This window comes from Rhinoraja longicauda, chromosome 32 (assembly GCF_053455715.1).
Source record: "Rhinoraja longicauda isolate Sanriku21f chromosome 32, sRhiLon1.1, whole genome shotgun sequence".
Lineage (NCBI taxonomy): Eukaryota > Metazoa > Chordata > Chondrichthyes > Rajiformes > Arhynchobatidae > Rhinoraja > Rhinoraja longicauda.
Window position 1 is genome coordinate 24,127,047 of NC_135984.1, and position 121,896 is coordinate 24,248,942.

The window sequence follows — 121,896 nt, forward strand, 5'->3', positions numbered from 1 at the left end:
AAGTTTATTTGTCACATACACATGAATGTGCAGTGAAATGAAAGATTACCCACAGTCCAACAACAAGAGCAATGAAAATAAGCAATAACACACACAATCAAACACAAAGAAACATCCATCACAGTGAGTCTCCTCCAGTCACCTCCTTACAGGGTGAATTTCTCTAATACAGATATCGTTGCACTTGAATGATAACTTTGTGGTTATCACCCATTTTTTGATGCAAAAACTTCACAACAAAACACAATGAAAAAACCCTTGATCGGTATTCATTGTCAATTTTTGGAGCAGCACCACAATTTGGATGATCGCTGGTAGAGCCGTTTCCTCACAGCGCCACAGACGTGGGTTCGATCCTGACCTCGGGTGCTATGTCCGTGAGGAGTTTTGACGTGTAGGGAGGAACTGCAGATGCTGGATCAAACCACAGATACACGCAAAATGCTGGAGTAACTCAGCGGGACAGGCAGCATCTCCGGAGAGAAGGAATGGGTGATGTTTCTCGTCGAGACCCTTCTTCGGACCCAAAACGTCACCCGTTCCTTCTCCCCAGAGATGCTGCCTGTCCCGCTGAGCTACTCCAGCATCGTGTGCTTATCTTCTGGAGTTTGCACGTTCTCCTTGTGACCATCTTGAGTTTTCTCCCGGTGCCCCAGACTCCTCCCACATCCCAAAGACGTGTGGGTTTGTAGGTTAATTGGCCGTCTGTAAACTGCTTCTAAAGTGTAGGAAGTGGATGCGAAAGTGGGATAACATGGAACCAGAGTGAACAGTGATTGATGGCCGGCATGGACTCGACGGGCTGAAGGGCCTGTTCCCATGCCGTATCTTTCAATCAATCAATTGAAATCAAGCAAATACTGCGATGCTGATTTTCCACAAATGAAACTTGCGTTTCCAATTCCTCTCGCTAAGAAGGTATCTTCACTCTTCACCAAAACATACAGGCTTTGCTCTCGTCTGAAACAGAGGAGAAATTTTCACCATCAAGATCGAACCCTAGTTAGGAGTTTCCATTTCAGGATGAAAATACTGGAGATATTCAGCAGCACAGGGGGCAGCACCTGTGGGGGCAGCACCTGTGGGGGCAGCACCTGTGGGGGCAGCACCTGTGGGGGCAGCACCTGTGGGGGCAGCACCTGTGGGGGCAGCACCTGTGGGGGCAGCACCTGTGGGGGCAGCACCTGTGGGGGCAGCACCTGTGGGGGCAGCACCTGTGGGGGCAGAGGCAGGGTTTGTGGTTCTGCAGGTGCCAAGCTTGGATTCTGGAGGCACTTGGTAGGGAGGACCTGGGACAAGGTAGGCTGATCTAAAAGATTAAGATGCATGGAACCCACGATGATAGAGGGTGTGCACTGCCCTGCTGTTCCTGGGGTTGTCAACTGGCCCGTACTAGCCGGGACATCCCGTATTTTGGGCTAAATTGTTTTGTCCCGTATGGGACAGCCCTTGTCCTGTTTTAGGCCTGGAGAGTGCTGCAGGCCCGGACACTGTAGGCCCCGACACTGTAGGCCCCGACACTGTAGGCCCCGACACTGTAGGCCCGATGCTGTAGGTCCTGACACTGTAGGCCCGTACATTGTAGGCCCCTATACTGTAGGCCCCGACGCTGTAGGCCCCGACGCTGTAGGCCCCGACACTGTAGGCCCTGACACTGTAGGCCCCGATGCTGTAGGCCTGGACACTGTAGGCCCCGATGCTGTAGGCCTGGACACTGTAGGCCCGGACACTGTAGGCCCCGATGCCGTAGGTCCCGACACTCTAGGTTTCCGACATTTTAGCACTGGACAGTCTAGGCCCGAAGGCCCGGGCGCCGCCTAACGGAGGTTGCGTAGTAACCCGCCTCCCGGCCCAGGCGGCCGCCATTGGTGGAGTGGGAGCACGTGTCCGCTGGCTGGGTGAGGTCACTTGGGGCGCGGGGTGGTGACGTCACCTTGTGCCGTATTTGGGAGTGAGGAAGTTGGCAACCCCTAGCTGTCAGTGTCCATGTTGAGGACAAAACGTAGACATTCCTGTCATGATGAACCCTATTTTGTGTCAAATTAAATGCTGAATTGGGAGTTGTGAATTGTTTCTGGCCATTGCATTCATTTTACAGCCCACAGACAAAATGGTCACACAACATTGGCCCCCAGTAATTTACAAAATGGCAGCGTATTGAAAGCTTTCTGAGTGCAACAATACATTCACCCACCTCCTCATGTTGTTGATTCCTTTCCTCCCTCCCACAAATGATAACTTGTAGCAAACTCCAATGGTTCAGATTATAAAGTTTTTCTGACATTGTCAAGAGATCTTCTGTAGAGATCTTCAGCCTTCCTGGTGAGCAAACCTACTTCAATAGACAATAGACAATAGACAATAGACAATAGGTGCAGGAGTAGGCCATTCAGCCCTTCGAGCCAGCACCGCCATTCAATGCGATCATGGCTGATCACTATCAATCAGTACCCCGTTCCTGCTTTCTCCCCATACCCCCTCACTCCGCTATCCTTAAGAGCTCTATCCAGCTCTCTCTTGAAAGCATCCAACGAACTGGCCTCCACTGCCTTCTGAGGCAGAGAATTCCACACCTTCACCACCCTCTGACTGAAAAAGTTCTTCCTCATCTCCGTTCTAAATGGCCTACCCCTTATTCTCAAACTGTGGCCCCTTGTTCTGGACTCCCCCAACATTGGGAACATGTTATCTGCCTCTAATGTGTCCAATCCCCTAATTATCTTATATGTTTCAATAAGATCCCCCCTCATCCTTCTAAATTCCAGTGTATACAAGCCCAATCGCTCCAGCCTTTCAACATACGACAGTCCCGCCATTCCGGGAATTAATCTAGTGAACCTACGCTGCACGCCCTCCATAGCAAGAATATCCTTCCTCAAATTTGGAGACCAAAACTGCACACAGTACTCCAGGTGCGGTCTCACCAGGGCCCGGTACAAAGCTTGTCCTTTTTACTCTGTAACACCACCCCGATTTGGTCTGAAACGTCCACAAATGTCCATTGGCAGCATCTGGACACAGCATGTCCACACTAATGTCTCTCTTCTGATTTTTGCTCTCCTCTTGCTGATTAGGTTTGCACGTCTCTCTCTGTCTCTCTCTCTCTCTCTCTCTGTCTCTTTCTCTATCTCTCTGTCTCTCTGTCTCCTCTGTCTCTCTCTGTCTCTCTCTGTCTCCTCTGTCTCTCTCTGTCTCTCTCTGTCTCCTCTGTCTCTCTCTGTCTCTCTCTGTTTCTCTCTCTATCTATCTGTCTCTCTTTTTTTCTCTCTCTCTCTCTCTCTCTTTCTCTCTCTCTCTCTGCCTCTCTCTCTGTTTCTATCTCTTTCTCTCACACTCCCTCTCATTCTGTCTCACACTCTCTCACTCTCTCATGCACTCTCACACACACTTTCTTACACACACTCACACACCCTCTCACACTCTCGCTCTCACTCTCTCTTGTACACTATTGCAGACTCTTGCACACCCTCTCTCGCACACTCTCTTACACATTCTCATGCACACACTCTCGCGTACACTCTCTCGTGCACACACACACACTCACACACACACACACTCACACACTCACCCACACACACACGCTCACACACACACACGCACACACATGCACTCATGCACACTCACACACAAACCCGCACTCACACACATACACACACACACACTCATGCACACTCATGCACGCGAACACTCATGCACACTCATACACACTCTCATGCACACTCACACAAACACTCACACACACTCATGCACACTCACACACACACACTCACGCACACACACTCTCACACACTCACAAACTCATGCACACTCACACACACACACTCACACACACACACACACACACACACACTCACACACACACTCATACACACTCACACACACACACACTCTCACACACACACTCATACACACACACTCTCACGCACACACTCATGCACACGCACACACACTCTCACACACACACACTCCCTGGCTCGCTGTGTCACAGTCTCACAGCTGACGTTGGTGCATTCATTGTTTTGCAGCCAGCAACCCTGGGACTGGATTCACAGCGCAGGAGCTCCTCGATGTTTCTGAACAGATCTACATGCTGGACATCAACAAAGCCTCCGACGGCGACATCCGCCTGAACCTTCAGAGCCCTGTTACCAACTCCCAGACTGGGTTCAAGGTTGACCTGGCTACAAACCGGTGAGAGCACACAAACACTCCAACTCACCAGAAACTCTGTAACTAATCTGTGACTTCTTCTGAACTAACTTCCACGGTCGAATGTCAGTGTCACTTGTTTCTTCATTTAGCATTGGAACTTAAGATAACGCCACCCTCAGTCTTGTCTGCAAACATGGTAAAAACAACGTAACGGAACTAATCGTGCCATGGTCAACTCACCAACCTTAAAGTTGCACCTAGCAACTAATCAGAGACCCTGGTTCGATCCTGACTATGGGTGCTGTCTGGGCGGACTTTGTACGTTCTCCTTGTGACTGCATGGGTTTCTCCGGGTGCTCCGGTTTCCTCCCACACTCCAAAGACTCAAGAGAATAACATGAATAACGTTTAGTGCAAGATAAAGTCTAGTAAAGACTAGTCCAATTAAAGATAGTCCGAGGGTCTCCAAAGAGGTAGATAATAGTTCAGGACTGCTCTCTAGTTGGTGATAGGATGGTTCAGTTGCCTGATAACAGCTGGGAAGAAACTGTCCCTGAATCTGGAGGTGTGCATTTTTACACTTCTACACCTCGTGCCTGATGGGAGAGGGGAGAAGAGGGAGTGACTGGTCCTTGATTATGCTGCTGGCCTTGCCGAGGCAGCGTGAGGTGTAGATGGAATCAATGGAGTGAATGGCATCACCCCCGCTGAGCTTCCAGTCTTAGAGAGTATGGTGATGCCTCTGTGGCATCCCTGCACAGAATAATCATCACTAGTCTGTGTGACATGCACAACACTGTAGCGTTAGAACTGGGCGGCACGGTGGCGCAGCGGTAGAGTTGCTGTCTTGCAGCGCCAGAGACCCGGGTTCGATCCTGACTACGGGTGCTCGTCTGAACAGAGTTTGTACGTTCTCCCCGTGACCGCGTGGGTTTACTCCGAGATCTCCCATTTCCTCCCACACTCCAAAGACATACAGGTTTGTAGGTTAATAGGCTTGGTATAGTTGTAAATTGTCCCTAGTTGTGTGAGGGATAGTGTTAGTGTGCGGGGATCGCTGGTCAGCGCGGACTCGGTGGGCCGAAGGACCTGTTTATCACGCTGTATTTTTAAAGCTAAACCAAACTAAACTGACGTTATAACCAGTCTCACTATTATGCCTGTTGTGTCTGGGATTTTTAATGCATAATATTACAGTTATTACTTTATTAAATGTTTGACTATTATATTTTATCTGTGTATTACATTTACAGGTGTATTAAGCTGCTCAAGTAAAATATTTCATAGTTTCGTTGTCAATAGTCATCAGTCAAAGTATTGAGTATAGAAGTTGGGAGGTCATGTTGCAGTTGTATAAGACGTTGGTGAGACCACATTTAGAATATTGTGTTCAGTTCTGGGCGCCATGTTAGAGGTAAGATATTGTCAAGCTTGAAAGGGTTCAGAAAAGATTTATGAGGATGTTGCCAGGACTAGAGGGTGTGAGCTATAGGGAGAGGTTGATTAGGCTGGGTCTCTATTCCATGGAACGCAGGAGGATGAGGGGAAATCTTATAGAGGTGTACAAAATCATGAGAGGAATAGATTGGGTAGATGCACAGTCTTTCACCCAGAGTAGGGGAATCGAGGACCAGAGGACATAGGTTCAAGGTGAAGGGGAAAAGATTTAATAGGAATCCGAGAGGTAACTTTTTCACACAGAGGGTGTATGGAACAAGCTGCCAGAGGAGATAGTTGAGGCTGGGGCGTTCCTATCATTTAAGAAACAGTTGGACAGGTACATGGATAGGATAGGTTTGGAGGGTTATGGACCAAGCACAGGCAAGTAAGACTAGGGTAGCTGGGACATTGTTGGAGGAGTCCAGAACCAGGGGTCACAGCTTAAGGATAAGGGGGAAGTCTTTTAGGACCGAGATGAGAAAACATTTCTTCACACAGAGTGGTGAATCTGTGGAATTCTCTGCCACAGACGGTAGTTGAGGCCAGTTCATTGGCTATATTTAAGAGGGAGTTAGATGTGGCCCTTTTTGCTAAAGGGATCAGGGGGTATGGAGAGAAGGCAGGTACAGGTTACTGAGCTGGATGATCAGCCATAATCATATTGAATGGCGGTGCAGGCTCGAAGGGCCGAATGGCCTACTCCTGCACCTATTTTCTATGTTTCTATGTTTCTATGTTGACCGGTGTGGGCGAGTTGGGCAGAAGGGCCTGTTTCCACACTGCATCAATCTATGACTCTAAGACTCTAATACATACTAATACATAATTAAACACTGTTGTACCTTGACTTGAATCTGACTCAGTATAGTGCAGGCCAGGATATTATAGCACTTCTTTTTAAAACTATGCTGCGCGTGATTGATGCAGTCAGTTGCCCCAGGACAATCCAGTCTGTCTCACCATTAAACCTGGTGCAATATTGTGGAATTCTGCTGTGTAACACCTTAAACTAATAATAATATGACCTTGGCATATAATCTTGGCAATCTCATGCAAAAACAGCACAGGAATTTATAAAATATCAGGGCACAGGTAATAGAGCACTGAACATAGAACAGGCCCGTCAGCCCAGCATGTCCTTGCCAAACATGATGCCAAGATAAGTTCATCTCATCCGCCTGTACCTGACCCATATCACTCAATTCCTTGTATATCCATGTGCCTGGATAAGAGTCATTTAAACCCTGCTATAGTACCTGCCTCCACCACTAACCCTGGCAATGCCTTCCAGGCACCCACCACTCTCTGAGTAAAACAAAAGACTTGACCCACACACCCCCTTTAAACTTTGCCGCTCTGAGTTGGGCCCCTCAATTTAGGGTCTCACGGTTCTTTGGCCTTTTTTTACGCTGCAGTCTCTATGAATATGTGAATGAGATCGCCATATTCGCGAAGCCGACCTTTGCTAAACTCATTGCACTCCTGGACAACTACCACCGGATGACAGGCACCGCTGAGAACTTCACACCCGAGCAGCTGGGAGAGGAGGATGCATTTATCAAAGAGATCATGCGCACACCCATCATGGAGCATCTGTACAGCGTCCTCCACTCAAAGAGTAAGTGTCCTGGGGGGGAGAGCACTGCACCCAGGAGTCCCCGTATTTCATACTGTAAATATTATTGTAAATAAGTGATCACATTATTTTTGGTAAAAAAAGAGTAAGGGTCCTACAGTGCACTCCATTTGACCCCATGTGGCAGTCATGTTTGTGCTAATGTCCCTCTGCCATGAGGAATATACTGCATGCCCTGGAGAGTGTAGATTTTACCCAACTTGTGGCACCACTTTTCCCATGCTGATATTCTGAGAGTTCGGAAAACGCAGCGAGAGGAGATTGAGTTTAATTTCAAGTGTGATGTTCTAAAGCCGACATCAATTCCAGGGCCATGGTGCGGAATTCAGAGGAAAGACTTTGGCACAAGACCCACCCCAGCTCCTGTGCACACAAAACATAATGAAAATACATGAGGTATGAGATAAATCTTAGGTAGAGAGAAAACTGGGAAATTATATATATATATATATATATATATATATATATATATATATATATATATATATATGCATATACATATATTTATCCATCAATTCACTTATCTATCTATCTATTTATTTATTCATTTATTCATGTATTTATTTATTTAGTTATGTATTTATTTGTTAGTTTGTTTATTTATTTGCTTATTTATTCATTTATTTATGTATGCGTGTACACATGCACATACATAAATAAATCAATTAAATAGATTTGTGCATGTGTATATATGTATGTATATAGTTCCAAGTTTACTCTCTACTTACATATATCATACATAATGTATTTTCATTTTACATCTTGTGCATATTATATATATATATGAGAGAAAAGATATATATATATATACACACACAATAATATATATATTATATGAGTGAGATAAATATGTATATTTTATGAGATAAAAGATACATATACAATATTTATATTATATATATGATAAAATATACATATACAACAACACACTCTATATATATATATATATATATATATATATACTATATAAACGAACTATATATATAGTTTGTGTATCATTTTCTCTCTCTCTCTTATATGTATATGTTGCAAGACAAGGTTTTATTCGGCAGGCCATGAATGTAGTAGATGACACTTGCAGAGTAAATGATCAAAGCAGCATGGGTAAGGTATTTACACAGACTCCAGACTATTTACAGAGTACATAATATGCATGACACATGAGAACTTACATACATGTAGTATACATGTCATATATAAAAGTCACATTCACGCATAGTCTGTCTCCACAAGAGATTTCACGCACTTATACGGTGCCATGCACACATCTTGAAGGTTTGGATTTCAGCTGTTCTCTCTCTCTCCCCGTTCATAGAATTGTATAATTCCAAAGTTGAGTTTGAAGAAGACCTGAAGAAGATGTGGTTTGGATTATACTGTAGATCCCAAGATATCCTCGACTCCAGTGGCTTTGAGCACGTCTTTTCAGGTGCGTAGAATCTCTCAACACCATTTTTAAGACAAGGAGAATCTCTGACAATGGCCGTGAAAAATGTCAGTACAACTCCAGGTCAGTTGTGTAAGAATTGGGAATATCTGGATCTTGTGTAATAAAACTGAGTGCTGAACTACTATCTACCTCATTGATCACCCTCGGCCTATCCTTGATTTGACTTTGCTGCCTTAACCTTGCATTAAACGTCATTCCCTTATCATGTATCTGTACATTGTGAATGGCTCGATTGTAATCATGTGTTGTCTTTCTGCTTACTGGATAGCACGCAACAAAAGCTGCTCACTGTACCTCGGTACACGTGACAATAAACTAAATTAACTAACTGAGCAGTGCCTTTAATCAAAACCTGCCCGATTTATCAGTTATACATTGAGTTATACATTTGCTCAAATTCATGTTCTCAATGATGGCCTATATTAACCTTTCTTGATCATACCTTCACCATGTGTCAATATAACACTTCCACCATCACAATCTACCTCACATCTCATTCAAGTCTGAAGAAGGGTCTTGACACGAAATGTTACCTATTCCTTTTCTCCAGAGGTGCTGTCTGACCCGCTGAGTTACACCAGCGCTCTGTGTCTATCTCATTCCTCTATCCCATGTCTTCCCTGCTCTTCCTTCATCTCATCTCCAGCTTTTTAATCACACTCTCACCCTTAGGTTCAGTCACTCTTTCACCATTTCTATTGTCAGACATTAACCATCTGTTGTACTTTCATTGTTATTCCACCAATCCTATTTTCACCAGCACCTTTTTCACTGTCAGACAGTTGGCTTCATATTTTTTATCATTACTTTCAGAATTTGACTCTATATTTTCACAAAAAAAGTATTTGATTCATTTTGGGACATTTTGACATCATGAAAGACACTACAAAAAAGACACTACAAAAATCAACCTTGAATCATCCCAAACCTTAAACTTTACATCAAAGTCGCACAGTTTAAAAGAATGGGTATCAGAACACTTGAAAAAATTATAATGGGGCTGGGCTGAATCAACATGGATTTATGAAAATAAAGTGATATTTTATAAATCTGTTACAGTTTGTAGGGATGTAACTATTGGTATAGATAAGTAGCTGTCCTGAACTACGATCTACCTCGTTGGAGACCTACGGACTATCTTTGATCAGACCTTACTGGCTTTATCTTGCATTAAATGTTATTCCCTTATCATGTATCTGTACACTGTGAATGGCTTTGATTGTAATCATGTATTATCTTTCCGCTGATTGGTTAGCACGCAACAAAAGCTTTTCACTGTACCTCGGTACACGTGACAATAGACTAAACTAAACTAAACTAAATGGGTGAATGGATGTGGTATTCGTATTTCCAGAAGGCATTTGAGTGTGCATGTGAACTGGATGTAATATATTGAAAGATACAAAGTGCTGGAGTAACTCTGTGGGTTAGGCAGCATCCCTGGAGAACAAGGATAGGAAACGTTTTGGGTTGGGACCCTTCTTCAGACCGATATATTGACATGGCTTGATGAATGGTTAGCGGAGAGAAAGCAGAAAGTAGGAATGAACAGATCATTTCAGGTAGGGTTGCGGTTTGTAACCAGAGTCACAAGGAGCTGTCCATAATGAGAAGGGTCTCGACCCGAAACGTCACCCATTCGTTCTCTCCAGAGATGCTGCCTGTCCCGCTGAGTTACGCCAGCGTTTTGTGTCCTTATTTGGATTAGGAGATCTTGATTGTACAGTTTGTACTAAGTTGGATCACAAAATGAGGTGTGAGGAGGACGTACAATAAAAGAACATAGGCTAAATAAATGGACGAATGGAATGTAATGAGGGAAAATACGATATCCATTTTGGTATAAAAGAAATAGAAGAGGCGAGTGTTTTGTAGATGCTGAGAGATTAATGTTCAGATGCTGAAAGTTAACATTAGGTTGAGCAAGCAATTAAGAATGTAAACTGTATACAGATGAAAAAAGCTGGAGTAACTCAGCGGGTCAGGCAGCATTTATGGAGAAAAGGAATAGGTGACGTTTCGGGTCAAGACCCTTCAGACTGAGAGTCAGGGGAAAGGGAAGGTTGATCTTTATCAAAAGAAGATTTGAGATGAAGGATAAAAATGACTTTACTGGACGCTGGTGAGACTGCAAGCCGACTGAGGTTCACAAGTCTCGTCTCACTGAAGGAGTATACTTACTACAGTGAGTGCAATCAAGGTTCAGCATAGAGATTGTAATATGAGGAGAGGAAATGGCCTGTTCTGATACAAACAGAAAGGAAGAGTGAATTACCTAAGGTTGGCAAATTTGAGTCCTTACGAAATGTGGGGGAGAAGAGGTACATGTGTGGTGGTGATATAATATAAGGAAATAACTGCAGATGCTGGTACAAATCGAAGGTATTTATTCACAAAATGCTGGAGTAACTCAGCAGGTCAGGCAGCATCTCAGGAGAGAAGGAATGGGCGACGTTTCGGGTCGAGACCCTTCTTCAGACTGATGTCAGGGGGGCGGGACAAAGGAAGGATATAGGTGGAGACAGGAAGATAGAGGGAGATCTGGGAAGGGGGAGGGGAAGAGAGGGACAGAGGAACTATCTAAAGTTGGAGAAGTCAATGTTCATACCACTGGGCTGCAAGCTGCCCAGGCGAAATATGAGGTGCTGTTCCTCCAATTTCCGGTGGGCCTCACTATGGCACTGGAGGAGGCCCATGACAGAAAGGTCAGACTGGGAATGGGAGGGGGAGTTGAAGTGAAATCATGTAGGAGCTGGCAGAAATTGTTGTGCGTTGGACCTGCGACTAGTGTGGTTTTCTCCAGGTGCTCAGGTTTTCTCAAAGATCTTCGGTTTCCTCCCACATTCCAAAGACGTACAGGTTTGTAGGTTAATTGGCTTGGTGTAAATGGAAAAAAAATAGTTCCTCGTGTGTGTAAGGTAGTGTTAACGTGCGGGGATCGCTGGTCGGAGAGGAGTCGGTGGGCCGAAGGGCCTGTTTCCGCGCTGTATCTCTAAATTAAACTGAACTAAACTGTAGATGCTGGAACCTGGAGAAAAATACAAAGGGCTGGAGGAACTTGGTGAGCCAGGCAGCACCTGTGGCAGCTGCTTGGTTTTGGTTCTGTTGCTGTAGATGATGGCTGTCCAATAATTCACTTGCTCCAAATTCCTTTTGGAAACCAGGTGAGGTGAAGCGAGGCAAGGTGTCTGGATTCCACAACTGGGTGCGGTTTTACCTGGCAGAGAAAAACAACGAACTGAACTACTACAGTTACAACTACAATGGACCGGTGAGTGCCCCATGGGAAATGGCCCTGACCTGAGGTATGTGGAGAGCTATGAATCTGTGGAACGTTAGAGTCCTCTCCAGGAGCCCTGTTCCCTGGTGATGAACTCTGTACAGATGGCGGTAGATACAATATGCTGGAGTAACTCTCTGCCACAGAGGGCAGTGGAGGCCAGATCACTGGATGAATTTAAGAGCGAGTTAGATATAGCGCTTTGGACTAACGGAATCAAGGGATATGGGGAAAAGGCAGGAACGGGGTACTGATTTTGGATGATCAGCCATGATCACAATGAATGGCGGTGCTAGCTCGAAGGGCCGAATGGCCTCCTCCTGCACCTATTTTCTATGTTTCTTACTCAGCAGGACAGGCAGCATCTCTGGAGAGAAGGAATGGGTGAGGTTTCGGGTCGAGACCCTTCTCTCCCAGCGATGCTGCCTGTCCTGCTGGGTTACTCCAGCATTTTGTGTCTACCTTCGATCTAAACCAGCATCTGCTACACATTCTTTCCTACACATTCTGTACGAACGGTGTCGGCACGATTCCAGTTCCGTAACATTTCCTATCTCTGCCTCCACGTCATTTACGACGTGACTGAGGCTCTTAATATCTCCAGACCTTCCTGTTCTAGTCCTTCCCCGGCCACTCACCTTCTCTTCCTACATATCCAATATATGGACCGGCATCAAGTCCTAGTCATCCATTAACCCTCTGCTCATTGAAGAATGTTCAGTTTAGTTTAGTTTAGAGATACAGCGCGGAAACAGGCCCTTCAAATCCGTGCTGTGCAGCGATCCCTGCACACTAACACTACCCGACACACACTAAGCACAATTTACAATTTTACCGAATCCAATTAACCTACAAACCTGTACGTCATTGGAGTGCGGGAGGAAACCGGAGCTCCTGGAAAAAAACACACAGAGGTCACGGGGAGAACGTACAGACAGCATTCGGTAGTCAGGATCGAACCCGGGTCCCTGGCGCTGTGAGGCAGCAACACTACCGCTGCGCCACCGTGCCACATTTTGCCTCCTCATCACTAAATGCCTGAGGTTTAACATTTTCATTTTATGTTCTAATTGCTCCATGGCCTCAATTCTGCCTCAAAATGTTTACCCTTTTAGTCTGACAAACCTCCATGATACCTGAACGCTTTCAATTATGACCTCCAATCCAACATTGGTGATTTCCTTTCATCAGGCCTAAGCCCTAAGGTTTGCAAGTACTTCAATATCTTTAGATGAATTAACCTAATTGTTCTTCCCCCACAAAAATAAAGACCCCTCACGTGGAAAAGAACGTTTTAAATCCCAAGTCACTGGGAAAAATGGAGACACAGGAGACTGCAGATAAAGCAAAATAAAAATTCTGTGGATCTCAGCGCGTCAATCTATGTGCTTGGACATGAAGGGATAATTGAAGTTTAAGATAGTCAAAGAGATATGCAGCACAGAAACAGACCTTCTGGCTCAACGTATCTATGCTGACCAAGATGTCCATCTAAACTAGTCCCACCTGCCCACATTTGACCCATGTCCCTCTAAGCGGAGTCTAATTGCCATTCCTGTATTCCTATCCCAGGTGCTAAGGTCCCCCTTCTCAGGGCTGCTAATACACCCCTTTTCCAGAATGCTTTTATTAGTTTGTGTGCTGATCTCTCCCCCCATCCGCTAATTGTCTCCCTTCTGTTGGTGCAAATATTCCCTCTTCCGGAAATCAACATTATCCCATTCCTTAATGCCGATATAAGTCCCTTTAGAGTCACAAGGCATGGAATTAGGCCCTTCAGCCCCCCAGGTCTGTGCAATCATCAAGCCCATTTACATTCACCCATTTTATTCTCCCCTTATTCCCATGGTTCCATATACCCACCACCATTAAAAAGTTCAGTTCAGTTTAGTTTATTATCATGTGTCCCCCAGGTACAGTGAGAAGCTTTTGTTGCCTGCTAACCATCCAGCAGAAAGACAATACACAACTACAATTGAGCCATTCACAGTGTACAGATACATGATAAGGCAAGGTAAAGCCAGTAAAGTCCGATCAAAAATAGTCCGAGGGTCCCCGATGAGGTGGATAGTAGTTTGGGACCACTCTCAGGTTGTGGTAGAAAGAAGTGTTTAAAAAGTTGCCCCTTGGCTTCCTAATAGATCTTTCCCTTCTCACCTTAAATCTATATCCTCTGGTTGTTGAGTTACAGAGTCATACAGCGTGGAAACAGACCCTTCAGCCCATCTTGCCCACACCGGCCAACATGTGCCAGCTACACCAGTCCCACCTGTTTGTGTTTGGCCCATATCCCACCAAACCTGTCATAGCCTGTCTAACTGTTTCTTAAACATTACGATAGTCCCTGCCTCAACTACCTCCTCTGACAGCTCGTTCCATACACCCACCACCCTTTGTATGAAAATGTTACCCCTCAGATTCCTATTAAATCTTTCCCCTTTCACCTTAAACCTATGTCCTCTGGACCTCGATTCCCCTACTCTGAGCAAGAGACTCTGTGCGTCTACCCGATCTATTCCTCTCATGATATTATACACTTATTCTGCCTTGGGAAAGGCTTTGCCGTTTTCATTTTCTCCAGAGGTGCAATGGTTTGATATTTCACCATATCTCCACAGTGGGTTAACTACCCAGACGTGCTGGCAATGCAGTTTAACTGGAACGGATACTACAAGCAAGTTGGATCAGGCTTCATTGGCTCCAGTCCGGAGTTTGATCTTGCCATTTATACCCTTTGCTTCATCGCCAGGCCTAATAATGCGTAAGTGTGTTTTGGCAATTCCTGGGTGGATATCTGAGTAATGTCTCACTTTCTAATATACATGCAGATGGAATTTATCTATGGAAATAGGTCTTCTTCTTCTTGCGTTTGAGGCAACAGAAGTTGTGAAGCTGCTTCTGCTTCTGCTTCTGCTGTCTCTGTTTGTTGTCGTTCGCCTGGCTGAGGTCAGTTGACTGGGCTCCACCACGGGGAGGTCGACAACGTGAGCCCCTGGAAATAGGTTAAATAAGGACAAATCGGTTCTATTGTCAGAAAGTGCGGTCATCACGTGAGACAGATTAAGCTGAGGTTTTGGGGCAGAAAACATTGAGACACCAAGTTCTTAGTATTTCTTCAGTAATCAGCTTCACAATGGAAATGGGTAAATATCTGAAATAAAAGTTTCGTTTAGAGATACAGCGCGGAAACAGGCCCTTCGGCCCACCGTGTCCGTGCTGACCAGCGATCACCGTACACCAGCACTATCCCTACACACCAGGGACAATTTACAATCTTTACCATGCCAATTAACCTACAAACCTGTACATCTTTGGAATTTTGCGAGGAAACCAGAGCACCCGGGAAAACCCACGTGGTCATGGGGAGAACGTACAAACTCCGTGCAGACAGCACCCGTGGTCAGGATCGAACCCAGGTCTCTGGCTCTGTAAGGCAGCAACTCTACCTCTGCACCACTGTGCCGCTCCTGGTTAACCTTTATCTGAGAACATTGCTCGGAACGAGGACAATTTAAAAAAAATAGGCTTTTCAAAGAGCCAACATGGGACCAATGGACTGAACGGCCTCCTTTGGTTCCATGTCTGTATATGAGAAGGATGGTAATTTCACCTCATCAGAGATACAAACCCGACTCCTTTGTCGCCATTACCCTTGTTGTAGAAGGACGTAAATCACCCCGAAGCAGACTGTTTCGGACAGGTACGAAAACAAGGGCTGGAAAATCCCAGCAGATCCCGATCGCAACTGTGGGAAGAGAAACAGAGTTAAACTTTCGGGTCAAAGTCCCTCCATCAGAACTGGGAAGGAGACAAAAGAGGCTTGTTAAGCTGCGGTATGGTGGGGAGGGGAATGTCTTTGATAGGGTGAAATTGTGGTGACCATGGGGAGTGGTAGATTTGTCTAGCCTGACCTCTATTCCCCGTCTTCCTGCTCTGCATTTTGCAGCTCCTATCTTCTTTATGTCTATGTTCTCACTCTCTTAACTGCTTCCATTCGCTTGCCGGCTAGATAATCTCGTTAACAACTAATTCCCATGGTCACCCTGGTTTGACCCAAGTAAAGATATCCTCTTTCCCCACCCCCTTCCAGCTCCTTCCCAATTCTGACAAGGGGTTTGTGATGCGAAACGTTAACTCTGTTCCTCCTTCCCACAGTTGCGGCCGGAGCTGCTGAGTTTTTCCCAGCATTTTTTGTTTTCACAACAAGCGGAAACAGTCTGCTTCTGGGCACATCCTTCCACAGCAAGGGTGATGGTGATAGGGGAGTTGTGTTTGTATCTCTGATGGGTGATAATAACATCCTTCTCACACACGTGGAAATGGAATTATGTGGCACCGAAGGAGGCCGTTCGGCCCCGAGTTCCCATGTTGGCTCTTTGAAAAGGATCCAGTATTAAGTCCAGCAGGCTGCAACATTCCCAGATGAAAGATGAGGAGTGGTCCCCCAAGCTTCAACTGGACCTTATTGAATACTAATGAACAATAATAAATAAATACATTTATTAGCCAAGTATGTACACAAAATGGAATTTGCCTTGGTGCTTTGCTCGCAAGGATAAAAACACGATATACAGTAGGAGTGACCCCCTTGGTCAGCCATGACCGAGGGGGCCCAAGAAGAAGTAGGAGTAGGAGTGTAACAGTGCAGGAGGCTACGGACAGGTAGGCAAGAGTGGAAGTGGGAACGGAGAATTAAAGTGGCAACAATGGAAGCCCGGGTTGACCCCTGGAGGCTGATTGCAGGTTTTCTGAAATCAGTCAGTCAGTGTTTGCTTTCCCCAACAAGAGAACCTTGTTAGAGTCCCTTCAAATACATCCATCCTCAAAGGGGTGGCACAGTGGTGGAGTTGCTCTCTTGCAGCACCAGAGACCCAGGTTTGATCCCGACTACAGGTGCTGCCTGTAAGAGTTTGTGCGTTCTACCTGCGACCTGTGTGGTTTTCTCCAGGCGCTCCGCTTTCCTCCAACACTCCAAAGACGTCCAGGCTTGTAGGTTGTAGGAAGGAACTGCAGATGCTGGTTTAAACCGAAGATAGACACAAAATGCTGGAGTAACTCAGCGGGCCAGGCAGCATCTCTGGAGAGAAGGAATGGGTGACCCTTCAGAAGGGTCTCAACCCGAAACATCACCCATTCCTTCAGCCTGTCCCGCTGAGTTACTCCACCATTTTTTGTCAATCTCAGGTTTGTAGGTTAATTGGCTTCTGTAAATTATTCCTAGTGTGCAGGTTAGTGCTAATGTAAGGAGTGTTCGATGGTCGGCGCAGACTCGTTGGGCCAAAGGGCCTGTTTCTACGCTGTAGCTCTAAAGTTTAAAGTCTAAATAGGCAAAAGATGCATGTCAAAGTTTTTCAGTCATAAAGTTAGTCTTGATGTTATGATTGGGCTGTGCTGCAGAGGGCGTCCTGCGTTATCACCAGTCAGTTATATTCAGGCTAAGTGACTAGCTCTGAAATAACAGCGAGAGTCCTAGGTCTTATAGGGAGGTGAAGCGGTTTCAGTTTCCGTTTAGTTTATTGTCATGTGTACCGAGGTACAGTGAAAAGTTTTTGTTGCGCGCGAACCAGAGGGGAATGGTGGTCATCGGAGCTGAACTATTCAGCGACTATTTTCTCTTCTGTTGCTTCCGCAGATGCAAGCTGAGCCTCGGTGGTAACCCCATGGACATTCAGAGCTACACCTGGACCAAGTCCACATATGGAAACGGGAAGAAGTACATAGGATCAGTATTCCCACTTACACCTTGAGAAACCAGCAACTTTCTGACACCGTGAGAGGACAGAAGCCTTCCTGACGATTCAGAGCCAGAATTGTGCTTCCAAGACAATCCGATGTGTAATAAAGGAACTCGATTTGCATTAACTCTGTTTATAGTCAATTAGTGTGAACTCCATTCTGTGAAATAAGGGAGATTATTAAGGCTGAGCACACATTCCCTACTGCAGAGACTCTACTGCTTCCGTTCTAGTTTGCAAAAAAACAAGGAGCTGCAGGTGCTGGCTTACTGTGGAAAGACACAACATGCTGGAATAACTCAGCAGATCAGGCAGCACTCCTGGAAAACATAGATAGGTGACGTTTTGGGTCAGGTTGCTTCTTCGGATGATTGCCCGGGGTGGGATGAAAACCCTGCAATCAGTCTGAAGAAGGGTTCCTGACCCGAAATGTCACCCGTCCATGTTCCAGCCATGTTCTCCAAAGATGCTGCCCGACCCACTGAGTTACTGCAGCATTTTGTGCCTTTCTCGTGCCAGTATGTTTTTTAATTGTCCTCTTAGTTGGCCCTTGTGTGCAGGCAGTGGATGTGAAAGTGTGATAACATAGAACCAGTGCGCATAGATGATTGATGGTCAGGGTGGACTCGGTGGGGTGTAGGACCCGTTTCCAGGTTGTGTCTTTTAATCCATCTAGTGAAGTTGTACTTATTCACAAAATGCTGGAGTAACTTAGCAGGTCAGGCAGCATCTCAGGAGAGAAGGAATTCTCTCCTGAGATGCTGCCTGACCTGCTGAGTTACTCCAGCATTTTGTGAATAAATACCTTCGATTTGTACCAGCATCTGCAATTATTTTCTTATACTAGTGAAGTCATGCTGTACTACCCACCCATACACTGTCCATGGCCGGCTGTCGATTGTGTTCCACGTGGAGAAACTATGCAAAGTTGAACTAAACTGCAAGGCTAACTTCTATGGGATAAGAGGGGGATCTAGACAGGATAAAATATGATCAAAGATTGACAGGAAAATCTGTGACAAATCAAGAAGTTTCAAGTTAAAATGACGAGTTACACAGTGTGGTTCAGATTGAATTAAACTATTTTAATATATAGTAAAAGGTATATTACTAAAACACAGCATTTACCATTAAAAGGAGGTAGAACAACTCAGCTCACTGTTACGTATTATATGTTCTCTGCAGGACTTTAAAAAAAAGATCCTACTGTTCCAGTCAACTGATTTGAGATTCAAAAGTGATGCATTTTTCTATGTACCATGGCTCCTTGTGAATATTTTGCACATGGAAGCCATTTACCAAATTCCCTCTCTTTGTTGGTGTTCTTGCAAAGGTATCACGGGTGAATCTATGCATTAGTTCAGTCTTGTGGAAAACCAGGACGAGCCAAGACATGGTAAAGGTTACTGAGTCACGATGCCCCTGAAGCCAGGGGGTTGGGGACTTCCTTTGACTGAGGGAACCTAGCTCCATTGTTGAAGTAGGCATTGAGGGAGGCTGACCTCGACTGAAACAGAGGGGATTGCATTAGATTAAGGCTGGGTGAGCACAAGGGATCTCACTCCCTTAGTGGACCAGATTCAAGTGGTGGAAACCCGTCACCTATTCATTCCCTGCACAGATGCCGCCTGACCCGTTGAGTTCCTCCAGCACTTTGTGCTTTACTTAAGATTCCCGTGTCTGCAGTTCCTTGCATCTCCATTGAGTATAGAATTTGGGACGTTATGTTAATCGTACATGGTGTTGGCGAGGCAGCACTTGGAGAATTGTAGATACAAGGACTTGCAAATGCTGATCTACCGAAAGAGTAGTCATGAAGTACTGGAGCAACTCAGTGGGTCAGGCAGCATTTCTGGAGAGCTTGGGTAAGTGATGTTTCCAGTCGGGACCCTTCAGACTTTGGAGCATTGTGTTCAGTTTTGGTCACCCGACTCTTGGACAGATGTCACTAAGCTGGAAAGAATGCATAAAATATTTACTTGATGCACGGGACTCATGGGTCTGAGTTATAGGGAAACGATATTCCTTGGAGATTGGAGAACGGAAGGCGATTGTATAGCAGAGTATAAATTCACGAGGGGCATAGACAGGGAGAATCTACTTTTCCCAAGTGATGGAATATCCAGAACTAGAGGGCATAGGTTTAAGGCGAGGGGAAATTTTTAATAGGAACCCGAGAGGAAACCTTTTCCACAGAGGACGTTGGATATATGCAACGAGCCGGAGGAGGAAGTGGTTGAGGCAGGTACAATAACAACATTTAAAAAACATTTGGACAAGTACATGGATAGAATAGGGCAAGAGGGATAGGAGTCAAACGCTGACAAATAGGACTGGCTTAGATGGGCCGGCATGGATGGGTTATGACAAGTAACTCAGAGAACTGAACTAACAATCCAGAAAACTGAGCAGAAATCCATGGGGGGAATTTAAATTCAGTTAAGAATTTGAATTATAAAATAAAGTTGGTTATAGCAACAATAGCAAAACAATTATAAAGTTGGAAACAAAAAACATTTGATTCACCAATGTCTCAGGGCAAAGGTCTGTTGTCCTTACCAGTTTGGTCTACATGCAAGCTCACTCACAGTAATGTGGTTGATTATTAAATGCCCTCTAGAATGGACTAAGATGGACACAAAATGCTGGAGTAATTCAGTGGGACAGGCACATGGGTGACATTTTGGTTTGAGACCCTTCTTCAGAATGAGAGTCGGGAGGTGGGGGGGACCTAGAGATATGGAAGGATAAGGTGTGAAAATGACAGATCAAAGCAGACGATGCTATAGGAAATGTAGAATGGTTCATTGTAAGAAGGCCTGGCATGGACATTGGTTCAATGGACAATTAGAGACGGTCTTGCCAGCTGTGCCCAGCGCCTGAAAATAAATGCATTTATTTATGGGAGAAAAGAGGGTCAAAAGGGGAACTTTCCCTCAAGTTTGATTTTCCTAAAATAGTTTTGAGAGCTGCTCAAGAGACCAGGAATAACCAGGAAACCTGGAGTTCAAACACAGAGATCTTAAATGCATACCAAAAGGCAAATTTGAGTTTCGATCATGAGACATCAAACATGAATTATCACAACTTTTTATGCTGGCAATTGGTGGAGGGTGGCAAACAGCACTGTACTGACAGGGTATTAAAGCTATAGAAAAGGTACAAAGAAAAAAATGACAATCACAACAGGAATAAGAAATTGTAATTATTACAACCATTTAAATAGTTCTACTCTCCATTGGATAAAGGGAATGTTGACGATGGAATATTTTGAGACTGTAATTGTTTATCAGTTGTTGACATATCTGGTCACCTTTGGACCACCTGCATGAATGCTCAGGTGCAAGTTAACATGCAAGCATCTGCAACCACAACCAAACTGCCAGAACCCTCAATCCTTAAACTGGCTTATATTGGGAATTAGGTGTTCTGGCCTTGGACACTTTGGCATTGTGATTCAATTTTCAAACCATTTGTATATCAAGCTCACAAAATCCCACGAATGCACATCTGACTGTGAGTGAGAGAATCAATGCAGAAGTGGTGAAAGTTGTAGTCTGGCCCTCAGACCCCGCACATCACACAACGCCTTCCAAAGCAGAAGCAGGAATAATAGAACATAACCATGTCCTGCATACACTCTGACGAGCCTCCTGAGAAACTCCAGATGCTTCCAATATTGTACTTTGTCCAGGAAATTTTGGGATATTAGACAGACCAAGTCATTAATAAAATGCTGGAGTAACTCAGCAGGTCAGGCAGCATCTCAGGAGAAATGCAGCAGGAGATCCCAGCATCTCCCGAGATGCTGCCTGACCTGCTGAGTTACTCCAGCATTTTGTGAATAAATACCTTCAATTTGTACCAGCATCTGCAGTTATTTTCTTACGCAAGTCATTAATAAAAGTCATTTAAGTCTTTTCCTTTCTTTAAAAGGATATCTGCTTGAAAATGAACGTGAAAGAATGGAGGGGGAGGGCAGAGAAAGAAATTTTAATAAGACCTCCAGCAGTAGAATCAAGTTTGCAAGTATAATGAACCATAGGGATTAATTCTTCAGTAGAGCTAAATCAGAAAATCCCGTTTGATTACGTTACCCCAGACAGTGGTATTGTCAGTGTCTGGCCTCCACAGAAATAGAAACTAAAATCCTTGTTTTTCTTTTTGCAAGTTGCTTCAATTATGTAGGACCTAGGATCATTAGCATTCCTAAAATTTAGTCTACTCACCAGACCCACAAAAATCATTGTACCACCAGCAGAAAGTCTTCCCGAACCTTCAAGACTATAAACGGAGCCACTATTGATGAACAAAGTTCCAAACTGTACAGGAATTTATAGGAAAATTAACAGATATTAAATCTAAAAATCCATAAAATTTACAATGATTGTTTTTTTTCTTTTTCAAAAAGATCTAGTGGTTATTAGTGTAATTAGTCTTTGATTTGGTAAATTATATATAAAGTACTCTTTGCATTGAATGCTATTGCATGATTCTAAAATGTTTCACTTTGCTTTCTATGTATTTATACCCAGGAGGGTGAGACTATAATGAGGCAAGGCACACGTGAAGCATCAAACCCGTGATCCACATGGAACTTGTTATCACACAGAGATGGAACCTTCCCTGAAGTTTGTTTTTCCTATTAGGACATTTATAAGGGTCGGATTCCCATTCCGACACTCCTCCTGCGCCGCTTTTATTAGATCATCCATTCTTTCTTCATTCTCCTGGTTCAGTAAAAAGCCTGTACCACCATATCCCTGAGCAACAGTGTGGTAATCTGTGAAGAAATGAACAAAGAGTGATTTAAAAAAAAAAACTTTTACTTGGCAAGTATTTAACTTTCCAAAGGCGACTGCACCTACACCCAAGTGTACACCTGTTAGGATGTCACAGTTGGGCAGCTAGCAGAGGTGCTCTCAGCACCAGAGACCTAGGTTAGATCCCAGCCTCGGGTGCTATCTGTGTGGAGTTTGCATATTCTCCCTGTACGAGTTTCCTCCCACATCCCATAGACATGCGGGTTTGTAGGTTAATTGGCTTATGTAAAATTGCTGCTAATGCTTAGGGAGTGGATGAAGAAGTGGGATCACATAGAACTGGTGTGAATGGGTGATGACAGCTGATGTGGAGTTGGTGAGCAGAAGGGCCTGTTTCCAAGCTGTATCTCTAAACTAAACTTCATGTGTACCGTTGTGGCTTTGTTTTGGACGCATACTGGAGCTCAAACACAGACTTCTTGTATGCAACTCAAGGGATGTTTGCTTTTCGCATGTAGTTTGGTATTTATGCAAACTGTGCTCCATGTTTTCTTGAGATGGACAAATTCACAATGAATAACAATCCAGATCATGGAAGACAAAGTATAAGAAAATCTAATGGGTCCAAAGGCAGACATGTCAATAGGTCCTGATGTCTTCCACCTAACGATTAAAGGAACTGACAGCAGAGATAATGGAACTGTTGGTTGAGGTTTCTCACAACAGAGCAAGTTCCAAGAAAGTACCAATGAATTACAAAACCATAAAATGTAATTTGCTTGTTCAACAAGGGAAGGATTCAAAAAGCAACAAGCTTTAAGTCTTTAGTTTAGTATTTACCGTTGGCAAGATACTGGAGTCCACAATCAAGAAAGAAACTGGAAATTATTTAGAGAAGCTTAATGTAATCAAACCAAATGAACATAACTTATTGAAAAGTAAATCATGTTTGATTCTTTGAGGATGTAACAAGCAATTGAAAGAGGGGAACTTGAAGAAACAATGCATTTGAATTTCCTGAAGGCATTTTACAAGTGCCATTTATTCACAAAATGCTGGAGTAACTCAGCAGGTCAGGCAGCATCTCAGGAGAGAAGGAATGGGCGATGTTTCGGGTCGAGACCCGAAACGTCGCCCATTCCTTCTCTCCTGAGATGCTGCCTGACCTGCTGAATTACTCCAGCATTTTGTGAATAAATACCTTCAATTTGTACCAGCATCTGCAGTTATTTTCTTATACTTATTTTACAAGTGCCATATAAATAGCTGATGCACAAGATCACAAGGTATTTGGGGAAAGTGTGCTAGCATAGATTGAACACTGGTTATCACATAGAAAGCAGTGTATTAGAATATATGTTTAGTTTAGATACAGCATGGAAACAGGCCCTTCAGCTCACCGAGTTCACGCTGACCATCGATCACACGTTCACACTAGTTCTACGTTATCCCACTTCCTCACAAACTATGGGACAGTTTACAGAAGCCAATTAACCCACAGGCTCATACGTCTTTGGGACTTGCTAGGAAATCAGAACACCCGAGGAAACAGATGCAGGCATAGGGAGAACATGCAAACTAAACACAGACAGAACACGAGGTCAGGATTGACCTCGGGTGTGGATCGGTGAGGCTGAATCCTCTACCAGCTGCAGCAGTTGTGTTACTCGTGTTCTTTTTTCAGCTAAAGGGATGCAACAAGTGTTGTATCCCGAGGATTGGACTCAATTATTAATCATTTATATAATGACCTGAAGGGGAGAGCAGAGCACGTTATCCTGTTTTATTGATGACACTAAAATAGCCAGGTGGGCACATTGTAGTGAGGAAAATTAGACTTGCAGGATTTAGATAGGATGAATGGGAGAGATAAAAACTTGGCAAATGGGTTTAATGTGGGGAAATGTGAAAATATCACTTCATAAGGGAAATCTTACTGATCGACTAAAAATAGATGATTTTTTAAAATGGAAACAAATAGTACACTAGTAAATTTTAGAAGGATCTAGATGTCCTTTTGCATGGATCACTAGTTAGCAGGCAGATGCAGCAATTAGTTAGAAAGGCACATGGCATATTGTCCTTTATTGCATGGGGTTTGGAATTTGGAAATAAGAAAGTGTGCTACAATTGTACAAGATGTTGGCGAGTCCACATCTGGAGTATTGTGCAGTTTTGGTACCGTCATTTAAGAATGAATATATTCTTATGAAGAATGAAGAAGCCCAAGATGTATTCATTGGTTGAATTCCTGAGATGAGAGGGCTGTCTTATCACGAGTAACTAAAGTCATTGGGTTTGTATTCTTTGGATTTTAGAATTATGAGGGGTGACCTCATTGACACATACAAGATCCAAAAGAGCAATGACAAGGTAGATGTTGAAATGTTTCCATGAGTGGGTGAATCGCCAACACGGAACATAGTTATAAGAGAAGGTGGTGGTCAGTTAAAGCTGTGGTATGTATGAACTTCATCTCTCAGAGAGTGGTGAATCTCTGCAGTTCTTTTCCCAGGAAGATTATGGAGGCGAGATCATTGGAGGTACTCAAAGAGATAAACATTATTTTCAAAAAACAGGTAATGCAGGGCTATGGCACAGAAGAGGAATTGAGCCTGGGACAGATCAACTATGGTTATATTGAGTGGCGGGGCAGGCTTGGAGAGCCTATTCCTACTCGTGTTCCTTTCCCATCCCTTTCATTCAATGGAGCAGCAAGCAGAAATGAAGAACAATGAAATTCTCTCTTGCAGCAGCACAACAGATCTGTAAACACAGTACTCTTAGATAACAGAATAATCAAAAGAAAGTTCAATACGAAAACCCAATATTAGTGCAAAACAAAAGCCAGCGGTCAGTGCAGCCAGCTGCATTTCAATGGAACTCCATACTTCAGACCTAACAGGCAGCCACGTACCAGTATACGCCAGGTCACAGGCCACGCTGCTGCCTAGCAACGGAACCTGTTCTCGAGAAATCTGGCTCCAGCCCGCATCATTGCCCACCAGGGCAATCACTGGAGTCTGAAACAACAGGTAAAGTAAAGGGAACATTCAAATTTTAATATACACACAATTGGACATCACGCATTAAGACCCCTGCCAATATAGATCATGAGATCTTCTTTACAATTGTTGGGAATACAAACCAATAAAAGAGTTGTGAAGGAGCAGTGATTCTAGGTGGGAGGTTGATTAACACCAGCCAGCGAAACCAAACTCAACAACTGAGGAGGCAGACATTCCTCCCCATGCCAGCACTTAGACCATGACTTCATCCAGGTGTGCTAGTCAGCCATGGCACTGTCGGCCTGTCCCAGCCAGTTGCAGCTCCTCCTTTGCTGCTCATAGGGTCTGGATGATCATTTGCAGACTGGGGAATCCACACCCTGGCACATGCAGAAGCATCGTCGTACAAACTAATGGGACAAATTAGCACGCCATAGAAAGTCAAGTTACCTTTTAGCATTCGAGTTGGTTTGATCATTTATTTTGATTCTAGATGCATGAAGATATTTTTAAGTGAAAAATAAACGGCTTAGAATTTAATATTTAAATAGCGAACATATCCATGTTTGCGAATATCAAATACGTTCACAAACACATTCACAGGCTCCAGCCACACTGGCAGCTTCAACAACCCATGTGCCGGGGGACATGCAGACTCACAGACTGTCAAAATGTTGCAGAGAGTTCAACCAGCTGCCTGTGGTGAGACAGCCCCCAGAGTGCACTCTGCCACACCAAGTGTGTCAGAAGGCCGACTCTCGTGGCAACTACGCCCAGAAACCAACATCATGTCTCCGAGAGATGGCAAGCAATTCTGAGAGATCTGACTCATTCTAATCATTCATATCTATTAAATTATTATATTATTAAAACTCTCATCTTGTGTAATTCCAGAAATACAGCCGAAACAGTACACGATAGCGCAACAATTTTAGGCCCACCTTACTCATCATTCGCCTGTGGTGTGCATTGATCAAGTTTCGTTACATTTCAAAAGTAATTAACTTAATAAACCTTAATAAATGCACTCCCCCCCCTTCGCAGCAGCGCTGGGAGGACCAGCGCCCGTCCCGGCATGCCCCACGCCTGACCTTCCTCCCATGGAGCAACGTGGAGGCAGAGGGTCAAAGAAGATGGCCGCCAGCACCTGCTGCTGGCCGCCGCGATGGCCGCCCGGGGCCGGGGTGAGTGGCTCCCTCTCCCCTTTCCTCTCCCCCCTCGCCAGCCCCAGGGTAGACTCCCCGGCCGGCAACGCATCCACGGGTGGTCAGCTGGGGGAGGGTTGCCGGGCCCGCAGGAGAGGTCTGGACCCAACGGGTCGTCTCGTGTATCTCTAAAACTATAATAACGATGCATGCTTAACATAATTAAAATATCTCAAGGCTTCAATTGGAAAATTAATTGACCCGATTAAAATAAATTTTAGGCTAAATATTCCCGAAGGCTGAGAACAAGCTGTCATAGTGCTCACTCAGCTGTGGCTGTGGCTGTCATGTGGCCCAGGAAATCCAAGCTGACACCATTCTAACAAGAAAAAGGCATAGTGCAAAGAGATGGTTTGCAAAAAGGCAGCATCAGGACATCTTGTACATTATAACTCCTAATCAGGGCCGACAGACAAGGTATTACTTTGCTGGAGATTGCACTCAGCAAAGCAGTTCCGTTATTGTAATAAAATTGTTTAGAGTCATAGATTTAATTCTAGCAAAAGTACAACACATACCTTATGCCGTTTAAAAGTGTCGAATTCTGCAATGCTGTAGCCCAGAGAACCATCCCCATAAATGATCCAAACCTGGATAAGATAAAACATAATTACAGATTTCCATAGTTTGCATCATCCTCTTAGAGTGCAGCTCAATTCTAAAATTGAGTATGGATTTTTAAACTTAATGTTAATGTTTGTGAATTAAGTAAATGAATATGTTTATAATCTCTTAACAAGCATATTTTTCCAGTCAAACAATCCTACAGCATAGAAAAAGGCCTTTCAGCCCATCAAATGTATGCCAACCATCACGTACCCATCTATACCATTCGCATTTAGCAGCACTTGGTTCATCGACTTATAGGTCTTTGCAACTCAAGTGCTTGTTCGGCTACTTCTTCAGGGATTTCTGAGTGTTTGCCCCACCATCCTCTCAGGCAGCTCCCCAACTTCCCACCACCACCCACTCAGTGAAAGAAATTCTTCCTCATATTTACTCCATATCTTTTATCCTCTACATGACAGCTAGTGCAAGACACCATCTGCTATGACAAAACATTCCCTACCAGGTTCCCCATCTATAGCTCTATCAGGTCACTTTCTCATCCACTACACACTAGAGGCAATTTTACAAAGGCCAATTAACCTACAAACCCACTAGTCTTTGGGATGTGGGAGGAAACCAGTGCACTCAGAGGAAACCCAAGAGGTCACAGGGAGAGCATGCAAACTCTACACAGACAGCACCCGAGGTCAGGATGAGGTGGCAGCTCTATCAGCTGTGCCACCCAAATATAAACTCGTTAACATTGGGATTGAAGAATTGAAAAAGAAATGGAATGCACTAATAAAATACAGGGGGGATGGATTTGAATCATATCTAAATGGAAGAAATAAATGGAAAGATCTGAGAAACAAAACGCAAGAGAAAATGTAAACTTGCTATAGAATTTGCGACTGAAAGGAATACAACACCATCATTTTAATTGTCCTCTGTCAGCTGCCAAGGTTCAATTTCATATCAGGATTTGAAATGTCACCTATCCACGTTCTCTAGAGATGCTGCCTGAATTGCTGAGTTACTTCAGTATTTTGTCTTTCTTTGGAACCCCAGCATCAATAGTTCCTTGTTTCTCCATGAAACACAGAGCAGGAAACAGCATACCTGACTTTATCACAATTTCTTGAAACTCAGGAACAGTAATTGCCTTTTGATTCTCCATGGCTAAGCACAGAGTAGTATGAATACTCAGTCCAGCAATTCACAACATACTGCCCACAAAAGATCTGCGTGACACATTTGCCATATTCCAATCTGTGTGCCAACAACTTGCCTTTCATATCCCAGCAGATCCTCACCTTCAGGGATCTCTGAATTTGCTCATCCCAAATTTTGAAATAAACAAAATTATATAAATTCCAGCCATTGTTATGGTTGAAATGCTTTGAAAATGGAAGCAGTTTGATTGTGTAGGTGCACTCCTTAAAACTGGTTTAAAGTTATACAATCTCACTTTAGAGAAATTCCACATTAGAAGAAACTCTTGCAGCACAGATCAATAATCTCATATTACAAGACAGAGGACTGGAGGTGAAACAACGGATTTGTAAAACACCACTTCTTGGCACTTGGATAACAACTCTAGAAAAACTTGTATGCAGATTCCTAGTTGGGGTTTGAATAGAGATTCTAGGAAGTGAAAAGCATTCCTTAACATGGCATTAATCAATAAACCCGGTGCCAAAAATATTTTTTTTCACCTAGGCTCACCTAAAGTTCACAAACTAGAGCAATATACTGTGTGCAAAGATTCTATTCACCTGAGACTCTGGCCGGCAAAGCTTGGCTCCAAGTGCAAACCCGCCACCTACTCCAAGTGTCCCGAAAGCTCCTGGAACAGAAAATAAATAGATATGACAAATCCATTGGAAATGCAGAGATAGTTACGATCAAATTAAAAAACACACACCACTAAGGAGTGAGTCAAAGGTAGAGGTTTGCACCTTGATCAGATCATTATAACTTCAAATCTCATATTGGCATTTGATTTAGCAAAATAGCTACAACAGGGTGGCGCCACTGAAAGAGCACTACATTGACCCAGAGTTGCTACCTCATAAGAAGCATTGAACATTGTCTTGTTCACAGAAGACCAAAGGCACTACAGGAAGAGCAGGCTGAGTGCATGTAGCCTGCAGAACGGTTTCCTACAACTTGTAAAATAAAAAGCAAATTATCCGCTTGCTCATTTCTGCGACTTTATTGTAAGCAAGTTGGCATTTGTAATTCAGAAGTAATTTATTGGTTGCAAAACATTATGTTGTTCTGAAGATTTGATAAGGTGCTAAATGAAAGCAAATTCTACCTAAAATGCATTGCTCAGTTTGGAGTTAGGATTGTTCCGATACCAACATTAGTCCTTGGGGTAAATAATACCTTTGTGCACTGTGCTTCACGTCACTAACTTGACTGCACTCTGCTCTCACAGGGACTGTGGTGGCTGATGGGGCCAATGTGAGGGCCATGGCCTCGTCTGCCAATGGCGCAGGAGGTCCGAATGGGTGGGTGGTTAGTTGTTGAAGTTGTGCACTCTGGCAATGATTTTCACTGTGGCAGACAGCAAGGAGGTATCACAGATCAAGGTACCCCTTTCCCCCCCTAAAGACTGTCATGATTACGCATCTCGGAGGTTCCCTGGTATATCCTCTTTTTATCAGGTGTAGATAATGATATCGTGGATTAATGGACAAAGTTTTTCACAAGATTACAGTAGAAATGCAGTCATCTCCTGAGGCCTTGTTATTCAGTTGGGATTTTGCCCATCAGCTTTGGCAGAAAGGCTGGTCCAAACACGCTGCTATGGGAAGGTAATCAAAGATACTCACATCAAGGCCAGACTTGCTATTGAGATCTTCAAAATGTTTCTTCCTGTGAACATTGACTGCCCCTCCGTCACTTAAGAGTTTGCCCCAATTTCAGGCTCCCAGCCGAGTTAGGCTTTGGTGATTGGATCTTAAATGTATTTACAGCACTGTAAGACCTATACCGGTCATGGCCGTCAGCTCATTTCTCAGCCTCAAGTGCTCTCTCCGTCCACTACCTGTTCTTCAGTACCGGGTTTTCTACGGGATCTCTGGCTCCGTGCTCATTTTGCCATACTTCAGCCAGCACAGGTTGTAGGCTACATGTTGACAGGCTGATTGCAATTTGCTAAAACGTGAGAGCTGTGCAAGGTGCTTGCGAGCTCTTTATCAACTAACCAGATCTTTTCAACCAGTATTTAATCACAGATAGGAAATCGCAGCTCAAACTCATCCAACTTTGACCAAGATGCATTTTCTAAGAAAAAAGTAACTCAGTCATAAACAAAAACTTTGACTCATTCCTGACACCCACATTCTTGCTCATAAGCTCCTTTGAAGATTCAGTTGCCACTTACCAGGATCGAGCCATCGAAGAGGTCCTCTGGGTTTTAAGATATAGGCAGCACTGCCCACAAAATCACCACCATCTGTAACAATTATGCTATCCTCCTCCATCAGGTGTTCAACACGATACAGTACCTTCAAAGGGTTCAGATACTTTTCCAGTTTCTCCTCTGCCTTTTCACTAGAAGAGAAATGAATAAAGCACTTCAGAAACATTGGCAGTTCTGAACGTCTCAACAAAACATTTCATCAAGTTCTAAAAATTAGAAATCTCGCGCGGCTAAGTTGCTAACATTTTTATCTCAGGTGGAAACGTGTAGGCTTCAAGTAAAACCCCCAAGGATGTAACTGCTGCAAGGTTGACACAAAATGCTGGAGTAACTCAGCAGGACAGGCAGCATCTCTGGAAAGACAGGATGTGTGGCGTTTCACGTCGAGACCCTTCTTCAGCTGTTGAAAGGTTACTGACCTGAAACAATCTAATCTTTTCTCTCCCCATTCAGTGCCTGGCCTGTTGACTATTTCCAACAGTTTGTATTTTTACAAGACATTAGTCCACAAGAAAACAGGAGCAAGAGTACGCAAGGAGCCCCTCAAGCCTGCCCCTCCCCCATTCACTACAATCATTGATGATCTATGCTGTCCCCAACTCTTCTGTGCCAGTTCCATGTCGGAAGAAGGATCCTAACCCAAAACATGCCTATCCACATCATCCAGATGCTGCCTGACCCGCTGAGTTACTCCAACACTTTGCAGTTTACTTTCAATTCCTTAATCTTTTAAATATTTAATCTATTTCAACCTTAAATAGATCTAAAAATCTGGCCTCCACCATCCTCTGTGGCAGAGAATTCCAGTGATTTACGACCTTTTAAGAGGGGAATGTTTACTACAGTTTTACATAATAGGCCCTTATTTTGCTCCTATATCCCCTTGTTCGTGATTCTTCCACTACTGAAACATTTCTATCCCAACAAGCTTCTTTGGTTTGAATAGGATCACCGTCATTCTTCCAAACTCCGAGGAATACAGATCAAAACGGATTAAATTCACTTGATAGAACCCTTTCATCCTGAGAATTAACCTGGTAAATCTCCTTTGGACTTCTTCCAAAGCTACTATATCCTTTCATAAGAAAGAGGACAAAAGCTGTGCCCAGTATTTCAGATGTGGTCTCACAAACGTCCTACACCAAACCTCCCTCATCATAAATTAGTCAAGATGGCGCAGCGGTAGACTTGCTGCCTTACAGCGAATGCAGCGCCGTCGACCAGGGTTCGATCCTAATTACGGGTGCTGTTTGTACGGAGCTTGTACGTTCTCCCCATGACCTGCGCGGGTTTTCTTCAAGATCTTAAATTTCCTCCCGCACTCCAAAGACGTACAGGTGTGTAGGTTAATTGGCTTGGTAAATGTAAAAATTGTCCCTAGTGGGTGTAGGATAGTGTTAATGTGTGGGGATCGCTGTTCGGCGCAGACCCGGTGGGCCGAAGGGCCTATTTCCGTGCTGTATCTCTAAACTAAACTCCAACCCCTTCCCGATACTGGCATTTGCCTTCTGACCTACTTGGAATGCCTACTAACCTTTTTTTGCAATTCACACACTATGACACTTACATCCCTCTGAACTTCTGTCATTTGAAGTCTCTCTACATTGAGATAATAATCTGCCTTTTGATTCCTGTTAACTAGGTGCAAGACTTGACACTTCTCTACATTGGACTCCATTTGCCCTTATCCCACTGCAGAATCACAGTGTCCATTCCATAACATTCCCTTCCACCTATGTTTGTATCGCCGTTAAACTAGGAAACCTGAGGCACTCCACTAGTTGCATCCCTCTTGTCCAAAAAGGACCCATTTATTCCAACTATGTGAGAGGCAGTTTGTAGTCTCCACCAGTACACCTTCAATTACTTGGGCTCTTAATTTACGCATTAGGCTCTTATAAGGAATCTTGTCAAATGCCTATTGGAAATCTAAATGCACTACACTGTGAGGTTCCCTCTATCAAATCTTCCTGTCACTTCCTAAAAGAATTTGAGCAAATTTGTCAAAAACGATTTACTTTTTATAAAATCAATGTTGACTGGATTTGAAAATATTCAGCTTTCTTAAATAATTTCCTCTGATTATTGACTTGAGCATCTTGCTAACAATAAGATGATTAACTGGCTTATAGGTCCCCACCTTCTGCCTTTCTTTTTGAACAAGCGAATTACATTGGTTATTTTTAAATCTCCTGGAATCCTCAGCATCTTTCAATATGAATCTTTCAGTGGAATCCTAATCAGCAGCATGTATTATTATGCAACAAATGCAGTCGTTCCTTAAATTGTTTTCTTTTTAAGAAGCAGGAAATCTCATTTAAACAGTCCATGTTGGTTTTCACCACCAATCAGATCAAATACCCTCAATACCCCATTAACCACTCCAACATCCCTTTAAGCCAACCCAGTCTTAAATGTTCAGGGAAAACCAAAAATAAATTGTACACACAGGAAATCAGAAATAAAAATCAGAAAATTAAAGAGTCAGTAAGTCAGGCAGCATCTGTGAACAGAGAAACAGATATTTCAGGATTGAAGATCCTTAATCAGAAATGGATAAGCTTGAAAATAAATTAGTTTACAAATTTTTTTACATAGTTTGCATCCGAATCACTGATTGTGAAGATGAAAGATCTCACAAACCTATAATTTCTCTTGAGCCTTACACCCAAATCTCTTAACAATTAAGTTTAGTCTTCACTATGCCTAGTCTTCACTCAACACATCTATTCTCACTCATCATTTTGTAGCTTAAAGCATTTGTTGTGACCCTTCAATTCCTTGTTCTGGGGGGAAAAAAACCTTACTCTAATAGATTTATAAAGAATGAAGAATCTTTTCTCGTTACAATCCTACCTATTGGCCTTCTCCTTCTTAACGTCTTCCTCCTTCAGATACTGGGTCCAGTCGCTGGGAGCCTGGTAGCCCTTTAGCCCTTCTGCCAACTTCACTAAAAAGGATCCAGCATCTCCTGAAAGAAATATAATCATGACAGTTAGATACATTGCAAGCGGAGCTACAACTGAACATCTTGATCAGATCAAATCTTAGAACAGTGTTTGGATTGGGTCCAGTCTATGGTTGCCCATTTAAAGAAGCATCCTTATAAAAGTCTAGCATAGTCAATAATCAGCCAATATTAATAAGTGACAAGCTATAGTCTTTGCAGTAATAAATAATACTGAAGAAACAACAGGGCACTGAAAATATGTTCCTTCCTAAATTCAACTTCTAGTACAGGAAGTTTCACCGCAATTGGTTCAAGGACAGAATCTAAAGAGACAGGGATAAAGCAGTGTTATCCTTTTCTCTCCTCCTCTCCCCCCCCCCCCCCCCCCCGCCCTGAGGAAGGGTTACACCCCCCCCCCCCCCCTACTTGGGGGAGGACAATACAAGGAGGGAGATGGAGGGAACCATAAGTTCTTCTCTTGTTCACTTTCAAGCAACATCTTACATGAACCTCGAATGAAAAGCTGGAACTGCAGTCTTTGACCGCAGAGCGAGGGGGGGGGGGGGGGGGGGGGATAATAAACAGAATATTTGCAGTAGGGTTGATAGACCAAGGTTTTCCTGCTGAATATTGTTTTTGGTATCGAGGAAAGGGAAATTAATGTTTATAAGCTATGATTGACGTCTGGAGGAATGTAGATAGAAGAACTGAATTAAAGTTACATCTGGATGATCGTGTGTCAAGAATGACCAGTCAAACAAATAAATAGGAGAATATGGTTTTCTGAAATTGCTGAATATGGAGTCCCAAAGGTTGCAACGTGCCAGGACAGAAGATGAAATGTTGTTCCTCGAACTTAGATAGAGTTTTGTTGGACCAACGTTGTAGCCTTAAGTGGATGCGCAGAGGATTAAAATAATAGATATTCATAGTTCAGGGTCACCCTTGTGAAATAAATGGATTTTTTTTACAAATAGTTCCTCGGTTTGCTTTAAAGCAGTAATTACTTGCAAGTTTTACAAGTTAGCATATTGCATTTAAAGCTCAAAATATGGTCTCCTCCACAGCAGAAAAACCACACACAGATTGGGTGAAGGCTTTGCAGAACACCTCTATTCAGTCACAGAACCAACCAGTCACCTTTCATTAATTCTTCATCCTAACCTTTGTCTTTGCCCCCCCCCTGTTCAACAAAGCCAAGTGCAAGCTGAAGAACAATACCCCATTTTCCATCTTGGTGCAACACAGCCTTCAGAACTCAATAAATTTTAATTATTTCACATAATTCTCATTTTCAGAGAATTGAATCAGAGCCAGCCAGTGCTAAAATCATTCACCATCAATATTAACTTCAGTTTTTCCTCTCCAGATGCCAGATGGTGCGCTGATCATTTACAACTTTCTTCTTTATTTCAAGTTTCTAATAACTGCTGTGCTTTACATCTTACACCTCCAGAACCTTTCCCACCTTTTAAATATTGTTATCTTCCTCCATTTACACTGCTCCAGACAGATTAGCTATAACTTAGACATTCATTTCCTTTCTGATATACACCAAAACCAATCATGTTAACTGGACCTTAGTCCCTACATGATCAAAGACATTCCCTTTTTATCTTTCCTTTCTGCAACTTTAAATTTCCATGTGTTCACACTTTTCCAGTTCTGAAGATTGATCGCTGACCCGAGTGTTACAGCAGTTTCTGCGCTTACATTAATCTACCCAGACCAATTACTCATTGTCTGCTCACTAGACCAAACTCCCTCCCCACTTGAAGGTGAAGAGTGCTTGAACGCTGCCACCTTACTGTCAGGGGTTATGGGGAGAAGGCAAGAGAATGGGGTTAGGAGGGAGAGATAGATCAGCCATGATTGAATGTAAAAAAATTCTAACAATGGAAATTGAAAACTCAATACAAATTCTATTTTGAAAGCCCTGACCAAATGCATCTTCTATTTAATGTGAGAGCATGGAGATAAAATGGCTCGCACCATGGGTAATCCTTACCAAGGCAGGAGACTAGACTAGTCACTATATGGTTCACAGATTTCATTAGGAATATGGGGCATCCAATTCTGAATTTTTAATGACAACACCACCACTTACCTTTTACAGCGACTGTCGGCTTCCAGAAAATATCCGAGTTTTTCAGCAGCTGAGAGCGATCGCGATTAACGGCAATTATCTTGCTGCTTCTAGTAAGCACACGTCCATAGGACAAACGGAAATCACACACAGTGCCTGTTGAGGGAAAATAAAGCCACTGGATTAGGGGGGGGGGGGTGGAATCTGCAATCACTGAACTCAGAGCACATTAACTCCACACAATAACATAACAGTTAGGAGGCCTGATTACAGTCAGAGTTCAAGTTCGTGATGTGACATGCACACAGTAAGCACGAGTCCTTTTATTCAGATTTAAAGCAGTCAACGCCTGCACGAGACATCATGGTTGAAGATCTCCATTCAGTCAGCAGCATACTGACCTGCAAGAATGACTAGGTCTGCTTTTCTTAGAGCATCCCTTCGATTCTGTCGGATATGAATGGGACTGTCCCTTCCTAACATTCCTCGAGCCATGCCTCCCAGGAAGCAGGGAATGGCCAGAGATTCCAACGCTGACCTATTTGGAAAAAGGTGTACATGTCTGGCATCACTGAATGACTGTTGACCATTAATTGTGCAAATCTGACTAATAAGAGTTTCTATTGATCTGAAAATACTGTTTATTCTAAAGTCCGCTGTTTCATGCAAAGCACTATTTGCACCATCAGCAGCTACATCATCTTGATTAGGGTGACAGTGGTAGAGTTGCTGCCTTACAGAACCAGACACCTGGGTTCGATCCTGACTACGGGTGCTGTCTGTATGGAGTTTATACGTTCTCCCTGTGACCGTGTAGGTTTTCCCTGGGTGCTCTGGTTTCCTCCCACACTCTAAAATCGTGCAGGTATGGAGATTAATTGGCTTCTGTAACTTGCAAATTGTCACTAGTGTGTAGGATAGTGCTAATGTATGGGGTGATCACTGGTAGGTGCGGACTCGGCGGCCCGAAGGGCCTGTTTCCATGCTGCATCTCTAATGTCTAAAGTAAAGACCAATGCCATCAAACACTTACATGGCAGTTCACTAATTTATATATCTTTGGGTTTGTGTGCAAAACATCTGGACATAATCATTTTTAATGCATCATAAATGATTTGCAGTGTCTAAAGGGTTGCAACACCTTCCCCTGGGAGAGAAGTATCATCTATCTTCGAGCAAATTGTTGGTGATGTTTTGACTCTGAACATTAGAAGACAGATCTCTTACAGTGAACCTGAACAGGATTCTGGTGGCAAAACCCATCCATCAGCTTCAAGCGTAGACCAATTTGAAATTTGAATCAGCAGAACATCTTAGGCTTTGCCATTTATATTTATCTTTCACATATGAATGAGCTACTAAGCTGGCTACTCAACTGCATCACGGACAACATGAACATTAGAAGTTATCCCATAGATATCAGATAGTTACCAACTTACTGGACTTTCGTCACTGGTGTAGGCGGGAGTGTTGCCTGGCTTCCAAGAAGAATGACTGGCTTTTTAGACCTGCTCACCATCTCCACACAGCACTGCACCTGAAGAAACAAGAATATAGTTGTTGAAATCACTGCAAAATCAGTGTATGCAAAATACAATAACCACAGAGCATCACACTGAAAACTGAAAAAAACAAACTGCAGATGCTGGAAATCTGAAATAAAAACAGAAAATACTGGAAACGTTCCGCAGGTCAGGCAACACCCGTGGAAAGAGGAAGATTACCAAAAGAACCCTTTCATTCTTCAACATGAAAGGTTAACTCTTTCTCCTTCTACAGAAGCTGCCTGGATTTATCAGCATTTTCTGTATTTATAACATACAGGAAGCATTCACCTGATGCACACATTGATTAATACTGAATGTTCTTGAGCTAAAAAGAATATGAAAGATTGATAGCAGATGTGATTTGGCTGACTTTTGCAGCAGTTTCAATTACAAGTGCTGGTGCTCATGCCCTGGGAGGGTGATTACTGCCCAGGCTTCCATGTGTGTAACTTCAGGATGTGGAAATGCATCTGGCACAATCTCGGTACACGTGACAATAAGGTACCACTGAACCATTGATTTCGGCATACAGTTCAATGGCAGGGCACGATCCTTCTAGAATTTGCCAGCATTACACTGGGAAAAATCAACACTCGGATCATGTTCTGCATCAGAACATCTGCATCAGATTCTAGGGACACAAAAGGTAAAGGTACATTTCTTTTTATTATTTTGATCCAGTTTAGTGTTTTTAATTATTTAAAAGCACATTGTGCTGTTAATCAACTTTTTTCAATTTTATATTTGTAATTAGTTACTGCAATTCTCATAGTTTTTTTAAAATTCTGTTTGGACCTACACCAGAAGCAGAAATGTATAAAGGAGTTTCTTGTACACAGTGCCATCGCCTTATGTTCCCCAATTCCCAGCAACCATTTAGATAGTGCTGCTGGATTCTAAAGAAGTTGGAACTCTGCACCCAGAATCGGGCAGTGTATGCCTGTTGTTGAGAAAACAAGACCAATCCAGTATAGTACAGTTTGGTCCCATCTCAGTGCTGTTAATCATTTTCATCACCCTACTGATAAGGTAGTTTCAATTAGCCTCAACATCCTTCACTTGTGAAAGATGACTGAGACGTTATCACTCTCTGGTTCTTTGCCTAAGTTTAGAATGGCTTTTGGTAAGCTTTTCAAACTATGATATTCACAGCCATGCTCATTTATTACCATTTCAGCTTCAGTCTCAATACATCTATACTGCATGAACGACGTTGCATAGTGAATGTGAACACAACCTCAGTTGACTCTGAAGCAAAATGGAGCGGATGCTGGAAAAACGTAGCAAGTATTGGAAATACTCAGTTTGGCATTGCATGCCACATCTGATTTCCAATACTATCTCAACAATTTCATATTATCAGCCTCGCCAGCCTTCTATCGTTCAGTTTTTGCTTCTCGTTTCTTAATTTCATACGATTATCTTTTCTGACTAATACTTCCACCTGATATATAATTTGTTGTTCACAATTCTTTCTCATCCTTTGTCAGAGAGCATTGCCATTACTTTTTCCACTACCTCGATTCTGTCCACACTATGACAGATATTCCCTTTGGTTCTCTCTGGCTCTTTAACCAATCTGGACTGTTTAAAACTGGTTTTATCTCCCAACCTTTCCTAGTTCTGATGAAATTTAATTAACTTGAGATGCTAGCTTAATTTCTGGTTCACAGAAGCCACCAGCATTTTCTGTTTTAATAGCCAATTGTGTTTTTAGAAGATCAAGGGCAGATGAGTATAGAGTATTTTCTAATTAGCTGTGGGAACACTGCCAGTTCCTACAAGAGATACATTAATATCACTCACTGCTTGTCATGTGCTTTTATTGGAATTGGCAGTGATGGACTTGCAGCAATTTCTTCATCTGTCATGTTATGCAGATGAGATGATATTAAGGAACATGGATTATATTTAACAAAGAATGACTAGATTATGCTGGCTGTGGAGGCCAAGTCATTGACAATAAACTCAACTCAAGTTATTGGGTATTTTTAAAGCAGAGATCGATAGGTTCTTAATTACAAAGCACGCTAATGGTTACGGGGAGGAGAATGAGGTTGAGAGAGAAAAATAGAGATCGGCCATGATCAAATGGCAGTGCAGACTCAATGGGTTGAATGACCTATTTCTGCTCCTGTGTCAAGATCTCATACCTATTAACGCAGGATACTCGTTTTACACCTCCGCATCAGTATCTAATTTCCATACAAACAGGTAGAATAACAAGATTGGCGCCTGCCAACTCCAACAAAGCTAACTTGAAAAATAGGGTATACATTAGTCTCACCAATCAACTGACATTTGGACCTGCATTAAGCCATTTAGGGAGATGAATTAGAAAGGCTGCATATTGGTGCTGCATAAAATGCTACTGCCTCACAGGTCCAGGAATGCAGGTTCAACCCTGACTTTGGATGTTATCTGTGTGGAGTTTGCATGTTCTCCACATGTTTGCATGTGGGTTTTCACCAGGTGCTCTAGTTTCCTCCCACATTCGGAAATGTTACGTGGCTATTGTACACTAGTCATAAGTGTCGGTTAGTGTAAAAAAAAAATCAAATACAGAGTTGTTGAAAACGTGAAGGAGAAAAGTTACAAGGAAATATAGAGGAAGGAAATGAAACTGAAAGAATTGCTTTGTTGGGAGCCAACATGGTCCTGATAGGCCAAAAAGACTTTGCTGGCTCCATTCTGTTTATGCCAAGTATCAAGATTTAAAACAATTCAAGTAATTAAAAGGTTACACTGCCACTGAAGGGGTTAAGTCTGGAATTCCCCTTCACTCAAAAAAAAATTAGGCTATTGTTTGGTGGCAAATTATGAACCTTGTCATTCCCACTCTGGGAAATAGACTTCAATTTAAGAAAAGATTGTAAGAAGAGATGCGAGAAAGGAGAAATAAGGAACTGAAGATGCATGTTTGTAAACAAAAAAAAATCACAGTCAGGCAGCATCTCTGGATAACATGGATGGGTGACGTTTTGGGTTGGGATCCCTCTTCAGACTGTGAACTAGTTATTCCCAAAGGTCACAGATCTTCTTTTGTGGCTGACACAACATCGTTTGGTGCTGCATAAATATTAATTTGTATACAGAGTATCATAAGTTTCAGGAATCTACCTCTGCAGCGGTGGCCATGGGTAGATCCACTGGCAAAGGAGACAAGTCTCTTGCATCCCAGGCTCCAGCAAACAGGTTATTTAGATGGTTCTGTAGATACCTACAAAGTGAGGCAGTGAGATAAGTATAACAGTATAACAGTATAACAGTATAACAGAGCTTTATTTGTCATTCGGTACCGAGGTACCGAACGAAACTACATAGCAGTCATTAAAAAAAAGAACACAAGACACATAACCCCAACACAAACGTCCATCACAGTGACTCCAAACACCCCCTCACTGTGATGGAGGCAACAAAACTTCCACTCTCTTCCCCACGCCCACGGACAGACAGCTCGTCCCCGACCGACCCGCACAGTCCCCGCAAGGGGATGGAAGTCCCCGCGGCCGAATCGCACCGGGCGCTGAAACGTCTCGCGGCCGAGCCGGGCGATGAAAGGCCCCGCAACCAAGCCTTGCGCAGCTAAGTCCCGTGGTCGAGCCGCACCGGGCGATGTTAAGTCCCGCGGCCGAGCCGCACCAGCGATGAAAAATCCCGCGGCCGAGCTGCACCGGGCGATGTAAAGTCCCGCGGCCGAGCCGCACCGGGCGATGTTAGGCCCCGCAGCCGAGCTGCACCGGGCACTGTTAAGTCCAGCGGCCGAGCCGCACCAGCGATGTAAAGTCCCGCGGCCAAGCCGCACCGGGCGATGAAAAGTCCCGCGGCCGAGCCGCACCGGGCGATGAAAAGTCCCGCGGCCGAGCCGCACCGGGCACTGTTAAGTCCAGCGGCCAAGCCGCACCGGGCGATGTAAAGTCCAGCGGCCGAGCTGCACCGGGCGATGTTAGGCCCCGCAGCCGAGCCGCACCCCGCGCCGTGAGGAAGAGAAAAGTTTCCCCCACCCCCCCCACCACCCACCCACCCCACCACCCCCCACACATACACAACCAAAAAAAAATACAAAAACCATCCCAACACCGACACACAACAAAAAAAAAAGGAAAAAAGACGAACAGACTGCTAGCGAGCCGCAGCCGTTAGGCGCCGCCACACAAGGAACCTTATTCTTATCTTAACACTATTCTCTCACTGAGAATTGAAGAAAAAACATACACATCCCCTTTAATGCCAAACAGTTCTCTTCCCTGTGGAAGATTTCCACAGATATCATCAGCCACTGAGTGCTTATTTAATTCTATTTAAGCATGTTTAAATGGTGTGCAATGACACTACAGGCAGCCTAAACTATGAATAATGACTGTGCACTTCTCTAAAGAGCCAAGATCCACAATTAGTGCTAACAACTATCCGAGTATTAAATAAAAATGTTGCAATAATATCACCAAAGTCAAATGAAAATACATGCGTGTGCACGAGAAACAGATGCAGGAACGGGCAGTTCTGTCATTCAAGAAAATGGCCAATTTGATTGTAATTGCACTTCTATATTTCCACTGACTCCTGGTAATGCTTCAACCCTTGCTTAGCAAGAATCTGTCAACCATTGTTTAACAATGTTCTAAGACTCTTCCTTAGATGGGCAAATTCTGCAGTTTCACAACCATCAGAAAAATTGTGCCTCATATCATATCAATGGATGGCCTCTTACTTTTCAACAGAAACATCTAGTTGTAGATTCTGGAAAAGGATCTCGACAAAACGTTGCCTATCCATTTCCTTCTACAGAGATGCTGCCTGACCCACTGAGCTACTCCAGCACGCGGTGTTTTGCTCTGGATTCTTCCACGAGGAAATATCCTCTCTTCATCAAGAGGAAAGAAGGACTGGAAGAATACTTAGTACTGCAAAATTGCAGTAGAAGACAAAGCTGACCAGAAATTAGAGTTTCTATGGATATTTAAAAGGAAATTTTAACAAAGCGAACACTTGATCTATAGTAACTGCGTCTGGGGATCTGTTGAGATTCCTCAGGGTTTTATACGTGTCAAACAGTCTCTCAACATCCACCTTGTGAAATTTCCCCTTTACTCTTCTAAACTCCAGGGGTATAAGCCTAGCATGTCCAACTTAATATTTTAGTCCAGATGTCAATCCAATCAACCTTTTGCAAACAGTACCCAATCCATTTATATTGTTCCTTAAATAAAGAGGTCTATACAGTGCTCATACTGCAGTACACATTCTCATCTGTGCTCTATATAATTGAAGCACAACCTATTTTCTTTCATATCAATGTCCCTAGCAAAATACATTGTGTAGGAAGGAACTGCAGGTGCTGGTATACACCAAAGATAAACACAAAATGCTGGAGAAACTCAGCGGGCAGGCAACATCTCTGTAGAGATGGGTGACATTTCAAATCGAGACCCTTTTCCAGCAAAATACATCGAGCAAAATACATTGTTAGTTTCCCCAATTACACATTCCACCTGCAAACTAGACTTTTGCAAATCACGTACAAGGTCCCCCAGATCACTTTCAGAAGTCTGCAGTCTCTCACATTCAGATAACATGGATAATAGGCTTCTTTATTTTTCTTGCTTAATACTTACATACGTTATCCAAAGTCATACAAGTTTGTAGGCTAATTGGCTTGGCATAATTGAAAATTATCCTTAGTGTGTGTAGGATAGTGTAAGTGTACAGGGGAATCGCTGGTCGGCACGGATACAGCTGGCCGAAGGGTCTGTTTCTGCACTGTATCTCCAAAAGTAAACTAATAAGACAATTTCACGTTTTTGGTCCATCAAACTCCATTTGCCAGAACTCACATAAACCATCTGTATCCTTTTGTGGCTTCCACACCTCTTCACAAATTAATTTTCTATCCATCTTCTTTGATTCATCAGCAAACCCAGCAAAATCTTCAACTACTTCATCCATTTATATCGACTGTAAAAGGTTAAGGTCCCAGCACTGCCTCCGATGGGCACACTACCTGTTACACCTTGCCAACAAGAAAAAGACCCATTCCTGCCTCCTCTGTGTTTCTTGTTATCCAGCCAATCTTCTATCTAAGTCGATACTACCTCCTGCACCACAAGCTTTTATTCTCTGCAATAATCGTTGATGAGGCACCTTTTCAACTACCTTTGGAAACCCAAATATGGAATACCTATTTTCTTCTCCAAGGGGGTAAAGAGTGTTTTATTGTTGTGTGCCAAAACGGAAGAAAGAAAGTCTTATGTGCAGCAGCAGAACAACAGGTTTGTAAACATGGTACTCAATATATAACACAAAGTTCAATAAATATAAAATCCAATAAATGGCAAAAACAAAAAGCCCAAAGTCTCCAGTGTAGCCCAAACAGCTCCATTATCCATAGAAGCAGACATTTTATCAAAGCACTATAAAAAATTGTTCAAATACTATTTCCTTTGCAATAAATCACTTGGGTTTTGTCTGGTAACCTTGATTTTGTTTTAAATGTGGTGCAAACTTTAATAGTTTTAACATTTTCCCACAACAGATGTTAAGGTAAGTAACCTGTAGTTTCCTGTGAAAGACACAAAGTGTTGGAGAAACGTAACTGGTCAGACAGCATCTTTGGAGAAAAAGGATGGGTGACCCGAAGAGTCTGAAGAAGGGTCTCGACCCAAAACATTGCCGATTCTTTTTTTCCAGAGATGCTGCCTGACCCGCTGAGTTACTCCAGCATTTAGTAGATTCAATGGTCTCTGCAGTGTAACTAGCAGCCTGTTCTTAAAGAGACAGTTTTTCTGATTACAGAGAGGACGCTCTGTCCGCTATAACCAATATCTGTTATAAAGAGGTTTGAGGATTTACTGTAATTGTATCTACTCACAATACTATCAATAATCAGTTTACTGTGGCTCGATTATTCCATGTCTAGCATTGTGTGACACAACATGCAAAAGAGATGTTGACAGTAACACAAAAAGGCTAATAAAAATGACTGGATTCTATTGATCAAAAACAAACTACAAACATTCAATAAAACCAGTTTTAAGCAAATATGCTGGTTTCTTATATTCTGGGGGGTGGGAACGGTGTGATGAGTTCTGACTTAAGTCCACCACTGATTTCTTTCACCGCAACAAAACTCCCGCATACCCAAATAGAACTGAGAAAAATGGACACACTTTCTTTCCAAGGTTATTTATTTAACATAAATAAGAGTGGTCAGCACATGGGGGTATTCTTAGCCTCTGCACCCCTGTCTAGGAAAGGGGAAAAGAAAAACAGCCAGTGTTCCAGTTCCCAATCCCTAGCCAGCTTACCTCTACTGGAAAGTGTGCGGTTTCTGGGTGAAGACTGAGCCAGCTCTGCTGTGATGCCTCCATGTTTGAATTGCCCACTCACACTCACTTTCTGGGCTCAGATTGGAAATATGGCCACGAGTGAGGTGCTGAAAGGTGCCCATGGAACTGTCCTGCAGCACTAGGGAAAGAAAATCGGAAAGCAATACTTGCGGCCATGTTCAGTTATTGCCAATGGAGATAATGGATAATGGAGCAAAAAAAAGGGGGGAAAATAAACAACACAGATCTATGTGTCCCATCTTCCTACCACCAAGTTAGTTTGCACTAAGGCTGACAAACAATGTGGTGAAAAAAATTGCCCATCAGTGCCTGATGTACAGAGCTTAATGAAAAGATAACTTAGTGAACTATTCACCCCAATTTGTCAGCAGTCATTTAAAAGATTCAATTATAGTGAACAACCTTGTATCAGTTACATTGGTTTATTCTCTGCACAACTAATAAACAATCAATATTAGCTGTTTTAATAAACTCACCAGTTTACGGATTTTCCCATAAGTCCTTTGGGTGCACTCTTTGGTATAGTTTCTCTCTGAACCACGTGATATGGATAGAGGACATCAATTGGAAACTCAATGAACACAGGTCCTAAGCAGATAACAAATCAGCACAATTTTTTTTTTTTACTTCCAAGCTTTTTGGCTTATGATAGTAAGTACAAAAATAGTTGCTATTTGACAATATGGGAACACAGAGCATATTGGGTGTCATCTGCACACATTCCTCCATTACACGTTAAGCTTCTCCTAAATACCACCACACTTCATGCTGCCTCTGATAAGCAGCCAACATAATCAAAGTAATCCCAAAGTAATTCCCAGAAGAAATAGAAGCTTGAAAGCGTGCACCGTCACTCAGGACCAGCTTCTCCCCTTATTAAGCTTCTGAACAGTCCTTCAATAAGCTAGAATATCGTCAGATTCTCCTCTACCCCATTGAAGACTTTGTGAAGAAGGGTCCTGACCTGAAACGCCACCTATTTATGTCCTCCAAGATGCTGCCTGACCCACTTAGAGATCCAGCATGGAAACAGGCCCTTCGGCCCACCGAGTCCATGCCAGCAATCACCCGCACACATTCTGTCTTACACACTCGGGTCAATTTACAGAAGCCAATTAACCTACAAATTTGCACATCTATGGAATGTGGGAGGAAACCGGAGCTCACGGAGGAAACCCATGCGGTCTCATGGAGAACATACAAACTTCATAGAGACAGCACCCTAAGGTCAGGATTGAGCCCGCGTCTCTGGCACTGTAAGGCAGCAACTCTACCGCAGTGCCACTGTGCTAGAGTTATTCCAGCAATGTGTTTTTTTTGTTCTGAATCAGCAGTTCCTTTTTTCTCCAAGTCATATTGACTGATAAGTTGCTAAAAACCAAATGTCCAATAGCCCATCAGCTTAATGAAAAGATAACTATTCAGCTCAATTTGTCAGCAATCATTTAAAAGATTCAATTATAGTGGTCATTGGTCATTGGTCTATTCTCTGCACAACTAATAAAAGTTTGCCTCCCCCAGTATGAGCAGGCTGCACTCTTCCAGGGCCAAGACATATTCTAGATTAAAAGCAGAGAAAGCTTTACCATGTTATAACTCCTGAGATATAACTCCTGCTTTTGGATTGTGCAGGAAGGAACTGCAGATGCTCGTTTAAACCGAAGATAGACACAAAAAGCTGGAGTAACTCAGCAGGACAAGCAGCATCTCTGGAGAGGAATGGGTGACGTTTTGGGTCGAGACCCTTCTTCAGACTCTTGGATTATTTGTTGCGCAGGAAGATTTACCCTGCATCTCATCCAACATTGCTGATCTTAAAAGCTTGAGGATATAAAATGGATCTGAATAATGGAGCATTCCTGAATGACAGGAGTGCAATGTTCCCGTCCAAAACAATTCACCCAGTGCTTTCTGATGACAACTGAAATCACTGGAAAATAAATTCAATGTGATATTTCTACTCTGGGTTGATGAGATTTAATCCTGCCTTTCATTTCCTGGATCAGTTGATGTGAGAATTAAAGTTAAATTACTCTGCTTTGAAAGTGAAAAAAAATCTTCTGAAGGAGAGGATCTATCCACAAACATCAACCGTTTCTCTTTCTCTCTCATCTCACAAAAGACATGCTAAACTTATTGTTGAAATTTATTTTTGCTGCTTTGGCGCCTGTGATCATAAAAGCAGTTCCCCATAGTCAGTGAATATGCCCGGTACCTGGAGTTCCCGACTGTGCCACTGCAATAGCCTTCCGGAGCACTGGAACGATGTCCCGGACTGTCCGAACTGTACCACAGAATTTACAGAGTGTTTTGAAAAGTGACAGCTGGTCAATGTCCTGCAATGCACCTCGGCCCTAGAAAGCAAACAGAGACAGCAAAAAACTCTTAATTCAAGTGCTTGACTGAGATGTGCTAATTGTAACCATGAAACATTATACTAACGGGTCAACAGCTTGACACAGTTGATCACACGATTTATTACCAATAGTTCTCCCATGCAATTTGGTAGAGACATTCTGTTCACATTAGATTAACTATCAACAGAACTTGAGCAATGGTTTCTCTTCCTGTGGATTATTGTGGGCCTCCATCTGTCAATACCTTACTTCTTTATTTCATGGGGTTAACTTTCACAGCTACATGAGTGATAGTCAGACTTCCATAAACAATAGTTTCCTCTATTCCAACAATTTAATTGGGGAGACTGAAGTGACCTATCATTGTCAATACCAGAAAAGATCCCCAATATTTCCATCCCCTCCCCTGCCAGTCTCAGAGCAAACTAAAATTGTTTGCAGCCACATTATCCTCTTCAATCCTGACCCAATGCTTCCAATCCCATCTATTCTGCTTTATAAAGTCAACCATAATGTCAAGCACCTCCATTCTACTTCAGGTAAAATCTTCATTTAAAATTTTTCATGAAAAAAGACGTTGATGAGACCGCATTTTGAGTATTGTGCTCAGTTCTGGGCACCATTTAAGGGAAAGATATTGTCAAGCTAGTGTGATGAAACACACTACAGAGCAGGTGCAGAACCTGGCGGACTGGTGCTCAGATAACAACCTGTTCCTAAACACCTCTAAGACCAAGGAGCTGATCATCAACTTCAGAAGGTCACATAATGGGGAATACGCTCCGATCTTTATCAACTGGGACAGTGTGGAGAGAGTGTCCAGCTTCAGGTTTCTGGGCACACACATTTCGGAGGACCTCACATGATCCACTAACACCGCTGCGTTGGTCAAGAAGGCACAGCAACGACTGTTCTTCCTGAGAACACTGAAAAAGACTGGTCTGTCCCAACAGTTGCTGACGACCATCTACCGCAGCACCACAGAGAGCATCCTAACGCATGGCATCTCTGTGTGGTATCTCAGCTGCACAGAGGTGGAGAGGAGAGCTCTTCAGTGGGTAGTCTACAGAGCTCAGAAGATTATCGGGACACAGCTACCAGCCTTGGAGGGCATCTACAATACACGATGCCTCAGGAAAGCCACCAGCATGCATAAAGACTCCTCACACCCCTGCAATACTCTGTTCGAACCTCTACCATCCGGCAGACGTTACAAGGCCTTCTACACCTGCACCTCCAGACTTAGGAACAGCTTCATCCCCCGAGCTATAGCTGCTCTGAACCGGTCCGGCTGAGTGCCCCCCCCCCCCCCATGAACTGTCTCCTTCGGATGGTCACGTCGCACATCGACCCGGCACTTTATACTGTTTTAACTGTTTCTAATTTTGTTTCTCTGGATTGTCTAAATTTCTGTTGATTAGCTAATTAATTTATTGCATCGAATGGAAGTCGCATTCCCAATCTTGTTGTACCCCTGTACAATGACAATAAAAATATATTGTATTGTATTGTAAGCTTGAAAGTGTTCAGAGATTTATGAGGATGTTGCCAGGACTAGAGGGCGTGAGCTATACACAGAGGTTGAGTAGGCTGGGTCTTTATTCCTTGGAATGCAGAAAGATGAGGGGTGATCTTATAAAAGGTGTACAAAATCATGAGAGGAATAGATTGGGTAGATGCACAGAATCTCTTGACCAGAGAAGGGGAATTAAGGACCAGAGGACATAGGTTCAAGGTGAAGGGGAAAAGATTTAATAGGAATCTGTGGGGTAACCTTTTCACACAAAGAGTGGTGGGTGTGTGGAACAAGCTGCCAGAGGAGGTAGTTGAGACTGGGACTATCCCTACGTTTAAGAAACAGTTACACAGGTACATGGATAGGACAGGTTTGGAGGGATATGGACCAAGCACAGGCAGGTGGGACTAGTGTAGCTGGGATATGTTGGCCTGTGTGGGCAAGTTGGGCCGAAAGGCCCATTTCCACACTGTATCACTCCATGACTTTTGGACTTCCAGACAATTATCCAATGATCCCATGGAAACCTCCACTCATCAAAAAACAAGAGGTGATCTTCACCAACCTTTGCCATTAAAACAGAGCAAGATTAACTCCAAGTGCCTCATAACCTGAAGTTTCTCATTGTATTTCTATAACCTTATCCCTCCAAGTTATAATTTCCTCTGCATCAACCATTAACTGCATTTTCTATACTGCACTAACTTCCACTTACGGCTTTCAGTTGCCTAAGCATCAGGCTTTAGCATTTATTCCCCAAGCCCACAACCTCTTACTCCTTCTCCCTGTTTTAAAACATTTTTCCGAAAGCTCATCGCAAACTTTGGTTACTCCATCTAACAAGTCTTGGAATGCATTTTTCACTTTTTGATGAAATGTTATTTTGTTAAAGGTTATACATGAAAACAGCTTGTTCTTTTGGAATAAATCATTTAAGTATCTAGTACTAATGTAGCCCCACCTTAGCCATTGAAATCTGAAAATCATTTATTTGCATCAAGAGCACAGTCAGTGCACGAGAATGTCACAGAACCACAAATTCTCTCACCTCAACATTGAAACAACAATATTTAACTTTCCTCTATGCTGGAAGACCTTTGTTAATGTGATATGTGAGATGAAGGTAAATGCAAGCATGTGGACCACTTTCCACTCTTTTTGTAATACACCCACAATTCTCAAATCCATACTGGCAACTCACAGAGTTCCCTTCACACATTACCTCCATGATGCCTGTCTCAAATAGTTTCCAAGGGTGTCAATTAAAAAATTTCAACCTTGTATTCCAACAGTCATCACTCTTTACCTCTGTAATCTTAACTAACCCTCCAGCATCTCTACACCTCCCCGCATCTATGCTAACACTCAGTTACTTTTATTGATATCCGTAAGATATGGAAGCAGAATTGGGCTATTCTGACAATCGAGCCGGCTCCGCCATTTGATCGTGGACAATCTATTTTTTCCATTCAACCCCATTCTCCTGCCTTTTCCCTGAAACCTTTGACACCATTACTAATCAAGAACGTATCAATCTCCACTTTAAAAATAACCAATGACGGCCTCCACTGCCAACGGTGGCAATGAATTCTACAGAATTTCACAAGCTCTGGCTAAAGACATTTCTCCTCATTTCCATTCTAAAGGTATATCCTTTTATTCTGAGCCTGCACTCTCTGATTCTAGACTCACCCACGACTGGAAACATCCTCTCCACATCCACACCATCTAGGTATTTCGTTATTTGGTAGGTTTCAATAAGATCCTCCCTCATCCTTCTAAACTCCTAATTTTGATTGTCATGCCTTCTGCAACATAGATCCAAAATTCTAAAAATCCCTTAGTAAACATCTTGACCTCTCTTTCGTATTTTAAAAAAATCTTTCTTTAATCACCTGTTGTACAACATATTAAGCAGCAGAGTCAGATTTCGTTTGACAAAACATTGTGAAACATTTAAGCATTTTATGACATTAAAAACACTAAGTAATCCAAACTATAGTGTTAAAAACATACAACCATAGAGATCTTGCCAAATACTTTCCTGAGCGCAACAGCAAAGGTCACAGGCAATTGCCCAATATCAAGTAAACTTGTGCAGTTTACAGGTTAAATTGAAACTTGTCTTTTTGAGGAAATAATTGGGCAAGAGCCTAAAATTCTACCGTATTTCAATGCACTGTGGTACCTGTATTATCATCAAACATTTATTAATAGTAGATTGATTTTTCAAAGATGTTTTTAAAGGCTAATAGTGAGACAAATCTGGTGTCACCAGGAAGTATTAAAAAACAATCAAATGTTGCCTAATTAACTTTGACAACACACTTTCCAAAATTTCCTGCAAAGTATTCTTACAAAATTGTTCGTATTCAAAAAACTGACTACAAACAGCTTACAAATAATGCAAGCCAGATGAAAAGTGCCACAGACAGTGACCCATTCAATAATTATTGAAATAATTGCCATCTGTTTGTGACGGTTCCCTTTAAAGCCTCATTCGTGAAACGGTAACATCCACCTGATGTTGCATTGCTTGTCACAGGTCGACACTTAAAATTCCTGTTTACCTGTAGCAGAGTTGCAGCTGCACCCCCGATCAACAGCACTGGCGTTTCTGCCATCTGGGCATTTTTAATCGCAGTCACAGTGTTTGTTAACCCAGGACCTGCGGTTACAGCAGCAACACCAATGCAACCTGAAACAGAGCAAGAGAGAGAGTGTGTTTTCAATGGACATATTCAATCGTTAGCTTTCTGCAACAGCACAAGTAGCAGCAAACTCCCAGAGACATCAATATGAACTTCATCACCCGTGAATGTGGGCACTTGTGTTTGTTCTTTCCACAGTTCCTGTCAAGGGAGTGATTAGCATGCTACCCAAATATTTTTTAGCCAGAGACAGGATTGCCTACTCTGTTGTATAAAATGCAAACAGCTAAACTGCCCCAATTTATGAAGAGCAAAACAAAGGACAAATATAGAGATCAGAAGAGTTCCAGAAGATTTACACAGCTGGTAGAGCTAGCAATCTATGCTCAAAGGTATACAGCAGTTCCTGTCAATTGCACTGCTGTGAACAAATTCTACAGGTCTTCTGATCGTGATACTGGAAAATCAATAGAGGCTGCAGTTTACAAAGAATCTTTACCTCTCATTCATTATCCTTTTCTCTTTTGTATCTTGAAGGAGTTCGATGATCAATTAATGTGAGCATTTATTCACTGAAGATCAGCTTCAGGTTATAAGAAATGCAATTATATTTGAAAAGCAGGTGGAAGATATGGCATGCGGGTAACAATACAGTAAACTAAAGGACTTTCTGCAATATTATGCAGAAATTATGTCCTTATAAAACAAGTTTAAGACTGTCAAACATAGTTGGCTGCACTTTCTCTTTATTAAGGGCCGTATCACATGGTGCAGAACACCCAAACTATTAAATTGAATACATTAAATGGAGCAATAGATCAGCACGGTGGCGCAGCGGTAGAGTTGCTGCCTTACAGCAAATGCAGCGCCGGAGACTCAGGTTCGATCCTGACTACGGGTGCTGTCTGTACGGAGTTTGTACTTTCTCCCCGTGACCTGCGTGGGTTTTCTCCGAGATCTTCGGTTTCCTCCCACACTCCAAAGACGTACAGGTTTGTAGGTTAATTGGCTGGGCAAGTGTAAAAATTGTCCCTGGTGGGTGTAGGATAGTGTTAATGTGTGGGGATCGCTGGGCGGCGCGGACCCGGTTGGCCAAAGGGCCTGTTTCTGTGCTGTATCTCTAAAATCTAAACCATCAGTCAGTGGCACCAAACAAAAGCAGAAAATGCTTGGAATACGCACCAGGTCAGTAGTGTCTATGGAAAGAGAAACAGTCAATGCTTCAGGTTTGATTCCTTACTTCAGCCTTATATGTGGAATTCATTGCCCCAAAAGGCTGTGGAGGACATCAATGGATATTTTTACAGCAGAGATAGATAGATTCTTGAATAGTACGGGTGTCAGGGGTTATGGGGAGAAGGCAGGAGAATGGGGTTGAGGGACAGACAGGACTAGTAAAAATGATCTAACTGGGATGAATCAAGTAACATCAGAGGTAAGGAAGCATCACAACTCCCTTATCTAAATCAGAGAGGAGTTGATTGGGATTTAAGAGTGATTGGTTCGCTTAGTATCGTTATCAATAGGGATCATCTGTCAATGCAATACAATATTTACAGTCAGGAAAGACAGGCAGCAGGCAAGGGAGATCTCTGAGGTGGATCCTGCACACCACACTCTGTGTAACACTTTTTACCAGCTGGGAATAAAGAAGATCACTCTTGCCTTCAGATGACGAGACACTTTGTTGTTAATTTTTGACTGACCAATCTTTTCATGAGAGAATCATCACATCTGCTACCAGGCATCTGTTTAGTATGATTATAATGTGATAGTTATTGTCACTCATTTGTCTGTGACCCAAGAAACCACACTCTTCTTTAATCCTTTGGTGAACTTTGAACATTTGAAAAGTTGCATCCTACACTAATAACATCCTATGTGATTGGAGAAAAGATAATCTATCCCTTGTGCCTTTCTTGACCTGGCTGTAGTCTTTGACACGGTTTATCACACTGGCCTTCTCTCTACCCATAATCTGGTTGGCTGGGAGGACATTTGTTTTATCCTATTTATATTAAAGAATGCACAGCAATAACTTTTGTTCCATCACACTCTCTGCAGTCACCAGTATATCTCCCTATCTCCCAACAATAAGTTATTCTTCAATTCCATTGTCTGAAAACACTGATACTTTTCACGTGTCTTGACGGCACACAGCCTCATCTTACCACCAATTCACATGAACCCTCCCTTAGTTCCCGTAACTGAATCAGACTGCTTGAAAACCTATTTTTGATCACACATCCATTTGCATCTTCATATCATCTGACAGCCACCATTTTAATTTACATTTCACTTCCAATAGCCTTTTATTCCCTGATCTTTCAAAAATTGGTCTATCTCCTTTTTAAATACTTTCAATTATCTAATTTCCACTCCCTCCAGGAGAGAGAATTTCAGTGACCAAGTTTAGCAAGAAAAAAACCCCTATGCACCTCAGTGCTAAATAACAATACTCTTATCTTGTCCCGTCGTTTGAAACTCTCCCACTTGGGATCTTATGCGAAAATCATCCCACATTTTTCAAAACGCTAAAGAATACGGATCCAACTATTTTAGCTGCCTGCACTAGCACGTCTCAACCTCAGAATTGCAATGCCAGCATATCCTTTCTTACAGAAGGGGCAAAACTGTGCAGCGTACTTCAGTTGTGGCCTCAACAACACGCGGTACAAATGCAACAGTACTTCCCCATTTCTAAACCATAACCTTCTTGACTAATTTCAACAAACCTGAGGTTTGAAGTTCCAAACTTCCACAAACCCATGTAAATAGAGTCAAGAGTTTTTTAATTGTCATATGTCTCAGGTAGAACAATTAAATTCTTACTTGCAACAGCACATCTATAAGTGCCTGATCAGTTTGTCTAAGTCTACCGTGAGGATATAGGGTAGATCAAAAGAAAATCTTTTAACATCAGCTAATGTTGCATTCTTGAGGCAGTGAAATGGTTGCAAAAGTAAAATGAGGTGTGGTTTACGATAAAGATTAAATGCATATTTACATTTTTATCTTTTTGTACAACCAATCTTGACTTTGGAAAGGAAGCTAATGAAAAGATTGAAAGGGCAAGCTAAGGTTAGTCAAGTCACAGTTATCTTGAAGAACTACCTGACAGTCTGGCCACAGAATCAGCAGCAAACACAGCAGTGGCCTCATGTCGGGTGTCAATCACACGAATCCCAATCTTTTCACAAGCCACGAGAACAGGCGATATATGTCCGCCAACAAGAGTGAAGAGGTATTTCACGCCGTGAGCCTTCAAAACCTCTGCAACTCTCTCACCACCATGTCTGGGGCTTGAACGTTCCACCTATCCAAGAAAAATCAAAAGGAAAATGTTAAATAAACAAAGCAGAGCCTCAAGCAAAACAAAGTGCTGGGGGACCTCAGCAGATCCTGGGGAAGGAATGGACAATCAATGTTTTGGGTCGGGACCCTTCTTCAGATTTCAAAATCTGCAGTCCCTTGAGCCAAGAATGTTTAATTGTCACATGTACCGAACCAGAACAATGATATTCTTACTTACCAGTACAACAGGTAAGTAAACACAGCATTCAATAGATAACATCATAAACACAAATTTTAAAAAGTTCAATAAATAAAAGAAACAACATTGGTGCAAAGCAAACCAAAGGCATGAAGTTCCTAGTGCAACTAAGGCAGTTCGATGTTTAGGTGGTGTTTGTTGTGGTTGTTGTTGGGAAAAAGACTCCAAAATAGAGCCTCAGTTCTCAACATACAGTAAACTAACTTTCCATTTACAACAGAATGCATAAATGCACAGGACTGCCATGTCATTGATCACCAACCTGATGAACACAAAATCAGTCAGATCCCCCGTCTCCCTGATGAATCACAGAACAGCATTCAGTATATCCATAACATAAAATGTCAGAGGAACTCAGCTGTCAGGCAGCATCTGTCAAGGGAATGGACAGGTGATGTTTTATGTCAGAAACCTTCTTCAGACTGATCAGACTTAAGGGTCCTGACAACAAGAGGGATGCCCTTACCACCAGGGCATTTCAAGAATGCACCAGTTTCTTCTGGCACTTTGTGGCCAATGTGTCCTCTCCAATTCCCGGCTCAAGGGTGCAGGACCCAGTCCACCCATTCACTCTCGGACAGGAGCCAGCAAACCTCCACAAGGCAGAGGCAGGACTCAGGGGCAGCGCACCCCACTTCATCCTGTCCTAGGGCAGGGCAGCAGCCAGAACCTCTCACTGCCACCCCTTTGTGATTCCTGCTGCTCTCCATCTCTTCCACCATGTTCAAATCTCCTTCACCTGCATCCACTTGTCACTTATGTAGGAAGGAACAGCAGATGTTGGTCTATACCAAAGATAGATACAAAATGCTGGAGTAACTCAGCGGGACAAGCAGCATCTCTGGAGAGAAGGAATGGATAACATTTCGTGTGGAGACCCTTCTGAAGATGTTGCCTGTCCTGCTGAATTACTCCAACATTTTGTCTACTTGTTAGGTTCTGTCCCACCCCTTTCATCTCCTTTCTGTTCGCACAGTTGAGAAGGTTGTTGGCTGCGACCTTCCCCCCATTGACAAACTGTACACTGCAAGGGTCAGGAAGCGAGCAGGCAAGATCTCTGACCCCTCTCACTCTGGCCACAAACTCGTTGAAGCACTTCCCTCTGGAAGGCGACTCCGGACTGTCAAAGCATCCACAGCCAGACATAAAAGTAGCTTTTTTCCACGAGTGATAGTTCTACTCAATAACCAAAGTCTGTAGTCTCTTTTTTGCTCTGGTTTATTTTCACCCACATGTTTAGACCGTAATGGTGTATCCTTACTGTTTTGATGTGTTTATTGTTTTGATATGTTTATGCTTTATTCTTAATTGTTAACTGTATGTTTGTGTTGTCATTTGTGAGCGGAGCACCAAGGCACATTCCTTGTATATGCATACTTGGCCAATAAACTCATTCATTCATTCATTCATTCATTCTAGCTTTCTTCCCCTCTGCTCCATCAGTCTGAAGAAGGGATAGACACAAAATGCTGGAGTAACTCAGCCGGTCAGGCAGCATTTCTGGAGAGAAGGGTGACGTTTCAGGACGAGACCCTTCGTCAGACTGAAAGTGAGGGGAGGGGGATGGGATAGGTGTGAAAATGACAGATCAAAGTAGACGCTGATACGGAAATGTAGAATGGTTCATTGTTAGCCGTGTTGATAATGCTGCCTGTCCCGCTGAGTTACTCCAGCATTTTGCCTGTTTCTGCTTTTCTTTTCTCTTTTCTGCTTTCCACTGCACAATCGCCAACAGCTGGGCTATCTCGTGTAGGTTTCGCTCACAGCCATGGGTACTGGTTGTGAAAGGGTTATTTAGATTTTAATGTGGGCAAGTTTGGTGAGGTGATCCATGTCCATGTTGTCGAGCTGTGACTTGTAATCTAAAGTTACCAGAAACTTCGCCTGGCAAATTCCCTCCACAGATAAGGCCATTCGGCCCATCAAGGCTGACCTATCTCTCCCTCCTAACCCCATTCTCCTGGCTGCCTTCTCCCACCCTGACACCTGTCCCACTGAGTGGTCAGATGCTGCCTGACCCGCTGAGGCAGAGGCAGAGGCCGCGTGTTCGGCCCGGTCCGCCACCCTGAGGCAGGGCCAGGATCCCGCCCTGCCGGCTCCACTTACCCGGTACCGGAGCCGGTGCACCAGCCCCAGTCTCCAAGCCGCCAGCAGCGCGGCGCCAATCACCACGGCCGTCAGGCTCCAGGTCAGCGCACATCCAGCGCAGGCGGCGGCCTCGGCCTCCAACTCCATGGCCGACGAAAGTCGAGACGAGGCGGGTCAGGGATCGAGTCCTTCCCTCACCTCAGCCCCGCGTCGCGGTGGCTGTCACCGTCGCCATTGTGTCCTCCCTCCCTCCTGCTCCGTTGCTCTGCCGGGGAGACTGACGGCCCCAACTGCCAATCGCCGTCCGGAGGGCGGGACCTCCGAGGAGACTGACGGCCCCAACTGCCAATCGCCGTCCGGTGGGCGGGGTCTCCGGGGAGACTGGCAGCCACAACTGCCAATCGTCGTCCGGAGGGCGGGACCTCCGGGGAGACTGGCAGCCGCAACCGCCTATCAAGAACGGGAAGGAGGGACTCTGGGGGGGGGGGCGACCGGCAGCTGCAACCGCCTATCGCAATCCAATGGGTGGGGCTCCTAGGATGATGAACAGCCCCAGCCGCCTATCAGGATGGAGAAGGTGGGGCTCGGGAGATGGCGGGCGACTCCAACCGCCTATCAGGAAGGGGAAGGCGGGACAACCCGTGTGACGAACAGTGCTACCCACCTATCAGCGTCCAGCGGTTCCAGCCAATAGGTGACGGGGAAGGCGGGCTCTCCACTGATTGGCCGCGAGTGAGCACATGGGGCGCCGCTGCTTCCAGTTGGTGAAGTAACTGGGGGCGGTTCGACGCGACAGCGGCTGTCGTCAACATGGCAAGGGCCGGGTCAGGCTAGGCTAGGCCGGGCTGGGCCGGGCCAGGCCACCACCGCCCCCCTCAGCGTCCCGGGTCGGGCCGGGCCAGGCCAACACCACCGCCCCCCTCAGCGTCCCACAGGTAATGTTACACCTACACGTTAAAGGGAAGGGACGCGAGGTGGTGAGGCTTCACTTGATGGCCAATCAATGTGACATCTGACACATTACTGGGGACGTGCCTACGTGCAGGACAGACGGGTGGATGCCTGCCTGGTCAGCTTGGACCAGGAGAAGGCCTTCGACAGGATATCGCACACGTACATGAGGGACGTGCTCTCCAAAATGGGCTTTGGGGAGGGAATCAGGAAGTGGATACAACTGCTCTACACCGATATCTGTAGTGCAGTCCAAATTAATGGGTGGGAATCAGACAGCTTCCCCGTCAGGTCTGGAGTCAGGCAGGGTTGCCCTCTCTCCCCTGTCTTGTTCGTCTGTTGCATTGAACCCTTTGCTGAATCCATCAGGAAGGATGCGAGCATAAGAGGAGTGACATTGCCAGGCAGTGGGGGCACTCAGGTCAAGGCTTCCCTGTACATGGACGATGTCGCCGTCTTCTGCTCGGATCCAGGGTCGGTCCGCAGACTGATCAGCGTCTGCGACCGGTTTGAGTTGGCCACGGGGGCCAGGGTAAACCGCAGGAAGAGCGAGGCCATGCTCTTTGGCAACTGGCCCGACCGATCTTCCATTCCCTTCACCATCAAGCCTGACTTCCTGAAGGTGCTGGGGATCTGGTTCGGGAAGGCTGAGGCATGTAACAAAAATTGGCTGGAGCGGATAGCCAAGGTGGGGAAGAAGCTGGAGCTGTGGAAGCAGCGCTCCCTCTCCATCACGGGGAAAAATCTGGTCATCAGGTGTGAGGTGCTCTCGGGGCTGCTGTACTTGGTGCAAGTGTGGCCCGTCCCTCCCTCCTACGCCAAGGGGATCACCCGGGCCGTCTTCCACTTCATCTGGGGGTCGGCGATGGACCGGGTGCGACGAGCCACAATGCACAAGTCGGCAGACGACGGGGGTAAAAGCGTGCCCAACATCGCCCTCATTCTGATGGCCACCTTCATGTGTGGCTGCATCAGGCGGAGCATAGAGCCAAGGCACATGGGCACCAAATGCCACTACCTGCTGAGGTTCTACCTGTCCCCGGTGTTGCGAAGGATGGGCCTGGCGCAGATGCCACGCAATGTGCCAGTCAGCTGGACATTGCCGAACCATCTGTCGTTTGTGGAAATGTTCTTCCGGACCAACACCTTTGACCACAAGTCCATCGGGCAGTGGTCAGCACGGAACGTCCTGCAGGCACTGCAGGGGAATGACTCCATGGATCCTGTGGCGTGGTTCCCAGAGCAGACTGCCCAGCTTGTCTGGCAAAATGCCTCATCGTCAGAACTAACCAACAAGCACCAAGACCTGGCTTGGCTGGCGGTGAGGGGAGCCCTCTCAGTCAGATCCTTCCTGCACCGCCGGAACCTCACTACCAGCACACGCTGCCCCCGGGACGGCTGCTACGGTGAGGAGACGGTGGCCCACCTCTTCACAGAGTGTGGATTTGCCAAGAGAGTCTGGAGAGGTCTGCAGGGGTCCCTGTCACGATTCATTCCGAGCAGCTCCATCACAGAGGACTCTGATCTACGGACTGTTCCCAGGGACGCATTCCGAGACTGACATCGAGTGCTGCTGGAAGGTCATCAACTCGGTGAAAGACGCTCTTTGGTCTGCCCGAGCTTCGTATTATGTATTATGTATAGCCTTCGAGAATGTCGGATGGAGTTTTGGAAGGAACATGTTTTGTATATATTTATTTCTTGAATAAAGTATTTTTTGATAAAAATTTTAAAAACTCAGCGGGTCAGGCAGCATCGCTGGAGAACATGGGATGGGTGATGTTTTGGGGTCGAGACCCTTCCTTGGACTGAGAGGCAGGGGAACGGGAGGTATAGACGGCACTTTGCACAAATGAATGGAAGAAATGCAAAAAGCAACGATAATCAAGGAAAGATGGAGCCCACAATAGTCCATTGTTGGCTGTTGGATAGGTGATAATGAGTTATACTGACAGTGGACATGCTTTCATGCAGTTCTAAGGATGTGCTGCCCTGTTATAGGTGCTGTGATCTGCCCTTTTCACACCTTACATGCTCTTTGTACCCTTCCATATCTCTAATTTCCCTTTCATTTTAATTTATTTTATTTTATTTGTCATTTTATTTGTTTCTATTAAATCTCCTCTCTGAATCCTCCAAAGTAGTTCAGTTTATTTTGTTTAGATTATTTAATTAATTGTCACAGTGAAAAGACAGTGCTAATCTATGCATGTAATGGTAGTTCCTCATCGCAGGGGCATTCTTAGTGATCGTTTCTGAACACGTGTAGAACAGGCCCTTTGGTCCACTATGTCTGTGTTAACCAAGATGTCAATCGAGCCAAGTGATCTGTAACCATCTATTCCCTGTCTGTTCATAGTCCCATTGTTGAGGACAATCGACTGTCAAAAAGGAAAAAGTGGGAACAAATCTGTCTTTAAGCCTAACAGTCTCAAGGTTTATAATCTATGTTAATTGATTTGCACCTAATGTCATATTTCAAGTTTGGTGATGAAACGAAATTAGATAGAATATGAGTAGATGGAGAATGTGGAGAGGCTTCAAGGAAATCTAGACAAGCTTGGTGGGCAAGGATATGGAATATAATATGGAAATATATAACACAAAATGCTGGAGTAACTCAGTAGGTCAAGCAGCATCTAGGAGAGAGGGAATGGGTGAGACCCTTCTTCAGACTAAAATATGTAATGTCATCCATTTTGGTGCACAGAGCAGAAGAGCTTTGATAAATAGTGGTGTATTTATATTGTTACTTCCCACTGGAACATGAGTATCCTTAAGTATGTTAATGAAATCTAAATTGCAGCAAACAATTAGGAAGGCAAATACAATTTCCCTTTTATGATCATGTGAAGATTTGAGTACAGGAGTAATGATGCCTTAATAAATGTATTTAAAGTCTTATGAGACCACACTTGGAGTCTTGTATACAATTTTGGAATCTTTGTACTCAGGTTTAGACTAACTGGCCTAACTAGCTGCTCCTAATTCAATGTCATTTGAAAAGCCAGTCTCCTTGTTTCTAGTTGAGCCCATTTTCTGTTTCATCTGATGGGTTGATGCAGGCAATGACTCAAAACTCCCCGTTTTTCCCCTTGAGTAACTCTTAGAAAACAGGCAGTAAAAGGTTTTGCCTCAAATTCCTCAAACTTTGGTACACAGATGAAATGTTGGGCAGTTTTACCATGCATGGTTGGAAGGCACAAACATTAAGTGGAAGCTGAATGTTATGAAAGAGTTCGCAACTGTTGGATTATATTCACTTCGTCATCTTGGAACTTGCGAACGCACCAAAGTTGCCTGAGCTACTTTCTTGAGAGTTTAATAGCACTGGGCCTATACTTGCTGGAGTTTAGAAGAATTCTCTGCCTCAGAAGGCAGTGGAGGCCGATTCACTGGATGCATTCAAAAGAGAGTTAGATAGAGCTCTTGGGGCTAGTGGAATCAAGGGATATGGGGAGAAGGCAGGATCGGGGTACTGATTGTGGATAATCAACCATGATCACATTGAATGGCGGTGCTGGACCGTCGGGCCGATTGGCCTACTCCTGCAATCTATGTTTCTATGTTATGGGGAGAAGGCGGAAGAATGGGGTAAGGAGGGAGAGATAAAGCAGCCATGATTGAATTGCGGAGTAGACTTGATGGGCCGAATGGCCTAATTCTGCTCCTATCACTTATGACCTTATGATACTCCTGGAGCAGTCCTTCCACACTTGAGCACTCTCTGACTATGAATAGACTTGGAGACCCCCATCTCAGTGCTCCAAATAGTGGGTCACCCTTTCATGTTTCCAGAGTTGCAGGATTGCCTGCCCCACACCAGTGACCTAATAATATAATCTGCCATATTATTTAATCTTATAGAAACATATAAAATTATAAAAGGACTGGACAAGCTAGATGCAGGGAAAATGTTCCCAAAGTTGGGAGAGTCCAGAACCAGGGGCCACAGTCTTAGAATAAAGGGGAGGCCATTTAAAACTGAGGTCTGAAAAAACATTTTCACCCAGAGAGTTGTGATTTTGTGGAATTCACTGCATCCACAGTGTGTGGAATTCACGGCCAAATCACTGCATGGATTTAAGAGAGAGTTAGATAGAGCTCTGGAGGCTAGTGGAATCAAGGGATGTGGGGAGAAGGCAGGCACGGGTTACTGATTGTGGATGGTCAGCCATGATCACAATGAATGGCGGTGCTGGCTCGAAGGGCCAAATGGCCTCCTGCACCTATTTTCTATGTTTCTATGTTAATTTTCCCATTGCTATATTTTTAATCAGAGTTGATCAAGTGATAATGTGACAGCTGTGAAACGCAGGCCTCATGCAGACAACCCCATTGTTTTTTTTCTTAAAAATAAGTTTCTAGTTAACATACGTGTTCAGGAATTTGAATGGGTAATTTACATCGGCTCCAGATGGGGACAACATTTTTTGGTAATGTGTATTTGCTAATCTTGGGGTCGACCCAAAACGTCACCCATTCCTTATCTCCAGAGGTGCTGTCTGACCCGCTGAGTTACTCCAGGTTTTTGTGTCCCACCTTCAGTTTAAACCGGCACCTGCAGCTCCTCCCTGCACATTCCGTTGCCTCTGGGAGTTTGACGGCGTCAGTTTTGAGTTGGACGGTTGCGCTTCTCCGGTCTTTCTGAGCCTGCGCGGCCGCCGTGCGGGGCTCCCGGCTACTGCGCACGCTCGCGACGCAGGGACAAGGAGCAGAGAGAGGAGGTGAGAGAGAGAGAGAGAGGGAGGGAGGGGGTGGGAGAGAGAGAGAGAGGGTGGGAGGGAGATAGGGGTGGGGGGAGAAAGAGAGGGGGTGTGGGGAGAGGGGTGGGGGGAGAGAGGGGGTGGGGGGAGAGAGAGGGGTGGGGGGAGAGAGAGGGGTGGGGGAGAGAGAGGGGTGGGGGGAGATAGGGGGGGTGGGGGAGAGAGAGAGAGGGGTGGGGAGAGAGAGAGAGGGGGTGTGGGGGAGGGAGGGGAGAGAGAGAGGGGGTGGGGAGAGAGGGGGGGTGGGGGAGAGAGAGGGGGTGGGGGAGAGAGGGGTGGGGAGGGGGAGAGGGTGAAGGGAGAGTGATGGGGAGGGGAGAGAGAGATGGGAGGGGCAGGAGAGAAAGATGGGAGGGGGAGGGGAGAGAGAGATGGGAGGGGGAGGGGAGAGAGAGGGGGGAGGGGAGAGAGATGGGAGGGGAGGGGAGAGAGAGATGGGGAGGGGAGGGGAGGGAGAGATCGGGAGGTGGGAGGGGAGAGAGTTGGGGAGGGGGAGGGGAGAGAGATGGGGAGGGGGAGGGGAGAGAGATGGGATGGGGAGGGGGCAGGGGAGAAAGAGATGGGGAGGGGGTAGGAGAGAAAGAGATGGGGAGGGGGAGAGAGGGATAGGGGAGTGGGAGATAGGGAGGGAAAGAGAGGGAGGGGCAGAGGGGAGAGAGATGGGGAGGGGAAGAGAGACAGGGAGGGGAAGAGAGATGGGGAGGGGGAGAGAGACGGGGAGGGGGTGAGAGAGATGGGGAGGGGGTGAGAGAGATGGGGAGGGGGCGAGAGACGGGAAGGGGCGAGAAGGACAGGGAGGGAGCGAGGAGGTGAAGGTTGAGGGGAGAGGGAGTGGAAGGGGGAAGGTGCAGAGGAGGGGAGGGGAGAAAGGAGGGAGGGAAACAAGAAAAGAGGGTGAGTGATGAGAGGGGAAGGAAGGAGTGAAGAGGAGGGATGATGGGGAGGGGGTGGAGTGAGGGGTTTGTAGGGGGCGAGCTGGGAGGGACATCTGGGGCCTGCAGGGTTCTGGAGGGAAGTGTGAGTCATGGGAGATGTTGGCCATGAGATTGGGGTGGGGCTGGGTTGGATGGAATGTGGTGTTGAGGAAAGAAAGAAAGCTGTGTGTTCCCACTTTCTGGTTCAGGTTTATTATTGTCAAGTGCACTGAGATACAGTGAAAAGGTTTTGTTGAATGCGTTTAAATCAAACCAGTTAATACTGTACATAAATACAATTAAGCCAAACACAAGTACAAAAAGGAGAGTGAAGGGAAAGATACCAAACCACAAAAAAAAATCACCAGCGCAAATCAAATGTAGTACTCAGCATTATAGCATAACAGTATCGGGACTGTACTTGGGTTGTGGGGGGTTGTTCAGAAGTCTGCGAATGGGAATAAGCTGTTACTGAGTGGCAGTACGCGATTTCAAGCTCCTGTATCTTCTGCCCAACGGGAGTGTGGAGAATGAATGGCCAGTGTGAAAAATGTATTTGATTATGTTGGCTGCTTTCTTGGGACAGTGTGAAATGTGGATGGAATCAATGGTAGGGGGAGTCTGGTCTGAATGATGGACCGGACTACATCCGCAACTCTTTACATTTTCTTGTGGTTTTGGGCAGAACTGTTATCCAACCAAGCTGTGATGGACCCTGAGAGTATGCTTTTCACGAATGCAAGAAGTGATATAAATGGCTTTGCCCTGAGGATGGAGAGAACGTTTGGCTCACTGCCACATGTCCCAAACTAGGCATAAACAAATGCAGATGTTGGAATCTTGAGCAAAACATCGTGCTGGTGGAACTCACCAGGTTGGGTAGCGTCTGTGGAGAAAATAGATCCACACGATGTTTAATAGAAACATAGTAAATAGGTGCAGGAGAAGGCCATTTGGCCCTTTGAGCCAGCACTGCCATTCATTGTGATCATCCACAATCAGTAACCCGTGCCTGGCTTCTCCCCATATCCCTTGATTCTGCTAAGTTTCGAGTCGGTACCCTTCTTCAGACATGATGGTGGTTGGGGGGGGGGGGGGGGGGCAGCGAGAGAAATCTGGAGAAGTGGTGGGGGCTTGATTCCTGACCTGAGCTAGTTCAGCAAAGAGGAAGAGAAGATCAGAGTTTGACAGTGTAAATAAAATGCATGTGGACTACAGCACCCAGTTTGGGATTTAAATCCATTATTTTAGGCGTGGAGGTGAGTGTGGACACTTTGGTGAAAATTGGCTAATGGAATGTTGAAAATAAGATATCTTCTGTATTACGAGGAAAAGAGAATAACAATTTTTGACGTTGATATACAGTGGTAGTTTTCTGAACTGCAGTGAATTATTGAAGTAATTATTGTAAGCGGATTTCAGGTCCTGAAGAAAAAACAAACTGTTGGAGGCACTCAGCAGGTCGGGTGGCATCTGTGGAGGGGGATGGACAGGCAACATTTTGGGTTGGGACCCTTCAGACTTCACATGCTTAGTCTGAAGAAGGATCTCAAACCAAAATATGAATCTATCCATCTGCTTCCATGGATTTATTTTTTTGCTTAAGATTCCAGCATCTGTAGTCTCTTGTGTTTCTCTGATATTGAGGATTAGTTTTAGTTTCAAAATCACAACAATGGAAATTATTGGTTCATTTGTAATAATGTTAATGGTTGCATTGACTAGCTTGTAAAGATACAGAAATTATTCCTACCATGTGGGTATAGTGGGCAAGTGCAATGAAGCCACCAGTAACACGAAAAAGGAATTTGTATTCATTCACCACTTGCAAATTAAGTGGCTGAGTGCATGTAAAATAAACGAGATTATGTGGGAAGTACAATGGGCAGTGTAAATTTACAAATGAACCATTAATCTTGGAGGTAAACAGATAAGAACAAGTTCACAAGTTTTTTTTTACCCAGTTTGCAGATTGCCTGAGGTGGTGCCAGAGTGGAGATGTTGTTCGTGCTGCTTTTATTTGATGTGTGGGATTTATTTCACTCATCTGTTGTGTCCACAGTACAAAAATAATCCTAGAAAATTATCACATGCACCAGCAATCATAATTCATAATACTTCTGCTTACCTTGTAACACATTGGAAGTTCCCACATAGAGAAAACTCAACACATTTATTTTGTTAGATGGGCGAATTTGTTTTGAATATTTTATTACTTGGTCTGGGAAATCTTATTGCTTACAGCTTTAGTTTAGTTTTAGTGACACAGCGTGGGAACAGGTCCTTCAGCCCACCATATCCGCGCCGTCCAGCAATCCCCACACATTCACACTACCCTGCACAGACTGGGGACAATTTACATTGATACCAAGCCAATTAACCTACAAACCTGTACAACTTCGGAGTGTGGTGGAAACCGAAGATCTCGGAAAAAACCCACGCAGGTCACGGGGAGAACATACAAATTGTGTAAAGACAGCACCAGTAGTCAGGATCGAGCCCGCGTCTCTGGCGCTGTAAGGCAGTAGCTCTACTGCTAGATAAACACAAAAAGCTGGAGTAATTCAGCAGGACAGGCAGCATCTCTGGAGAGAAGGAATGGGTGACGTTTTGGGTCGAGACCTTTCTTCAGACTACTCTAGCTCTACTGTGCCACTGTTCAGAAAGGAGTAGATAGGCATTTGTACTCTGTTAATACCAAGGATTTTGGGTGTTCACCACATTTGTGGTTGGGTTGCTTAATGAGATACAAAACAGAATACAAAAGTACATAAATGCATCCACAAGTTCATGAGTTGCTGAATAATAGATCATTTATGCTGTGGAATCCATCAAGCAGTTGTCAAAGTGCTCCTAGACTGCTGACTGGATATCTGGAATAAAATTACTTTGGGATTACTTAATTGATCATCAGAATAAAGATGGTAGCTCTATCATTCTAAATCAAAGGCAACCACCAACTTATTGTAATAAGTTCCAGATATTAGTTGGTAATGTTTCCATGGTTTGTGAAGTTGAGAGGAATGGAACACTGCAAACATCCACACTTATAAGATTTTCAAGGAGGTAATGTCGCTCATAAAACTGTTGAACATAACTGGGTCTAAGACACTGCTGTGAGGATTGTTGCACAGATAGCTTCACGCTAACGAAATGTGTAGGGAGGAACTGCAGATGTTGGTTTACACCAAAGATACACACAAAATGCTGAAGCAATTCAGCGGGACAGGCAGCATCTCTGGAGAGAAGGAATGGGTGACGTTTCGGGTTGAGACCCTTCTTGAATTAATATTTGATAATGCTGAACACAATATAGTAGTATAGTGTCCTCTACTTCAGAAATCAACAGAACTGAATTTTGCAGGCAGCTGTTACTATATTAGAGTACAGATAGTTCCGGCTATAACACCTGTTTCCACAACTTGAATCTGATATAAGTGAATGATGAATTTGTGAATGTACTTGTATTATGTGGGCTAAATTGGTTGTAATATAATTTTAATTGCGAACTACTAAACCATTTAAAGTTCCTTTGGAAAATGACAAGCAGAAAGAAAGGTATCACAAAATGCTGGAGTAACTCAGCAGGTCAGGCAGCATCTCAGGAGAGAAGGAATGGGTGACGTTTTGGGTCGAGACCCTTCTTCAGACTGATGAAAGAAAGAAAGCTGTCTTGGATCTAAACAGTGCAGGGGTAAAAACCCTACACTTCAGTCTGAAGAAGGGTCTCGACCTGAAACGTCACCCATTCCTTCTCTCCTGAGATGCTGCCTAACCTGCTGAGTTACTCCAGCATTTTGTGAATAAATACCTTCGATTTGTACCAGCATCTGCAGTTATTTTCTTACACTAGGGGTAAAAACATTTGTTTCCATGTAATCTCCTTGAAGTTATCCACCATTGTCTCTGAAGAACACTACTAATTAAACCACTGGTGGTCATTGACATTGACAAGCCATCACTTCTATTGATATTTATGCAACGATACTCTATTAAACAATGTAACATACAATCTTTAGAATTTTTAGCTTGATGATTTCTGTCCCTGAAGGACAGAAGGGAAGCTCATGGGTTCTTACCTGTAGTTTTACAGTTGCTGTTACTGGCCTTTTTAGTTAACGGCCTATTATTGCCAACCTGAAAATCATTTGTCCCAAGATGATCTGCTGATGACTACTTTTTATTGCCATGATGGGTGCCCGCTCGATAGTTAACGATGTGCTGAGAAAATCACTGCCAAAATACCACCTTCAGTATCCACCTAATACAATTAATTAAAATATGTTGCTTTTCTGTTTTTAAATCCTGTCAAAATTCTTAACTGTCTGTAACATTTTTAGTTTATATTTAGCAGATTTCTTTCCAACCATTTTCATCAACAGTTTAAGAGGTTTGAACTTTGTAGGCAACCTTCTGTGCCAACTCCTTTTTCTAACAAAGTGTGTTTTCTGTTAAATGTAGAAGTCAATTGGAAATATTTTACTATGGATCACCAAATGCGTACTGGAGATGCAATGTCGTAGCATCAGCGTGTGTTTTAAAATGCACCCATTTGCTACCATTTAAATTTATTGACTTTCAAAGAAGTGACATCGTCATCCTTTATTGTGAAACATCAGCTCCTTAACTCTGGAGCTTCTCAGCGAAGAAGATGGATGGGATGACCTCTCAACCAATGCAAGATGTGAGTGCACAGAATGAAACGCAATCAACCAAAAGGCAAAGGTGGAGTATTCACTTTGAGATACTTTACTTTACAACTAATATTTGAATTTTACACTTCAAGGTTTGTAAAATATAGTGTTAGAGGTAAGAAATATTGTGATTCTTTAATGAATGGCATTTGTTTAGATATCAAAGAGGGTAGCTCACTGTTTTTGGCAGCTTCAGCCATCAAGCAATTAAACTATACAACAAGTTCTGAACTACATAGAAGGGGGCATTGTTTTTATTGTTCTTATCTATATGCTATTATTATTTTAATAGTGTTTTTAATGAACCTTTGTTGTTTACACAGTACTACCTTGTTTACACAGTACTTATCTACATATCTGTTGTGCTGCTGCAAATAAGAATTTCATTGTCATATGTCCTGAAATGGAACAATGAAAGACTGTAGACTCTTGAAAATTAATGAATTGCATTCTTTTAGGTATCAGTTTTGATTGAAAACTACCAAACCAGTGAGCTATTACCCTCTAGATGAAACTTACCAATTGATGACTAATGCACTAATTTGTTCTTTGAGAGAGCAATTTTCAAACTGACCTTGGTTCTTTCCTGTGAATGAAGGAATTGCAGATGCAGGTTTAAACCAAAGATAGAGACAAAAAACTGGGGTAACTCAGCGGGCCTGGCAACATGTCTGGAGAGAAGGAATGGGTGATGTTTTGTGTCGAGACCCTTCTTCAGACTAATGGGAGACTTTTCGGGTCGAGACCCTTCTTCAGATGCTTCCTCTCTGGTTGTCGATTGATCTATGCCTATGATTTAAATTGGCCTCATAATCTGCAAGATAAAACCACATTATACCTATCATCATTTCCTCCCACGTTGGTTATTTCTGATTCAAAGAAATGGAATCTAATTTGGCAGACTTGTGTATCGGCGATGTTTAAGTTGGGCGTTTCCTTGAAACCTGCTTGAGTATTTTGAGAGGAAAGGAGAATGCTGACGTGCTTTTCATCATGTTTAGAGTTATTTTAGCTGTGGTTTGTTGCCTGTCAAGAGAGCGAATGGGTTGTGTGACCCAAAACGTCACCCATTCCTTCTCTCCAGAGATGCTGCCTGACCCGCTGAGTTACTCCAGCATTTTGTGTCTACCTTTGATTTAAACCAGCATCTGCAGTTTTCTTTCCTAGCCATTTTTATACATTTTGGTTTCACCATGTAGAAATTACAGCAGTGTTTATATATCGTCCCCCCATTTCAGGGCACCATAATGTTTGGGACACAGTAATGTCATGTAAATGAAAGTAGTCATATTTAGCATTTTGTTGCATATCCTTTGCATGCAATGATGGCTTGAAGTGTGCGATTCATGGACATCATCAGTTGCTGGGTGTCTTCTCTGGTGATGCTCTGCCAGGCTTGTATTGCAACCATCTTTAGCTTATGCTTGTTTTGAGGGCTAGTCCCCTTCAGTTTTCTCTTCAGCATATAAAAGGCATGCTCAATTGGGTTCAGATCGGGTGATTGACTTGGCCACTCAGGAATTGACCATTTTTTAGCTTTGAATAACTCCTTTGTTGCTTTAGCAGTATGTTTGGGATCATTGTCTTGCTGTAGAATGAACCAGCCAAAGATTTTTGAGGCATTTGTTTGAACTTGAGCAGATAGGATGTGTCTATACACTTCAGAATTCATTATGCTACTACCATCAGCGGTTGTATCATCAATGAAGATAAGTGAGCCAGTACCTATAGCAGCCATACATACCCAGGGCATAACACCCCCACCACCGTGTTTCACAGATGAGGTGGTACGCTTTGGATGTTGGGCAGTTCCTTCTCTCCTCCATACTTTGCTCTTGCCATCACTCTGATATACATTATAAACAGAATGCTGGAAATACTCCGCAGATTCTGTGGAGACAAATGAATGTTTCGAAAACATTCAGAGGGGTCACACACCTGAAAGGTTGCATGCTTCTCACTCTCCAGAAGAGTTTTTATGTTTCCCCACATGTTTTACTCTGATGTTGGTTTGTTACTGAATTTCCTATAATTTTAATGGATTGAAGCATGTTTTTACATTCTAACATAACCACACACCAGTGAAGAACATGAATGAATGCTTAGAGGATATACATGCTGAAAATATATACTCAAATTCTCTTACATTTGTTGCTTTAAAATTTGAATTGATGAAAATTGTGTACTTGGTAGTGTATCTAAGTGGGATTTATTCTGAATATCACATTATTTCATTTCTTGATTAGGCGCCTTACAGCCCACAGATCATAACCATGCTCCCATTTCTTGGACAGCATGTGCTGGTAATAGTTCTGCTGTATTTACACCTCTTCCTGACCCATTTTCATCTCTTGCCGCGGGGCCTTCCATCCCCTTGCGGGGGCTGTGCGTGTCGTTTGCCTCGGTAGGGGTCGAGTTGCCTGTCCGTGGGTGCGGGGGGAAGAGAGTGGAAGTTTTGTTGCCTTCCATCACAGTGAGGGGGTGTTTGGAGTCACTGTGATGGATGTTTGTGTTGGGGTCGTGTGTCCTGTGTTCTTTTCTATTTTGCTGTGTCTTGTGACTGCTGAAATTTCGTTCGGTATTTATACCGAATGACAATAAAGTTCTGTTATACTGTTATACTGTTATATCACCCTCTTTGTCTTGTGCCATAATCAGCCCTTTAGCCATTGAACCACTTTCACTCCATCCCAATATAAACCTTCATGTTTGTTCTTATCTTCTCTGTTCTCCTCATTTGCTTGGCTCCGCGCTTGCTTAACAATTTCCAAGTAGTTAATTTGCTGTTCTGATGAAAGATCATTGACCTGAAATGTGAATCCCTTTTTTTGCCCCTCCACCTGACCAATTGGTTTTGTTATTTTGGCTTTCTAGCATCTGCAGTGCTTCTGTAACTCATTTGGATGTTGAATGTTCAGTCTTGACTTCTAAATTAATTAACTTGTTGGACATCAGCGTGAGCCATTTAAAATAAATGAATAAACTTGTCCAACAGGAAGCTTTTGCCCAGCTTGAAGACAAAGAGAGCTCAGGATTTGGTGCTTGTGATTGGAACGGGAGTGAGTGCTGCTGTGGCTCCACAGGTTCCCGCTCTGAAATCGTGGAAGGGACTGATCCAGGCGTTGCTGGATGCTGCCAATGATTTTGACCTGTTGGAGGATGAAGAGAACAGACAATTCCAGAAGACTCTCCGCGAGGACAAGAACCTAGTGCATGTCGCGCACGATTTGATACAGAAGCTCTCACCAGTAAGTGACATTTTTGCATCACCGTAATTTACACTTTTGTTACAGGATGGATAATTTTGACAACTGAGACAAAGACAAGAAATTCTAGAAATTGCCTTAAATCTTGTGTTAACTGTTTATGGCTGTAGATCAGCGGCATTAGTATTGAACCATGTATGGACCGCTTTGCAAAGTTTCTTCGATTAAAACAGTGGTTCAAAAACGACGTAATTAATGGTGATGTATCCAGACTGAATGGAGACACAAGACTGCAGATGCTGGAATCTTGGGCAAAATGCAAAGTGCCAGAGGAACTCAGCGGGTCAGGCAGCATCTAGGGAGGGAATGAAAAAGTGATGTTTTGGGTTTAGTTGAGTTTTTAGTCCAGAGATACAGCGCCCATTGAGTCTGCACTGACCAATCATCCCTGCACACTAACGCCAGGCGTGGCACCTAGTCTGGGCAAGGCAGCCAATCTCGACCTCATCGGGACTTCCATGGCCAATTTGTCAATTCAGCTGCAAGAGGTCGCTAGGATTTCTGAGAGAAATCCCCCGGCGCCCTGGATGTCTCCCCGAAAATGTGGCACCTAGGCTGGGCACGGCAGCCAATATCAGCCTCATCGGGACTTCCATGGCCGATCGGTGGGTTGAATTTGCAACCTGTGGCCGGGGCTCTGGAACTCCAGCCCAACTGGAGCCAGCACATCTATCCCCACAACCAACTTCCTTGGCCTGCTGGATGAACCAGCAAAGCCCTGGAACCAAGAGTGCCAGAAAATCAGTGATGGAACTGTAATGAGTAAATATTAAATTTAAGTGCAAGATTATATAACTAAATTAATTTAGACAGGGTTAAAATATAAAACACAGCAGAAAAGCCAATTACCACCTTTTTGGGCTGATTATCAATTAATGTGTGACTTTACTTCTAAATGTTATTAGTATGCAGTGACCTATTCACATTATTTCGTAATGTCTGTCTTTACTTTGAAATGCACTAAAAGAGGCTGGAAACTGGTAATTTTGTGTGCACATTTTCAAAAAAATTCCAATATTTTGACCCCCGTTGTAAGCGCTCGGCTCTTTTCCTCTTTTTTTACCTCACTCACATGCCTGTAACACTATCCTACACACAGTGGGGGCAATTTTACAATCATACCAAGCCTAATTAACCTACAGATCTGTACGTCTTTGGAATGTGGGAGGAAACCAGAGCACCCGGAGAAAACAATCACAGGACACCGGGAGAATGACAAACAGCACACAGCACTTGTAGTCAGGATCGAACCCGGGTCTCTGGCACGGTAAGGCAGAAATTCTACTGCTGTGCCACCATGCTGCCCTATCAGGTCCGAAGAAGGGTCTTGACCTGAAACGTCGCCTCTCCACTCCCTCCCCAGATGCTGCCTCACCTGCTGCCTCCACCAGCACTTTGTGGTTTTTACCCCAAATCATTGTTAACCTGGATCTCCCATTTATACAACATGTTTTGTTATAACACCACTAGTTTGTTTTGTGCTTCTAAGAGCAATATTGGTGCGCAGGCATTATTAATAGTGGCACCACTCTTTGTCCCAAATTTAATGTGGATTAACTTCAACAACATCGGTGCTTTGTTTTTGAAAAAACAGATAATTTTAGTTCGGATCAAGTGTAATATAAATGGAGGAATTAGACTATTTGTCATTTTCATAATCCTGATTGTTGCAAAATCGTCTCTAGTTTTCTCACTGTCAAGTTGTGTACTCGGGAGGGGGAATAAATTACATGGAAATTTGGTTTATCATCCGCACACTGTCTCTCGGCAGCAACATTGTATAAAACTAGTTTGCTTTTAATCTTTCCCTGACATCTTGGAGATGAGCGAGTCTGTTTACAATTTGGCTACATTTGATTGTGTTCATTCCAGATTGCATCTGTCCCATTAATCACTGTCTATGTCTATCTTTGCAAAGGCCCTTTATTTAGTCTTCATTTAACTCTTCAATACAGTTGTAAGAATCCTTATGTGCCTTGCTGTAAATTTGATGGCTCGAGCTAAACATCTGCCTTGGCCTAACTCGGACAAGTTTCACTTCTCATCAACACCGGTGCTTTCTGATCTACATTGGCTTCTGGTTCAGCAATGCCTTGATTTAAAAATGCTTGACATGAAAACTCTTTAAAATAAAATTCTGTGGTCTCGACATTCCATATCTCTAATCCATTAATCTACACTTCTGTGTTGTATGTTTTTTGAATGTCTATGATTGTCATTTACGTGAGTATTTGTGCCTTCATTTGCCCGGATATTTTGTTGCCAGGAGGTTTTCTTTTTAAAGTAAGTTTATTTGAATGCATTTGAGCAGAGATCACTCATGCCCACAATGAGCAAAACTAAACATTATGAATGGTGCAAGATTATATTTTATCAATATTAATGCATAATCAATCATATCTCCTTGCTCTTTTGGTTTTGGTAGTCATTCTCTTTCAGATTGTTTTCCAATTCTAAGATATATTTGTTTTCAATCCCTTCAGCGTACCAGCAATGTCCGTTCAAGTTTCTTCAAGGACTGTTTGTATGAGGTTTTCGATGACCTTGAATCCAAGATGGATGAAGTTGGGAAGCACCTCCTGCAATCCGTTTTGGATCTGATGGCGAACGGATCCCTGGTTTTGACCACCAACTTCGACAATCTTCTGGAGATTTACGGGGCTCACCAAGGAAAGCAACTGGAGTCATTAGATCTCTCAGACGAAGAGAAGGTAAAAGAATGGAATGCAGCTTCAATATACGAAAGGATGACACTTTAAACTGGATCACAAGATTGGTGTTGAACCTGGTGGCGATGGGGCATGCCAATGTCTGTATCAATTGCCTGTGGTTTACATAATATTTCTCTAAGCGAAAACCTATTTGCAAAATCTTTCCTCGTGCCATTGCACCTGTCTGAAACATTGGAATGCAGCTATTTTCACATGTTCACAAGTCATGGGAGCAGAATTAGGCCATTTGGCCCATTAAGTCTACTCCACCATTTAATCATGGCTGATCTCTCTTTCCCTCTCGTCCCCATTCTCCTGATTGTCCCCCATAACCCTTGGCACCCTTTCTAATCAAGAATTTTGATTTATGGGGAAGACCAGACACATTCACCTTAATACGTTCTAACCATATAATATACAGCGACCCTGGTTCGATCCTGATTTTGTTTGCTGTCTGTGGCGCTTGCCCATTTTTCCCTGTCACTGCGTGGGTTTCCTCCCACATCCCAAACACACGCAAGTTTGAAGGTTAATTAACCTCTAAGTTGCCCCCAGTGTGTAGGGAGTGGATGAGAAAGTGGGACAACATGGAGCTAGTGTGAATGGGTGGTTGATGGTCAGTGTGGACTCAGTGGGCAGAAGGGCCTGTTTCCATACTGTATCAAACAATTCAATCACTGTAAAAGAAGGAAGCTTAGCTCCCAATCTCCTTCAAACTGGGGACTGGCCTTGCTTTTTGTTTCTGAGGCACAATTAATTACCTGACTACAAAACACCATAATAATATATTTCTGTTTACCTGCTAGACAAGTACTGAGTCTGAAGAAGGGTCTCGACCAGAAACGTCACCCATTCCTTCTCTCCAGAGATGCTGCCTGTCCCGCTGAGTTACTCCAGCATTTTGTGTCTACCAGGAAGATTGATTCCTTCCTTCGTGTTTGTTTCAGTGACCTTGCATTAGCTCAGTCAGGCTTCTCGGGTCTCTCGAATGTTGAGCAATGTTGCCTCTGCAGAATCTTGGAAATTCACTGGAAGAGCAAGTGAACTCGTATCGCCAATATTTGTTTTTAAATCTGAAGTCTGCATTCTTTAGAACAAAATCACAATCAAGTGACAGCCTTCCTTTATGGTGCGCCTTAATTCATCACCCCTCGAAGATCTGTGATGTCTTTGAGAAGATTAGTACACTTCTGTTATTTTTTTTAACTGTTGTGGATGGTCCCTATTGCTTTCTAAGACTTAAGTTTGAACAATGAGGGGTACAAGGGATGTATTTAGATGTAGCTAGATGATTTAGGTGGCATTTCAGATCTGGACCCTTCTTCAGAACTGGTCCCAACCGAAAACATCACACTCCATTTTCCCCAGAAATGCTGCCTGACCCTCTGAATTACTCCAGTATTTTCATAATCATAATCATAGTCATGCTTTATTAGCCAAGTATGTTTTGCAAAATACGAGGAATTTGATTTGCCACACAGTCATACCAATAAAAAGCAACAAAACACATAAAATACATTTTAACGTGAACATCCACCACAGTGAGTCCTCCACATTCCTCACTGTGATGGAAGGCAACAAAAAAAATTAAATCTCTTCCCTTCTTTGCTCTCCCGCGGTCGGGGGCCTCAAGCCTTCCGTTGACGGGACGATCTTGGCTCCCGTAGCCGGCGGTCGGCCCCCCCGCGTCAGGGCGTTCAAGCTCTCGCATCGGGGGGGGATCTCTGCTCCCCTGCGCCGGGCGATCGGACCCCGGGTCGGGGCTAGTCGAACCTTCTGCTACATCGGAGCTTCCCGACATCAGTCTCTACCCGAGACTGCGAGCTCCTTGATGTTGGAGTCCGCAGGCCGCAGTTGGAGCGTTGATCCCAGGTAAGGGATCACAGGCTCCGATGGTAAGTCTAAGACCCCATGGTGGGGTCAGTCTCGAACAAGGCCGCCAGCTCCATGATGTTAGGCCACAGAGTGATCGGAGATACGATCTGGAAACCAATCGCATCTCTGGCAAGGTCAGAGATTGAAAAAAGTTTCCCCCGACCCCCTCTGACTGTTGGAGAGGCTGCCATCGCTGACGGCACCACCCGGTATTTTGTGTTTATCTTTGGTATAAAGCAGCATCTGCAGTTCTTTTTATGTATTAGCTAGGTGATATGGTTTACAATATAAAATTTAAAGGAATGGACAGCAGTCTGTGGAAATCAGATTTGCAATTCCTTGACAAGTACTTGGATGTAGAATTTATTATATAATTTTGGTGAAGCCTCAGCGCCGAAGATCTGGATTTGATCCTGACCTTGGGTTGCAGTCTGTGTGGAGTTTGCACGTTCTCCCTGTGACCGCGTAGGTTTCCTCTGGGTGCTCCAGTTTCCACTCGCGTCCCAAAGGCGTGGGTTTGTAGGTTAATCGGCCTCTAAATTGCCTCTAATTTGTAGTGGATGAAAAAGTGAGATAACATGGAACTAGTGTGAACGGGTGATTGATGGTTGGTGTGGACTCAGTGACCACAGGACCTGTTTCCATACTGTAGCGCTAAACTAAATTAAAATAACTGCAGTTTATTGGAGTATTGGGCAGAAAATTGCACCCCTCAATTGAAGACATGTCTAGCGATGTAATTTGTTATGCAGAATGTATTTGTTGAAACTAATGTCCATTTTTCTTCTGCTTGCGGTAGGTACTAGAATGGGCACAAGAGAAACGAAAGATGAGTGTTTTGCACATTCATGGTGTTTACACTAACCCCAGTGGGATTGTTCTGCATCCTTTGGGTTACCAGAATGTGTTGCGTAATACAGAAGTAATGGTGAGTTTTATTTCTTGTCCAAATATGCCGCTGGGCACATCTGACAAAACAAAATCATACCGTAGAGATTAAACTTCAAAAAGGCAAAAATGGCACCACTTGAATTTGGTTAAATAATATACATTGTCATTGTCTTTAACACAGATTATGTTGATGTAAAATGAAACTTCAATTTCTAAGCGTTTCATAATTACTAGATAAAGTATGTCGTGAGTCAAAGGAATATTGGATTTCAAGGTTGAAGCATAGGTTGAAGCAAAATTCTATTAAAGTCTTTATGATCCATCTTGATCCAGACAATAAAAAGGCCCAATTTTAACAGAACATTTCTCATCGGTATGTAGCAGGAGGTATTCAGTTTTCCTTCATTTTCATGTCCTTTCACCAATAATTTACTTTGCAGGTTTTCAGTAGATTTGGTCATATCTTCCATGAGGACGATATTAAAAGTAAAAATCAGGGTGTTGCAGCACCCTGGCACTGCATAAATGCAAGTAGTTTTCGTTCTTGCAATGGAACAAATAAGAGAACAGTGTGTAAGAAAGAACTGCAGATGCTGGTTTAAAACAAAGGTAGACACAAAATACTGGAGTAACTCAGAAGGGAAGAAGAGAAGAAGGGTCTCGACCCGAAACGTCACCCATTCTTTCTCTCCAGAGATGCTGCCTGTCCCGCTGAGTTACTCCAGCATTTTGTGTCTAAATAAGAAAACCGTTTAAGCTCGGCTATTCCATAACTACAACTCTCATAGAGAGAGCTGGAGCTGCAGCATTAAATTTATAACAACATGAAATCTTTAACTAAAATTTACAGATAGATTTGGTTTGGAGGTATGTTTCCTCTTTCTTCCTCTTTCTACTACCAGCTACGCTGTAAAGACAATCAAATAATCTAGACCAGTATGAAAGATAGAGTAAACAGTTGAGACGCTGCTGTCTGCTTTCATCAACTGAGGTCCCACCTGCTTTCTCAGATACACACAGCAGATCTGTGGCACGATGTGGAAAACGGGTCCTGCCCCAGTAACTTGGTTAATATTTCTGAAAGTTACTCAAAAGCACTAGATAAAAGAATATAATGCAGGTCAGTGCATGAAGTGAGAAGAGACCTACCAGAACGAATAGCAAGCTGCCTAAATAAAGGGTAGGAAGACAAATTTGTTGTATTGATAAAATTATGTAAAGAATAGTATGAAAGGTTTTGTAAAATGTAGTCAGTGGGACAGTCATTTGGGCAGAGTAACCTGTTACTGGACGGCATTTGTGATTGTTTGATTTAGCACTTAGAGCAATCAATTAACAAACAAATTCCAGTTCATGCTGAATAAGCTGTGAAGGGGCCATCTTGAAGCCTGTGGGATATTCCTGTGCAGATTACTGTGTATTGTAATATATCATCAACGTGTTCTTTCAGGTTGAGTAGTGAAACTCCATTGACAACTGAAAGCTTGCAAGGAAGTAAAATTATTATGATTAATCATGTTGCGTGAAGATCATCAGATTTTGAACCAGACGTCCTATGCTTTGTAAATGTATATATATTGGATGAGTGAATTTTGAGATTGTTGGTAGTTTAGTTTAGGTTAGTTTAGAGATACAGCGTTGAAGCAGTCCCTTCAGCCCACCGTGTCCGCACCCACCAGCAAACCCCCCATATCAACACAACCCTACACACTAGGGAGAATTTACACTTATACCAACTATACAAACCCAAGCCAATTAACCTACAAACCAGTACGTCTTAGGAATTTTGGAGGGAACTGAAGATCTCAGAGAAAACCCACGAGGAAAACGTGCAATCTCCTTACAAACAGCACCCGTAGTCGGGATCAACCCGGGTCTCTGGCGCTGCAAGTGCTGTAAGGCAGCAACTCTTACCGCTACACCACCGTGCTGCCTTACACCACTGTGCCCCCGACATGGACCATTGTTATTATTAAAGATGTTGAAGGCCATTTGATCCATGACCTGAAAGGTGATGGTGCCACTAGGTTCTTGTAAGAGCCATAACTTTAAAGAGAGATGGAAAGAATATAAAGTTAACTTTGATTGTATAATTTAGCTTTGTAAGTGGATGTGTCTAACAGCAAGGCATCAGTGCTCCTGTCAATAATCTTTGTGTATTTAATTGCTTAGAGAGAAATTCAGAAGCTGTATGAAAAGAAGGCCTTTGTCTTCCTGGGCTGTGGGCGCACAGTTGAGGACACAACTTTCCAGTCGCTCTTTCTGGAAGCAGTAAGAAACCGGTCTGACCTGGAGCATTTCATGCTCGTGCGTAGAGATGATGTGGATGAGTTTAAAAAGCTTCGTGAAAACATGCTCGATAAAGGTATTAAAGTGATCTCTTACGGGGATGAGTACCACGATCTCCCGGAATACCTTGAGCGGCTGGCGAACGTCATCTGCCAACATGGAAGTCAAGGTATGTTGCCTGGGAAGGTTGTGTCGCATCTGAGAGAACAGCCCAAATGAATTAACATCTTCCTGCTGTAAGGGGAATACATTTTTCAGGAAAATGGTCCATTGTGGAACATTGGACTGCCACAACCTTCAGGATGGGTTAATCTGGGAGAAGAGGCCATCTGATGGTTTAATGGATGTGCTGAAATTGACCATTTGTGAATATCAGACAATCCAAGATTTGAAGTGTAGTAACTGCATCATTTATGCAGGGCATAAGAAATTGAATTGATAAAAGAATCTATCCCTCCGTGTCATTTAGTAAAATTGTGGCGGGCTTTTTTTTAGTTTAATTCCACATTCCTGTATTCCATTTATTTTCTTAATAAACAAAATATCATATCTTGATAAACACTCAACAACTAGCCTTGACGACCCTCAAAGAGAATTACAAAGATCTGCCAGTTTACGTAAAGAAGCTTCTCATCTAAGGCTTGTCTGATCAAACCTCGTCATCTCTGAATCTACAGTGCTAAGTCCCATAAGAATTTTGTCTTCAGGGATCACTGTTCACTAAACTTGAACAGGCCCGGTCTGCTCAATCTCTAACCAGACAAAAAATCTTTCCTCCATCTCGGAAATCAATTTGGTGAGCCTTCATTGTACTCCCTCTATCTCTTACATTCTCATTAAGATAAGAGCACCCTTGTTGTACACTACTCCAGGTGCCATTTATCAAAGCTCTATAATTTCAGTAAGACAACTTGAGTTTTGCACATAAATCCTCTTGCTATAAAGGCCAACATACCGTAATTGGTTGCTGGTAACAAAATTGTAATTTTCAGTGAATTGTATAGAAGGGATCACAGGTCTCTTTGAAAGCCATTTGTTTTGTAGCTTTGCCATTTAAAACTGCTTTCTAAATGAATCTGCCATGTCCTTGCATGTTTGTTTGAACTGTTTGTTCCCCTGCAAAGTCTCTCTGCAACCCCCTCACAAACCACGCTACCATCCAACTTGGTATCATTAACAAGCTAACATATGTTAGGTGCGGCCCCTTCATCCAAATCTAGATTGTGGATAGCTGGAGCCTCCCCACCTGAGAATGCTGATTTACTGCTATTCTGTTTTCTGTCTGGTAATCCATCTTTGATTCTTGCCTGTATTTTTTAATTTAATCATCCAGATGGTGTGAATGTTTCTGGCAAGGTCTGAATTCTGGTTCATGTTTCTGTATACTGAGGAAGCCGTAGGCCAAGTTGAGTCAGCAGAATTCCTTCCCTGGCACCCATTAGTAAATCAGATGGATTTTTAGGACAATCTTATAGTTTTATGGGTAGTTAATGTGATTAACTTTTAGATTCTAAACAATTCAGCTACATGAGTGTAGTCCCTAATTGCCATGATGGCATACAAACCGGAGACACAGCAAGGGTTCATCACCTCTGGATCACGGTCCCGCAAGACTAATAAAATGGACCTACAGATTCTAGTTTGTACCACAGATAGACACAAAGTGCTGGAGTAACTCGGCGAAGATAGACACAAAATGCTGGAGTAACTCAGCGGGACAGGCAGCATCTCTGGAGAGACGGAATGGGTGACGCTTCGGGTCGAGACCCTTCTTCAGACTCAGAAACTCAGCGGTCAGGCAGCATCCCTGGAGAATATGGACAGGTGATGTTTTGGTTTGGGACCCTTCAATGCTAATGTGCCTCCAAGCCCCTGTGCTCTTTCTTTAACAACTTAATATTTTAAACTTTTTCTAATGACTATCAGGTTGCAGAATACAATTAAACTAAATCTCCAAGGCTAGTGTCCTTGAGAGCAACAACTTGGCTAGTAATGTCGGACAGAATTTTATGTCCACCTTGGACAAGTTTATTCCCTCTGAAGGAATGGCTGGAGTCTAGTCCTATGTTGTATTCCTTTCGATATTCCCAACGAATACTGGTATAAACCCTGGGTGTAATGCAGGAAACCAAGCTGATGTGAAAAGTTTGATGCAGCCCTTTTCTGGAGGCTCATTTGAGATATTTATTGAGATAGCTTGGAGATACCTGTAAATCTGCATCTGATCCTATCATATCTGACTTGAGCCTAGTTTAATTCCCAAAATTAACCCTATTACTCACTGCATATGTTATAAATTTTTGGTAGGAACTTCATGTGTAAATTATTGTCTTTGTGTTTTACCAATATACAACCTTTCCCATTCCTAGCTCGGGGAGCATCCAACATTGATGTTACATTAAAGAATGGTCCTTTTACATCAAGTAGTCAAGGCAAGTATAATCATCTTTTATTTGAACCTGTTTTATAATGTAATAATAACAATGCAATAAAAATGAAAACAATGTGAACACATTTTATTTAATGTTATTGAAGGACCTCTGACATGACAATAACACAACTAATCTTGACTCTGGGGTTAGAGTAGCACAGTGGCACTGTTTGTCAAGCTGCCTCACAGTGCCAGAGACCCTTCAATCGTGAGGCCCACCGGAAATTGGAGGAACAGCACCTCATATTTCGCCTGGGCAGCTTGCAGCCCAGCGGTATGAACATCGACTTCTCCAACTTTAGATAGTTCTTCTGTCCCTCTCTTCCCCTCCTCCTTCCCAGATTTCCCTCTATCTTCCTGTCTCCACCTATATCCTTCCTTTGTCCCGCCCCCCTGACATCAGTCTGAAGAAGGGTCTCGACCCGAAACGTCACCCATTCCTTCTCTCCTGAGATGCTGCCTGACCCGCTGAGTTACTCCAGCATTTTGTGAATAAATACCTTCAACAAAGGAACATCATTAGTTACTCTCCAGCCCTACGGCCCTTAACTGCAGCTAGAGAAGACATTATGATCTTCGTCAAGGTTTCTGGGATACATCACCAGGCCCTGAAGATTTATCCATCTTAATGCTCTTCAAGAGCTCCCAACACAACCAGCTCAATCTCAAATTGACCTTGCATATTAGTATTCTCCATACTGATCTCACTGTTTTCCTTGTCTTTCCCCTTGGTGATAACAGGTACAAAGTACTCATTTGGTGCCTCACCTTCATGCGTAGACCCCAAGCTTACTCTTAGCTTTGAGTGGTCCCACCTTCTTCCTGGTTACCCTCTTATTTTTAATATAGGTATAGAAAGCCTTGAGACTTTCTTTAATCCTGCTCGCCAAAGCCATTTCCAGGCCCTTCTAATTGCCCGCTTGAAAAACCCTTCAGTATGTCTTCTCAGAGTCCTGCCTGGACAGTCTCGCTGATCAGTAAGCCTCTCCGCCACCTCTCTTGCTACCACTCTATCACGTCGGAAACATTGAAACCCTAGAACATTGAGCTGCTTGTTGTGTCCCACTTGCAACCACATTTTCACAATGGTTGCATTAATCCCAAGCATTGATCCAGGCTCTAGGTTCATCTACTTCGATGAACAGTGGAATAGGACTCTGCTAGGATGTTGTTAGTGCTTGGCTATGGATGTACAGAGCCATGCACCGTGTGCTGGGAGACAGGATTAGACTGATGTTCTCTTAATAATCAACACAGACATAATGGAATGAATGGCTTCCCGTTGCTGTAAATTTTGATCCTATATGTACATTAGGACAGCTCTTGAATTTAATTTACTAAGATGATCAGATGTAGACTCATAGGATACGAACGTGGGTTTTGGATGAGTTGGTTTAGGATTGTAGAGGTAGGGAGAGAGTTGAGGCTTGGAAGGGGATCACTGTCACAATTTCCTCACAAATCTACAGTTTCAATGAAGAGAATCAATACTGCTGAGAATCAATGTCCTATAGCAGGACTATTCACAAAATGCTGGAGTAACTCAGCCGGTCAGGCAGCATCTCAGGAGAGAAGGAATGGGTGACGTTTCAGGTCGAGACCCTTCTTCAGCAGGACTGGTCAGTTCTGATGCAAATGGAAAAAGCAAGTTATTTAAAGTTGTAAAATTCATTAAGTTGAGAAGGATATATTGCACTCTGTGACACGAGGCATTGTTCCTTAACAGTATAGACCAGAATGGGATTGAGAATCATGGCAGTATACTGCAAACAAGAACCAACTCCTAGCACCCTAAGTAAATGTAGGTAGTGATTGTATTCAGTTGGAAGCATTATTCACTGTCTTTCTCTCATGCCTAGGCCAGAGAATGGAAACAGACGATGAAATAAAACTGGGGAGATGAGTGTTTGCTTAACTTTTTAACATTGTTGGAACACAACCCTGCAGGAATACACAGTAACTGACAGCCACCCAGGAGGCCAATACTTCTTACCATAACTGACATAAATGTACAGTGGACATTGTTTTCTTGGAACTGTACTGACACATTCCCAAGATCACCACATCAAACTTCAACTTGAATTTCATTTTCGCTCAGAGCTGGATTTTATGGACAGCATCAATGAATTCTACCAACTGTGATAACTTGCAATTCAAGTTCATTTTGATCTAGCAACTTTGTACTGTTAGTGACTTCTGTACAGAATATTTTATTAAAAATCATTTAATGATATGACAGTACTGTGATATTTTGCTGCACAACATGGCAAAAAACTTAATATTGAATCAAGGACATTGGTTTGGGGAAGATTAGGCAGGAAATGGTGTTGGGTAAACTGATGGGACTGAAGGCTGATAAATCCCCAGAGCCTGATGGTCTGCATCCCGGGGTACTTAAGGAAGTGGCTCTAGAAATTGTGGACGCATTGGTGATCGTTTTCCAATGTTGAATAGATTCAGGATCAGTTCCTGTGGATTGGAGGGTAGCTAGTGTTATCCCACTTTTTAAGAAAGGAGGGAGAGAGAAAACGGGAAATTATAAACCAGTTAATCTGATATCAGTGGTGGGGAAGATGCTGGAGTCAATTATAAAAGACGAAATTGTGAAGCATTTGGATAGCAGTAACAGGATCGTTCCGAGTCAGCATGGATTTACGAAGGGGAAATCAGGCTTGACTATTCTTCTGGGATTTTTTGAAGATGTAACTAGGAAAATTGACAGGGAAGAGCTGGTGGATGTGTGTACCTCCACTTTCAGAAAGCCTTCGACAAGGTCCCACATAGGAGATTAGTGGGCAAAATTAGAGCACATGGTATTGGGGGTAGGGTACTGACATGGATAGAAAATTGGTTGGCAGACAGAAAGCAAATAGTGGGGATAAATGGGTCCCTTTCAGAATGGCAGGCAGTGACTAGTGGGGTACCGCAAGGCTCGGTGCTGGGACCGCAGCTATTTACAATATACATTCATGACTTGGGTGAAGGGATTAAAAGCACCATTAGCAAATTTGCAGATGATACAAAGCTGGGTGGTAGGGTGAACTGTGAGGAAGATGCTATGAGGTTGCAGGGTGACTTGGACAGGTTGTGTGAGTGGGCGGATGCATGGCAGATGCAGTTTAATGTGGATAAGTGTGAGGTTAACCACTTTGGTGGTAAGAATAGGAAGGCAGATTATTATCTGAATGGTGTCAAGTTAGGAAAAGGGGATGTATAACAAGATCTGGGTGTCCTAGTGCATCAGTCACTGAAAGGAAGCATGCAGGTACAGCAGGCAGTGAAGAAAGCCAATGGAATGTTGGCCTTCATGACAAGGAGTTGAGTATAGGAGCAAAGAGGTCCTTCTGCAGTTGTACAGGGCCCTAGTGAGACTGCACCTGGAGTACTGTGTGCAGTTTTGGTCTCCAAATTTGAGGAAGGATATTCTTGCTGTTGAGGGCGTACAGCATAGGTTTACTAGGTTAATTCCCAGAATGGCGGGACTGTCGTATGTTGAAAGACTGGAGCGACTAGGCTTGTATACACTGGAATTCAGAAGGATGAGAGGGGATCTTATCGAAACATATAAGATTATTAAGGGGTTGGACACATTAGAGGCAGGAAACATGTTCCCAATGTTGGGGGAGTTCAGAACCAGGGGCCACAGTTTAAGAATAAGGGGTAGGCCATTTAGAACAGAGATGAGAAAAAACCTTTTCAGTCAGAGTTGTAAATCTGTGGAATTCTCTGCCTCAGAAGGCATTATAGACAATAGGTGCAGGAGTAGGCCATTCAGCCCTTCGAGCCAGCACCGCCATTCAATGTGATCATGGCCGATCACTCTCAATCAGTACCCCGTTCCTGCCTTCTCCCCATACCCCCTCACTCCGCTATCCTTAAGAGCTCTATCCAGCTCTCTCTTGAAAGCATCCAACGAACTGGCCTCCACTGCCTTCTGAGGCAGAGAATTCCACACCTTCACCACTCTCTGACTGAAAAAGTTCTTCCTCATCTCCGTTCTAAATGGCCTACCCCTTATTCTTAAACTGTGGCCCCTTGTTCTGGACTCCCCCAACATTGGGAACATGTTTCCTGCCTCTAATGTGTCCAATCCCCTAATTATCTTATATGTTCCAATAAGATCCCCCCCCTCATCCTTCTAAATTCCAGTGTATACAAGCCCAATCGCTCCAGCCTTTCAACATACGACAGTCCCGCCATTCCGGGAATTAACCTAGTGAACCTACGCTGCACGCCCTCCATAGCAAGAATATCCTTCCTCAAATTTGGAGACCAAAACTGCACACAGCACTCCAGGTGCGGTCTCACCAGGGCCCGGTACAACTGTAGAAGGACCTCTTTGCTCCTATACTCAACTCCTCTTGTTATGAAGGCCAACATTCCATTGGCTTTCTTCACTGCCTGCTGTACCTGCATGCTTCCTTTCATTGACTGATGCACTAGGACACCCAGATCTCGTTGAACTCCCCCTCCTCCTAACTTGACACCATTCAGATAATAATCTGCCTTTCTATTCTTACTTCCAAAGTGAATAACCTCACACTTATCTACATTAAACTGCATCTGCCATGTATCCGCCCACTCACACAACTTGTCCAAGTCACCCTGCAGCCTTATTGCATCTTCCTCACAATTCACACTACCCCCCAGCTTAGTATCATCTGCAAATTTGCTAATGGTACTTTTAATCCCTTCGTCTAAGTCATTAATGTATATCGTAAATAGCTGGGGTCCCAGCACCGAACCTTGCGGTACCCCACTGGTCACTGCCTGCCATTCCGAAAGGGACCCATTTATCCCCACTCTTTGCTTTCTGTCTGTCAACCAATTTTCTATCCATGTCAGTACCCTACCCCCAATACCATGTGCCCTAATTTTGCCCACTAATCTCCTATGTGGGACCTTGTCGAAGGCTTTCTGAAAGTCGAGGTACACCACATCCACTGACTCTCCCCTGTCAATTTTCCTAGTTACATCCTCAAAAAATTTCAGTAGATTTGTCAAGCATGATTTCCCGTTCGTAAATCCATGCTGACTCGGAATGATCCTGTTACTGCTATCCAAATGCTCAGCAATTTCGTCTTTTATTATTTACTCCAGTATCTTCCCCACCACTGATGTCAGACTAACTGGTCTATAATTACCCGTTTTCTCTCCCTCCTTTCTTAAAAAGTGGGATAACATTTGCTATCCTCCAATCCACAGGAACTGATCCTGAATCTATAGAACATTGAAAAATGATCTCCAATGCTTCCACTATTTCTAGAGCCACCTCCTTAAGTACCCTGGGATGCAGACCATCAGGCCCTGGGGATTTATCAGCCTTCAGTCCCATCAGTCTACCCAAAACCATTTCCTGCCTAATGTGGATTTCCTTCAGTTCCTCCATCACCCTAGGTTCTCCAGCCCCTAGAACATTTGGGAGATTGTGTGTATCTTCCTCAGTGAAGACAGATCCAAAGTAACGGTTTAACTCGTCTGCCATTTCTTTGTTCCCCATAATAAATTCCCCTGCTTCTGTCTTCAAGGGACCCACATTTGCCTTGACTATTTTTTTCCTCTTCACGTACCTAAAAAAACTTTTGCTATCATCCTTTATATTATCGGCTAGTTTACCCTCGTACCTCATCTTTTCTCCCCGTATTGCCTTTTTAGTTAACTTTTGTTGCTCTTTAAAAGAGTCCCAATCCTCTGTCTTCCCACTCTTCTTTGCTATGTTATACTTCCTCTCCTTAATTTTTATGCTGTCCCTGACTTCCCTTGTCAGCCACAGGTGTCTCTTACTCCCCTTAGAGTCTTTCCACCTCTTTGGAATAAATTGATCCTGCAACCTCTGCATTATTCCCTGGAATACCTGCCATTGCTGTTGTACCGTCTTCCCTGCTAGGGCCTCCTTCCAGTCAATTTTGGCCAGCTCCTGCCTCATGCCTCTGTAATCCCCTTTGCTATACTGTAATACTGACACTTCCGATTTTCCCTTCTGCCTTTCCATTTGCAGAGTAAAACTTATCATCTTGTGATCACTGCCTCCTAATGGTTCTTTTACCTCGTCCCCTTATCAGATCAGGATCATTACACAACACTAAATCCAGAATTGCCTTCTCCCTGGTAGGCTCCAGTACAAGCTGTTCTAAGAATCCATCTCGAAGGCACTCTACAAACTCTCTTTCCTGGGGTCCATTTCCAACCTGATTTTCCCAGTCTACCTGCATGTTGAAATCTCCCATAACCACCGTAGCATTACATTTTTGACACGCCATTGGAGGCCAATTCTCTGAATGCTTTCAAGAGAGCCAGATAGAGCTCTTAAGGATAGCGGAGTCAGGGGGTATGGGGAGAAGGCAGGAACAGGGTAGATTGAGAATGATCAGCCATGATCACTTTGAATGGTGGTGCTTGCTCGAAGGGCCAAATGGCCTACTCCTACACCTATTGTCTCTTGGTACCAGGAAATAATCAGTGGCAAAATTTTGGGGTACTCTGTATTTAGATACATTCTATTTCCCTGGAGGTCATGGCCTAAATTTTAATGGAAACTTAAAACTATAAACCGTGGCAGATGGTTTATAGTAATTTGGAATGTGTTCTTGATTTACCTTGTTGCTACGGACCCTCTGTATAATCACTAGGCACAACCAGAGTTGTTATTTTCTATCAAATAAAAAGTAGAGATAGTATGAAGCTTGCTTTGCCAATATTGGGCTCTGATTTCTAGAACATAAAACAGTACAGACCCCCCCCCCCCCCAATGTCTGTGTACTATGTGATGCTCAGCTAAACGGAACAATGCATATATGCACCAAGTGTTACCATATGTCTCCTGTTGGTGTACAAGGTCTGGGTAGACACAACTAAATTCCTGGTTTAGGAAACAGATCAAAGCCAGATTACTCCTAATGAATGCTACTTCACACCAGAACCCAGTTCAAGAAAGTAGTGATGGGACTTGATCATATTCTCTAATCTTGGGACTGATCAGCAAAAAACTTGTATATATTAAAGCACCTGAGATTTCTAGTTGTTCTAATAAAGTTAACCTGCTTAAGGTCAGTCAGAGTGGTGAAGGTGTGGAATTCTCTGCCTCAGAAGGCAGTGGAGGCCAGTTCGTTGGATGCTTTCAAGAGGGAGCTGGATAGAGCTCTTAAGGATAGTGGAGTGAGGGGGTATGGGGAGAAGGCAGGGACGGGGTACTGATTGAGAGTGATCAGCCATGATCGCATTGAATGGCGGTGCTGGCTCGAAGGGCTGAATGGCCTACTCCTGCACCTATTGTCTATTGTCTAAGATCATTGATGAAATCACCAGAAGCCAAACTAGCTCTAGTCTAAAGGGTTCTGAACTGAAACATCACCGATAAATGTTGCCTGACCCACTGAGTTATTCCAGCACTTTGTGTCCTTTTGTGCAAACCAGCATCTGTAGTTCTTTGTTTTTAGCTCTATAACTCAATATAGCCACATCCATACCATGAAATTTGAGACATTCCACAGGGGACAGTATGTGTGGAAGAATACATGGTCAAAACTTTTTTGGAATAAATGAATTGCAAGAGCTTTAAATCCAACAATGTCAAGCTATTCTAAGTGGCAGCTCTTCTTTCACAATGCTAATGGAATTCTTCTTGGATGTCTTCTCAGGTATTCAATTACAGTCAATCTGAACTTAACCCAAGCATAAGCCAAGTTAAACTAATCTCATTTCCATGTTATCCAGGTCTCTTATATGGCACTATCGTATCTGCCGCCTCCACCACCATCCCTCCACCCTCTTTAAAAAACCTGCCCTGCCCAGCGCCTTTAAACTTTGCCCATCACCTTAAAGCTGTGCCCTGTAGTATTTGATATTTCCATCCTGAGACAAAAGGTTCCAATTGTCCACACTATGCGCCTAAAATTTTGTTTTTAATCTTTCCAGCACCCTATTCCTATATAATGTTGAATAATTTTTTTTAAAGCAGCCATTCCATTTACACCTTGTAACTGAACACAACGGATGACCACAGCCAACAATGATAGCAGCTTTATTTAATAAATTCTCTTTACATTTTCTCTGTAATTCACAGGCAGCCGATACTCAAGTTTATTGCACTAAGAATTAAAGACTTTTTTTTTTTTAAAAAGGAAAAGCAGTTTCTCAGTTTCCTTGACTGGTGATGTGATACTGCGTACTTATTTTAAAAAAACACCGTGAAGGAAATGCAGCAGACTGAACAATGCTGGAGAAGTTGCAATGCCAACAGGTGATTCCACACAACATAATCAATAATCCTCCATTTATGCACAGAAAAATCAGTGATGGGCTGATGTTGGAAAATTTAGTGGCACTGGGTGCGATAAGAGTGTTGTAAAGCAGATACTCAAGCCTTCATCAAGGCACTGACAACAGCCTTGGCATTGAGGCTGCGCAGGTCATTATAGGTTTGTCCAGTTCCAACAAAGACTATTGGTTGGCCAGTGATGTAGGTCATAGAAATGGCAGCACCAACCTGCAGGAGAAAATGAACAGATTTAGAGCACCAAAAAACATTTGGTAACGCAAACAAAAACAAGGTATTCAAACCAGCTCCACATCTCAGTCACAGATAGTTGCTGCCTTATAACGCCAGAGAAGCGGGTTCAATCCTGACTACAGGTGCTGTCTGTACCGAGATTATATGTTCTCCCTGCGACCACGTGGGTTGTCTAAAGGTGCTCCAGTTTAGAAACATAGAAAATAGGTGCAGGAGTAGGCCATTCGGCCCTTCGAGCCTGCACCGCCATTCAATATGATCATGGCTGATCATCCAGCTCAGTCACCTGCACCTGCCTTCTCTCCATACCCCCTGATCCCTTTAGCAAAAAGGGCCACATCTAACTCCCTCTTAAATATAGCCAATGAACTGGCCTCAACTACCTTCTGTGGCAGAGAATTCCACACTCACCACTCTCTGAGTTTCCTCGCACACTCCAAAGACAAACAGCTTTATAGGTTAATTGGCTTTGGTAAAATAATAAATTGTCCCTAATGGGTAAGATAGTGCTAGTGCATGGGGTGGTCGCTGCCGGCGTGGACTCGGTGGGCTAAAGGACCTGTTTCTACGCTGTATCTCCAAACTAAACTCCCTCTAAACCAACGGTTTTATTGCACCAGGGATGAAGCTTCCAAAGAAGCCATATTCATTTTGTATTGAGCTGTATGTGTGAATGGCTCTATATAAATTACATGTATACATGACTCAATTACAAAAGTAGGGACGGTTTTCCTGTAAAAACATACAGGAAATTGCTTGTTTCTCTCAATATACCCCTCTAATTTAAGAGCCAAAAAATGCTATTATTTTCTGGTATTTGTTCCCAGTAAGGCAGACATTGTTCAAAGTGTAGCTCAGCAACAAGTTCACTCCAGATCAAAGTTTAAGATAATTATGCTTACAGTATCCTGCAACATAAATGACTGGTCAAAGAATTTCTGTTTACACTTAGAGGCCTTGGTTAAAGCACTTATGCAAACGTATGAGTGATATTCCATTGTTACTTTCAGCTGTTTTGCTGAGTTCAAAAGTCAGGTAGAAGATAAAATGATACAGAAAATGCAAGAAATACTCAGCAAACTGCAGAGGGAAACAATTAATACTTAATGTTGCACATATGCCCAGCAACATTACCTTATCATCAATTGTATCAAATTTGGTCAGCACAATGCCATCAATCAGCCGTGGCTTTTCACCCATTGAATGGTCAGCCAGAGCCTGGTTAAATTTTACCTGAGGAGAGATTGAGTTAGTATTTACAAACAGACAATTAGACCATGCAGGTTTATTGCTGGATTTCAATAAAGTACAATATCAGATGATAAACACAAAGTGCTGGAGGAACTCAGCGGGTCAGGCAGCATCTCTGGAGAAAAAGGATGGGTGACGTTTCAGTTCGGAACCCTTCTTCGGACTGAAAGTAGAGGGGAGAGAACTGGAGGTAGGAAATGGCCAGAAAAAATCAAAGTCATCAACAGATAACCAAGGAAGGGTGGACCCCGTAATGGTCCATTATTGGCTGGGTGAAGAGATGATAACAAGGGGATACAAGGATGCAAACAGTGGAACTAGTAGGACTACTAAGGTGGGAGAGGGAATGTAAGGGTCGCTAGAAATTAAATAAATCAACGTTCATACTGCTGGGTTGTAAGCTGCCCAAGCAACAAATAAGGCGCAATTCCTCCAATTTGCGTGTTGCCTCAATCTGGCAAGAGCAGTCATTAAGGGAGTGTTGTCCTGCATACGGCCTGTCGTGGTACGGAACATCTCAGCTTGGGGGCAGAAGTGACGGAAACTGAGGAATTGTGTAGGGGATAGAGTGCAGGAGGCAGGGTAGGATAAAGTGTAGTCCAGATAGCTGTGGGAGTCAGTAGGTTTGTAATAGACGTCAGTCGATAGCCTATCTCCTGTGAAGGAGGCGGTGATATCAAGAAAGGGGAGGGAGGTGTCAGAGATGGTCCAGGTGAATTTGAGTTAGTAGTGAAGTTAGTAAAAGTAAATAAAGTCCATGAGTTCTGCATGGTGCAGGATGTAGGCCCAATACAGTTGTCAGTGTAACAGAGAGAGTTCAGGGATAGGGCCAGTGATATTTTTATACAATATCAAATGGGGTTTTTTCAGAAAAAGGTATGACAATTAAACGTTCCCGTATAAACCTAGATTATGGAGAATATTTAGAGTCATATGATTATGTCTGTCAGAAGAGTGAAGATTTCTTTATTCATTTACAGGATCTCAGTGTTGTTGAGTTATTGCCCATAAAAAGATAGCGTGTGGCCTTGGATTACTGCAGATTGAAGGTACTCGACAGTACTGTTGGGAAGGGAATTCAAGATCATTACATGTTGATAACTGAACAGTACTCAGGGAACTGGAGCCCACAAATCTGTCAGACAACAGGGGGTGCTTTGTGCAAAGAGAACCAGTGTAATAGATGATTTGGGTGATAAACTGACCAGTACTCACCAACTGATCCACTGCCTCATTCCCTACCAATGCTTCACCAACAAATAGTACCAGATCTGGCATATTAATGGCAATGAGTTTGGCAAGAGCAGTCATTAAGGGGGTGTTGTCCTGCATACGACCTGCAGTGTCTACCAAAACCACATCAAAGCTCTGATTTCGGGCTGTGGAAGAAAGTGACATTTTAAAATTGCATCTCCACCCGTGAGAAAATCAAATCAAATGGTAGTGATCAAGCCAAATAGCTCAGAAAAAAAGCCTAACTGAATCATTACGAGCTAATCTTTGTTTAAATTTGACATTAAAATTTGTGGACATTAGCCTATTACTTTATTTGAGAAAATGTTTCCCACAAATCTTCAGTCAATCCTTGCTTCAGTATATGTACTAACACACTCAGCTTTGAACTTTAGTTTAACACATTCTGCTTGGTGAACTGGTGTATGGGTTTGGTCTGCACTGTCCGCTGGGCGGGATAAAGGGACAGGCATAAGAGTGGCACAACATACAATTTGGATCTGCTGTAAGAGGACTGGCACCTGGAGGCAGAGGTTTGAGTGCCTATACTTCAACTTACTAATGCTCGGGTAATCGATCCAATTGCATTCACCAGTTAACTATAGACACATTTTGTGAAGTTCTTCAATTGAATGAGTATCTGAAACCCCATTTCTACAAGGATTCCAATATTTATCTTCGAAAAGTATTGCACAGAATGCCTTCATAGTCCAGTAAATAAATACTAACAAAACATTACAGGAATAATAGAAATTCTGTCAACACCGAGATTAATTCCAAACTCCCATACACACATAGGCCAGAGATGTATAAACAAAAGGCAGAACCAAATTTCTTTAAGTCCGAGTCATAGTAGATAACACAAGTCCCCAAAAGCACCAGGTCACGCAAAATCCACACAAAGCGTTAACTAAAATTTAGAAAATAGAATAGTATTGGAATAGAATGCAAAGCAAATTCAGTGATGTTGCTAACGACTGGCAACTATGATAGCACAATCACCCCCCCCACCCCACCCTGCATTGCAATAGAGAGATAAAAATTGACCAGCAGCATAACTAATAAAAAGGTATAGCTTGGCAAAGTATGAGAAGGTATAGACAGCGTGGAAAATTGAAAACTGGACTAAAGCAATGTTTTTTTTTTAATTACAAAATGCAATGGCCTCCATTGCGATGCCAGCGGCGTCCTTCCCGTATCCCCTCTCAAACAGCTGGACCATGCTTTGACCATGGTGTTCCTCTGGTGGGTGCAGGGCATTCAGGCGGCGAGTGTGAGTTCTGAGCTGCTCCACTGCTCCAGCTCGGAACGTGTCGCAGGCAGCAATAAGAACCCGAAATCCATTCTCCATCAGCCAGAAGCTGATCTGCAGGAAGCAAAGGACACGGCACAAATGATAAAATGTTCCCATTCAGTTGCTGACTGGTCTCATTTGCTGGAGCTTTCCAGCATTGAGCATTTGTATTTCCAGATTTCAAAGTGCTTTTATATTAAAAATAGCTGGTGATATAAAATAACTTTGTATTAGCAGTGGATTAGAATGAGTAATACTGATGTGATACAGAATGCTGTTTCATGAATTCTATAAACGGTGTTGCAAGGCATGATCATGATGAATTCCACAATGATTGATTTAGTACCACGATACTAGTTTTAAATATTAACACCAAAACAATTTATACCATATGCATCCCATTAGAAAGTGGGAATGAGAGGAACAGATATGCAAACGTATCACAGAAAGATACCAGTGCTAAAGAGTTATAGTAGTGGGGGATTGGGAAAGTGAGGGTGCTTGAGACAGATGTGGAACCGTAGTGATTTCTCTTCAATAAATTTCATCTATGCCTAACCTTGGCAAGGTTGGTAGACTTTCCAACTCCATTCACGCCGCAGAAAGTAACGACAAATGGCCGCTTTTGTTTCTGAGCTTCCAAAACATCACGGAGGATATCGACACGTCTCTTGGGCTGCAGGATCTGGACCAGAGAATCTTGCAAGGCTTGCTTCACTGTGGATGTCACTGCTATTGAAGGGTACAACGAAGAATGCCGAGTTAGCAGGGTGTTTGGCATCAATAACAAGCATTTAAACAACTATGAAGTTTCTTCAGCCTTCCACTCTGAAGTGCCAGGTACTAGTTTACCAGCAACCTTGTGGTACCATGCCCAAGGTACCAGTTTACACAAGCAAGTCCACACAAATGTTGTTGACCAACCTTGTATCTTTTGGTGGATGGAGGGAAGAGGGAGGCAACTTGGCTAAACTATATCCATTTGTTAGCATTTAGAAACAGGCTATTTCAAGAGGAAAACACTGGCTGTTTATCAGGTGTAGGACTAAGTAGTTTCCCCTTACCTCAGAATAATGCCAATATCAACAAATACTGTAGATGCCATGCCCGCCAACTGCACTTCAGGGGGGTTCCCCCCCCCCACTGAAAATGACCCCATTTCTTTCACCAGTGAAAGACATCTCATGGCACTCATAGGGTACCTGATATTTACCAAGGAATACCATGTGCTCACACACAAAAACAGAAAACAAGGCATCAGCATGTATGCCGGATTCCAACACGTCGTTGTCAAGGTCATAGCACACCTGAAAAATAAAATCTTGGGAGCAGAGGCTATCCCCACAGAAGTTCCAAAATCCATCAGTGGTGAGCTTCAATCACTAATCCATAACCTCTTCATCCTTGTAGCAGGGGATCGCAGATGCCACAATCACACCATCTTCAAGGAAGGGGTCAGCCCTGACTCTGGTAACTACAGAGGGATCTTCCTGCTATCTGTCTTAAAGAAAGTTATCACTGGGGATCTCAACCATTTCCCCCCAACAGCCAAAAAGAGTTGCTCCAGAAATTGCAATGTGGATTTAATCCATCTAGAGGGACAGGCAATGTCATCTTCACTGCATGCCAAGAAAATCCAAGAAATGCAGGTAGCAACATCAGCCATTTTAAATGGCCTTTTTACAGACTCACTGACACTTTGACTTCGTCAACTTCATTAAGCACTCAAATTAAAATTCAGCCCTCGCCAAAATCATATTTTTTAAAGTTTTCAATGGAATTGGGCAGTCCACAAGCATGCATCGCTGTGTCAACAATTGCTTCCAACCTTTCTCATTGCAATGCTGTACCTCACTCACAACAGTCTGCTAATCTTCAGACCGATCTTGGAACTAGCCAACTTCTTGTAACTAGATTCAAGAACAAGGTCATCCAAACCTCAGTATTGAGGTGACATTTGCATTTGCGTACACAAGATGAGCCTAGTACTCATCCTTTACAAAGCAAAGGTTTTCTACCAACCTACCCTTCTGTACAATACTATCCTTTGACAATAACATTTATGTCAAGACCTGGAAAATATGAACCAAATAAAATTCGTCCAAATACAAATCTGCAAGGCACTCAGGGCTGGAGTACAACACCTACAACATTATCCTCCAATATGAAATGTCCAGCCAAGCTCTAAACGTGGAGCAAGATTAATTTAAATGATCAAGTACAACTGTGGTGAAAGATGTAAACTGAATAGGGTTAGAAGAGTTAATCTCTTAAACTGCCATCATAAATTAGGGTGAGATGACAAGGTGTCACATGGGCTGACATGATATATTATAACTAAATACAACTTACTGCTGAATGTTCCCATCACCTTTCCTTCCAACTTCTTGGCCACTGAATCACACAGGCGAAGAGCAATATCTGCAGCAACGTTCTTAGCTGCAGAAAAGAGGAAAGTACAAGTCAAAGAGAGCAGCTTGCACCAATTATGTAAGTCATTGTGCATACATAAAAAGAACTGAGTTTAGTGTTGAAGGACATGCCCATTACCCACCAATTAAATGATCCTTCATCTTGTCAAGCACAGGGGCCATCACCTGAGGGGAAAGGTTTTTTGATCCAACAAGACCTCGCAGCATTCCAAACATACCACCAATGCCACCCTTCTTCACGCTGTATGCAAAATGTTGTACACGTGGTAAAAACAGAAAGGAAATTAGAAAATTCCATTTGAATAGTTTTATGAATAGTTTATCAGCATTGTATGGGAACATAGATGCTCAGCAAATCTGAAGATCTCTACCAACATCATACAGACATACCTGGTGTTAGAAATCTTATGTACGACTGCTTCATCTTCTTCTTCTTCTTCTTCTTCTTCTTCCTCCTCCTCCTCCTCCTCCTCCTCCTCCTCCTCTTCCTCACAACTCTCATAATCAACAGTTTTCAAATCTCCTGCCATTGACCCACGATAAAAATTCTGCAATAAATGCCAAATTTGTGATTAAATTTAGTTATTGTGAATAAACTAAGAACATCTTGCCTTTCCTCCTGGAATTGCCGATCTACTCACTGACTCAAACTCTCATGTCACTCTCTGACTTTCTCAACTGTTTCATCCAACTATCATATAATAATCTATAGGACTAGGAAAGCTATATTAAGCACAAGATGTGAAACAAAACAGCTAAATGCAATTATAATTATAAAATGCCATATGACATTTTAATTCTTACGTTGAATAGACAATAGGTGCAGGAGTAGGCCATTCGGCCCTTCGAGCCAGCACCGCCATTCAATGTGATCATGGCTGATCATTCTCAATCAGTACCCGGTTCCTGCTTTCTCCCCATACCCCCTGACTCCGCTATCCTTAAGAGATGCAATGCTAATGTAAATGTTAATTCTTTTAAGTATACACTGTTAATGATTTAAAAATTTTGCTTAATATTTTGAACGCTTATTATCATTGTCAGGTATTCAGAAATATGCCAATAGTTTTTGACAGTCAATATAAATCTTAGCCACCTGTGAAAGCTTTAATTTTCCATGCGTTTTTGTGCTCATCTTGTACGGTCCCCACTCAATATCGAGGCACTGAGATCAGCTAGGCCTCACCACTAAGATTTTAGGATGGTTTTTTGAAAAGTTATTTGTGAAATCTATATACTAAGGCTTGCAACATACGATCACCAATTAACATGGAAGCTCGCTGATGAGACAGAATCCGGGCGAAACACTTTTCTATTTCTGCCAATGTGTGCCTAGTGTTGACACAGATTATGCCTTATATAAACACGCCTTGTCACATCTCCAGAAAGAATCTAAGCACCATTTGCAACAAGCTACCTTGACCTGCACTGGCACTCCATGAAAGAAATTGTGCAAAACAAGATTCCAGCGAAGCGAAGATAATAAATGGCAATTAACTCACTTTTGAGGAATGTTGGGCGGCACATCAACTCATTCTTGACTTAAATTATGCAATAAATCCTGAATACTCAATATTTCAATATATTAAGAACTGAAGAAATATTTAACTGATGTTATCAATGAGTTCCATATGGGTATAGAGGCCAGCATCAGTCCTTGTATTGGAGAAAGTGAACTTTTCAGTTCTGTTGACCAGAAACATCAAATCGGTTTCAGCTTAATCACAAATGGTACCTGATCATTTCCAGCACTGTTTTGTTTCAGTTCTATTTCATCTTTTAATCTGGCAGCCTACCTTAGTGTTAATAATCAATTTGACAACATAGCTCTTTTTTGAAAGCACACCTAATAACCATAGACAGTGTTCCCACTTCCATTTGAGGACTAATGAAAATGTAACAAAACTGAAGTATGTCCTCTAATTAGAGTGTTAATAAACACTTGCAGAAAGGGTAATAAGTTTGTAACATACCACATCTACACTGATGTCATCTCCATTGTTGGTGACAGCACTGGACTGACCATTGAACAGTTTTTCACTGTAATCCAGCTCTTTGGAGTTAGCATTATTACAATCCAGAGGCCAGACACGGCGCAGTTTCTGCTTACTTGTTTTGGGGGACTTGCTGCTGCAATTCACCATGAGAAACATGTTACTGCATTAAATTTCACTTTCCCTCTCCTACTGAAAACCTATTGAAACTGAAATGTTGAAGTGAATTAAACTGAACTGAATTATAATGGAGGGAACATTAATATGGAATTTGAATTTGTACAGTAAACATTAGGATTAAGTCACCAGAAACACAATAAGCTTTTTATAAATTAAGTAGACTGTGGACCCAATATTACACATGTAAACATAATAAGAGGATTCATCAATTAAACGTGGCAATAAACACCTTAAACAATGTTGTTGCAAAAGAACAAGCGCAGCAGTGCCCTCTCTAGTATGAGCAAAAATAGCAGCTAAAATTACAGATCAAGGCAAAAACTAGAAAACACAACTAGCTAATTGTTGCCTCATAGGTGGAAACTCCTCACCTGTTTTCTTTTTTCTCTCTTCCCAGACTTTTACGGAAAAATTTCTCCCTATTCTGGGTGATTTCTTCCTGAGTCAAACCATTTTGGTTAGCATCACCTACAGTCATGGTTACAGGAGTCTTTAACTGGACGGTAGGTTTCTTTTCTGCTGGAGGTGCCTCAGGTACAGGGGCTAGATAGGAGGGGAAAAAAGACAGAAGTAGGAAAAAAAACAACAGGCAAGAACAAAGATATAAAAGAAAGCAAAGAGAAGAGAGTGTAAAATAATTTGTAAAAGCTTCTCTAAAAATCTCCCAACCAAAGACTTGAATTAACATTCACTGTTGATAAATTTGAATTCCTAAAGTGACACTGAAGTCAGAAAACTACTATTCTTTGAGTATCTTTTCCTCTTTATAAATGTTACATTTTACAGACTATTTTTCTCATTACTGGATTACTCTTGCATGCTATTTTCCTTTCATTTGCTCTAAATTTTAATTTAGTTTATTGTCATGTGTGCAGTGAAAAGCTTTTTGTTGTGTGCTATCCAGTCAGCGGAAAGACTATTCATGATTGTAATCGAGATATCCACAGTGTACAGATACAGGATAAGGGGATAAGAGGCAGCATGCAGTATAGATGGAATCAATGGGAGGGAAGCTGTGCTCACAATTCTCTGCAATTTCTTGCAGTCTTGGATGTAGCTGTTCCCAAACTATGCTGTGATGCATCCCGATAAAATGCTTGCTATGGCATATCTGTAGAACTTGGTGAGAGTAATTGGGGACATGTCAGTCTTCCTAAGCCTTCTGAGGAAGTAGAAGCATTGGTGTGCTTTCTTAGGCATTGCTTCGATATGGCTGGTCCAGGACAAGTTTATGGTTTTATTTAGTCAGAGCTTGAACTTAAAGCTTTCAAAGTGCTACCAATGTATACCGGGTACGTGTATCGTTTCGCTTCCTGAAGTCAATCACAATCTCCTTTGTCTTGATAACATTGAGGGAAAGGTTGTTGCCTTGTCACCAGGTTACGAGGTTCTCAATGTCCTGCCTGTACTTTTCAAAACCTCGGGCATATTGTACATTTTGGCAATACTATAAACCCTTTTCTTTCATCCAATATTATCTATAACCTTTAGGTGGTGACAGTTGTACCACTTTTCCTGGTGGATTTTTGTACTTCAAATGTTGTTTTTTGTCCTACTTTTTAATATTGTTTCTCAATTCCAACGCATAACCCATATCTTTGTAGCTTGCTTTGTTTAAAGTTAAGATCCTAGTTTTATGTTAAAATAAATCACTTCAATCTCTACGTAAAATTGTATACATTTTATCACTGTACATTAACAACAGTATTAATTAGCCCTTTCTTATTGAACACAGATCTAAAATAGTTTATTCCCTCATGGGTTCTTCAACATACTGATGTAGATAACCACCTCTTACAATCCATAAACGTATTCTTTACACCATTAAAGCTAATATGATTTGCAGTCTAAAATGCAAAGTTTCCACTGATTATTGTATTCACCTTGAGACCTGTATTCCTAATTTTCCGATCATTCTACGGCCTACATTATCACTTCTACTTTTTGATTTGTTAAGCCATGATCCATTCTCCCTTCAACTTTATTAGTGCCATCTCTCTTCTTTAATTTTGGTTATTGCTTTGACAATTATCCTGGAAAAATTGCTTCCTAACCTTGGTTACATTGCTACCACAACTCTCTATTTATTATTTTACTCCATGCCAGCTGATTGAAACCATCATGATCTCTAGCAGCTACATAAGCAGTAAGTGTCTGCAGCTCAAGGAATTTCAGCTGACAATGTCGAAAATGTTTACACTGATGCATCAATTTATCTTGGGCACATTATTCCAGGAGCCATAAAGGGTTCTGGTACTGACTTGGCTTTCATATCCACATGCCAATAATCCATCTATGTTGTTACAAATGTTTTGCCCATTTTCTGCTTTAAAAAAAAAAAATCATTTATTTCCCTGCTCTAACTCTAATTGGACCTATAGTCATATAGGTGTATGCTTTGTCCCTACAGATCCTAATTATCTTTGAACACTTCACTGGACGTGGTCCTCTCTAACTCTCTAAATTTCCCTGAAGCTAGAACCCTTCCACAATTACTTAGTTTGTAGCCGAGTTACTTGATTCACTTGGACACTGGTCCCAACTCAATGCAAGTGAAGCCCATCCCAACAGAGCAACCTCCGCTCTCCTCAATATTGATCCCGTTTATGTTTAATTTGCTCCATGGAACAAAATTTATTTTTCCCCACACCTATTTTTCAGTCACATTCAACACTGATCTTACTCAATGCTAAATTGCATGGTGCTCAGGTGCTTATTCAGAGATAATTACATGTTTTCTGTTTTATTTGGTCCCCAGTTTCAGGTATAAATCAGCAAAATCAGACCATAACAACTGCCTCTTTCTCCTCCATTTATCTCAAGCCCCAAAGAAATTGGGCAGCCACGGTGGCTCAACGGTAGAGTTGCTGCCCTACAGCGCTGGAGACCCAGGTTCAATCCCCACTACGGGTGCTGTCTGTATGGAGTTTGTACATTCTCCCCGTAACCGTGTGAGTTTTCTCTGGGATCTTTGGTTTCCTCACACTCCAAAGACCTACAGGTATGTAGGTTAATTGGCTTGGTGTATGTGTAAATTGTCCCTAGTGTATGTAGGATATAGTTAATGTGCAGGGATTGTTGGTCGTTGTGGTATCGGTGGGCAAAAGGGTCTGTTTCCACGCTGTATCTCTAAACTAAAACTTTAAAAATTTGAATATGAAGATATGTCCTTAACCATGCCAGTGGGCAGGCAACACAGCCTTCATGATTTGCACTCACAAGCATACATCGCTCTAGCTATACAATCCCCTCTCTATTACATTTCTTTGCATTTCCCAATTTGATTGGCACAAGAAACATTGGATATGGTTAAATTTCTCATCCTTCTTGTACACGGACTCCAAGAAATGCATGTGCTAGACAAATGTGAAGGAACCTTGAACATTTCCTTCTAGATCCCCAAATCTGCTTCATTCCTAGTCACACTGTCCTATTCCTCCTAATTGATCAATTCCGGACTATTTAATCCAACGTGTCGGTATCTCCTGGATAACGTTTCCAGGTAACTTTCCCCCATTCTTAATGCATCAGTGTCCAAATCAAGTTCCCCTGAGCTGCAGACACAATGGTTTCCATCAGCCGACACTGAACAAAATAATAAAAAACTACAGGTGCAGAACATGAAATAACAGAAGGTGCTGAAAATACTCAACAGGTCAGGCAGCATCTGTGCAGAGAGAAACAAAGTTATTCTTTCAACAATAAGAAATCAAACAAGTTATTAGTTGAAGAAAAAGGCGAGGCTAGAAGGAAAAAAAAGGGCATGTCCATGACAGTTTGGCGGTCAAGAGATAGCACGTGGTGGAGGTGTCAGCCGGAAGAGGATGGTAATTGCAGATGATTTGCCTCATGAAAATGTCACTGAAAAGATTAACATAGGCAGAAGTGAGGAAGTATAAAAAAGTAATTCTGGAACTGAGATACAAACTGGAGAAGCAAAACACTGTAGATGCTGGAAACTGAAGGAAGAACAGAGTTCATGCTTCAAACAGATGAAGTTTCGACAGATCTGGTTAGTTGTGGTGCAAGCTGGAAAGGCTGATTATGTGAACTTGCTGGGTTGTCAACATGTCAAGGGATGTCAAGATGAGCTGTTGCTCTTTGAGTTTACATTAAGTTTGAATGTAATCATGCACAAGCATAAAGAAATAAAAATTAGAATGCGATAGACAGTCAACTATAAATTTAGAGTTACACTTGGGGATTATCCTTCTTGCTCCCCGTTACTTTATAAAAATGCTTCCCCCTCCCATCAGTGCACTTTAGCCGTTTCCATGCCAAACCTGTGAGCCTCTGCCAATGATTACTTACCTTCTTTCTTGATTTTCTTGTTCTCCTTCCCTTTTTCACCCCGGATTTCTATCATAGACTTCACAGTTTTCCTTGATTTATCAGATTGTTTAAATGTTTTCATGACAGATGGTGCTTTTCCTCTGGTGCGTTCCTCAGCATACCTAAAGACAATCAAAAAAGTATACGTTAGGCTGAACAGAATTATCAAAAGCAAAACTGCCGTTGAAATTCTAGTTTTTAATTTGGCCGACTTTTAGAATGTGAAAGCATTCCTGGGGTCCAAGTGCCCCAGGATAGACGGCCAGAATCTTTTTCCCAGGATGAAAAAAGGGTACAAAGTTTAAAGGAGATGCGTGGAGCAAGTTATTTTAAAATAGAGGGTCGTGAGTGCCTGGAACATGCTGCCGGGAGTGGTGGTAGAAGTAAATACATTAGTGGCATTAGGGACAGGCATGGTGTATATGCAGGGAATGAAGGGATATGTGTAGATAGATAAGTGATGGTGTTGGCATCATGCTCGGCACAGACACTGTGGGACAAAGGGCCTATTCTTGTGGTGTATTGTTCTGTGTTCTGTATGAGAGACAATGGAAAGCAAGGAGGTGAGTTACTTCCTTTGTTGTGGTTAGCACACTTGCTTTCCAGCATTAGATTTAGGAGAACAAAACAAGAGTGGAAATTCTGACTCATTCCAACCTGCAACTTGCAGGGGTGAAGTGGGGGCAAACCAGCACTCTCCTGTTAGTTTGTACCCCATCTCATCCACACAGACTGCATTATTTTAGAAAGGTTAGAGGAAGATCGTATCCAAAATCTCTCAAATTAAAGATCCACTGTGTAAGAAATAGATACTGATTTATGAACGTTCAATCTTAAACAAGATAGAGAACTCCATAATTCATCCTAGCTTGTTCAATTTAGAAAAATGGAGATCTGCTTAAACACTGAATGCATCATTTTTTTTTTAATGAGTCAAAGGCTAGAAAGTTTAATGCAATAAATCTGATTTTTCGCCAGCTTGAATCCAGAGTATTTTGAAACATAACCCCAGCTTCCACTTCAATTAACCAGTTAAGTAACATGTATACTTCCATAAGTCTCTCCTCAACCTAGCTTTCAATATTTTAACCCAAGGGCGAAGAGATTTTGATGTAAAAAAGTGCTGGCAGAATTCAACAGGCTAGGCAACATCTATGGAGGAACTGGACAGACGATGTTTGGGACCTTCTCCAGCCTGAAGAACCCAATCCAACCCCGAAACATTGTCTGTCCATTTTCTCAATCGATGTGGCTGAGTTCCTCCAGCACTGTGTTTTGCTCAAAATTCCAATACCTGCAGCTCCTTTATCTCCATTTAAAAGATCTCTTCTCTCTGAAACCGATTGGCTGCTGATACTCTACCTCCTATTACAGAAAGGTGAATTCTTCAATTGCGTATTTGTATGTCTCACTGGAATCAATGTAGCATAATGACCCTCTTTACCAATGTCTTATCATAACCTTAATTCAGCTCTCTTATAAGATTACTGCAACTGTCAACTGCTGTTTTAGAAAGTGAGAAATGGCATTACATGGAGAAAAAGAATTATTAAAAGTAAATAGTTTGATTCATTTACCTCAGGAGGCCTTGGAAGTCATCCAAAAAATCAAAGGAACCACTAAGGAGGCCCAGCACTCCTCTCTGCTGTAACTGGTTTCTATATTTATCCCGAAATAACATGTGGATATCATCAATAAACTTGTCCACATAGGTTAACGTCAGGATTTTTTGGTAGCCCACCTGTCCGGTAAAAAGAAAATCGCTCTAAATGAACTTTGACTTTTTCTGATATTTATAATCATACATCTATAAATCTGTGAAGTACTTTAGTCATTAAGATTTAAGATTCACTCGTTAGCAGAAGTAGGGAACAACACATACTGCAACAAGAATAACAGGCATAAAGTTTAACTATTAGCAAAAAAGTCTAGACAGGGTTAACATTACATAGATTTGATTCACTGAAAACAATAGCTTAGCGCAAGTTTTAAATCTAACAAGTATGCCTCGTGAAAGTATTGATATTGGAGTACTCTATCTGATTGATAGGTTATTACACTACTGAATTCCAACAGTTGTGTATTTATGCCTTCATCTCTTCCAACAGTCTTTTCCCTGATGACACTATATGCAAATATTTACTTCTTGACAGCAGCTTAATTTACACGGGTAATTACAAAGACTTGTGTTGCGAGCATAACCACATAGTTAAATCAGACAGCCAATACAATGCAGTCTTATCCAGTGTGGAAGGGTTAATGCGTCTTTTCTCTAAGCCTCACTATAACCCTCAACATTCCTATGAGACAGTGCGTCAACCTTCTTTCCACACCACCTACCCAAGGAATCTGGCTCATCTTCAATATTTCCAAACAATTTGGAAGACCACATGTACTTCATGCCGTTATTCAGTGCAAGAAAAATAACAGCCTCTTCTATTAACCTGCCCAACCGTCAGGAAGACATGCAATTCTTACACTCAAAATTCAAAGACAGTTGCATCATGTCAGACAAAAAAACCCCATAAGGTAGACACAAAATGCTGGAGTAACTCAACGGGACATCTCTGGACAGAAGGAATGGATGACGTTTCGGATCGAGACCCTTCTTCAGACAGAAAGTAAACATAAATATACTTGCCCAACCACTTCCACTGGATGTTCCCACCATATACATTCCACCTCGTGTGAAAAGCTGCCTCTCGGGTTCCTTTTAAACCTTTACACTAGCCCTTTAGTTCTTCATTCCCCAATGCTGGGATAAATGCTATGTGCATTCACCCCATCCATGCCGCTCATGACCTGAAACACCTTCATAAAATTAGCCTGTCTTCCAGGGTCCAAAGAATAAAGTCCTCTTCTGCTCAGACCTCCCCCATAAAACAGTCCCTCGAGTGCTGGAAAAATCCTGGTAAATCTCTGCACTCTTTTCAGTTTAATGGCATCTTTCCAAGCAGGGTGACCAAAGTGAACACAACACTCCAAGTGCCCCCTCACCAATGTTTTGTACAACTACACAATAACATCCCAACAATTAAACTAAATCCCATTCACTGATAAAAGGCAATGTGCCAAAAGCCACCTTCACCACACTGATGTGAAGTCACAGGACCACCCTTTAATGCCACTTTCAGGGAACAATGTACTCCTCGTCATTTTGCTCTGCAACATTCCTCAAGGCCTTACTGTTTATATGAAAGACTGACCCTTCAGAGCAACTGCACCCTCCTCTTCCCATCTACATTCCCATTTCAGACTGCCCTAAAAAAAGTGAGAGAATTCCAATCTGGTAATCTTAAATGTCAATCTCTATCACTTATGCCTCTCTGGCCCCAAATGACAAACTCAATACTTTCACAGATTCCTGTGACAGAAATCTTCTGGCATTATACAGCAGAGCCCACATTGTCACAAATATTAGAACAGAGACGTTTCAATAATCTAGAAGCTACCTTTATAAAGAATATACTGATCATTCTGTTACAATTCCACATTCTGTGGGCTTTTATTCAACATTGAAAGCAGCAGAGAAACCTCAGTAGAGATAATAATCCCTCATCGTACATTTTAACACGTTATTTGGTCTGCCCAGTGTCTATTTTTTATGGGGATGGGGGTTTAAAACACACATTCTATTTTACTCCAATGTAGCCAGCTTTTCTCTCCACTTCAATGGATTCTCTATGTGTGCAGATTTTCTCCAAATCAAACACAGATTCAGACAAGTCCCTGGTGAAAATAACCACAAATATCCCAGAATGTCCTCCTTTGTACCCAATTTAATATAATACATTTAATTAATTATATTTGATCTGCTAAATACTCACCACAAACAACAATTCAAACTCATTGTCCAGCTTGTATTTAAGAGTGAGGGCTTCATGAGTGAATGAGCTGTTTCCTCCTCTCTCCTGCAGAAGGGGAACAATCAATCCATTAACTTAATCACATTTATATTTTTACAATAATCAAAAACATAGGGATGCCCAGAGAATGTGTTCAAAATTTCTTTGAACTATAGTGCACGAATAGTAATGCATGATGACCAAATCCATTATAATGTACTTAAAATATGAAGCACTAATTCCTATGAACTTTATCCATTATAAAAGCCATCTTCAAATTTCCAATGCAATTGTCCATGTAAACTTCCTCAGGAATTACTGTCAACCCTAAGAAACGAAGTCCACTACAAAAAGCAATTTTGGAAACTGTATGAAGGTGAATTACAATTACAGCTTGAGATGCAAATGAATGCAAGAAACAGTCAATTCGTCCAAATCAAAATTACATTTCAGTATTTTTTTGTTTTATGGTTTGAATACTAAGTATGATGTAATTTGATATAAAACTCTTGTTTCTAATTGCTGACCAGCTTCCTATTAGAAAATGTAACATGGGTTGTCAGCTGGATGTGATCCCTGCAGCAAAGTAAGTCATTGTTACTTGCTGCCTATGGCTATGGATAGAAAACTAGCAACAATAGAAACCTTGTCAGCACCCAAATATAACATTCTAATGTTATGTACTGTGTCAAATGGGTAAACATTGCTTATTGATTTAAGTAACTCGCTGCTTGTTGCATTTTCAGAAGTCAGCCTTTAAATGAAGAATAGGTGACGTTTCGGGTCGGAACCCTTCCTCATACTACCAGAAACATCACTTATTCTTCTCTTCTAGAGATGCTTACCCGCAGAAATATTCCAGCAATTTGTGTCTATCTTCAGTATAAGTCGCATCTGCAGTTCCTTCCGACACATTATCAGCTTTTAAATAATTCAATTTCCACTACAACCATCAAAACTAAAGCTTGTGCATGGTACATGGCTGAATGTAAATCGGCTACCACGCTTGCTGCAAGATGCCCTGATGACATGAAAGACAAGCTTGTTCTTCCTTCATGCCATTATATCAGCAGTTAAACTAAATCATTAAAATAGCAACAGCTGAAAAAAAAACACTTCAAAAACATGCTTCACTGGGGAATGGTTCTGCACCTGTAGCATCAATACCCCACTGGGTCTTTGGAGACAAACGAATAAAAACAAAATTCCCCTGAAGACAAGAATTCTGAGGTACTCGAAGAAAAACAAGGTAGCAATCTGAGCAAAGACGTTGCTGCAAGTCAAAAAATGGAGGAAACATGAACAACTCACTATATCGTAGAACATACAATCATACAGCACAGAAACAGGCCCTTACCCTACAATGTCTGCGCCGAACTTGATGCCAGGACCAAATCTTAACTGCCTGCACAGAATCCATGCCTCTTTATTCCCTGCATATCCATATGCATATTAAAAAATCTCTAAAATGTCACAATCATATCTGCCTCTACCACTACCCCCAGAAACATTTGCCAGACACTCACCACTCTCCAAATAACCACCCACAAATCTCCTTTAAACATCGCCCTTCTCACAATAAAACTATACCCTCTGGTACTTAATTGTCCATTTTTAAAGTCACAGTTGTACAAGACAGAAACTGTTCCCTCAACCCAACTTGTCCATACCGACTATGATGCCTATTATGCATAATACAAGCGAATAGGTTTACCGTAGATGGCCATCATTTTTTTCCTATCCAATTACCCATCAAAATGCCTGTTAAACATTATCATTTTACCTGCCTCTACCACCTCCTCTGACAAATCATATACACATCATCTTCAGCGGAAAAAGTTGGCCCTCATGGAAACAACCTCTATGTCATAAGGACCATAGAGAACGAGGGTCATGGCATTATTGAAAGATTGAGCAGGAAAGAGGGTGAAACAACCTGTTCCTATTTCTACTTACATTACAGTGAAAGTGGAACGAATCTCAATTTGAAAAAAAGATGGCAAATCATAACCACCATTAAAAAGATAAGATTTGAAGTTTTAATCAATGTTTCCAAACTGGAAATTTTATTTAAATATGAAGAAATTGGATAAAATTCATAATACTAAGCTACTTTTCAGAACTAGGGGCTAGTGGAATCAAGGGATATGGGGAGAAGGCAGGCACAGGTTACTGATTGTGGATGATCAGCCATGATCACAATGAATTGCGGTGCTGGCTCGAAGGGCCAAATGGCAATCTCCAGATTTTCTATGAACTACCGTGAATTGTCTAGATTTACAATTAACGCGGCCTATTTATGGAATCATCATAACAAGTATTAGATACATCTCAGACTGGGCATACTCAATATATCAGATTACAACATCAGAATCCCACAGAGCACACACACTGGGTGGCGCCAGCAAAGGCTGCCTGGCCAACAGTCTACTGTCTGTCCCTTCCTTCTTTGTTGTTTTTCTTAGTATGTGTTAAATGTATGTTTAGTGTTCTTTAGCTTGTTTTATGTGAGGTGGGGCTGGGGAAATTTTGTTTTTAATCTCTTACCTCGACGGATATGTGATATTTTTTCCCCACATCGTATCTCCATCCGCACTGCCGCCTAACTTCAAGGAGTTGGCGGCCTTTGCTGGAGACCGACTTTGGGAACTCCAACTGCGGGAGCCTGCGGACTTAACACCGTGATGCTCGCAGTCTCTGGTTAGATTCTGACTTCGGGAGCACCAAGCTGCGAGAGCTTCAACCGCTCTGACGTGGGAGCTTCAACCACCAGCTGTGGGTGCTTCAATCGCACCGAAGGATGATTCAACTGCCCCGACCACCGGAGAATAAAGAGGAAGAAGATTGGACTTTATTATTGAGGAATCCGCTGTGGTGGATGTTCATATTAACTTTTATGTAGCTGTGTGACTTAATGCTTTTTTTTAAGCATGGCTGTACGGTAATTTGTATATCACTGTACCTTAATTGGATCACGTGACAATAAAAGACTCAGAAACCTTTGATTAAATAACCACCCTACATTATATTAAAATGGCTAATGCTGCACGGTAGCAGAGCTGTTAGATTTGGTGTCTCAGCTTCAGAGACATGTGTTCAATCCTGATATCCATTGCAAGGTTTGGGGTTTTACACATTCTCTCCAAAATGGCAGGTGCTCCTGTTTCATAGAGAGAGATGCCACGAGAAAATAGGCCCTTCAATCCACCATCAACTACCCATTTCCCTCAACATTCCAAAAACACATGGATTGATAAGTTAATTGGCCACTGTAAATACCCCTGGTCTGCAGGAGAGTGGGAGACGCTGTTGAGAATGTGAAAATAGGTTGCAGGGTTAATCAGGGGGTAATGAGATGTACAACACAGAAACTTCACTCAGCGCAATTTGTCCTTCCTAAACGTCACCCCTGTCTTTGATGATCCCATTCTATTGAATTAGGCCTGTATCCCTTTACTTCCCTCCTATCCAAATGCCTGTCAAAATGTCTTTTAAACATGATAACACAAATTGCTCCTACCACCTCCTGTGACAAATCGCGCACAACTGTGGAAAAACCTGCCCCTCAGAAACAGCCTTTGACTATGTCATGAAACCATATGAACTGGGGAGAGGACATTTTACTTTTAATAAGCCGGACAAAACTTGGTGTTCAAGTTACCTGATGCACAAGCAAGGCAGCAGCCACAGGTGCGGAGCTTCATGGCAGAAGATCAGCAGCCCTGGGCTCCAGGTAAGGACACGGCTGACTGCTCGGCTCCTCCCGAGGGAACCACTGGGCTGGGACTGTGGGGACCACCGGCCCTGCTCCCCCTCCCTCCACTACACCAGGCTGTAGCCCACCACCCTCGGCGCACCTGTGGCCCTGCTCCCCCTCCCTCCACTACACCAGGCTGTAGCCCACCACCCTCGGCGCACCTGTGGCCCTGCTCCCCCTCCCTCCACTACACCAGGCTGTAGCCCACCACCCTCGGCGCACCTGTGGCCCTGCTCCCCCTCCCTCCACTACACCAGGCTGTAGCCCACCACCCTCGGCGCACCTGTGGCCCTGCTCCCCCTCCCTCCACTACACCAGGCTGCAGCCCATCACCCTCGGCGCTGCCCGGGAAGGTGGGGACCGGCTCCTCCATCACACCAGACTGCCCCAGGCCACCTCCGGGCCCAGAGGTTAGGAATCACTGCTGGCAGGAACACGGTATCCCGGCACATTCACCTGCTCTTTCCCCCCTCCCTCCCCTCCCCTCCCTCCAATCTACCCCGGGATCCCCTCCCCTCCTCATGACCAGCCTTTCCCCTCGCCCTCCCCTCCTCCCACCGAGCCCCCATTCTTCTCCCCCCTCTCTTCCCTGCCTCCTTTTAACCCCTTTCTTCCCTCCCTTCTTCCCCCTCTCTATTCTACCCCCTCTCTCCGCCATTCCCCCTCTCCCTCCCTCTCTCCCCTTCCTCCCTTTCTCCCCTTCCCTCTCTACCCCTCTCACTCCCCCTCCCTCCCTCTCCCCCCTCTCCCCCCCTCCCCCTCTCTCTCCCCCTCCCTCCCCCTCTCTCTCCCCCTCCCTCCCCCTCTCTCTCTCCCCCCCTCCCCCTCTCTCTCTCCCCCCCTCCCCCTCTCTCTCTCCCCCCCTCCCTCCCCCTCTCTCTCTCCCCCCCCTCCCTCCCCCTCTCTCTCTCCCCCCCTCCCTCCCCCTCTCCTCCCCTCCCTCCCCCTCTCTCTCTCCCCCCCTCCCTCCCCCTCTCCTCCCCCCCCCTCACCTGGAGGATGACGCTGCGGATGAGCGCGTTGACGGTGCCGCCTAAGGGGCCGTTCACCCCCTGGAAGCACCAGAGCACGATGCCGCCCTTGCTGAAGATGGTGAAGAAGTCCAACATCGCGCGGCGGCGGGAGGGCGAGAACCGTCCAGAACCTCCGCGAACAGTCCCGAGCAACAGGACACGTCAGGGTTGCGCGTCACTTCCGCCCCGGCACGGCCAGGCCCGCCCCGCCCCGCTCGTTGCCACTTCCGGGACGCCCCTGCCCCGCCCAGCGGTACTTCCGGGACGCCCCTGCCCCGGCCCGCTGGCTGCCACTTCCAGGAAGCCCCTGCCGCGCCCAGCGGCACTTCCGCTAGGAGCCAACAGGCGGGGTGCAGGATGGAGCTGCAAATGGTGGTTGACACACAATGCTGGGGTAACTCAGCGGGACACGCAGCATCTCTGGAGAGAAGGAATGGGCGACCCTTCTTCAGAAGTAGAAGATATAGACGGTGATGTGGAGAGATAAAGAACAGTGAATTAAAGATATGCAAAAAAGTAACGATGATAAAGGAAACAGGCTGTTTTTAGGGTGAAAACGAGAAGCTAGTGCGACTATTATTATTATTATTATTGCACCACTATTGTTTGTTTTTTGAGATGTGTGGCTGTGTATATATGTATATACATTATGTATATACATATACAATACAATACAATACAATATATCTTTATTGTCATTGTACCCAGGGGTACATCGAGATTGGGAATGCGCCTCCCATACGATGCAATAATTTAAGTAATTAACAGCAACCCAACGAAACGAAACAGTTGGAACAGTTTTTAGACAGGGTAAAGTGCAAGTTGATCTATGCGTTGTGGCCATCCGGATCAGCAGGACCGGTTCATAGCAGCTATGGCCCTGGTGATGAAGCTGTTCCTGAGTCTGGAGGTGCGGGCGTAGAAGGCCTTGTATCGTCTGCCCGATGGAAGGAGTTTGAACAGACTGTTGCAGGGGTGTGAAGAGTCTTTGTGGATGCTGGTGGCTTTTCTGAGGCATCGTGTGTTGTAGATGCCCTCCAAGTCTGGTAGCTGTGTTCCGATGGCCCTCTGAGCTCTATGGACTACCCGCTGTAGAGCTTTCCTTTCTGCCTCCGTGCAGCTGAGGTACCACACAGGGATGCCATGCGTTAGGATGCTCTCTATGGTGCAGCGGTAGAAGGTCGTCAGCAGCTGTTGGGGTAATAATAATAATAATAATGTATTTTATTTATATAGCGCTTTTCATATACTCAAAGACGCTTTACAGAGATTTAGAGAACATAGGGAAATGAATAAATAGATAAATAAGTAAATAAATAAACGAACAGAGAAAGGAGACAGAGGGTGAGGTGACCTTCAGTGGTTGTCATGTGGAATAGTCATGTGAAGTCAAGTGGTTGAAGGCAGTACTGAACAGGTGAGACTTCAGCGATGTTTTGAATGTGGTGAGTGTGGAGGAGTTTCTAACGGTTTGGGGTAGTGAGTTCCATAGGGTGGGAGCAGCGATGGAGAAAGCCCTGTCCCCCCAGGATCTGAGTTTAGTCCGGATGTGGGGGAATAGGAGATTGGCAGCAGCAGAGCGGAGGGTGCAGGTGGGAGTGTGCCTGTGGAGGAGGTCAGTCAGGTAGGATGGGGCCAGGTTATGGAGGGCTTTGTAGGTTATGAGGAGGATTTTGTACTGGATTCTCTGGGGGATGGGGAGCCAGTGGAGTTTGTAAAGGACGGAGGTGATGTGGTCACGGATCGGGGTGTGGGTGAGTAGACGGGCAGCGGAGTTTTGAATGTATTGAAGTTTACTGATGATTTTTGAGGGTGCGCCATAGAGGAGGCTGTTGCAGTAGTCCAGACGGGAAGTGATGAAGGCGTGGATGAGGGTTTCTGCAGCTGTGGAGGAGAGGGATGGACGGAGACGGGCAATGTTTTTGAGGTGGAAGAAGGCTGTCTTTGTGATGTGTTTGATGTGTTTGTCGAAGGAGAGGGTTTGATCAAAGATGATTCCAAGATTCCGGATGTGAGGGGAGGTGGATACTGGGAGACCATCAATGTTGAGGATGAAGTTTTGGGTGGATTTGGTGAGCGTTTTTGGACCAAAGATGATGATAGACCAGACTTTTTCAGAGTTCTTAAGTAGAACAGTCTTTGTTGTGCCTTCTTGACCAGCGCAGCAGTGTTATTGGACCATGTTAGGTCCTCCGAAATGTGAGTGCCCAGAAACTTGAAGCTGGACACTCTCTCCACACTGTCCCCGTTGATAGAGATCGGGGCATATTCCCCGTTATGTGACCTACGGAAGTTGATGATCAGTTCCTTGGTCTTGGTGGTATTTAGGGACAGGTTGTTATCCGAGCACCAGTCCGCCAGGTTCTGCACCTCCGCTCTATAGTTTGTTTCATCCCCGTTGGTGATAAGCCCGATCACCGTTGTGTCGTCTGCATACTTGACAATGGTGTTGGTGTCGAATGCAGGAACACAGTCGTGTGTGAAGAGGGAGTAGAGCATGGGGCTCAGAACACAGCCCTGTGGTGTGCCGGTACTCAGGGTGATAGTGGAGGACAGGTGCGGGCCCATACTCACTGCCTGCGGTCGTTCCAGCAGGAAGTCCAGGATCCAGTCACATAATGACGAGCTGAGCCCTAGCTGGTGGAGTTTGGTGATGAGCTTGGTGGGGATGACCGTGTTGAAGGCGGAGCTATAGTCTATGAATAGCATCCTCACGTACGTGCCCTGTCTCTCTAGGTGAGTCAGGACAGTGTGAAGAGCCAGAGAGATGGCGTCCTCTGTGGATCTATTTGCCCTGTATGCAAATTGATGTGGGTCCAGTGAGTCAGGGATGCTGGATTTGATGTGTGAGAGGACCAGCCTCTCAAAGCACTTCATGACTATCGGCGTTGGGGCAACCGGGCGGTAGTCGTTCAGGTTGGAGATCTTTGTTTTTTTTGGCACCGGAACTATGATAGCCGACTTCAGGCACTTGGGGACCGTAGCTAGAGATAATGACAGGTTAAAGATCCTGGTGAATACCTCAGCCAGCTGTTCAGCACAGTCCTTCAGTACCCTTCCTTGAACTCCATCCGGTCCTGCAGCCTTGCGTGGGTTGACCCTTTGCAGAGCGCGTTGTACCTCCTGTGTGTTCAGTTGCAAGACCTGTCCCACCGCCTCGGCTGGGGTTCTTTCACTCAAGGTGGTTTTGCCAGTTTCAAAGCGGGCAAAGAAGGTGTTAAGCTCGTTGGTCAGTGCCATATCACTGTGGGGGCAGGCAGGGCTGCTCTTGTAGCCAGTGATGTCCCTGACACCCTGCCACATGCTTCTGGTGTCCGTGGTGTTGAAGTATATGCAACACCTGTCCGTTTACCTCCCCCCTCAACTCCATCCAAGGACTATACATTATGCATAGACATATGCATTATATATATATATATGTGTATAAGAAAATAACTGCAGATGCTGGTACAAATCGAAGGTATTTATTCACAAAATGCTGGAGTAACTCAGCAGGTCAGGCAGCATCTCGGGAGAGAATGAATGGGCGACGTTTCGGGTCGAGACCCTTCTTCAGACTGATGTCAGGGGGGCGGGACAAAGGAAGGATATAGGTGGAGACAGGAAGATAGAGGGAGATCTGGGAAGGAGGAGGGGAAGAGAGGGACAGAGGAACTATCTAAAGTTGGAGAAGTCGATGTTCATACCGCTGGGCTGCAAACTGCCCAGGCGAAATATGAGGTGCTGTTCCTCCAATTTCCGGTGGGCCTCACTATGGCAATGGAGGAGGCCCATGATAGAAAGGTCAGACTGGGAATGGGAGGGGGAGTTGAAGTGCTCGGCCACCGGGAGATCAGTTTGGCCAACGCGGACCGAGCGCAGGTGTTGAGCGAAGCGATCGCCGAGCCTGCGCTTGGTTTTGCCGATGTAAATAAGTTGACATCTAGAGCAGTGGATGCAATAGATGAGGTTGGAGGAGGTGCAGGTGAACCTCTGTCTCACCTGGAAAGACTGTTTTTGTCCTTGGATGGAGTTGAGGGGGGAGGTAAAGGGACAGGTGTTGCATCTCGTGCGGTTGCAGGGGAAAGTGCCCGGTGATGGGGTGGTTTGGGTCGGAAGGGACGAGTGGACCAGGGAGTTACGGAGGGAACGGTTTCTGCGGAACGCAGAGAGGGGAGGGGATGGGAAGATATGGCCAGTGGTGGGGTCCCGTTGTAAGTGACGTAAATGTTGGCGGATGTTTTGTTGGATCCGCTGGCTGGTGGGGTGGAAGGTGAGAACGAGGGGCATTCTGTCCTTGTTGCGAGTGGGGGGAGGGGGAGCAAGAACGGAGCTGCGGGATGTAGAAGAGACCCTAGTGAGTGCCTCATCTATAATGGAAGATGGGAAGCCCCGTTTCCTGAAGAATGAGGACATCTCTGACGCCCTAGTGAGAAACACCTCATCCCGGGCGCAGATGCGGCGTAGACGGAGGAATTGGGAGTAGGGGATAGACTTTTTTCAGGGACCGGGTGGGAAGAAGTGTAGTCCAGATAGCTGTGCGAGTCAGTGGGTTTATAGTAAATGTCCATCACTAGTCTGTCTCCTGTGATGGAGATGGTGAGGTCCAGAAACGGCAGGGAGATGTCGGAGATGGTCCAGGTATATTTAAGGGCAGGATGGAAATTGGAATTGAAGTGTATGAAGTCAGTGAGTTCTGCATGGGTACAAGAGGTAGCACCAATGCAGTCGTCGATGTAGCGGAGGTAGAGTTTCGGGGATGGGGCCGGTGTACGCCCGGAACAGGGATTGTTCGACGTACCCGACAAAAAGGCACGCAGAGCTAGGGCCCATGCGTGTGCCCATAGCTACGCCTCTGGTTTGGAGGAAGTGGGAGGAGTCAAAGGAGAAGTTGTTAAGTTAAGTCAAGTCAAGTCAAATTTATCTGTATAGCACATTTAAAAACAACCCACGTTGACCAAAGTGCTGCACATCTGATTAGGAAAAAAAAGAAACATACAGTGGCAGGCAGCCAAACACAACGGCGCGGCCATCTTGAACAAAATGTTTAACTAAAGCAGAATGGTGTCCCGCGGCCGCGCCGCACCGGGCGATGGAAGGCCCCGCGGCCGAGCCGCACCGGGCGCTGTTCAGTCCCGCGGCCGCGCCATGCCGGGTGATGGAAGACGATGGAAGGCCCCGCGGCCGAGCCGCACCGGGCACTGTTCAGTCCCGCGGCCGAGCCGCGCCGGGTGATGGAAGGCCCCGCGGAAGAGACCTAAAAAAAAAAGAAAGATTTCCCCCACCCACACCCCACATACACAACCAAAAGGACAGGAGAGGATTACTACTCAGACATTATGAGTGTTTCTAACCTGTAATGTCATCACAGTTAGACAGGGTGGTCAAGAAGACTTTCGCACATTGGCCTTGATCAGTCAAGGTAGACACAAAATGCTGAAGCAACTCAGCGGCCCAGGCAGCATCTCTGGAGAGAAGGAACGGGCGACATCTCGGGTCGAGACCCCTCTTCAGACTATGTGCCAAGGAGATCTTAAGATCAAGGCTTCGGACCTGGCACAAAACCTGTGGTCTACCAGGTAGCTGTAATTCCTGTCTTTCTTTCACTTCTGACATCCACGCTATCCAAAGCATGTATCTCAGGGCAGTGAAAGAGATCCCATTTGCCAAGCAAAATCATCCAAATTAACTGGAATAATGAGTGAACCAACATCAGCAATGTTCTCCAAGCCGACATGCCCAATGCTGAAAGTCTAGTTCACTTACATATGTTGGGAAGGTTACATGGATTGCATTCGTGAAACCGAAGCATTCTACTTCAAACTGTGTCATGGAAGGAGATTACCAGGCAGACAGGAAAAATTTAAAGATTTGCTCAGAGTCTCTTTGAATGTAACACTGCCACTGATTTTTAATAACCTTCGGCCTATGACCACCAAGAATGAGTCGCATTCTGGCCATTCCCTCTCCTCTCTTCTCCCATCAGGCAAAAGGTACAGAAGTGTGAAAACACATACGCCAGATTCAGGGACAGTTTCTTCCCAGCTGTTATCAGGAAACTGAATCATCCTACCAACAACTAGAGAGCTGACCCTCGGACTATCTTAGAATCGACTTTACCTTGCACTAAAATGTTATTCATGTTATTCTCTTTATCATGTGTCTGTACACTGCGAATGGCTTGATTATAATCATGTATTGTCTTTCCACTGACTGGTTAGCACGCAATGAAAGCTTTGCATTGTACCTCGGTACACGTGACAATAAACCAAACTTAGCTCATTTTGCTGGACCAACAATGATGATACAAGAATAACGATACACTGCACCACTGACCCACTAATTATAACCCTCCCATGTCTCCAAAGCACCATGGACTGATAGAACCTTAAATAAATAATTAACACTTAACAAAGTAGTAAACAAGTAATCCTTTCGGGACAGACACACACAGCTCGAAAGAGTCTCAGAACTCTTAAAACAGAGAGAAGGAGGCAGAGCAGAGCGGAGAAGGGAAAGAAGAATATTTCAAAAGTCCTTGGATTGGAAAATTTGCAATTTGAGGCACGGATTCCAAAAGTGTGGAGGCAAATAAGTAACAACAGCCTAACAACTATCATTGTGAAAATAGTAGAATAGTTATTCAGGGGCTAATGGGCATCCCAGTGGTGCTGCCTCAGTGCCAGAGAACCGTGTTCGATCCCCCTCAAGTGTTGACTGGTGTAGAGCTTGCATATTCCCTGTGACCACATAGGTTTCTTCCAGGTGCTCCGGTTTCCTCCCATATTCCAAAGACGTGTGGGTTTATCGGATTAATTGGCCTCAGTAATTTGTCCCTGGTGTGTTGGATGAGAAAGTGGGATAACATAGAACTAGTGTGACTGGGTGATCGATGGTTAGCATGGACTTTGTGGGCCAAAGAGCCTGTTTCCAAGCTGTATCTCTCACCTAAGCAATAGCAGAATATTTGAAAAGTTAGCTTACAGTGTCAGCTTGGCTTTGTTAAGGGTAAAATCGTGCCTTACAAATGTATTCGTATTCTTGATGTGTAGGAAAATAACTGCAGATGCTGGTGCAAAAGGCAGAGATAAATAGATTCTTGATTAGTACAGGTGTCAGGGGTTATGAGGAGAAGGCAGGAGAATGGGGTTAGGAGGGAGAGACAGATCAGCCATGATTGAATGGCAGAGTAGGCTTGATGGCCTAATTCTACTCCTATCACTTATGCCCTTATGATCTTTAGAAGTGGGGGTTGAACCTGTTTAGTCACCCTGTTATCGGAAGGTTGTGGGCAAGCAGGAAAGAGTGCAGAAAAGATTTACAGGAGATAAAGATTGATGAGGATGTTGCCAGGACTCGAGGGCCTGGGCTACAGAGAGAGGGTGGACAGGCTAGGACTTTATTCCTTCGACAGCAGGAGGCTGGGGTGATCTAATAAATGTGTATAACATCATGAGAGGAATGCAATCATTCATCCAGAGTAAGGGAATCAAGAAACAGAGGACATGGGTTTAAGAGGGGCGGTCATAATTAAATATTAAGGATTTAATAAGAACGTGAAGGGGCAACATCTTTACAAAAAGAGTGGCGTGTGTATGGAACAAGCTGCCGAAGGAGGTAGTTGAAGCTACTATCGCAATGATTAAGAAACATTTAGACAGCTACGATACGATATAACTTTATTTATCCAGGAGGGAAATTGGTCTGCCAACAGTAATGAAACACAAGATACATGAAACTTGAAATTAAAGTGATGAGTGGAAAGTCCAGGATTGGGGATGCACTGCATCTTCTGTACCCACATAGAAAATAGGTGCAGTAGGCCATTCGGCCCTTCGAGCCAGCACTGCCATTCAATATGGTCATGGCTGATCATCCAGAATCAAGTAACCTGTTCCTGCTTTTCCCCATATCCCTTGATTCCATTAGCCCTAAGAGCAATATCTAACTCTCTCTTGAATACATCCAGTGAACTGGCCTCCATTGCCTTCTGTGGCAGAGAATCCCACAGATTCACAACTCTCTGGCTGATAAAGTTTTTACTCTCAGTCCTAAATGGCCTACCCCTTATTCTTAAACTGTGACCCCTGGTTCTGGACTCTCCCAACATCGGGAACATTTTTCCTGCATCTAGCCTGTCCAATCCCATAAGAATTTTATATGTTTCTGTAAGATCCCCTCTCATCCTTCTAAATTCCAGTGAATACAAGCCCAGTCGATCCATTCTTTCCCACCTAGATAAGATAGATTTGGAGTGATATGTACTGTACTGTATCTACCTAGATAGGAAGGGTTTAGAGGGATATGTACTGTACTGTATCTACCTAGATAGGACAGGTTTAGAGGGATATGTACTGTACTGTATCTACCTAGATAGGACGGGTTTAGAGGGATATGTACTGTACTGTATTTACCTAGATAGGACAGGTTTGGAGGGATATGGACCAAGCACAGGCAGGTGAGACTAGTGTAGCTGGGCCATGTTGGTACTGGTAGGTGTGGGTGTTGGGCTGCAGGGCCTGTTTCCACCCCGTGTTACACTGGTCTGGGATGAACGTGTATAATAATTGAAGGTCCATGGTGATGATGAACAAGCTGACACCAAGAAACGACAAACTAGTGACGTGAGAAGGAACTGGACTAGTGCCAAAAGATGGAGTTCGAGGTGGGAAGGGAAGCCTAAGGTAAGCATGTGGCTGGTATAGAGTACTGAATACTTCAGGACTGTAGAATGCGAGGGAGAACTTAAAAAAGGAATTAGGAGGGCAAAGAAAGACCACAAAATATCACTGGCAGCAAAGATGATGATTTACAGATCTGCAAGTACTCAACTGTAAAGACAGCTCCACACAATTAGGCCAGGATTAGTTATATGAGTAAAACAGATGGCGTGAAGGGAAAAGGTGGCACAGAAGTCAGGAACACTTAGTACAGGCCATCCCTTGGGTTCCCTTGCTGGAACTGATGGTAATCGCGTTTTGCCATTCTTTATAACTAGAGCTGACATTGACAGATCTAGCCTGCCCTATATCTCATAACGATATTCTGCTGATATATTTTACTGCAGACAATGTTTTACATGCATTTGGAGGATAGACAGTCTGAAGAAGGGTCTCGACCCGAAACGTCACCCATTCCTTCTCTCCAGAGATGCTTGCTGCCTGTCCCGCTGAGCCACTCCAGCACCCTGTGTCTTTCCTCAGAGTAAACAGCATCTACAGTTCCTTAAGTATAAGAAAATAACTGCAGATGCTGGTACAAATCGAAGGTATTTATTCACAAAATGCTGGAGTAACTCAGCAGACCAGGCAGCATCTCGGGAGAGAAGGAATGGGTGACATCTCGGGTCGAGCCCCCTCTTCAGACTGATGTCAGGGGGGCGGGGCAAAGGAAGGATATAGGTGGAGACACGAAGATAGAGGGAGATCTGGGAAGGGGGAGGGGAAGAGAGGGACAGAGGAACTATCTAAAGTTGGAGAAGTCGATGTTCATACTGCTGGGCTGCAAGCTGCCCAGGTGAAATATGAGGTGCTGTTCCTCCAATTTCCGGTGGGCCTCACTATGGCACTGGAGGAGGCCCATGACAGGAAGGTCAGACTGGGAATGGGAGGAGGAGTTGAAGTGCTCGGCCACTTCCTTCTTACACACTTTAAATGCAGTTGAGGGTTTTCTGCAGGACACTGCTGCTGGCTTGGACTGATAATGTGTTCCTCCAGGGTTCACGGTGCAGTGGTCCATCGTGGTCAGGAACAGTCTCCCACAACTGCCAGCAAACCCATGCACTGGATACCCAAACACACGCATGTACGAACAGGACTTAAGTCAAGTGTCCGTAAGCTGGAGAGGACTCTGAAGTCTGGAGAAGAGTCTCCACCCAAAATGTCACCCATTCCTTCTCTCCAGAGATGCTGCCTGTCCCGCTGAGCTACTCCAGCATTTTGTGTCTATGTTCGGTTTTAACCAGCATCTGCAGTTCCTTCCCACATAGGACTCTTAATAAAGTCTGAACATACAGTAAGCTGAGAAACGACAGAAGTTATGAATCTGTTTCAAGACCAAATATGACCATTTCTCATTTTCATTTTCGAATCTAAATCTATAATCTTTACACAAGGCCCACCCATCTACAAATTCTTGATTTTCTTTGATTGAATTGATTGATCAATTGAAAGATACAGCATGGAAGCAGGCTCTTCAGCCCACCGAGTCTATGCTGACCATCGATCACACGCTCATACTAGTTCTATGTTATCCCACTTTCTCATCCACTCCCTACACACTAGGGGCAATTTCCAGAGGGACAATTAACCTACAAACCCACACGTCTTGGGATGTGGGAGGAAACCAGAGCGCAGTGGTGCAGCGGTAGAGTTGCTGCCTTACAGGGCTTGCAGCGCCGGAGACCCGGATTCGATCCCGACTACGGGTGCTGTCTGTACGGAGGTTGTACGGTCTCGCCATGACCGCGTGGGTTTTCTCCGGGATCTTCAGCTTCCTCCCACACTCCAAAGACGTGCACGTTTGTAGGTTAATTGGCTTGGTGT

General features: G+C 43.6%; 4 protein-coding genes across 5 annotated transcripts in view; 2 read left to right on the forward strand and 2 right to left on the reverse strand.

Annotated features, from left to right (window-relative positions):
- The window catches only part of endou (endonuclease, polyU-specific), a 21,894-nt gene extending 4,094 nt beyond the window's left edge, over positions 1 to 17,800 (forward strand). Inside the window, exons 2-7 of the mRNA XM_078426626.1 lie at positions 4,026 to 4,191; positions 7,008 to 7,210; positions 8,544 to 8,657; positions 11,843 to 11,949; positions 14,577 to 14,719; positions 17,591 to 17,800. Of these exons, the coding sequence (XP_078282752.1) occupies positions 4,026 to 4,191; positions 7,008 to 7,210; positions 8,544 to 8,657; positions 11,843 to 11,949; positions 14,577 to 14,719; positions 17,591 to 17,705 (848 nt within the window). The 3' untranslated portion in view covers positions 17,706 to 17,800. The remainder of the gene's footprint in view (positions 1 to 4,025; positions 4,192 to 7,007; positions 7,211 to 8,543; positions 8,658 to 11,842; positions 11,950 to 14,576; positions 14,720 to 17,590) is intronic.
- Positions 17,801 to 21,516: 3,716 nt separating this feature from the next.
- ilvbl (ilvB (bacterial acetolactate synthase)-like) lies at positions 21,517 to 56,996 on the reverse strand. The gene is made up of 15 exons (XM_078426638.1): positions 56,764 to 56,996; positions 54,219 to 54,420; positions 51,024 to 51,151; positions 46,796 to 46,934; positions 45,057 to 45,168; positions 40,355 to 40,454; positions 37,127 to 37,224; positions 36,089 to 36,225; positions 35,709 to 35,843; positions 33,508 to 33,622; positions 30,613 to 30,782; positions 28,994 to 29,064; positions 27,188 to 27,259; positions 25,374 to 25,479; positions 21,517 to 22,476 (listed from the first exon to the last, which is right to left on the reverse strand). The coding sequence occupies exons 1-15, from the start codon at positions 56,890 to 56,892 to the stop codon at positions 22,298 to 22,300; spliced, it is 1,893 nt and encodes a 630-aa protein (XP_078282764.1). The 5' UTR covers positions 56,893 to 56,996; the 3' UTR covers positions 21,517 to 22,297.
- Positions 56,997 to 62,287: 5,291 nt separating this feature from the next.
- On the forward strand, positions 62,288 to 83,758 carry fam118b (family with sequence similarity 118 member B). The gene is given in 10 exon segments (XM_078426763.1): positions 62,288 to 62,423; positions 67,838 to 68,101; positions 70,317 to 70,349; positions 70,352 to 70,373; positions 71,066 to 71,318; positions 73,820 to 74,047; positions 76,722 to 76,850; positions 78,986 to 79,271; positions 81,472 to 81,534; positions 83,393 to 83,758. Coding segments are annotated over 9 exon segments (1,086 nt in total). The 5' UTR covers positions 62,288 to 62,423; positions 67,838 to 68,073; the 3' UTR covers positions 83,437 to 83,758.
- Positions 83,759 to 89,539: 5,781 nt separating this feature from the next.
- On the reverse strand, positions 89,540 to 111,564 carry srpra (SRP receptor subunit alpha). Of its 2 annotated transcripts, none has more exons than XM_078426682.1 (14): positions 111,353 to 111,564; positions 106,586 to 106,669; positions 104,336 to 104,499; positions 102,738 to 102,880; positions 98,798 to 98,969; positions 98,226 to 98,379; positions 96,643 to 96,800; positions 96,375 to 96,493; positions 96,173 to 96,259; positions 94,380 to 94,552; positions 93,679 to 93,892; positions 92,509 to 92,672; positions 91,177 to 91,275; positions 89,540 to 90,018 (listed from the first exon to the last, which is right to left on the reverse strand). In XM_078426682.1, exons 1-14 carry the CDS (start codon positions 111,467 to 111,469, stop codon positions 89,890 to 89,892), a joined length of 1,977 nt encoding a protein of 658 aa, XP_078282808.1. In that variant the 5' UTR covers positions 111,470 to 111,564; the 3' UTR covers positions 89,540 to 89,889. The 2 variants fall into 2 exon arrangements, with proteins under 2 accessions (XP_078282808.1, XP_078282807.1); XM_078426681.1 differs by having other exon boundaries at positions 98,226 to 98,382; positions 111,353 to 111,563.
- Between the last annotated feature and the right edge of the window lie 10,332 nt (positions 111,565 to 121,896).

Coding starts and splice junctions, on each gene's coding strand:
- ilvbl (XM_078426638.1), bottom strand. CDS start 56,892: ATGGAGTTGGAGGCCGAGGCCGCCGCCTGCGCTGGATGTGCGCTGACC. Junction 46,935..51,023: donor CAGCTGCAACTCTGCTACAG/GTAAACAGGAAT, acceptor TTTGCTTTCTAG/GGCCGAGGTGCATTGCAGGA. Junction 37,225..40,354: donor CCATGGCCACCGCTGCAGAG/GTAGATTCCTGA, acceptor TTGTTTCTTCAG/GTGCAGTGCTGTGTGGAGAT.
- srpra (XM_078426681.1), bottom strand. CDS start 111,469: ATGTTGGACTTCTTCACCATCTTCAGCAAGGGCGGCATCGTGCTCTGG. Junction 104,500..106,585: donor AGTTTGAATTGTTGTTTGTG/GTGAGTATTTAG, acceptor TTTACCGGACAG/GTGGGCTACCAAAAAATCCT. Junction 96,801..98,225: donor ATGACATCAGTGTAGATGTG/GTATGTTACAAA, acceptor CATTTATTGCAG/AATTTTTATCGTGGGTCAAT.